The 143,607-nt window shown below is 46.9% G+C and overlaps 3 protein-coding genes, 1 long non-coding RNA gene and 1 pseudogene across 9 annotated transcripts in view; 3 read left to right on the forward strand and 2 right to left on the reverse strand.

Moving 5' to 3' along the window:
- The first annotated feature begins 49,928 nt into the window (after positions 1–49,928).
- On the forward strand, positions 49,929–56,125 carry CDK20 (cyclin dependent kinase 20). Of its 5 annotated transcripts, none has more exons than XM_041746490.1 (8): positions 49,929–50,240; positions 50,585–50,698; positions 52,582–52,770; positions 52,989–53,110; positions 53,299–53,361; positions 53,995–54,135; positions 54,367–54,522; positions 55,583–56,125. In XM_041746490.1, the coding sequence occupies exons 1-8, from the start codon at positions 50,166–50,168 to the stop codon at positions 55,740–55,742; spliced, it is 1,020 nt and encodes a 339-aa protein (XP_041602424.1). In that variant the 5' UTR covers positions 49,929–50,165; the 3' UTR covers positions 55,743–56,125. The 5 variants fall into 5 exon arrangements, with proteins under 5 accessions (XP_041602424.1, XP_041602426.1, XP_041602425.1 ...); XM_041746492.1 differs by having other exon boundaries at positions 54,409–54,522; XM_041746491.1 differs by having other exon boundaries at positions 53,995–54,118; positions 54,409–54,522.
- A 1,441-nt stretch (positions 56,126–57,566) lies between these two features.
- On the forward strand, positions 57,567–88,587 carry LOC121485293 (F-box/WD repeat-containing protein 12-like). Of its 2 annotated transcripts, none has more exons than XM_041745468.1 (10): positions 57,567–57,753; positions 59,592–59,629; positions 66,466–66,629; positions 67,043–67,161; positions 70,590–70,799; positions 82,507–82,665; positions 83,150–83,360; positions 84,343–84,521; positions 84,606–84,733; positions 88,046–88,587. In XM_041745468.1, exons 1-10 carry the CDS (start codon positions 57,664–57,666, stop codon positions 88,170–88,172), a joined length of 1,425 nt encoding a protein of 474 aa, XP_041601402.1. In that variant the 5' UTR covers positions 57,567–57,663; the 3' UTR covers positions 88,173–88,587. The 2 variants fall into 2 exon arrangements, with proteins under 2 accessions (XP_041601402.1, XP_041601403.1); XM_041745469.1 differs by having other exon boundaries at positions 57,644–57,753; positions 59,592–59,814.
- A 23,949-nt stretch (positions 88,588–112,536) lies between these two features.
- On the reverse strand, positions 112,537–113,311 carry LOC121485716 (annotated as a pseudogene).
- Positions 113,312–133,976: 20,665 nt separating this feature from the next.
- Positions 133,977–135,428, reverse strand: LOC121485134. The gene is made up of 3 exons (XR_005986212.1): positions 134,983–135,428; positions 134,469–134,567; positions 133,977–134,223 (listed from the first exon to the last, which is right to left on the reverse strand). It is a non-coding gene; the product is annotated as an uncharacterized LOC121485134 (long non-coding RNA).
- Positions 135,429–137,080: 1,652 nt separating this feature from the next.
- The window catches only part of LOC121478526 (NUT family member 2G-like), a 9,453-nt gene continuing 2,926 nt past the window's right edge, over positions 137,081–143,607 (forward strand). The window contains exons 1-4 of the mRNA XM_041733591.1: positions 137,081–137,570; positions 137,674–137,775; positions 137,939–138,094; positions 142,105–142,822. Of these exons, the coding sequence (XP_041589525.1) occupies positions 137,081–137,570; positions 137,674–137,775; positions 137,939–138,094; positions 142,105–142,822 (1,466 nt within the window). The remainder of the gene's footprint in view (positions 137,571–137,673; positions 137,776–137,938; positions 138,095–142,104; positions 142,823–143,607) is intronic.

Here is a 143,607-nt window from a genome sequence, read left to right on the forward strand (position 1 = left end):
CCCCCAGCTGCCAGGTGCTGCCTGCCCAGCTCAGAGTGGAGCAGAGCCCTCCCCAGGACCTGTGCTCTGCCAACTTCTGTCCCTTCCCCAGAGGCATCCAGACTCTGATGGCTGCCAGATGTGGGGTGCAGAGGGGTGGTTCTGGAGTGCCAGGTCAGCCTGGGATCTCCCAAGGGCTCCAATGAAGCCTCTATAGCAAAAGCCTTGTCCTTTGCCTGGTCCTGCTTCTCTCCCACATGGGGCTCCTGTGAGAACTCCCTGAGAACCCCCTGCCGGCAAATCTCACTCAGTAACCATTTCCAGATGGATGTGGTCTAGACAGCTAGCTACGAAGGGGGGGACCCCAGGCTGAGGAACATCAGATATCCGAAGGATGCTGTGTGAGAAGTGCCCAGTGGCACTGGCTACCTCCAGGACTTGAGGACAGGGGTCATGTATGAAGAGATCCCATAGTGGGTATACCCCTGCCCTGCAGCTCTGTTTTCATTTGCATTCTGCTTGGGAAATGGAGAAAAAGATGCATAATTTCTCCAACTGACACATATGTGTTTCTGTCATGAGCTAATAAGTGCCAGGCTGAGTGTAAGAAAGCTGGGAAGCTTAATAATTTTCTTTCTCTTCCAATGTGAATTAATTCAAAATAGACCTTCAACTGAAAGCCTCTCCATTAGATGATTTCCTTTTCCCCATTTATGTGTCTTTTCCCATATAAAGGAATCTAGCAATAACTGTTGTTAGGTACTTCAAAGGGAAGGAAGACAATTCACAGGAAGTTAAAGGGAATAAATGTTTGATAAACAAATCCATCACAATGGGACTCAGAGGAATTTTAACAAGCAGACGTCGCTGAGTGTCCCTCTGTCCACCACATGCTCCACTGGGGTTACCGATGGTCACAGCTGCCTCCCGGACCAGGTTCTCCACCTACATTCTTTTTTTTTTTTTTTATTAAATTTTTTTAATTTTTTTTTTTTATTTATGATAGTCACAGAGAGAGAAAGAGGGAGAGGCAGAGACATAAGCAGAGGGAGAAGCAGGCTCCATGCACTGGGAGCCCGATGCGGGATTCGATCCCAGGTCTCCAGGACCGCGCCCTGGGCCAAAGACAGGCGCCAAACCGCTGCGCCACCCAGGGATCCCTCCACCTACATTCTTTATGCACTTAGAGGGGAGGTCAAGGTTCTCCCTGAGGCTTTTGTTTCTTAAAAATAAGCAGCCTAGAACACCCACATGCCAGAGAGATGCATTTTGGGGTGGCAGTTTTGCTCCCCTGTAGCTCTGCCCCGTGACCCACAGCACATCCCTTACCTGTCCCCAGGTGGCTGAGCCATCCCCCTACACGTGACTGTTTCTCTCCATGTTCCTCTCACATCTCTACTGAATGTGACATTTCTTTGAAGGTCAGAGACACAGAAGATTCTTTCCAGGAAAGTGACCAATAGAAGAGGAAAAATACTTAGACATGGGCAGTGAGCGTTTATCTGTACCCAAAGTAGAGAAGCTCCCTACACCAACCCTTACTCAAACTTCCAGTCAGATGTTCACTGCCTCAGTCTTAAACTTGAATGAATATTTGAGGATTGCCAAATATTTAAAAGAAAGATATAACATGAAAGACAGAGACCAACAGAAATGGGGGGAAGTGCAGAAGGGCAACATCATGGGAAAGCTGTGTGGTCAGGTATCATCTGCTTCCATTCTGGGAAATCTGAACTTTGGAGTCACCAGATGGTGTGCAGGGCCAGTCAGGGTCTGGTGCTTTCCTTGCATGTGTCATGTGAATCTGAGACCCTAGTCCCTGGAGTTTGATGCAATTTCCAGCCAGGTTGGAGAGAGTCCTTCTGGAGGTGGCACCTTTTCCAACAGCTGAAATCTGCAGTTGCAAGGTGTGATGTGGGTTCCCGTCCCCAGGAGCGCACCAAGAAAAGATGGCTCTGCCAAACCATGGTTATTTGTAATAGAAGCAGCTGGGCCTCGACACCACCGCAGTGGATCTCCTTTTACCAGCCATGGGTCCAAGGAAGTGGAGGCCAAGTGGGCCGAGGTCCTGGGACTATCTCCAAGGACAAGAGTCCAGGAGTTCCAGAGAGTGGATCTGAGATTTAGAAGGACCCACAGCAGTGCTTTCAGCCAAGATGTGCAGAGGGGCCTCTACAGATTTGCCCATTGAGATATCAGGATGCCATCAGTGAGTGTGACCAGCTCTGAGGACTGAGGATGGCGGGCACAGGGCAAGTGTGGTGACACCAGCCAGATGGCGCAGATTTGTTGAAGCACCAGAGGGTTCCCTGATCACTGTGAAGGTTGAGAGGAGTCTCCAGGTAGGGACAACCTTTCTCACAGACTTTTAGCCACAGAAGGAGCAGTGGCCTGTCTACAGGGGAAGCTTCGGTACAGTCACAGAACTTACAGACCACGACTAACTTGTATTGACATTCCTGAGATGGCAAAGCTGTATGAGATCCATTTGCCAAACCTAGAGTGAGAGTCTGGGAGCAGGGCGGTTATCTCTGGATCATGGTTTGAGCAGGTGGGACAAGCAATGTGGGTACTTTCTGTGGCCCTATTACCTTTCCCTCACCAGTATCAGTTCATGAACTTGATCGCTGTGTCAGGAGACCAAGGGTTTAAAGCACGAACAGTGTTAAGTACTGGGAATCTAGGGATCCCTGGGTGGCGCAGCGGTTTGGCGCCTGCCTTTGGCCCAGGGCGCGATCCTGGAGACCCGGGATCGAATCCCACATCAGGCTCCCGGTGCATGGAGCCTGCTTCTCCCTCCGCCTGTGTCTCTGCCTCTCTCTCTCTCTCTGTGACTATCATAAATAAATTTTAAAAAAAAAAATTAAAAAAAAAAAAAAAGTACTGGGAATCTTGGAACTTCTGGTGGGCAGATTGTTATTTGGTCCAAACCAGAGTTCTACCTTTTTATCAAACCAGCAATTAGTAGATTTCCAACACTGTTTTTTTCTTTTCTGGAGCCAATTTTTGGGTTCTCTGGTCAATTGTTCCCAATTATCATTTGGGAGAACGTCCCTTTGGACCACAATAAAGGTCTGGCTATTGGTTTCTTTGAGAGCAGCTTCCCCCCAGAAATACCAGTGAGGTGGTTTCCTTTAGCCTCCAGGGAGTCATAACCAGAAAGCCCAGGTACCTTAGTAATGGCCTGAGCAGCCAGCACAAATATGGCGTATAATAAATTTTTAAACACAGGAGCCATTCTTTATTTTATCTCCATTGAAGGTAAACCTTGCTATTTCCATAATATTCCAAAGATATGAAATACTGGAAGGCATATCGGCCATCTGTATAAATGTTTGTGGTTTTCCCTTTGGCCATAATACAAGGATGGTTAGAGGGGACCCTGTGACTATTTCCGCAGTGGCCTTAACTAAGAGGGCAGTGGAATGAATGGCTGCGAGGCAGGGGGGGATATACCTGAGCCGTAGTCAGGGTCCAGTTGTTGGCTATGGGGTGATGACAGTCCCCGTGTTTTTGGGGTGAGCACTCCGAGGGCATTCTCTTCCCTCTCACGTACAAAGAGGAACAAAGGAAGTTGATACTTAGGATGTCCAAAGGCAGGGGCCTTACTAGCCTTTTCCTTAAAGTCCCAAAAGCTCTGTCATCCTGATTTTTCCAAATAATAGGGTCAGGTATGTTGATTTTTCAGGAAAGTGTAGAGGTTGACCTGTAAGAGAGAATTTGAGATCCAATTTCGACCATACTCAGCTAGTCCAATAAAACCTCATCATTGGTGCTTAGTTGTAGGTTTAGGGGCATTCAGGATGCCTTGAAGTCTATCTGGATCCAAGTCTAGTTCTGGTTCCAAGATCAAGGGCCCTAAGTATCAAACCTGAGTTGGAGAAAACTGCCATTTTTCTTTGGAGATCTTATGTCCCTTTAAGGGCGTGATGACCAGCAGCCCCTGGACAGACATCTGCTCTCTGGAGAGGAGCTCTGGGCTGAGGGCTGACCCAACAGTGGATCAGTGGATGGATTAGGAGGACAAGATCGCTCCACAGTGACATGCAAGGTCAACAAACCACACTCACTTACAGAACTTCCAATCAGCCTTTCCATTCCGTATCTTTAACCATGAGCAGACAACCATGGATTGCCAGACCCTCTTCTAAAATGGAAACTAAGGGGATCCCTGGGTGGCGCAGCGGTTTGGTGCCTGCCTTTGGCCCAGGGCGCGATCCTGGAGACCCGGGATCGAATCCCACATCGGGCTCCCGGTGCATGGAGCCTGCTTCTCCCTCTGCCTATGTCTCTGCCTCTCTCTCTTTCTCTCTCTGTGACTATCATAAATAAATAAAAATTTTAAAAAATTTAAAAAAAATAAAATGGAAACTAAAACCAAAAAAGGCAAAAAGAAAGAATCAACTTGGAGGAACTAAAGTATGTGTAAAAAAAGAAACTCTTCAAAATTGTCATTATATCCACAACTATATGATCTCTGAGGATATTATGCAGATAGGTTGTGTCTCCAGAGGAAATAACAATCTGAATATGGGTGCCATGAGAAGGACATTTAGAACAAAAGAAAGCAGGAGGTGAATATTAAAAACCCAATAGAATGGTTGGAAGAAAAACTTTAGGAAATCTCACAAATGACAGCAATGGGACACAGAAACAGAGAACAGGAAAAATGAAGGAAATTAGAGATTAATTTCAGGAATCCCCCTGTCAACCATGAGGATTTCCAGAGAGCACAGGAGCCAAGTGCTGAGAAGGGGGGAAATGTAATGCAGTCCTTACAAAATGCCTTTGTGGTTGTTGAGCTTATATTAGCAACAATATTTTTTATGGGTGGTATTATCCAAACTCGCAGAGTCCTTCTGAAGTGGGGCCAGTGGGGTGTCCCCTGAACACTTGCCCTGGGGGCTCGCCTCTGAGACCCACTGCAGCAAGAATGACACCATTTTTAGCTCTTCAAAATCCGAAACAGTATGCAACCCCTGTCACCCACCCTGCACATCCCAAGCTCTTGGGGACAGGAAGGGCAGAGACTGGGGTCTCAGGAACCAAGGGACATTGCGGGTGACCTCCGTGCATTTCCGTAGAGTGAGGATCCTAGCGCTTCCTCTTTGTCCTCTCCTCTTTGAGGCAGCAGGGGTGGTTGCCACGCCTGTTAGGCCCAAGATGCAAGCCCAGGCTTCAGGTGGAGATGGGGCTGTGGTGACCACTGCCAGCCACCATCTTGCTCCCTAGAACACCTGCAGACAACATGCCGCGTGTAGGGGGATGGCGTCCACCTTCTGTCCTCAGAGCCTGACCACGTGCAGGTGCGAGCACAAGCCCATCACCATCCCCACCCCACCCCACCCACCTCTGTTCCTCAGGCCCCTTGCCCCCACCTTCTAGGAAGGGGGCCTGCCCAGCAGTACTTGCTACTGTGAGGCTGCATAGATACAGGAGACCTCAGAAACTAAATGCATTCAGGGGACTGTGACATGTTCTCAGGGTGCCTGAATGGAGAAGACTCCCTTGATCTTGAGGTCCAGCCCACCGCACCCAAAGACAGCATTTCTTAGCAAACATCTTTGCCCCTTTCTGCCCTGGACACTCAGGGCTTGAATGGATGGGTTCCATTCCTGGGTCTTCCTGACCTCCCCAACGTGGGCCAGATCTGAACCAGGAGCAGAAGCACTTCAGAAGTGATTCATCTAAATGGGGCTGGTGTGCCTTTAAAGGCATTTGTAGGGGATCCCTGGGTGGCGTAGCGGTTTAGCGCCTGCCTTTGGCCCAGGGCGCGATCCTGGAGACCCGGGATCAAATCCCACGTCGGGCTCCCGTGCATGGAGCCTGCTTCTCCCTCCGCCTGTGTCTCTGCCTCTCTCTCTCTCTCTGTGTGTGACTATCATAAATAAATACAAAAAAAAATTTAAAAAAATAAAAAATAAAGGCATTTGTAATTAGCTGGAAAGATTTAATAAAAAGGACAAGGAAGGAGGTTGACGCAGGCTAATTATCTCTCAGATTCTTTCCTGTAAGGTAGAGGATTTAATTAGCTGAATGGTTCTCGCCCAGATGTTGAAAACAAGACTACGTGTCGTTAAATATTCATTTAGGACATTGTTTGAATTGGGTGCCTAATAGTTCATGTTCTAGAAAATCCGTATAGTTAACCATTCCACCTTCCTTACACTTTGCAAATTTCTCCAAGTTTTTGCTATTATTCACGGAGGTCTTACGCATATCCTTAAATATTACACTATGTATGATGAATATTTTCATTTTCAACCCAATAGGTTAAAAATGGCATAGCACTATTTTCAATTACTTTGCTTTTGAAATTTTAGAATGATGACTTTTATTTTTTTTTAAGATTGTATTTATTCATGAGAGACAGAGAGGCAGACACACAAGCAGAGGGAGAAGCAGGCTCCATGTAGGGAGCCCGACAACATCTGACTCGATCCCAGGACCCTGGGGTCATGCCCTAAGCCGAAGGCAGTCGCTCAACCACTGAGCCACCCAGGCACCCCTACAATGATGACTTTAAAAATGTTTATTGCCCATTTTGTTGTATTTTCATTTTGGGAGGTGCTTTCATGATTCTCTGAATTTTTTAGTTTCTCTGCTATTATAAATGCTCATTTTGCCCCTGGTTTGTCTTTTGCCTGTGGAGTTTTGTTTGCAGTAATTGTCTCTCCTAAAACAATTGGCAGAGCCACCTCTTTTCTCCTACGTGTTTGTGTTTATCCTTAGAACCATTGTCTTAGCCCAAACAGTACCCCAGTATACCCTGTAATTAAGGAAACTAGATAGTAGAAGAAATACTGCCCAGACCCTGCACTGAGGAAGAGTTGGGTGCAGACCAAACCTGATCCCAGCTCCAACTCCCCCGCTGCTCCCCAGGCCCTCATTGAGAGAGTGCGAGGCCAGCAGCTGACCTGGGACTTGTAACTCGAGAAGACCTGGGGCCTCCAGGAGCCTGGCTTCCTGTCATATACCCCCAAAGCATTTCCTACCAAATACCAATCCTCCAAAGGCCTTCCTCCTGTGAAGACAAGTTTCTTGCTAATAAAAGACAGAGAAAGAGACAGCTTCTGGAATCTTTTGCAGAGCAGGAAGCTTGGAGATGCCGGGGCTCAGTTAGAAGGAACATCAGTCGCTGAGCATCTCAGCGCGGGCGGATCCAGGGCCTGGCGTGTGTTAAACCCCTGGGTGTTTAATAAGCGATTGACCTCTATCTTCTCTCTCATCCTGACCACAGCATGGCATGCTAGTCTTTGTTGACCCATTCCAACGTGGACTTACACGTTGCACGGTGTTTAGAGACACAAAGACGGGGAGTCAGAGAGAAGCCCAGTGTCAGGCCAGTGGGCAGCTGCGCCCTCACCCGTCCCCTGCCACACTGCTCTGCCCTTGTCCCTCTGGCCCCGGCCCTAGGGAATCCAGAGCAGCCTTGTGAACAGACCCCCAGGGCAGGTCCCTGACAATGACCATGGCAGGCAGCCTGGGTCACAGCGTGGCAGCTGGGACAGCTAGGACTGTCACCTGGGAAGGGACAGTTGGGGGGCAGGGGCCACCGGGACTGTAGGCTGGAGAGTCTGCAGATCTGCACCCAAGCCCCTGAGTGGGCTTCCATGCAGATTCCTGGTGCTGATGTGGGTTGGGGTTGATTCCAGCTGAGGCAGGGCCCGAGAGCAGGCCTCCCCTGACAGAGGGTGGACAGGTGGACCGGTGACCAGGAGGTTGCTGCACCATCATTCACGAATGTCCTGGAGGTTTGCAAATGTGTCGGCCTTCCCTCCACAGCACAGAGCAAGGCAGCAGGGAAGCCAAGCTTGTGACAATCCACAGGTGATCAGCTCCTGGTTTGCCCAAGGACTGTGAGGCGGTGGGTCCCTGGCAACCATCTCTGGGTTGCACCTGGCCCTTGCTTGTGAGGTGGGTGAAGCTAACAACCTCAAAGGTGTGATTCCCCATGACCCAGAGGGGTCCTCATGATTTCCCCAACCGTGAGGGACCTCTGCCTGCCCAGTGACACAATCCAGTGCTCTGACTTGCCTCGCCCTCCCTCTCACCTGCTTCTCCATGCAGGTGGGTGTGGGGAGGGCACAGGCTTGGCCATGGGCCAGAGAGAAGGGGTGTGTGTCATCCATCCTCCTGGCTCCTCCTTCTACTCACACCACCCCTTTCATGCCACTTTGCAGCGTGTCCAGAAGGAAGGAAGCCACACTTGGCTGGGCCCCAGGGAGAGGTAAGGAGAAGTGCCCAGGCCCAAGGGAGCCGCCGCTGTGCACGCGGGGAGGGGGTGCAATCTTCTGGGTGCATAGAAATGGCCACAGTCTGAGTCTTCATGCTTTATTGTTAGATCCACTTCTCCAAGGCAGCTCTTACTCTGTCCCCCAAGCCCCTTCTGAGAGTTTGAGGACATTGTAAGTGCTCCATGGCTACCAGCTAATAAGAGACAGGACAGATGGGGTTTTAAAAAAAATCCCCTTTTCTCCCACCTAAGGAAGTCACCTTGGGTCTTCTGCTTGCCTGTTCCTCTGCATTTACGACAGACCCCACCTCTGAGAAGCTCGTCTGGGGCACCTCTCCATGGCAAAGGATGCAAACCCTCGCACTCCTTTTTAATTCTGCGTGGTATTACATTGTGCAGAGGAACCACAGCTGATTTATGCTATCTCCTATCCACCCGAGCTTACTTAAGTCATTTCAACGTTTTGCCCTGGGAGAAGCTCTGTGGGCTGCCCCACAGCCGTGGGGGCCAGGGCTGGGGTTTTCAGGGGCTCCAGGGCCGCCCCCCAGCATCCCGTCTCTGAGGGAGGTGGGGAAACTGCTCCCAACCCACACAAGCTCCTCCCCTTGTGAGGGCTGAGGCCAGTGCTCCCAGGGGGAAGGGGACTGCGGTGGCTGCTCCCAGGCCCCCAGGGGCTGGGAAGGCAGCTGCTGGGGTGCCATCTGTGGCTGCAGGGCGGGAGAAGGCTGCCAACCCCACCAGGGCTGCTGGTCAGAGGAGGGAGGCTGCTCCCACCCCTGCAGGGCACCGTCCCTGTCCCAGTCCCCGTAGGACAGGAGCTGCCCTAGGTCCCCCTGCTGAGCTCCGCTGCAGCGGGCTTCCACCTGGAAGAGGGGCCTGAGGGAAGCGGGAATTGTACCAAGAGCTCCAAGGCCAAAGGTCAAAGGAGAGTAACAGAAATCTCCAGAAGACTGGCCCAGTGCACTGCCTGCAGTCCCCAGGCCAGGCAAGGCCACACCGGTGTTCAGGACATCGGCAAGTCCTGAGGAAAGGGCTTGAGCAGGAGCATCCTCTGGGTCCCCGGGGGAGGGGCCAGCATGGCTCGGGGCCCCTGCGAAGCTCTGCAGGCCCGAGCAGTCTGGGGTGCAGCTGCCGCTCTGACTGGGCACCAGAACCGGGGCGCCTGCCTCCACTCCTGGCCTCCTCGGGGTGCTCTTCGGGATTCGGGCTCTCCGGTTCTGAAACCAGACCTGGAAGGGCACAGATGGAGCGAGAAGGGGAGGGAGAGAGAGAAGACACACTTTAATGAAGCCAAAAACGATAATTATCACCACATGGCCGAGGTTAAGCAGCAGTTACCAAAGTTCTATGAATCTAGAATAAAAGCAAAACCCTTGGCCTGGCCTGGCCCCCCTTCCAGGCAAATCTCCCCAAAGTGTCCACCTGTGCCCGTGTTTACAGGTGTGCGAGTACACACAGGGGCACACACTCTCGTGGATGCGCCAGCTGCCACGGTGAAACACCAGGGCTCTGCTCTAGCATTAGAATAGGCAGCTACTAGGCTCTATCATGATGCCTGGATGCCAGCAAAGGAGAGGGGGCTGTGGTGGCCCTTTGGGGGAGGTGGACTAGGGACCTATCCTAGCAGCACTCCAAAGCAAAGCCACAGCAGGAAGCAGGATCAAACCAGCTGGGCCCAAGACAGCCCAGAGACTCTGTCCAAGTAGGAGAAAAGGCATGAAAACCTGCTCCCCCCAAAATCTCCTCCCCAAGTAATAAATATTATACTCCCTGGTTAACAAGGGTCCGTAGAAGATAGAGACCCAAACCCCATGAGCAGCTGAGCTCGAATTAATACACTTTCCCTCCCACACCACTCAACCACTGCATCTGATCTGTCCTTGAACTCTTCCTTGGGACAAGACCAGGGCCTCCGGTGACATTCCAGGTCGGGAGGGGACAGGTCAGGGCCCGGGGATCCCCCCCACGCCGGTCCAGCGGCGACACTGGCTCTGTCTCCTGCGCCCTCTCTACCTACCAACTGCAACTGGCCCTCTCTTACCTGCTGACCTTCCAAGTGAAGCCTTCCCCACGGGTCGGGATCATGGGAGGGGGTGCTGGGCAGAGGGCACACACCTCAGTCTTAAGGTTCAAAGGTTCTAGGCCCTCGTACAGAGCATGGTGACCACAGCAAATAATTCTGTCTCACAGGGATCCCTGGGTGGCGCAGCGGTTTGGCGCCTGCCTTTGGCCCAGGGCGCGATCCTGGAGATCCGGGATCGAATCCCACGTCAGGCTCCCGTGCATGGAGCCTGCTTCTCCCTCCGCCTGTGTCTCTGCCTCTCTCTCTCTCTCTGTGTGTGACTATCATAAATAAATACAAAAAAAATTTTTTTTAAATAAAAAATAAAGGCATTTGTAATTAGCTGGAAAGATTTAATAAAAAGGACAAGGAAGGAGGTTGACGCAGGCTAATTATCTCTCAGATTCTTTCCTGTAAGGTAGAGGATTTAATTAGCTGAATGGTTCTCGCCCAGATGTTGAAAACAAGACTACGTGTCGTTAAATATTCATTTAGGACATTGTTTAATTGGGTGCCTAATAGTTCATGTTCTAGAAAATCCGTATAGTTAACCATTCCACCTTCCTTACACTTTGCAAATTTCTCCAAGTTTTTGTTATTATTCACGGAGGTCTTACGCATATCCTTAAATATTACACTATGTATGATGAATATTTTCATTTTCAACCCAATAGGTTAAAAATGGCATAGCACTATTTTCAATTACTTTGCTTTTGAAATTTTAGAATGATGACTTTTATTTTTTTTTAAGATTGTATTTATTCATGAGAGACAGAGAGGCAGACACACAAGCAGAGGGAGAAGCAGGCTCCATGCAGGGAGCCGGACAACATCTGACTCTATCCCAGGACCCTGGGGTCATGCCCTAAGCCGAAGGCAGTCGCTCAACCACTGGGCCACCCAGGCACCCCTACAATGATGACTTTAAAAATGTTTATTGCCCATTTTGTTGTATTTTCATTTTGGGAAGTGCTTTCATGATTCTCTGAATTTCTTAGTTTCTCTGCTATTATAAATGCTCATTTTGCCCCTGGTTTGTCTTTTGCCTGTGGAGTTTTGTTTGCAGTAATTGTCTCTCCTGAAACAATTGGCAGAGCCACCTCTTTTCTCCTACGTGTTTTGTGTTTATCCTTAGAACCATTGTCTTAGCCCAAACAGTACCCCAGTATACCCTGTAATTAAGGAAACTAGATAGTAGAAGAAATACTGCCCAGACCCTGCACTGAGGAAGAGTTGGGTGCAGACCAAACCTGATCCCAGCTCCAACTCCCCCGCTGCTCCCCAGGCCCTCATTGAGAGAGCGCGAGGCCAGCAGCTGACCTGGGACTTGTAACTCGAGAAGACCTGGGGCCTCCAGGAGCCTGGCTTCCTGTCATATACCCCAAAGCATTTCCTACCAAATACCAATCCTCCAAAGGCCTTCCTCCTGTGAAGACAAGTTTCTTGCTAATAAAAGACAGAGAAAGAGACAGCTTCTGGAATCTTTTGCAGCGCAGGAAGCTTGGAGATGCCGGGGCTCAGTTAGAAGGAACATCAGTCGCTGAGCATCTCAGCGCTGGCGGATCCAGGGCCTGGCGTGTGTTAAACCCCTGGGTGTTTAATAAGCGATTGAGCTGTATCTTCTCTCTCATCCTGACCACAGCATGGCATGCTAGTCTTTGTTGACCCATTCCAACGTGGACTTACACGTTGCACGGTGTTTAGAGACACAAAGACAGGGAGTCAGAGAGAAGCCCAGTGTCAGGCCAGTGGGCAGCTGCGCCCTCACCCGTCCCCTGACACACTGCTCTGCCCTTGTCCCTCTGGCCCCGGCCCTAGGGAATCCAGAGCAGCCTTGTGAACAGACCCCCAGGGCAGGTCCCTGACAATGACCATGGCAGGCAGCCTGGGTCACAGCGTGGCAGCTGGGACAGCTAGGACTGTCACCTGGGAAGGGACAGTTGGGGGGCAGGGGCCACCGGGACTGTAGGCTGGAGAGTCTGCAGATCTGCACCCAAGCCCCTGAGTGGGCTTCCATGCAGATTCCTGGTGCTGATGTGGGTTGGGGTTGATTCCAGCTGAGGCAGGGCCCGAGAGCAGGCCTCCCCTGACAGAGGGTGGACAGGTGGACCGGTGACCAGGAGGTTGCTGCACCATCATTCACGAATGTCCTGGAGGTTTGCAAATGTGTCGGCCTTCCCTCCACAGCACAGAGCAAGGCAGCAGGGAAGCCAAGCTTGTGACAATCCACAGGTGATCAGCTCCTGGTTTGCCCAAGGACTGTGAGGCGGTGGGTCCCTGGCAACCATCTCTGGGTTGCACCTGGCCCTTGCTTGTGAGGTGGGTGAAGCTAACAACCTCAAAGGTGTGATTCCCCATGACCCAGAGGGGTCCTCATGATTTCCCCAACCGTGAGGGACCTCTGCCTGCCCAGTGACACAATCCAGTGCTCTGACTTGCCTCGCCCTCCCTCTCACCTGCTTCTCCATGCAGGTGGGTGTGGGGAGGGCACAGGCTTGGCCATGGGCCAGAGAGAAGGGGTGTGTGTCATCCATCCTCCTGGCTCCTCCTTCTACTCACACCACCCCTTTCATGCCACTTTGCAGCGTGTCCAGAAGGAAGGAAGCCACACTTGGCTGGGCCCCAGGGAGAGGTAAGGAGAAGTGCCCAGGCCCAAGGGAGCCGCCGCTGTGCACGCGGGGAGGGGGTGCAATCTTCTGGGTGCATAGAAATGGCCACAGTCTGAGTCTTCATGCTTTATTGTTAGATCCACTTCTCCAAGGCAGCTCTTACTCTGTCCCCCAAGCCCCTTCTGAGAGTTTGAGGACATTGTAAGTGCTCCATGGCTACCAGCTAATAAGAGACAGGACAGATGGGGTTTTAAAAAAAATCCCCTTTTCTCCCACCTAAGGAAGTCACCTTGGGTCTTCTGCTTGCCTGTTCCTCTGCATTTACGACAGACCCCACCTCTGAGAAGCTCGTCTGGGGCACCTCTCCATGGCAAAGGATGCAAACCCTCGCACTCCTTTTTAATTCTGCGTGGTATTACATTGTGCAGAGGAACCACAGCTGATTTATGCTATCTCCTATCCACCCGAGCTTACTTAAGTCATTTCAACGTTTTGCCCTGGGAGAAGCTCTGTGGGCTGCCCCACAGCCGTGGGGGCCAGGGCTGGGGTTTTCAGGGGCTCCAGGGCCGCCCCCCCAGCATCCCGTCTCTGAGGGAGGTGGGGAAACTGCTCCCAACCCACACAAGCTCCTCCCCTTGTGAGGGCTGAGGCCAGTGCTCCCAGGGGGAAGGGGACTGCGGTGGCTGCTCCCAGGCCCCCAGGGGCTGGGAAGGCAGCTGCTGGGGTGCCATCTGTGGCTGCAGGGCGGGAGAAGGCTGCCAACCCCACCAGGGCTGCTGGTCAGAGGAGGGAGGCTGCTCCCACCCCTGCAGGGCACCGTCCCTGTCCCAGTCCCCGTAGGACAGGAGCTGCCCTAGGTCCCCCTGCTGAGCTCCGCTGCAGCGGGCTTCCACCTGGAAGAGGGGCCTGAGGGAAGCGGGAAGTGTACCAAGAGCTCCAAGGCCAAAGGTCAAAGGAGAGTAACAGAAATCTCCAGAAGACTGGCCCAGTGCACTGCCTGCAGTCCCCAGGCCAGGCAAGGCCACACCGGTGTTCAGGACATCGGCAAGTCCTGAGGAAAGGGCTTGAGCAGGAGCATCCTCTGGGTCCCCGGGGGAGGGGCCAGCATGGCTCGGGGCCCCTGCGAAGCTCTGCAGGCCCGAGCAGTCTGGGGTGCAGCTGCCGCTCTGACTGGGCACCAGAACCGGGGCGCCTGCCTCCACTCCTGGCCTCCTCGGGGTGCTCTTCGGGATTCGGGCTCTCCGGTTCTGAAACCAGACCTGGAAGGGCACAGATGGAGCGAGAAGGGGAGGGAGAGAGAGAAGACACACTTTAATGAAGCCAAAAACGATAATTATCACCACATGGCCGAGGTTAAGCAGCAGTTACCAAAGTTCTATGAATCTAGAATAAAAGCAAAACCCTTGGCCTGGCCTGGCCCCCCTTCCAGGCAAATCTCCCCAAAGTGTCCACCTGTGCCCGTGTTTACAGGTGTGCGAGTACACACAGGGGCACACACTCTCGTGGATGCGCCAGCTGCCACGGTGAAACACCAGGGCTCTGCTCTAGCATTAGAATAGGCAGCTACTAGGCTCTATCATGATGCCTGGATGCCAGCAAAGGAGAGGGGGCTGTGGTGGCCCTTTGGGGGAGGTGGACTAGGGACCTATCCTAGCAGCACTCCAAAGCAAAGCCACAGCAGGAAGCAGGATCAAACCAGCTGGGCCCAAGACAGCCCAGAGACTCTGTCCAAGTAGGAGAAAAGGCATGAAAACCTGCTCCCCCCAAAATCTCCTCCCCAAGTAATAAATATTATACTCCCTGGTTAACAAGGGTCCGTAGAAGATAGAGACCCAAACCCCATGAGCAGCTGAGCTCGAATTAATACACTTTCCCTCCCACACCACTCAACCACTGCATCTGATCTGTCCTTGAACTCTTCCTTGGGACAAGACCAGGGCCTCCGGTGACATTCCAGGTCAGGAGGGGACAGGTCAGGGCCCGGGGATCCCCCCCACGCCGGTCCAGCGGCGACACTGGCTCTGTCTCCTGCGCCCTCTCTACCTACCAACTGCAACTGGCCCTCTCTTACCTGCTGACCTTCCAAGTGAAGCCTTCCCCACGGGTCGGGATCATGGGAGGGGGTGCTGGGCAGAGGGCACACACCTCAGTCTTAAGGTTCAAAGGTTCTAGGCCCTCGTACAGAGCATGGTGACCACAGCAAATAATTCTGTCTCACAGGGATCCCTGGGTGGCGCAGCGGTTTGGCGCCTGCCTTTGGCCCAGGGCGCGATCCTGGAGACCCGGGATCGAATCCCACGTCAGGCTCCCGGTGCATGGAGCCTGCTTCTCCCTCTGCCTGTGTCTCTGCCTCTCTCTCTCTCTCTCTCTCTGTGACTATCATAAATAAATAAAAAAATTAAAAAAAAAATTCTGTCTCACATACTCGCACATCGCTGAGAATGGATCTAAACATTCTCCCCATGGAGATGGTAACCAGTATCTTCACTTAGAATCTTTCTAAAGCTCTGAGGATCTTTATCCACTTTTTCACATACGTATTCATGATTCGTTAAACAAGTATTCAAAATAATCAAATGCTTTTTTAAATGTACTGGATCCCAGTGAGGGGCTGACCAGGCAAACAGGCCCAGGACCCTGGATCCCTGTCCCTCAGCCTCTGCCACCTGCTCTCAGCTCAGGACCAGTGGCCACGTCTGCTCCCCAGACCAGCACATGAGATGCTCCCTCTGGCCGAGCACCCTGGCATTCCAGTGCCCACAGCCTCCAGAGCATACCTGCACCTGCAGCTCCCTGCTCCCTGCCTGCCCCTGGAGCTCTGCTGAACCCAGGGATGGGGCTGCGCCCTGCCGCATCCCTGCCGCCACCTCCATTAGCTCTTATCTGGGTGGTCTCCTTTCCAGCATGCAAGGAGATGACACTTGCCTGAGTAAAGTCCCTCTGGTTCAATGTCATTCCTCTGTGGCTCACCTGGGCCAGGTGAGTCCTTGGTGCAGACCAGTATTGGTGGAGGCACCTCCTCCATTGCCCAAACATGAGCATCCCCTCTTCTTTCCCCAGTTCAGAGCAAGGCCCAGAATCACCCAGTCCACATGCACACCCGCACTGTCTAGCTTGAGAGGGGGCTACACTCTCTCAGGGGTGGGCTCCCCATCCAGTCGAGCCAGCCAGGCCTCCCCTTCGCTCTCCCAGCACACAGCAGTGACCCCCTTATAGGCCCTACCGCCAAGCAAGGCCTGAAGATCCCACAGAACAACGGGTCACACACAGGCAAACCTCTCCCAGCATTTTCTCTGCTTAGGAAAAAAAAAATCCTCCAGACAAACTGCAAGATAAAGACGGGCCATTCCCAGAACCACACCCCGCACCTCCAGCACACGCCCTGGCCCTGGGGCTAGGCAGAGGTGCTGGCGCTGCCTGTGGGAGCCACTCCGGGCCTGTCCTCCCTCTGAGCCACTGCAAATCTTGATCACACCTTCTGCCAGCTGCCCTGAGGACTCAGAGCAAAAGAGCAGCAGGGTTTTCCTCCTGGCTTCAGGAGCTAGTTGAGCCCTAAGCCAGCACCCACCCACCTACCCCAAGGACTAAACTTCAGCGACCAATTCCGACTCTGAAAGTTCATCAAGTAGGGTACCTCGCATATAGGGTTGTTTGGGCTTCCAGGAGACCATGAGTGGGAGGGTTTTGGGAATGTGATCGACTCCTGCAGAGCTGCCCACCCTGCCCTGAGACAGATTCCAGGCCCTCCAAAGGCTGCGGCAGGAGCCACGTAGGGGCCTCTAAATCAAGTCACAGGCCTAGGGCCTCACCAGGCTTATCTGTGCCCTGGTCCTCTTTGTTCAGAGCAGCAGAGAAGATAGGGAAATTAATGTAGAAAAATTTGATTCAGGTGACGTTTCCAGGAAGCCCCAGGGCCCTCACCTCCCTCCCCACCCCCAGTTTATCTCTCAGCCCCTGCAGGGTGTTGCTAGTAACCTTCTCCTCTAAAGGCAAACCTTCAAGGGATGTTCATTCCCAGGCGGCAGCCTATGACCTGAGCCACCACCTTCATCCAGCACCTTGCAAGGGGCTGGGTGACAAGTGGGGAGGGGAGCCCCCCGGGAATCCAATGGGGTGACTCCAACTTGGGTGCAGCTGAGAACCACCTGGGGAGACTTCACAACTCCCAGGACCAGCATGAGCCCAGACTCCGTAGACAGTAGGCTCTCAGGGATAACAGGCAGAGAGTAGGAGGGCAGGGGTCGGCATACTGGAGTCATCTGGCGATCACAGCTCCACACCCAGGGCTACTCCCAGGGGTCCTGAGTTACAGATTAGGATGAGACCTTAATGGTCTCAGATCAAAAAGCGCCAGCCAGTCCAGGTCAGACATTTCTTTAAAAAAAAAAAAAAAAAGATTTATTTATTCAAGAGAGAGGCAGAGACACAGGCAGAGGGAGAAGCAGGCTCCATGCAGGGAGCCTGACCTGGGACTCGATCCCAGGTCTCCAGGATCGCGCCCTGGGCTGAAGGCAGCACTAAACCACTGAGTCACCTGAGCTGCCCCAGGGCAGACATTTCAATGCTGGTTTCACAGCAGAATCACCGGGGCTGGGGAGGCTTTCCAAACAACCTTCATGTCAGGGCTCTACTCTCAAAGACTAGGATTTCATTGAGGGCAGCAGCTCTCAAACCCAGGCTGCACCCATGCTCATCACGGCTGCCTTCCTGGAGGCAGGACCCAGTGCCCCAAAAGCTGAGACTCAGAGGATCCAATGATCTGGGCCCCCTGGGATTTCTGAAATTAAAACCCAGATGCATGGGATCCCTGGGTGGTGCAGCGGTTTGGCGCCTGCCTTTGGCCCAGGGCGCGATCCTGGAGACCCAGGATCGAATCCCACATCAGGCTCCCGGTGCATGGAGCCTGCTTCTCCCTCTGCCTGTGTCTCTGCCTGTGTCTCTGCCTCTCTCTCTCTCTCTATCATAAATAAAAAAAATAAAATAAAAAAAAATAAAGTGTATATTTAAAAAAAATAAAAATAAAAATAAATAAATAAATAAAACCCAGATGCAATCTGCATCTGCCAGGTTCACACCCAATTTTGCAGAGGCCACCAAGCCCCCAGCACAGAGGGCAGCACCCCCGCAGCATGCAACTCCACCCCTGCCCTTCCCTTCCCACCTTCTCTCACATCCTCTCACAGAGCAGATTTTCTATCTGTGAGAACATGGTTGCTTGTCTTGACCAATAGTTTCATGGCTTTGTCATGGGTGTTTTTAAAAGAATTAGCGAGTACTTGAAATTTTGTCCAAATCACAGAGAGAACCTGGCCCAAGGTGTCACCTGGTTACGGCAGCGCAACCTGTATTGCCCAGCCAGGGTGCAGAGATGGTCACGCCCCATCTCAGAGGGTATAAAGAGGATTGGCACAGAACAGGCAGTGAGGTCTGGCTTCAACCAGCCTCTTGCCCCCACCCCCACCCCTACTCCCACCCTTAGCAGGGAGCACAGGCCAACAGTCACCTGGATTCTGGGCTCAGGAATCTGGGTTCGTCTGGCCAGTTCCTCTCTGGCAGTGATATCAGGGTACGAGTCCCTCTCGAAGGCCTCGATGAGCACCTGGTACTGATTTTTGGTGAACTTGGTCCTTTTGCGTCTCTGGCCTCCTTGGGGCGCTGGGACAGACACACAGAGGGCAAGGGGAGGTGTTAGTCTGAGCCCACCTTACTCCCCCGTTCAGGTCAGTGAGCAGAGGGCAGCCTCCCAGAGACAAAGAATCTGCTTCCAGGCATAGGACTCAGACCCCTCAGAAAAATGCTCCCAGTGTCCCCTGAGATGCCACTCCTGGACTGAGCCCGCTTGGGAGCCCCCTCAGCTCCCACACCAGGGGCCCCAGCTGCTCGTCTTGCCCCAGCCATGGCCCCAGACAGCTCCCGGGGCCACTGCCCTGAACTGTAAGGTCCCGTCAGGTATTGGATGGGCACGACCCGACCTCCTACCTCTGCTTGCACCCAGCATACACAAGTAGGAAGAGATGCCGAAACCCAAAAGATGAGGAAATTTCACGTGAGAAATCCGAGCATCACGGAATTTCAGACCATGAACATTCCTATTTCCCACTGTGACGAGTCCCCCGGGCCTCATTTTTTTCTTTTTCTTTTTTTTTTTAAAGATGTTATGTGTTTGAGAGGGAGGGAGAGCACAGGTGGGGACAGAGGCAGGGGGAGAAGCAGACTCCCTCCAGCTGAGCACAATGAGGAGCTCCATCCAGGACCCTGAGATCATGACCTGAGCTGAAGGCAGACACTTAACTGACTGAGCCACCAGGCCTCTAATTTAACTTTCCCCGCCCCCCGAGTCTGTCAGAGCCGGCTCACCACTGATGAGATTCAGGCCCAGACAAAATTCAGTCTGTGCAGAAATGGGGCAAAATACAAGGGCCAGGTCTTGGCATCCCTCACATCCCCCCACCCCCCTAACCCAGCACACTCCTGCTCAGAGCTCAGGCACCAAGCATCCCGCAGAAGCGGATTATCCACACTTCTGAGTTAAAAAGCACTGTACCATCTTCACCCTTCTACCACCCTAGCTCCTCCAGGGTCTGGTTTGGGCATTAGTCTCCCCCTTGCCGGGCCTCAGTACCAGATGCCACCCTCAAACCAGCTGGCTGAAACCCGCCTGGATGCCACTGCCCCCCAAACCCACCCGTGTCTCCCTCCAACCCTCTAGAGGCTCCTGAAGGACTCACAGTCTGAAGACATGACCAGGCCGACCCCAAAGGTACGAAGGAGGAACGTCGGTGGGAACTGCCTTCCTCCACCCGCCCCAGAGTCTTATAAGAAGGCAGACGGACCCACCCAGTTAAGCCTCTTTTTAACACTTTGCAAGACCCACCTCTCGTAATTCCATCTTCTCAGAAAGGATGTTCCCAAGAGAGGTGTGGAGCCGCCCGTCAGTGTGGTTCTTCTCGCCCACCTCCAGGCCCCGCAGGGCTGGCTGCCCCCGCGGGGAATGCACCCACGCCACTGCTTACAACAGGCTGCCAGGTGTAGGCTACGCGGACCACGTGAGGTGCCAGTGAGTGCTGTTTTGTGGGGCTCGGCCTCCAATGCTTTAAGTGAAGAGCATGGAAAGGAACACCTCCTCTGCACGCCTCCGGCCCGTGCACCATGAACAACAAACTGGGCTGGGAGTCTCCCTCCTTCCTCAGTTACTACGGAATCTTCCACTGCTGCTTGCTCGTCTGTACCCTCTGAATCATAATGGGCAGATTTTGGCCACAAAATGAGCTTTTCATAAAGCAGCTGCCACAATGCCCACCTAGCACACAGATGGTGTGCTGAACCAGGTTCAGGTTTAGGTTTATGTGGCATATCTGAGCCCCCTTTTCTGGAATCTGGGTTGATTGATCAAGTCCCCGGGTTTTCAGGAGCATGTAAACCCCTGTAAGTAGGACAGCAGGGTGAGAAGGGCCCCCGAGCTGCAGGTACCGGAGAGGCAGGGAAGACTGGAGGCCCAAGTGAAAACCTGCAAGTTTGCTGGCTTATCTCACTTTGGCGATTAGCCAGGCAGGACATTAGAACCACATTTTAATGAGCACCAAGTGCTCCCTTCAAACTATGTAGAATTTCGCTTTGTTTGATTTCTGGTTGCATTGATTTGCAAGTGAAATATTTTGGGACATTCTTGTGAGGTTGACTCAGAAAAACAAGGAAAGAAAGAAATTATTTTCACTAAACTCTGCTGAGCAGAATGATTTAAATATCTAAAGGAGCAGCCTTGAGAAGATAGGAGGGCTGAGAATTAGGGCCTGAAGCTCCTTGGGAGCGGCTGACAACTCCCTGGACAGTCCCAGGTAACCTGATTCTCCCTCTGCAGGCCAGGAGCTCGGAGATGCAGGAGTGCTGCCCTCCTGGCCTGTCTGCAGGCCTGTCCCCGCTCTAAGGGGGGGGAGAAGCAGGCCACCAATCCAGAGTGCCTCCACTCCTGGTGAGAAATGATCCCCAAAGCTGTGTGCCCTTGAAGGACACGCACAGAGTCTCTCTGGAACATGTTCAGCGTCAGAGAGCCTGGCTGGAGAAGGAGCCACTTGATGGGCACTCACATCCCCACTCCTCTCCTGGGGGACAGATACACCCACTGCAAGCTGGTTCAGTGTCCCCCGCCCCAGCCCCACAACCCTACCAGGACCATACAAAGCCTTGCAGCACCCCACATGACCCCAACAGCCACAACCCACCCTTCCTCCCTTAAAGGCTCTCCCTTCTTCTCTTGCCTCCCGCAGTCCCACTGAAGACCGCCAAGGTTTGAGGAGCCCCACTGCCCTTGCAGGGATGAGCAGGAAGAGAGAGGGTACAAGGAGGCCCAGGAGCAAGGAGGCCCAATGTACAGACCTGGGCAAGTTTGCCCAGGAGCAGAAGCAGCGAGGCGAGGGGTGCGCGGGGCTGCTGTCAGAGCTTGTTTCCAGAGGGGAGAAACTCAAGCATTGTTGTCGGAAGAATGGATAAAAACAGGGACTTGAGGGGGCCGTGCCATGGAAGGGCTCCAGGAGTCCCGGGTCTGGCCCTCGGCTTGAGGCCAAGCCCTGGTCAAGCCCTGTCCGGTGTGAAGTGGTCCTCACCTCCGCTCTCAGCTGTTTCTTCCAGAGCAGAGGTCAGGCCCAGACCCCTCAGCAGAAGCAGCCCCAGGTTCCAGCGCGTCATGGCCGTGACCTGCTGCCTGTTTCCTCTCCAGACTCAGGCCGGGAGGGCTTGTCTGTCCGACACTGTCGGGCTTCCATGCATGGAAAGTCTGGGCTGGGCTGGGCTGGACCCACTGCCTTTTGAGCACTCAACACAAAAATCAGAATGTAAAGGAGCTCAGTGATGTTTATGTTTATTACATGGTGGACACAATGGCATTTTTGACATACTGCATAAAGTAAAACATATTATTAAAATCAGTGTCACCTGTTTGCTTTTGCTCCAGATGGGAGCCCGAATGGCAGGTCCTGCAGCTGCCTGCAGATCTCACCGCTGGGGATCCAGCTCCGGGCCCTAGGGCAGCAGCTTCCCTAGGTTTCCATGGTGACGCCAAGTCTCCAGCAATTATAGACAAAAGTTTATGTGTTCTTTTTCCCCCAAATCATCCTTGGAAACATTTGGCAGCTCCTGGCCTCTCCACACCACCACCCCACCCCCGCCCTGCAGAAGAAACAGGGGACCCAGAACACCTGGAGAGTTGACCATGGCCGGTGCACAGGGAAAGCTCCCAGAGGGAGACGCATTGTGCACTGTTCCTCCGGGGGGAGAGGGCAGGCTCCCACCGGACGGCCTCACCTAGGACAGAGTATGGTGTTGGTGAGACACTGCTTTTTGCACCTCGGTTTCTGCATCAGTGAAACAAGGGGACAGTACCACAGCAGATCACCTCTAAAAGCCTTTGAAATGCAAACACACTGGCCCTGGCCCACTGGAGCACCACCCAAGTATTTCATGGCTCCAGGCAGGAGGCTGTACTCTTTTCTCCAAGTTTCTTTTCCTAAGAGGTTATAACCCTGAGTCAGAAATTACCATAACTGACCCTGGGGCTGGGGTGGGGGGTGGGTGGGGGAGTTGGGGGTGAAGGCCGGGGATGGGAAATCACTTCCCCCAGGGGACTACTCCCACCACAGCAGAGCTGACCTCCGAACCTGCACCTGAGACTGGTTCTAGGCCTGAGCTTTGCACCCTCCTAGACACGGGGGCACAGGGCACCATCCTGGACAAAGGGCCACTGGGCACCCTCCTGGACAAGGGGGTGCTGGACGTGGTGTCCACAGATCTGCCTCGTGGGGCCTGTACAGTGAAGTCCCATGAAAACCGGGGTCTGGGTAAGGACACAGATGGCCCACAGAGGCACAATGTCTTCCTTCACATCTTAATTTTGTTTCCTTGGTTCCATTAAGAAAATATACTGAACAAGCAAAGGTAAAACCAACAATAATCCCACACAGTTTTAAAAATGGTATAAAATTAGAAAAACATCTTCTTCCTGGTGTCCTTGGCCCCTAATGCCTGCCCCCACAATGTCAACCCCAGGGGTAACTGTTCACACTGTTTGCCACATTTTCCTTGTGTTTCTACACATTATATTTATTTTACAAAAAGGTAAGCATGCTGAATTGTTAGGCTGGTGGCTCCTTCTCCTACTTCACTTCCCAGTACACACTGGCCTGGGGACTGTTACTCGCCTGGACTCAGCTTGCATCGGCTCATTCCGCCTCCTCAGATGGACCTGTACCTTCTTGTCCAATATATTTTGGCTTCCTGTGGACACCCTCCCAGGGACATACAAGTGTTGACAAGACTCCGCTGGTGAGCGTGCGGGACAGGGTGCTGTATCCTGTAAGCAGGATCTCCGCACACGATGCCCCCAGCATAGGCTGAGCATCCCAGGGGCAGAAAGAAGGGGTCTCACTTACCCAGCAGCCGCTATCAGGAAGGAGGTGTGAGAACTTCTGCTGACAGAGAATGAGAACTTTCAGAGCAGAACAGGTTGCCCATTGTAGTCAAATGATAAGGCATCTTTACAAAGTCCCGGGTAAGGCTTGGAGACCACCTGGCTCCGTGTTGCTCTCACTTCCTGCTTGGGCAAGTGATCCACCTGCCAACTCTCAAGGTTGCCTTTTTTTTTTTTTTTTTTTTTCAGAGAGAGAGAGAGAAAAAGAGAGCATGAGTAGGGGAGGAGGAGGGAGAGGGAATAGAGGAAGAGGGAGACAAACTTCATCAAACTCCCTGCTGAGCACTGAGCTTGGAGAAACCACCTGGGGCTCCATCTCAACAACCCTGTGATCATGCGCCAAACCGAAGCCAAGAGTTGGATGCTGAACTGCCTGAACCCCCAGGACCCCTCTCAATGTTGCCTTTGTACAGAATTGGAATAGAGAGAGCTCTTACCCAAAAGCGGATGTCCAGGCGGGACACTTGGCCTTCAGGAGTAGCGATCGCTTGGGGAGCGGATATATTAAAGGCCATATTTCTGAAGCCACCCACATTTAACCAAGGCCGTCTCCTCAGAGCCTGGGATGGATCGGCTCGCTGCCATGGGCGGTCCTGTTCTCAGCCACTGGCCCCAGGTGCCTGGTGGGAGCCCTGGGAACAAATCTGGGACCTCGGGGATGGGGCAATTGAGTATTTCTGTTATGTTCTGCATGACCCGATATCTTGAACTCAGCCTGTCTTGTCCTGAGTTGTTCTGTGTGAAGGGAGAGGCGCCCTGTAAGGAGGAGCTCCAACCCCTCCACCCACAGAAACCCATCACTGGGGGCCTCCCCATCACCACTGGCCTAGGAGCGGGTGCTGTTGTCGCAGATACAGACACTGAGCCTGGGGCTGTGTCTGCATGTGGTTGATGAGAGAGGCTGAGAACTGCTGTGTGGCTTTTTATATTTGGTTGGGTTAGGATGTTAGCATCCCATTCTTACTGGGCCAGTGGAGGTTGGCCAGTCCCAACAAGATGGGAATAAGGGTGGCCCCTTTGGTAAGTGAACAGGATCCCTGCGGTGGACAGACGCCCAAAGGGCAAAAGGTGGCTGGAACAGTAAAGATAACAGTGTTGCCATAACAGGGGCCGTCTCACCAGGTGCCTTGTGATGGGAACAGTCTAGCGGACTTGCTCCTAGACTGGAAGTCAAGTCCACAGTAAAGTCTGCTGAGGCATGACCATTGAGGGCGGTGAGTCCCCAGGGGAAGATGCAGCCTACATGCAGGAGTAAAGTTGGTGCCCATGATGCCGGAGGCGGTGGTGAGAACAAGGGAGCGGGGTGCTGGATGTGTTGTGTGCAAAGCAGAAGCTGTGTCCTAGGAGCAGTGAGTTCTGTAACAAGAGGTCCCTACCCTGTAAGGTCCAGGTGGGTCAAGCTGGGATGACACAAGAAATGCCTCTAGTGGTTGGTGTGGCTTAAAATCCATTGTTCAGCTTGTCATAAAGGCCAAGTGCTGCCTGGTATCAGGCAGTGGGCAGGGGACTCACTCAGTTTTACAAGCATTTGATAGAGGCAGGGTCTGAGAGGCAGTTAACTATTCCAGAAACATAGTACTCTGTATGATTGTCAGGGTCGCTCAGCAAGAGGCATGTGTGCAACTCGGCCTCCAGGCTACTGCTGCCATAGTCACAGCCCCCTGAGGGCAGAAGCCATCTGGGAGGGGAACGTCCCAATGTCCAAGAGGTCACTGCACATTGTCCCCATCATTCTCTCAGGCTAGGGTGATGTCCAAGGTGCTGGTGTACTTAGGGGTACACTGGTGGGGGCCAACCCAGTGGAGGGTGGCCTACTCAGGAGGAGACCCACGCAGAGCTGGTGTGTCTGGCTGGTCTCAGATCCTGAGTCTACCTGTGAGGAGCCAAGGTCAGGGTGGCATTGTAAGTGTGGTCTCTGTGGCCAGGTGAGTGGATCTCAGGGAGTTCCATCTGGTCGTTGGGTGTGCGGCTTGCAAAGGAGCATGAGGCATCCATGACCAAGTTTTGTGAAGACTCTATCCACGGTGCATGTAGATTCTGGACACATTGATGGGCTAATTGTAGGGACATTTGTGTATGGCAGCTTTGCAATCTGAGACTGCTCCGTTAAACTCTGGCAGATGGTCAAAGCATACCCTGCCAGCCAGATGGCCTAATTTGGTCATGCTGGGAGGACATTCCACCAGGGGTATGACTGGAGGCAGGGTATCAGGAGGAGTAGCTCATTTAAACCTTGCCTCATGGCTCCATCTAATGAGAGGGAGGTGAGCTCTGGGTCAGAACCCATGCCCCGTGGCACACCAGCTGAAGCCCTTCACCTGTGTCCTATGGCACTTGGGTCCCCAGCCTCCTGCGATGCACTTGTGCACCTGGCTGATTCTGTCCCAGTACATCTTCCAGGACAGGTTAGGGCCCAGGGGTCCCTTGGCAGTCCTGCCATCCAGGCTGTGCAGACGAGAAGGTTGCCACAACCAAGCACAGCATTTACACTTGACCAGCTGGCAGGGCCTCTTCGGGACCAGTGGTCTGGGTACTGACCAGAAGCACAGGGTGGCTGGGGTCATTCACCCCTCAGGGTCATTCACCTCTCCATCTACAGTGGGCTGGGGGCTTGGCCCACATCTGCCAACAGCAACCACTAAATTCCAGGTCTCCTTGTGGATTCCATTTCTCAGTGGAACAGGCATGTAGACTTCTTTTCCTCTCTCTGAGATCCACAAGTTCCTGCTAGTGGGTCCTATAATTTTAATCTCCTGCAAAAGTTTTGATGAGTTTGTTTAAATTGACCATTTATGGGATCCCTGGGTGGCACAGCGGTTTGGCGCCTGCCTTTGGCCCAGGGCGCGATCCTGGAGACCTGGGATCGAATCCCACATCAGGCTCCCGGTGCATGGAGCCTGCTTTTCCCTCTGCCTCTGTCTCTGCCTCTCTCTCTCTCTCTCTGTGACTATCATAAGTAAATAAAAATTTAAAAATAATAAATAAATAAATAAATAAATTGACCAGTTATTATAACACAAATGTGAAGTAACACCATTGGCCATAGCTTTGCAGCTGGTCCTAGACATCACCACCTGGACCAAGTAAATCTATATAATAATGACCTCGAAGCAATTTGCTTGGTCTTCTAGTATAAGAGGGTCGTATCACAAAATCTGCCCTCAATCAGGTCACCAGTTCAAAAAATCAAAACAAAATAAAACAATTGTGATAGTGAGGAGAGCATCATCTGGTGATGGGTGTGAGGATATCCTCCCTGGTATGTATGTGTGGTTCCCTGTGGCACACTCACAGGAAGTCCTAGGGGAAACTGGAACTTGGTGTGGTGGTTTTGGGGTCCTGAGAGCTGGGACTTGAGCAAGACTAGAGCTTAGGGCAAAATTTCTGTCCTAGGAGACTCCCTTTGTTTAAAAGCCTGAGGGGCATGTCTTTGAGTAGACTATGTGCTTGTCTGTAACCAGGCTGCTAAGGACCAGTGAGCGGGGGTGGAAGCTCCACAAGATGCCATGTTCTAGAGCCCACGACTGAACAGCCTGGGAGGTGAGATAGGCTCCTTGATCTCAACCTGGGACGTCTGATGTGCCAAAAGGAAGGAGCATAGACTTGGGAGAAAAGGGGGTAGTGCGTCAGCAGCAGAGTCTCCAGAGGAGCAACCAGTGGGAGTCCAGTGGAGGTGCCCAGATCAGGGTGGTGTTCCTATTGTCTCCAGCAGAGGGCCGCTCACCAACATGCTCTGCCACTCTGGTGCATGTGCCCTCTCCTGGAAGCCAATTAGGTACCAGTAAGAGACAACTAGATGCCACTACTTTGCTTAGAGCCGGGTGAGGGGCTGCCTATGCCTGTGTGCCCTGTCGGCTGCCGTACTGAGTGACTCGGGGTAATGGGCCCACTCTTCTAAGGGGGAATAGCTATGCTGAGGCTGTCTGGTACCCCAGGAGGTGGCGCATGTGGGATCTTGGAACAGGCATGTAATTTGGATGAGGAGTCTGCGGCATGACTACAAGATGCTTCCAGTGCAGAGACACACGTGGCCATCATCAGCATGCGAGAATTGGCTGTCTCTATCAAATGAGATGCCCCAGGGAGGATCGTCCAAACCAGGCTGCTGACCGTTTTGTGTACCACACAGGAGTCAACAGTATATGCTCCTGGGAGTCTCATTTCCATGGCCTGTGTAGAGCCAGGCACACTGCTGCCAGTTCTTTCAGGACAGCCTTCTTCAACCAGGAGTATGCTGTCATCTGGATGGTATACCCTGGGCTTCAGTGGGCAGCCTTCCATACATGGTGGCGCTGGCATTGGCCTTCCATACATGGTGCCACCCCCACCAGCCAGGAACAACTGGCTTCCTTTCCATGTCATACAGTTGATGCCATAGGCCCCCCAAGCTGCTAGAGGGGCTGCTGGTAGGGGTGCCACAGGTAGCACCTCCACATCAGTGGTCAGGGGGCTGAGTGTGGGGGAAGGCGTATCCTCCTGTAATCTGAAAAAAAAAATTCAACAGTGAGGCCTCAGTGGCTATGCTGAGCCAAGGAGGATGGAAACATCCCGCCTGCTGCCATCTCACCATTGCTGCGCTACAGCCAGTGAGCCAGGGGGACGCCAACACGGAGAACGCTGCTTCCCTCCCCATGTGGACGTAGCAGGGCTGTGGTGTGGGGTTTTTTGAAAGGCAGTTGGGGAACCCAAGCAGAATTATTTCTACTTTCTAAAAATCCTCTTCATTTAAGTTCACTAAGGTTTGCAACATTGTGTATTTATAAATATAGTTCAGTAAGATTCTGGATTCTTAGCACCACATTCTGTGCGGGACTGACACTAACAGCTAATACTGTGCTTCTTAATGTCACATCATAGTTTCCTGATTTTGTAGTAATGAGGGGCAGGGGACGGAACAGTTGATCCTTGTAAATATGGGGTGCAGAATATTTATTTTTCTTAATATGTATTTTAAGTGCATTGGTTTTGTCCAAGTGAGTCCTGTTCGGATGTGGAGTGGACCTGGACAGCAGGTGGAGCCTTGCGCTCAGTGGTCAGGCTGTGAACTGTGTACGTGGGCTGTGGCCAACAGGTGTGGATGGCACGGCAGCCGGTGCAACCTCCATGTCACTATCATGGACAAAGTAATAAATCCTGTTTATCTGCTCAAAAAAAAAAAAATGTGTGACAGGGAGACTGGGCTATGAACCCACAAATGCCTCTGTCTCTAAAAGAGCCCAGTAGGCTGCTAAAATTTGGCAATTGAGTGGCATGTACCAGGCTGTTTGGGTCAGGTTTGGTCCAGAACCCCATGGGGAGCCAGGCAGAATTGTGCTTAGTTGGGAGACTCCCTGAGGCATAGTCGATTGTGGTCAGTGATTGAACTTGAAAGTCTGATCCCAGAGGGGCAAAGGACAGTGCCAACTATACGGCAGTTTGCTGAGGTTCTCCTCAAGGAAGGAAGCCAATTTGCAAGCAATGGCATAGTAGGGCTTAGCCTCCAAAGGGTGAAGAGACCTAACATGTGCTCACCTACCATAGTGTAGTGGGAAGGCCAACTGTGAGGAGTTGAGGTTTACAGTGAGAGGAGACTCATGGTCCTCAGCTGCCCACAGTATGCCAACAAACTGGACAGAGTGGCTGGTCCTTAGATGTTATTCAGAGCAGTGGCTCATCTTCTCTGCTATAAATGTTGTGCTGTTCAGTATAAGTCTTCCTGGAGAGCATCTCAGGATTCCTGTAGCAGAATGTCCTCTATATGATGCTAAAGGCCGCAGCAGGTTAGTTTGAGTGGATTTAGATCTCGTCTGCATAGGTTATATGAGACACAGGGCTGTGTAGGTAACCTTGTCGGCAGCCGAGGAAAGGTGCATCAAGAGTGTCTGAAAGTGAAAGCAAATCAATGTTGTGAGTCTTTACTGATAAGAATAGAGTAAAACACATTTGTTAGATCTCTGTCTACAATGTAGGGACCCTGAGCTTTTTTTGGTGTCATCTATCATCTCTGTCTTACTAGAAATGGGAACCTTAATGGCAGGAACCTATGCATTTACATTTCCAGAGTCAGTTGGTAGTCTCCATTCCTTGGCAGCCAGTTTAACACTGGCCAGATGGGGCTATTATAGGGTGAGGTGATGGGCTAATGACTCCAGGGTCAAGCATCTCTGTAATGATGGGCCAAAGGCCCTGTGTACCTTGCTTTGACCAACATTGGGCACATTGCCTATTTGCACTGGAGAAGGAGCTGGACAGGTTCCCCTTTGGCAGTTCCCATGAAGAACATCAGGAATTTAGGTTTATTCCAGTAGGTATGTGTTGAATTATAATCTTCTTGGACCTTCCCTGGTGAAATCAGAAACTGGCCTTGCATTCAGAGGGCAGAGAGAGACTGTAGAAAGAGACAGGTCACTTCAGGTTGGTAGGTGGCAGTTTTAATAAGCAAATAAAACTCACATATGAGGCTTGTCTTGAGCAGCAGTGGGATAAATGGATCCCCACACCTGTTTGTCAAATCTTAAAAGTTTATTTATAAAGACGCCTCACTGGGTTCAGTCACATAAATGGTGCAGGTGTTCTCCACACCACATCACCATCTCAAGGCTATATCTTTGGAGCAGCCTCTTGGAGCAGGAAAGCCAAGTGGAACCCACATTTCAAGGACAGGAGGGGGTGAGGAACCTCTGAGTGCCCAGGTCCAACTCACAGGTCAACCAGCAGTCACATCTTTTTGATGACATTCCCCAACAATGTGTTATACCTGTAACAAGAAGAGAGAGCCAAGGGGCCACCAGCACTAGCAGCTATTTTTTGGAAATGTGGCACCACAGGCACATCCAGTTTGACTTGTACTCTCTCTGGTAGGCTGTCCAAGGCTCCCTTTGGGAATTTAGAAGGGTTATCTGGCATTACCATGACTCAGGCTCCTGTGACTAAAAGAGTCAGGAATATGGTTATTACCTTTGTCGCAGGGGACCACCAGAGTCATCAATGGACGGTTGTTCCCAGGAAGTGGGTCAAGCTTCTCCTAGCTGCTGAGTCCTTAGGGTAAGTCTGTGGGGGCTTCCAAGCTCCCAGATCAGAGAAAATTTCAGGGGAAGAGTAGACTTCAGGATCCTCTGAAGGTCTCTCAGCCATTGAGATTGGGCTCTGTTGTGAGGTGATCACTAGATGAGAGAGAAGAGCTTGCACCAGGGCTGCACAGCTATGAGCTCAATGGGGACCCCAAATTGGCAGAGCTGTGGTATAAAGCCCCTTGTTATTTAGAATCGTCCTGGGCATTGCTTCCAGTGTAGGTGGTATGTAGCTTAGGACCTGGAGGTGGGAAGGGCACTCTGGGAGGTGGGATGGGAGACCTGGGACCTGATGGCTGGCCTTTAGGTTTTGGGCCACTAGAGTACTGCATATTCTGAGCCTGAGTGAGCATATCCCTCTGTGGCTATTTCCATTAGGCTTCCCTAGCAGTATAGGAGGTAACCCAAAAGTACACGAGTGCTGCCCTGTAATTTAGGGAAGGGGATGCTCCCTGTAAGAATTATCTGGAGGAGGGGTTGGTATCTTCAGGATTGGAGGTATCCAGGTCATTTGGAATGCTGTGTTCAAAGAAGTGATAGAAGGCTAGGAAGATCAAGGAGTAGGAAGGCCTTAAGCATGCTTCCTCCCATGGATACAACTAGATAACACTCACATCAGCATAAATTCACCAGAAACCAACCTGAAGACTAACAGAACAAACTCCACAACCAAAGATAGAGAAGAGGCCACATGAAGAAAGTGGGAAGGGCAGAGAACATAATGGACTATGGCCATGAGGAGGGAGCTGGTAGTATGGAGAAGGGTGAAAAACAGACTTTCACACAGAGGAGCCCTCTAACCAGAAGGATGAATCCCCATATTTGGCTTTGAAAGCAAGAAGGGTCAAATCTTGTGAGTTCTTACAACCAGCAGGATGTAAAGCCTGATACTTTAAAAATCAGTGGGCTTAGCTCCGGGAGAGCCTGGAGGGCATTAGGAAGTGGAGTACCTATCATTAAAGAGGCAGCACAACAAACAGTCTGTGAAGGTACAGCCCTAGAACCAGCAGTTTGAAAAACACTGGGGGCAGATGGGAGGGAGGGTGATTTACTTGTCTCAGAGTGTGGCCCAGAGAGATGAGGATCACAGGGAGACCTCCCCTTAGGTAGAGGGGAACTGGCAGGCATCATTTCCTTCCCCTACCACCCAGTGTAAACACAGGGACACTTGTGGGAACCAGCACAAACACTCACACTCACTAACTTACACCAAACCCTGACCCCCATCCCCCACCCCCACCTGCACTTGTGTGGATCTGCCTTTTCCCAGTCACATTTGCCTCAGCCCCAGCATTGCAGGCTCCTCCCACAGAAGACCAGAGCAAACCCCACTAACACCTGAGTCACACATTTTGCTGGACCTCAGTTCCAGCAACAGCAGGTCTCTTTTGCAAGCAGACCACTACACATCTTGTTAAAATAAGCCCCACTCACTGGGAACTAAACACTGCCCATGACAAAGTGTGCCTCTGCAAATGAATGGACTGAAGGGAAAAGTGGCCAGGACTTAACAGCAGAGCACATGCAACACACATAGGAGACACTCCCTCAAGTGCCAGGCCCTGGGGAATAAGACACTGCCCCGCAGGGCACTATAGGACTTCTTTATAAAGACATTACTGTCAAGAGCAAGAAATGTAGCTGACTTCCCTAACACACATAAACAGACACAAAGAGTTGAAAAAAATGAGACAGAGAAATATGTCCTAAATGAAAAAACAGGACCAAACCACAGCAAGAGACCTGAGTGAATTGGAGAAAAGTAATACGCCTAATAGACGATGTAAAGTAATGATCATGAAGATACTCACTGGACCTGAGAAAAAGATTGGAGGACATTCAGTGAGACCCTTAACATAGAGATTAAAAAGAACCAATCAGAAATGAAGAATACAATAAATGAAATGAAAAATACACTTGATGGAATAAATTGCAGGTTAGAGGAAGCCAATGAATGAATTAAGGATTCATTCCTTAATTGGAATTGAGGACCTGGAAGAGAGAGTAATGGAAAGTAAGCAAACTGAGCAAAGGAGAGGAAAGAAAATTATGCAAATTGAAAATAGTTTTAGAGAACTCAAAGACACCTTTAAGTGCAAGAACAATCACATTATAGGGATCTCAGAAGAAGAAAGAGAGAAAAGGGGGCAGAAAATCTACCTAAAGAAATAATAGCTGAAAACTTCCCTAATCTGGGAAAGGAAACAGAAATACAGATCCAGGGGGTACAGAAATCCGCTCAACATTCAACGCAAGGAAGTCCACACCAAGATACATAGTAATTAAAAAGGCAAAAAATAGCAGGGCACCTGGGTGGCTCAGTGGTTGGGCATCTGCCTTTGGCTTAGGGCATGATCCTGGGGTCCTGGGATTGAGTCCCACATCAGGCTCCCTGCAGGGAGCCTGCTTCTCCCTCTGCCTATATCTCTGCCTCTCTCTGTGTATCTCTCATGAGTAAATAAATAAAATCTTTAAAAAATATAAATAAAATGCCAAAAAATAGCAAGAAAGAAAAAAATTAAAAGTAGCAAGACTAAAAGAAGACAGTTACAAATAAGAGAAACCATAAAAGGCTATGAGTGGAATTTTCAGCAGAAACTTTGCAGTCAAGAATAGAGCAGCATGATATATTCAAGGTGCTGAAAGGGGAGAAAAATGCAGCCAAGAATACTCTACCCAGTATGGCTATTATTCAAACTAGAAGAGATAGTTTCCCAGACAAAAACTAAAAGGTCATGACAACTGAACCAGCCCTGCAAGAAATATTAAAGAGGACTGTGAATGGAAAGGACAAATCATAAATGAGTGTATGAAAAATAAGTATATCTGTAAAAATCAATCGGGATCCACAAAGTAAAAGAATGTAAAATATAACACCATATACCTGAAATGTAGTGAGGAGAAGAGTAAAGGATGTGTTCACTCTTAAATAGCCATCAACTTAATATAGACTGTTGTATGCAGAAGATGTTACATACAAACTGAATGGTAACCACAAATCAGAAACCACTAATAGATATGCAAAGAATAAGGAGGAAGGAATCCAAGTATATCACTAAAGAAAACCATCAAATCACTTAAGAGAGAAAGAGAAGAATCAGAGAAAATTTTCAGAAACAACTACAAAACAAGTAACAAAATGTCAATAAATACATAGCTATCAATAATTATTTTGAATATAAATGGACTAAACACTCCAATGAAAAGACAGAGGGTGACAGTGAATAAAAAACCAAGACCCATCTATATATGCTGTCTACTCATTTCAGACTTAAAGACCCATGAGGATTGAAAGCAAGGGGATGGAGAAATATTTATCATGCAAATGGATGTCAAAAGAAAGGCAGGATAGCAATACTAATATGGGACAAAATAGATTTTAAAACAAAGACTATAGAAAGAGACAAAGAAAGGTATTCTATAAAGGGGACAGTCCAACAAAAAGATACAATAATTGTAAATATTTATGCACTCAACATGGGAGCACTCAAACATAAAATACTTAATAAGGAACATAAAGGAACACATTGATAATAATATGATAATACTACGGGACTTTAACACCCCACTTACATCAATGAACATATCATCTAAACAGAATACCAACAAGGAAACACTGGCTTTGAAAAAATAAACAGAATTACTATGTAATCCAGTAATAATCCCATTTCTTGGTATATACCCAAAAAGAATTGAAAGCAGGAACTCGAAAGGTATATGCACATCCACATTCATAGTAGCCTTGTTCATGAAGCCAGGAGCTGGAAGCAGCCCAAGTGTCCGTGGACAGTGAATAGATAAACAAAATATATACTTGTATATATGGTAGTGGGTAAATCCAATGGGATACTATTCAGCCTTAAAAATAAGGAAATTTTGACTCATGCTACAACATGGATGGACCTTGATGACCTGCTCACCATGACACTATGAATGTCAGGAGTTCAGCTAAGCTGCTCCATGGTGTTGCTTCCTTGACATTCATTCTGTGTGGCCAGGCAGCCTGGGGAGCCTTGAACTGACACACTGCCCCCTTCCTGGAGCACATGCCCTAGGTAGCCCTCAGACTCACAAGCAGACATATGCTCTGGGTATGACTCCCCATTAGCCCTTCTAAGCAAGTGTCCCCCGCCAGCCCCCACCTCTCAGGGCTCTCACTGTGTGCATCCCTTAGATAAAACCCCAAGAGGTTACCAAAACCCCATTGTTTTTGAAAAGACCAGTTTGGCCTGGTGGGAAGGGTACCCAAAGCACTACACCCTTGGACCCTAATAAAGGCATGAGCCCCAGGCCCTGCCTTTCTGCCTGCACCCTGTCTTGAAGTCCCTGTGTGACCCCTTGGAGATAAGTACTTCCCCCAGGACCTGTGAATAATAAGCTTCTCTATTTCAATTTCCTAGTGCTGTTTGTTGTTGTTGTTAACCCAGACTCACCATAAGGCACCCTGAGCTCCACTTAACGAATGCTAATTTGTTACAACCAAGTCAAACAATTGTCTTCCTGAACAGGATGGATAGAGTTGCTTGCAACTGGCCTCAGGGAATGCCTTTTAACTGCGACTGCTTCTCCCAGGGGGTAATCTATCTGAGCCCAGCCGTGCATCTGCTGGCACCCAGTTGCCTCTGTGGACTATAGAGTATTGCCTGTGCTGAGTACTTGTTGCTTGTGCAGAGTACTTCTTACTGTGCACTGTGCTCCCACTCTTCTCAGTCCAAATTGCAAGCTCAGAGGAAGGCAGGCAGAGTCCACCCTGAACCTTGGAACATTGCTCGTTGAAGCTGATGGAGGTGCCGTGGACATATCTTTCACCCATGAACACCCCATGGAAGTTAAGTTCTCCTAAAGTGTTAAATCTCTAAGACCTAGCTGCTGACTGTGAAGTGAATTGGCTAAGATTTTTTGCAAGGTCCATTGCATCTGTTAGTGGTCATGCGTCAACCCTGTCCAAGTGTGGGCTACCAGATAAGGGTGGCAGGCATGGCATTAGGACAAGGAGGCTCCCTTCAGTGACTACTGTGCTTAGGAGCAGTACCAGGACTCTAAGCCCATCCTCACTAGGGTAGGCATGGCTCCTTGCAAAGGCAAGTGTGGCCATGGCCAGTGGTCCCTCTGTGACTACACATCTTCCTGCTGTCCCACCTTGTGATTTGTATTTCCCTGGTGATGAGTGATGTTGAGCGTCTTTTCCTGTGTCTGTTGGCCATCTGTAGTCTTTTTTTAAAAGATTTTATTTATTTATTCATGAGAAACACAGAGAGAGAGGCAAAGATATAGGCAGAGGGAGAAGCAGGCTCCTCCTTGGGGAAGCCCAATGTAGGGCTCTATCCCAGTACCCTGGGATCACAACCTGAGCCAAAGGCAGACCCTCAACCACTGAGCTACCCAGATGCCCCATCTGTAGTCTTCTTTGGAGAAATGTCTGTTTATGTCTTCTGCCCATTTTTAAATTGGATTGTTTTTTGGGTGTTGAATTTTATAAGTTCTTTTTATATTTTGGATACTAACCCTTTATCAGATATGTTATTTGCAGACTCTTAACTCTGAAACAAACTGAGGATTGCTGGAGGGGAAGGGGTAGGGAATGGGGTAACTGGGTGATAAGCATTAAAGAGGGCACTTGATGTAATGAGTATTGGGTGTTATATGCAACTAACGAATCACTAAACTCTACCTCTGAAACTTAAAAAAAAAAAAAAATCAAGGTGAAAACCAAGCATGGCAGTTAATAGAGGGGAAATAATACTCTGGGAATGGATTAGAAATCTTTCCAAACCTCATTCCCAAAGCATGGCCATTACTTGGCCTGTCTGGGCATTCCCTGGAATATCTCAATCATAAGGCTATCTTTATTTTACCGGACTCACAGCTCACCCAGTGCAAAAAGCCTTTACCATGGGGCACTTATTAATATTATAGGAAATTGATTAGCTCTGTGGCCATATGATGCAGAGCATAACAGCAGGGCAGATAATAGGCTAACCAAGAAGCTTCAAGGGAAAATCTGAGGAATGAGATGTCTACAGGGGCTGTGAAAAGTTCTGTCATGTTGCTGGGAATCTAGAAAGTCATGTGCATATGTAGGGAAGTGTGCATGCGTGGGTTGTGCATGTGCCCAGGAAAGACCTAAAAAGGCTGACCTTGAGGCTCTTCACAGCAGGGAATGAAGGGGAAGGCAGAGTTATCATCTGCCTGACATTGGGAGAGGTGGGCCCCAGCACAAACACACACACAAACCCTTGGCAAAGACTGGGAAATCTGTGGAAAGCTGTCCCCAGTTACTAGCTGACAACTAAGCTCAATGAGCAGAGATTTCAGAGACCACATTACACAATTAGGTCAGAAAATATACCAAATAAACAAACAACACAAATTAACACAACAAATCCTGGAAAGGGAAGATAATCTGATTTCCAGAATCCTTTTAAAAGTCTGGTTTCAATACTAAGTAATGAGACATGGAAAGAAACAAGAAATTATGGTTTACAGGCAGGGAAATAAACACATAACAGAGACTGTCCCTGAAAAGCCCACATACTAGTCTTCTAGACAGGCTTTGAAGTCTATTTTAAATATGTTCAAAAAACTAAACAAGAGTTAAGCATGTTTCAAGAACTAAAGAAAAGTTTAAGAAAGGTGTCTTACCAAATAGAAAATATCAATTAGAAAAAAAATACAAAAAATTAAACTGTTGTTTAAAATTATAACTGAAGTGAAAAATTCACTAAGGCAATATCAGATTTAAGCACGCAGACAAAAGGCCAGCAAACTTGAAGGTAGATCAATGAACCTTTATCTGCACTGGGGAAAGGAATGAAAAGAGTCAAGAAAAATGAACAGAACTAAAGGGGACCTATAGGACACCATCACGTGTCAAAATACACATAACAGGAATCCTGGCAATAGAGGAGAAAGGGAAAAAGAATATTTGAAGAAATTATGGCCAAAATTGTCCTTATTTTCATGAAAAACATTAATATATACATTCAAGAATCTTCACAAACTTCAAATAGAACCAACTCAGAGAGCCATCTCTAGGCACATCAAAATCAAACTTCTGAAAATGAAAGAAAAAGAAAATCTAAAAAGTAGCAGGAGAGAAGCAACCCATTACTTAACAGATGGTGAATAAGACCTAATTTCTCAGGGCACCTGGTGGTGCAATCTGTTGAGCTCCAAATCTTGGTTTTGGCTCGGGTTGTGGTCTCAGAGTTGTGAGATCAAGCCACACCTTGGGCTCTGTGCTCAGCAGGGAGTTTCCTGGAGATTCTTCTCTCTCCCTTTGCCCTTCCCCCTATACCTCTCTTAAAAAGGAGGTGGGGGAGCAGTATTGTATACCAACAAGTTAAATAACCCAGATGAAATGGACAAATTCATGGGAAGACATGGACTCTTAAAACTGAGTCAATAAGAAACAAATTTTGAACAGACCTATAGCAAGTAATCAATAATCATAAAGCTTCCCACAAAGAAAACCCAGGAACAGATAGTTTCACTGTTTCATTCTACCAGATGTCAGAAGTAACATTAATCCTTCACAAAGTCTTTCAAAAGATAGAAGAGGTGAGAACCCTTTTCAACACATCCTAAGAGGCCATTATTACCCTGATACCAAAACTAAACAAAGATATCACAAGAAAACTACAAACCAATATCCGTTATGAATATGGTGTTTTAAAAATTCTCAAAAACTTACTAGCATAATGAAGCTAGTACCAAAACAATGAGAATACAGGCCACATACTAGGAGGAAATATTTGCAAAAGACATATCTGATAAAAGACTGTTACCCAAAATGGGCAAATGACCAGAACAGACAATTCAACAAATAAGATATACAAATAGTAAGTAAACATATGAAAAGATGCTCCATATCATATAGAGATCTCCATATCATTAAGAACTGCAAATTAGAGGCACCTGGGTGCCTCAGTGGTTGAACATCTGCCTTTGGCTCTGATTGTGATCCCGGGGTCCAAGTCCCATATCTAGCTCCCTGCAGGGAGCCTGCTTCTCCCTCTGCCTATGTCTCTACCTCTCTATGTGTGTCTCTCATGAATAAATAAATAAAACCTTTTTTTTTAAGAGCTGCAAATTAAAGCAACAATGAGAAACCACACATCTATTAGAATGGTGAAAATCCAAAACACTGTCAACATCAAATGCTTGAGGATGTAGAGCAAGACAAAAGCTCATTTATTTCTTACAAGAAGTCAACATGGTGGAGCCACTTTGGCAGAAAGTTTAGAACTTTCTTACAAAATCACATATACTCTTACTATTCAATTCAGCAACTGTGCTCCTGTTTTGGTATCTACCCAAAGGAGCGGAATGCTTGTGTCCACACAACACCCGCAGATGGATGTTTATAGCGGCTTTGTTCCATAATTGCAAGAACTTGGAAGAAACCAAGATATCCTTCAGTAGGTGATTGGATAAATAAACCTTAGTACATGCAGGCAATGGAATATTACTAAGTGCTATAAAGAAATGAGCTTGTCCACTTCTGAGCTACATATCCCTGGCATCTGAGATGTTGGTCGGCAGGTGTCATGGATTAGGTAAGGCAGTTCATTGAGCCAAGTCAGCAGTTTGTGAAGGACTCAGTTTGGTTAAAAGATGCACTAAACCTGATAGAAAAGAATTCCAGAAGATTGCCATGGCAACAGCATTAGGATTTGCTATAATTGGATTCATTGGCCTTTTTTGTGAAATTGATCCATATTGCTATTAATAACACCATTGTGGGTGACTGAATGCTTTTTTATTTTTAAAAAGATTTATTTATTCATTTTAGAGAGAGAGAGAGCATGTGCAGAGAGGAGGAGAAGGAGAGAGAGAGAGAAACTCAAGTTGACTCCTCACTGAGCTCAGAGCCCAATGGGAGTTCAATCTCAAGATCCTGAGATCAGGACCTGAGCCTAAACCAAGAGTTGTTCACTCAACCAACTGTGCCATCCAGGGACTGCTGAATATTTTTTTAGAAGAATTTTTTATCTTGGGAATTGGTGAACAAATGAGGATTTGAGAAGCTCATGGAGTAAAAATGTGTCTATATGCTTTGTGTTTTTCTTTTGTTCCAGCACGTTTTGTATTTCTATACCGAAACAATTTCAAAATAAAAAAATAAAAATAAATGAGCTATCAAGCCACAAAAAGACATAAAGGAACCTTAAACGCATAATACTAAGTGAAAGAAGCCAATTTGAAAAGGCTACATACTATGCAATTTCAACTCCATGACATCCTCCAAAAGTTCAAACTATGGAGATAGTAAAAAGTTTGGTGTTTGCCAGGGATTAGGGGAAAGGTTATGAACAAGATGAGCACAGGGGTTTTCTAGGGCAGTGAAACTATTAGATATAATACTCTAATGGTGAGTATACATGTTATCATGCATTTGTCAAAATCCATGGAATGTACAACACTGAGAGTAAACCTCAATGCAGACTATGGACTTTGAATAATAATGAAGTGTTACTGTTGGTTCATTGATTCTAATAAATGTACCACTCTGGAGCAGGATGTTGATGGTAGAGGAAGCTTGTGTGATTTGAGGACAGCATGTATATGGGAACTCTGTATTTTCTCCTTAATTTTATTGTGAATGTAAAACTGCTCTAAAAAATATAGGATGTTTTTGTAAAAAAGCATTATACATAATGACTAAATGAGATGTATCTGAGGAATGCAAAGTGGGTTCAACATAAGAAAATCAAGCAATGTAATATACCGTGTTAAGGCAAATTCCACATGCTAACCTCAACAGACACAGAAAATTTTTTTTGACAAATCCAAAATCCTTACAGGATAAAAATATTCAAAAAAAAATAAGATTAGAAGGGAACTTCTTGGGATCCCTGGGTGGCGCAGCGGTTTGGCGCCTGCCTTTGGCCCAGGGCGCGATCCTGGAGACCCGGGATCGAATCCCACATCAGGCTCCCGGTGCATGGAGCCTGCTTCTCCCTCCGCCTGTGTCTCTGCCTCTCTCTCTCTCTCTGTGACTATCATAAATAAATAAAAATTAAAAAAAAAAAAAAGAAAGAAGGGAACTTCTTCAACTTAATAAAGACATCTATGAAGAAGACTGAAAGTTTTCTCCCTAATACCAGGAACAGGACAACCATGTCTGATTTCTCCACTTCTACTCAGTATTTTACTGGAGGTTCTAGCCAGGGCAATTAGACAACAAGAAGAAATGAAAGGCATCTAGATTAAAAGATAGATGTAAAACTATCTGAATTTATGGAGGACATGATTTTGTATACAAAAACCACCAAGGAATCCACAGGAAAATGGTAAAAACTAATAAGTGAATCCAGCAATGTTGCACTAAAAACTACAAAACATCATTGAAAGAAATTAAAGAAGATCTAAATAAGAAGAAAGATATCCTATCTTCATGGATTAGAAGACTTAATATCTTTAAGATGGTAATACTCCCCAAATTATGTACAGATTCACTACAATTCTTACACAATCTAGTTCACTTTTTTGTAGAAATTAACAAGCTGATCCTAAAATTAATATAAAAAGGCAAAGGACCCAGAATAGCCAAAATAATCTTGAAGAGTAAGGACAAAATTAGAAGATCCCCATTTCCTGATTTCAAAATTTACTACAAAGCTGCAGTAATCAAGACTGGGTGATACTGGCATAAGGATAAACAAACTAGTGGGATAGAATTGATAGTCCAGAAAAAACCTCCATATATTATGGTCAACTGATTTTTGACAAGGTTCCCAAGACAATGCAAGAAGGAAAAAAAACTTCTTTCAACAGATACTGTTGAGACAACTGTATACCCAGTTGTCTAATGAAGCTGGACCTCTGTCTCACACCACGTCAGAATATGAACTTGAAATGGATCAAGGACTTAAAGTGTAAGTGTTAACCTTATGAAACTCTTACAAGAAAATGTAAGTCTTTATGGTGTCTTGGATTAGTCAGTGGTTTCTTAGATATGATGCCTATAGCAAAAGCAACCAAAGGAAAAAATAAATTGGACTTAATAAAATGAAATTTGTGCTTCAAAGAACACTGCCAAGAAAGTGAAAAAGATAACTCCCAGAATAGGAGAAAATACTTCCAAATCATATATTTGATAAGAATGTAGCATCCAGAACACATAAAGAAGTCTTTCAAGTCAATAATAAAGACAAATAGCCCAATAGATAATGGGGAAAGGACTTGAACAGGCATTTCTCCAAAGAAGTCATACAAATGGCCTATAAGCACAAAAAAATATGCTCAACAGTATTAGTTATCAGGGAAATACAAATCAAATCATCTTATAGTTACTAGGGTAACAAAAAAGATGGCCACATGTTGGCAAGGATATGGGGAAATCTGCTGGGAATATAAACCGGTACAGCTACTTTGGACAACAATGTGGCAGCAACTCAAAGAGCTAAACATGGTTACCATGTGGCCAGGCAATTCCACCCCTACATATATACCCAAGATAATTGAAAACATAATTTCACACAAAAACTTATACACAAATGTTCATAGCACTATTTAATAGAGCCAAAAAGTGGAACCAACCTAAATGTCCATCACCTGGACAGCCCTGGTAGTGCAGCAGTTTAGCACCGCCTGGAGCCCAGAGTGTGATCCTGGAGACCCAGGATTGAGTCCCACGTCAGGCTGCCTGCATGGAGCCTGCTTCTCCCTCTGCCTGTGCCTCTGCCTCTCTCTCTCTCTTTCTGTGTCTCTCATGAATAAATAAATAAAATCTTAAAAAAACATGTCAATCACCTAATGAATGGATAAACAAAATGAGGTATGCTCATATGATGGATATCATTTATCCATAAGAAGGGAATGAGGCCCTGATGTAATGATATGGATGAACCTTGAAAACATGCTAAGTGAAAGAAGTCAGATGCAAATGTCACATACCATTTGATTTTTTTTTTTTTAATGTGAAATGTCAGACTAGGCAAATTCATAAGAGATAGAAAGTGGATTAGTGGTTGTCCAGAGTTGGGAGAAGACAGGAATGGGGAGTGACTGCTAATGGGGAGGAGGTCTTTTTGGAGGGTGATGAAAATATATTCTGGTTTAGATAGTGGAGATGGTTGCAATCTTGTGAATATTTAAAAATCTTGTCAATATACCAAACATCACCTAAGAGTACACTTGAAAAGGGGAATTTTATGGTATGTGAATTATATTTCAATTTAGAAAACAAAACAAAAACTTTGGCCATACTTTTTTAGGTCTATCCCTGAACTCTGATCTGTTCCGTTGATTTTTGCATCTATTTGCCTGCTATTACCACACTGTCTTGATGGCTGCAGCCATATACAACTCCTTACAATTGAGAAGGGTGGCTCCTCCCTCCTGCTTTATTCTTCCTTTTCAACACTTTTGAAAATAGCTATTCTAGGTGTGCCTGGCTGGCTTAGTCGGAAGGGCATGTGACTCTTTTTTTTTTTTTTTAAGATTTTATTTATTCATAGAGACAGAGAGGGAGAAAGAGAGGCAGAGACAGAAGCAGACATCATACAGAGATGCCTGACGTGGGACTCGATCCAGTGTCTCCAGAATCACGCCCTGGGCTGCAGGCGGCGCTAAACCGCTGCGCCACCGGGGCTGCCCAGGGTATGTAGCTCTTGATCTCAGGTTTGTGAGTTTGAGCCCTGCATTGGGTGTAGACTTTATTTTTAAATAAATAAATAAACTTTAAAAAATAGCTATTCTAGCTTCTTTGCCTTCCCATATCTGTTTTTTTTTTTTTTAAGAGTTTATTTATTTATTCATGAGAGACACACCGAGAGAGGCCAGAGAAGTGGCATCACATTGTTCAGGTACTAAGAGAAAAATTCTGTATTCAGTGAGAAAATCCTTCAGAATAAAAGGGAAATGAAGACTTCTCAAAAGAAGGAAAACAGAGATTTTGTTGTTAGCAGACCTCAACTAGAGGAATTGCTAAAGGAAGTCCTTGAGACAGAAGACAAATGATAACAGAAGAAAACAGGGAATGTTGGAAGTGAAAAAGAGGAGTAGAATAGGTTAATATTTGGTGAATATGATAGCTGCTTCTTTTCCACTTGGACTTTAAAAATTGTTTGATATTTGAAAGCAAAACTTATAGCTTTGTTTACAGTGGTTCTCAAGGGAGTCACAGATAATATTGAAAATGAAACGTAAACAATTGTTTTAAAAAAAAATGCAGGACACCTGGGTGTTTCTGTTGGTTACGTGACTGCCTTCGGCTCATATTATGATCTCAGGGTGCTGGGATTGAGTTCCAGGTCGTTATCATCGTCTTCCTCATCGCTATCCTCATCGCCATCCTCATCGCCATCCTCATCGCCATGGGCTCCCTGCTCAGCGGGGAGCCTGCCTCTCCCTCTGCCCCTCCCCTTGCTTGTGCTAAATAAATAAAATCTTTGGGGAAAAAAGTGCAAGGAGCCAACCGAAAGAGCTCCCAATGGCCAAAGCTGTACCTATTCGACCAACAAAATAAATAATGTAGTATTGGATTATAGCCCCAAGTAAATGTCCATGGGTCCATAGTAATATAAATAAATGATTGAATAAAAAAACAGATGGGGGATAATGGGAAGTATCTTGTACAGGAGAGTTCCAAGTAATTTATGTCGATGCTCTGATCTCAGGAGGTGCAGCCTGACTTTGCAGTCCTTAGTGTGGCTGGTACATTGTGTCTTAATGTCAGAGGACAGTATGGAAAGGGAATAAGAGGACAGGAGACCATCTCAGCCAGGAAACCAAGGTCAACATCACCAGTGATAAGTCACACTGATGGTACATATCACTGATACATGGAGAGAATAGAACTTTACCTCCATGGTCGACCCCCTACCCCCAATCTCATAACCTCCATCTAACCATGTGGAAAACATCAGGCAAATCCCAATTTGGGGCAATCTACAAAAATGCTTGACTAACACTCCTCGAAACAGTCCAGGTCATCAAAAGCAAGGTAAACTGTCATAGCCAAGAAGAACCTAAGGAGATGTAACAACTAAAAGTAACTTGTATCTTGGATGAAAACTTGGAAGAGAAAAAACACGTTAGGATAAAACTAAGGAAATCTGAATAAAATATGGGCAGTGTATCAATATTGTTTATTATTTGTGATAGATGTACCATATTAATATAAAATGATAATATGCAAACTTCATATTATCTTTGCAGTTTTTCTATAAATCTAAAACTATTCTAAAATTTTAAAGTGTCCTTTAAAATATATACATAGGGGATCCTTGGGTGACTCAGCATTTTAGCGCCTGCCTTCAGCTCAGGGCATGATCCTGGAGACCAGGGACTGAGTCCCAAGTCAGGCACCCTGCATGGAGCCTGCTTCTTCTCTGCCCATGTCTCTGCCTCTCTCTCTCTCTCTGTATCTCTCATGAATAAATAAATAAAATCTTTAAAAAAACAAAACAAAACAAAACAAAATATATATATATATATATATACATAAAAACATTAATCCAAGACAGCCAAAGTGGTGATATTAAAATCAGGCAAAATAGACTTCAGAACAAAGAAAGCAGCCAGTGTCAAGAAGGAGAAGCATTATCATGATTAAAAAGGGTCAATTCATTAAGAAGATATAATTTAAAATGTGTATGCACTAAGGAATAAAATTGACAGAACTGAAAAGAAAAATAGACATATCTTCAACTATAGTTGGAAGCTTTAACACTTTTTTCTCATTGTAATTAATAGGACCACCAGACAGAAAATCAGCAGACGTAGAAGAACTGAGCAAAACTATCAACCAGGTACCCCTAAGAATGTTTAGAGGTAGACAAGCTGATGATAAGGTTGATATGGGAATGCAGGAACTCGTGGGTGGCTCAGCGATTGAGCATCTGCCTTTGGCCCAGGGCATGATCCTGGATTGCTGGGATCAAGTCCCACATTGGGCTCCCTGTATGGAGCCTACTTCTTCCTCTGCCAGTGTCTCTGCCTTTCTCTGTGTGTCTCTCATGAATAAATAAATAAAATCTTAAAAAAAAAAAAAAAGATATGAGAAGGCTATTGTTTAAAGTTTATTTATTTATTTAAAATAATGTCTACACCCAATGCAGGGCTCAAACTCACAAACCTGAGATCAAGAGTCACGTGCCCTTCCGACTAAGCCAGCCAGGCACACCTAGAATAGCTATTTTCAAAAGTGTTGAAAAGGAAGAATAAAGCAGGAGGGAGGAGCCACCCTTCTCAATTGTAAGGAGTTGTATATGGCTGCAGCCATCAAGACAGTGTGGTAATAGCAGGCAAATAGATGCAAAAATCAACGGAACAGATCAGAGTTCAGGGATAGACCTAAAAAAGTATGGCCAAAGTTTTTGTTTTGTTTTCTAAATTGAAATATAATTCACATACCATAAAATTCCCCTTTTCAAGTGTACTCTTAGGTGATGTTTGGTATATTGACAAGATTTTTAAATATTCACAAGATTGCAACCATCTCCACTATCTAAACCAGAATATATTTTCATCACCCTCCAAAAAGACCTCCTCCCCATTAGCAGTCACTCCCCATTCCTGTCTTCTCCCAACTCTGGACAACCACTAATCCACTTTCTATCTCTTATGAATTTGCCTAGTCTGACATTTCACATTAAAAAAAAAATCATATGGTATGTGACATTTGCATCTGACTTCTTTCACTTAGCATGTTTTCAAGGTTCATCCATATCATTACATCAGGGCCTCATTCCCTTTTTATGGATAAATGATATAAATGAGAAATCACAGAGACTAGAGATATGCTCTGGGTGCTCTGGGTGGGCAATGTAACATTTCTCTATGGATGCTTTCCAGGGTTCTTCTTTTCCCTTTAGTGTCCAAAAATTTGATTATGATGCTTCTGGGCATGGATTTCTTTGAATTTATTCTGGTTGGGCTCACTCGGCTTCTTAAATCTGTACATTATCTTTTCCCCCAAATTTGTGAAGCCTTCTGTCATTATTTACTGTAATTTTTTTCAGCCCTGTGCTCTTTCTCCTCCTAAAAGTTAGAAGCACTATTATTGTCTTACAGCTTCCTCATACTCAATTCATAGATTTTTAATTAAAAAGTTTTCATTGTGGAGAAAAAAACAAATACACAATTTACCATCTGGATGATTTCTTTTTTCTTTTCTTTTTTTTTTTTTTTGAACCATTTTTAAGTGTACAATTCGGTAGTGTTAAGTGTATTTATATCATTAGGAATCAATGTCCAGAAATTTTCATTTGGCAAAATTGAAACTCTATACCCATTAAACAATAACTGCCTATTTCCCATCCCACTCCCTCCCAGCTCCTGGCACTGACCATTCCACTTTCTATAGCTAAGATTTTGACTATTCTAAGTGGAATCCACAGTATTTGTCTTTTCATGACTGGCTTATTTCACTTAGTATACTGTCTTCAAGGTCTAGCCATGCTGTAACATGTGTCAGAGTTTCCTTCTTTTTAAAGGACAAATAATATTCTACTGTACATATATACTGCATTTTAAAATCCATTAATCTGTTCATGGACACTTGGGTTGCTTCCTCCTCTTGGCCATTGTGAATAATGCTGATATAAAAATAGATGTACAAATATCTCTTCAAGATCTCACTTTCATTCTTTGGGATATATACCCAAAAGTAGAATTGCTAGATCATATGGCAATTCTACTTTTAATCTTTTGAGGAACCACCAAGCTATTTTCCACAGTGGGCACACCATTTTACATTCTTTTGTGTCTAGCTTCTTTGTTCCACATTGGGCTTGTGATTCATCCATGTTGTTGCCAGGGGTGATGCTTTGTTTATTCTCATTACTGTGTAGTACTCCATTTGTCAAATATTTCACAATTTATTTATCCATTCTACTGTAGACATTTGGGTTGTTTCCAGGTTTGGGCTATTAAAGACTGCTACTATGGATCTGTGCTGCATGTCTATAGTGAACATATATATGTACTTCAGCCAAGTTAAATTACTAGGAGTAGAATTACTAGATTATTTATATGTATGTGCATTCTCTCTCTCATCTATCTATAAATATGTAAAATCTCCACATTATTTTGAAAAGATAATATCAAACAGTTTTCAAAGTGGTTGTATGAACTTGCTCTCCTATCAGCAGCATATAAGAATTCTGGCTACTTTACATCTTTGCCAGCATTTGGTATTGTCTATCTTTTTAATTTAAATGATTCTGGTGGTTACAGTAAAATTATGATTTTCTTTTTAAGATTTTATTTATTTAGAGAGAGGGCCTGAGTAGGGGTAGGGAGAGGGGCAAGCAGACTCATTGTCACAATGACAATGTTGGGCTCAATCCCATGTCCTGAGCTGAAATTAAGGGCCAGATGCTCTACCTACTGGGCCACCAATGTGCCCCAGTAAAATTAATGGTTTTAATTTGAAATTTCCTGATGACTAGTGAAGTTAGTACAGACCTTGTCAAACATATATTGGCTATATGGGTATTGCCTTTTGTGAAGTGCCTACTGCAGGTTTTGCCCATTTTTCTAGTAAGGTTGTCTGCTTCTTTATAAGTTCTAGATAGGAGCCTTAGTATAATAAATATATTATATATGTATGTATTTTAGTATCTTCTCCCTTTCTGTGGCTTTCCTTTTCATTCTCTCGTGGTGTCTTTTGAAGAACAGATGTTCTTACTCTTGGTAAAGTCCAATTTCTCATTTTATGTGCTTTCAATTTCCCTTTTAGTACTTTCCATAACCTCTTTAAGAAAAATCTTACCTAACTCAAAGTCATAAAGATATTGGGTTTTTTTCTAAAACTTCATTGCTTACCTTCCATACTTAGTTTTTCAGTCCATCTGGAATCAGTTATTGTGTGTGTTGTGAGGTTTGGGTCAATACACATTTTTTTCCTAATACAACTTTTCAAATGACTATTTTTTGAAGACCATTCTTTTCCCATGGCACATTGTATTTATCCTCACCATTTGTAATAGCTATAAAGCCTTCCATTCTAAGGTACTCCCATAACTTATCTACCCATTCTTACATGGGATTTTTGGGTTATTTTCTGACCTCTGCTATCATCAAACAGGGTAAACATCTTGGTATGGATATCAAGGCATTCTTCTGCAATTTTTAAAACAAAAGTGGAACTTCTGAGCCAGAAAATATTTACTTTTTGGGTTTTTGTTGTTGTTGTTTTTAAATATTTTATTTATTTATTCATGAGAGACACACACACAAAGAGAGAGGCAGAGACATAGTCAGAGAGAGAAGCAGGCTCCATGGAAGGAGCCGGATGTGGGACTCTATCCTGGGACTCCAGGATCACGCTCTGGGCTGAAGGCAGATACTCAACTGCTGAGCCACCCAGGCATCTCAATATTTGCCTTTTTGAAAAAATAATAAATGACATGGTTCAAAAATCAGAGAATGCAAAAGGGCCAGTAAAATATTTACCTCCTACCCTGTACCCAATCCTTCTAGGCCCTCCACCAGGTGATTGCAATCATGAAATCTGGAGTATCTTTGCAGATATCTTGTAATGGATGAATAGGCATTATTTAGACCTTTTCTTCTTTTCTTTACACAGGTAGGGGCACACCGTATGCTCTGTTCTGCATCTTGCCTTTTTAACTAAACAATATATCTTAGATGTCTTATTACTGCACATAAAAAAAGCATCCTCATTAATTTTTAAAGCCATATATTCCATTGGATGGGTATACCACCATTTAGGCAGTCTTCTGCTGATGGACATCTGTGGTGTTTCCAATTTTTTGCCTTCGACACAAGGCTGCAATAAGTAACTTTGCGTATGTCATCTCAGGTGTGTGCAGTGTATCTGTTGGGGGAATTTCTACAAGTAGACTTGCTGAGTCCAAGGGGATATGCATCTGTAACTTGATCAGCATTTCCAAGTCACACTCCTCTACCAGCAATGTATAAAAGCTCATGTTTTCCCATAGCCTGGTTAATAGACTTGGAGCTAGGATCTTTAGTCATTTGTTAGGTGGAAAATTGGAGATTATGTTGCATTTATGTTGTATGTGAGATTGAGCATCTTTTCAGGGGTTTAAGACCAACTTGTGTTTTTTGTCAACATCCTTCGATGGTATGCACTTCCTTAGAATCACTCATGCAAATTCCTCCAAATGTTTCCTCATGAGAAGCCTTAGACCTGGGACTTACCGATCAGAGTTTGAACTTTTTAAAAGATGTCTCTCTCTACGTGTGGCCAACTATCCTTCCAGAAGGGAGGTCCCACTAACGCTTCTTTCACAACTTGGCCCTGGACCGGGCTCCCAGCATCACTGGCTGCAGAGAGTCCTCGGAACTGGCAAGGCCAGCTCCAGGTGGAGAGCCTGGCCTGCAGTACAGAGCCGGCCCCGCCTCTCCGGGAGGCTCCGCCCCGTCGTCAGGAGGCCCCGCCCCAGAGGTGCAGCCCCGCCCACTTACGATGCCCTCCTATTGCGATCGCGCGGCCCGGCTCCGCACAACAGGCCGCGAAGCCCCGCCCCGGGCTGCGCGGCCCCGCCCCCGCTGCGTGTCCCGCGCCGCTGGTCACGTGACGTCTGGGAGGTGCGAGGAGGGGTCCCCGGGCGCCATTGCTCCTCCGCGCCTGCGCCGGCGCCTTCCGCGCACGATGGCTGCCCCCGAGTGAAGTGCGCTGCAGCCTGGTCTGGGCGGGGGGGGCCCGCGAAGGCGCCAACGAGGCGCGGCCGCTGCCCCCAGCTGCTGTCTGCTCCCCGGCCGGGGCCGGGAGGCAGCCCGTTGCTAGGCAGCCGCGTGGCGGGGGGGGCGGGGCCTGCGGGCCGCGGGCATGGACCAGTACTGCATCCTGGGCCGCATCGGGGAGGGCGCGCACGGCATCGTCTTCAAGGCCAAGCACGTGGAGGTGAGCTGGGCCGCTTCCGGCAGCTGCAGGCCCGGAGACCCCGCCCCGCCCCCGCTTTCCGAGAGCGTCTGCTCCGCTGCTCCCTCCTCCCGCCCCGCTTCCGGCTCTGCGCCCACCACTTTGGCCCCTTGAGTGGGTGCCGGCCCGGGCGCGGTCGGCCGCCCAGCCACCCACGAGGGCCCCGGGGAGTCCAAGCCTCGGAGCTGTTAGCGCTGCGCTGCCATCAGCTGGGGCCCGGGCTGGACCTCACGTCCCTCCCGGACCGGGCGACGGGACCCGCCCCGTCGGCGCACCCGCTTCTCCAGCCGGGGATGGACTGCAGTGTCCCGTTCTGTCCCGCACAGACCGGGGAGATCGTGGCCCTCAAGAAGGTGGCCCTGCGGCGGCTGGAGGATGGCATCCCCAACCAGGCCCTGCGGGAGATCAAGGCGCTTCAGGAGATCGAGGACAATCAGCACGTGAGTGGCGCTGGGCTCCGCCTGCGCCGCTGCCTCCCTCCCTGTCTTGTCCACCTCATCCCCCCACTTAATGTCATTCCGCGTTCATTTCTTTAGTCACTGACTTCTTTATATAAAACATTTGGTAATTTGTAATGATAATAACAGCCTCTGTTGAGCTTCTGTTCTGCAGGCTGGGTTACCTGTGTTAGGTTGGGTGTCATTCTGAGCTCTCTGCTCTCCGAAAGGCCCATGTCAGGATCTCGCATTCTCAGGCCAGGGGAGGAGGCTCATCCACCTGTTGTGGACGCGCAGTGGTCGGTGGAGGCTTTGGCCCGGTTCTGCTGGAGGAGTCCAGGTGTTCTAGCCTGGGGTCCGCCCATAGTCCCTACCTCGTGCTGGGCATGGGCCCCCTTTGGGCTCCTGGGGGAGATGCACAGCGATGGCAGGGCCCATGTGGCCTGGTTGTGCTGTGATGGGGCTGGAGGCACTGTGGGCACGGGGGAGGGACTCATACACCCCCAGCCTCATTACTCTTCCTGGGGCTTTTTCTTGTTCCTGGGGAGTGACAACCCTGTCCTGCTCCTACTTGTTTGTTATCCTCTGGAGATGTCCATGATGTATGTATCATATATGACAAAAGCATGTTGTAAAATTTTTTATAAAACACATCTAAAAGTATGTTCTTCTAGTTTTGTATAAAAATGTGTATATAGATCTGAATAGGTGTTCGTATCTGCTGTATCTGTTGTGAAGTGGGATAGAAAGTACTTCTAAGGTGGATTGTAGGCGATAGGATTTTTCTGTTTTTTTTTTTTCTTTCTTTATAATTTATTATCTGGATGTATGTGTGCAATCTGCGGAATGATTGTGTGCTACTTTCAAAGCGTGACAACCAGCAGTAAGGCTATTTGCATTTTATTGAGGAAAGTTCCAGGGCTTGTAGACCACACATGTGGGAGGGGTGGAGGGTCCGTCAGAAGGCTGTGACATGGGCTCCTAGCTTGCATCAGCAGCCCTGCAGGTTCTACCGTAAAACTGCCCACAGTTGAGCCCTGGTCACCAGAGCTGCCTCCTCACTGTGCCGCCCTCCCCACTGTCAGTGTTGGTGGAATCCATCCCTGCATGGAAAGAGAACCCCAGCCCCTCTCTTCATTCATTCCACATAACTTGTGGAATGGCCCCTGTGATGAGCACCGTCCGGGCCATAGCACAGAGCAGAGCAGATGTCCTTCCCCTAAAGGACCCTACGTGTTCTTGTCCCTCCAGCCTCCTGTTCCCACCTCAGGCTTTGTGCTTGTCTCTCTGGCCTCTGCTCTGACCCCACCCCTTCTATTCTCTCTCTGCCCTCAGAACCAGGATAGACTGGGTGGGGAGGGGAGGGCACTTTGCTTGCTTACATGTCAGCTGTCTGTGTCCCTGTGCTGTGAGCTCCTTCTGGCCCTCAGGACCTGCCAGGCCTGGCACCTACTCCCCGCTGTGCCACCTGGTCCCTGCCACCCGTGGGCCCTCAGGATGTATATGGGATGTGGCTCCTGGATGGCCCTAGGTAGAGGAAACCGCAGGAGCCCTGTGCCGTGCGCGCGCGCGCGCGTGTGTGTGTGTGTCTGTGCATGTGCATGTATTAGAGAGACAGACACCCTGGGTGATTTTCCAGTCCCTGGCCTGGGGAGCACCGGACACTGCCCTGGTGCCCTTCCTACAGCCTCCTCCTCTGAGTGAGTGCAGCATTGGGTGGGGACCTGCTTTCTCTCCAGAGAGGGGAGCACCTAGGGAGCCCTGAACTCCCTTCTGACCTCATATCTCACATCACTTCACCTGCTGTGTCCTGTGTCAGGGCTGGGGGGTCCCCGAGAGGGTCCAGGCCATGTGGGTCCGGGGCTGACAAGATGCCTGGCTTGCAGGTGGTGCAGCTGAAGGCTGTGTTCCCTCACGGCGCGGGCTTTGTGCTGGCCTTCGAGTTCATGCTGTCGGATCTGGCTGAGGTGGTGCGCCATGCCCAGAGGCCACTGGTCCAGGCGCAGGTCAAGAGCTACCTGCAGATGCTGCTCAAGGGTGTCGCATTCTGTCATGCCAACAACATCGTGCATCGGGTCAGTCTCCGTGCCTGCTGCGGTGGGACGTGCAGGCCCAGCCCTTGAAGAAGACATGGTTGGAGGGGGTTGGGGGGACAGGACCTGTGGGTTGGCCGAGTAAGTGGTCGTGGAGAGGGTCGGGGCCTGGGCTGACCCGTGCTTAGCCTGCCAGGCCCTCCTGCCCCAAGGCCCTCTGGGGGATCTGGAGGAACTGATGCCTTCGTTGGTGTGCTCAGGACCTGAAACCAGCCAACCTGCTCATCAGTGCCTCAGGCCAGCTCAAGATAGCGGACTTCGGCCTGGCCCGGGTCTTTTCCCCAGATGGCAGCCGTCTCTACACGCACCAGGTGGCCACCAGGTAGGGAGGGCCGATTCCCAGGCAGGATGTGGCAATGGATGGGCTCCGGCCTCCTCACTGGAAATGAGAGGCTTCTGGACCTTCAGTTCAGACCTTGCTAATCAGGCTGTAGTGGGGCTGGGTGACTGTTCCAGACAGCCTCTGGCAGGCCAGCGCTTGGTTGTAACTGCCTGCCTTCCTCCTTACAGGTGGTATCGAGCCCCTGAGCTGCTGTATGGCGCCCGCCAGTATGACCAGGGTGTCGACCTATGGTGAGCTGGGTGGGGGTCAAGTGTGATCAGATGGGAAGCTCCTGGGCTGGGGTCGGGGGGTGGTCTGAGGCTCAAGGCCTGTGGATCCTCTACGCAGGTGACAGGGATGGCTATCCCAGGACGGGAGCTGTCCAGAGGCCTGACCTTTATTCGGGGGCGGAGCTTGAGATTTAGCAGGTCTTTGAGAAGTGTGCCTCAGAAGGTGAGGCGGCAGCTCTGTGTCCCAGAAATTGAGGCTCTGGGGAGTCTCAGAACTGTCGAGGGTGTTGCTGTGTGTTCTAGGCTTGAGAGTGAGCTCATCGGGACAGGGATGTGTTTTGTGTTCTAGACTTGTGGTGTGTGTTTATTATAAGTCTGTTTCTAGACATGAAGCATCTGTGCTGTTTTGTGGTTCCTTGGCCCTAGGATGGGATGTGGGTGCTATGTGTCATGGTGTGAGGTGACTGAGCTGGCGTGGGCGGGCCCGTGTCCGGGTGTGTGGTGACTGAGCTGGCGTGGGCGGGCCTGTGTCCGGGTGTGTGGTGACCGAGCTGGCGTGGGTGGGCTCGTGTCCGGGTGTGTGGTGACCGAGCTGGTGTGGGGAGGCCCGTGTCCTGGTGTGTGGTGACCGAGCTCCTGAGTCTTTATCCACAGGGCTGTGGGCTGCATCCTGGGGGAATTGCTGAACGGGTCGCCTCTGTTTCCTGGGGAGAATGATATCGAACAGCTCTGCTGCGTGCTTCGGATCTTGGGCACCCCTAGCCCTCAAGTCTGGCCGGTTTGCAGGAGTTCCTGGTGGGGAAGGGTGGGGGCAGGTGTCCTCCCTTCCCCTGACAGCCAGGACTGCCCGTCCCCATGCCTCCTTGGCCCCACATACCCCTGGCCTGTCCCTGTGTCCCCAGCACACTCGCACTTCTCACACCGGCGTTGGCGCAGGGGCCTGAGTCCAGGAGGGGGTGTGGGACCTCAGGAATCTTGGGTGAGGGTGGGCAGGCGGCTGCCATAAGCTGGTGATGGTGGTTCTAGGAGATCACTGAGCTGCCCGATTACAACAAGATATCCTTCAAGGAGCAGGCGCCTGTGCCCCTGGAGGAGGTGCTGCCCGATGCGTCTCCCCAGGCCTTGGACTTGCTGGGGCGGTTCCTTCTCTACCCCCCACACCAGCGCATTTCTGCCTCCCAGGTACTGGTACTTGCTTCCCCCGAGCCTCCTCACTTGGGGCCCTGGAAGCCAAGGGGGGAGGCCCCTTAGGACCATGGGGTCATGGGCAGGCCAGGGGCACTGCCCACCTTGCAGAAGAGCACATTGGGTTACCAGTGACTGGCTTCCTCATCCCTTCAACTGCTGCTGCTCCACCTCTGTATACACCTGTGTCATCTTGAGGCCTTGGGCGGAGGATTGGGCTTGACTTTGGGGAGCCGAGATGTAAGCACCAGAGGTGTTTTTCAAAGAGAAATGATGAGCAGAGGTCTGGCAGGGGACCTGGAAGGGTAGGTTGTGTGGCAGGGAAGGAGGGGAAGATCATGGGCTGACAGCCAGTAGTGCAGGGGGCCTCGCTCTCCGGTGTACCCATGTTCCCACCCCGCCCTCAGCACCCACATAGCCAGGGTATGTTCTGTCGTCATCAGTCCCTCTAATGTGGCTGGAGGCCGTCTTAAGTGCTTCCTTCAGTGAGCCCAGCACCCCCTCCACCCCGCATGGCCTGCTGCCCGTTCAGGGTGCCCTCTGCCTGGCGGGCTGCACATACCCCCTGTGCGGTTCTCCTGGGGGCACCCTCTCAGCAGAGGCCCAGGTTCTAGGGGTCCGCAGGGGTCACACACTTCTGTGGCCCTGCCACCTCCTGCCCCATGCTCATTCATTCCCCTGGGCTTCAGGCCCTCCGTGTCCTTGGGCCTTGAGCACAGCTCTGCAGGCTGGCAGCCTTCCTGGTGTCCCACACCCTCAGCTGTCCCCTGCTGCCGCAGCACTAGTCACGTGACACACCCTGTCTCTTTCCTCTTCATCTTGTTGGTCACCCGTACCTGGGACCCGCGGAAGACTTGAGGGCAGCTCTTTGTTTGCCAGCCTCTGGAACATGCTCAGATGCTGAGCACTAGAGGGCTGTGGGCCAGCTGACCAGACGTGCACATGTGGGAACAAGCATCTGCTGGAGGCTCAGCTCACCCCTCAGAGGGAAGTGAGCCAGGGCTGGGACGGGGAGGTGACTGATTGCCTTCTGCTGTCTCTTGCTTGCTGCTGCCAGGCCCTCCTGCACCAGTACTTCTTCACAGCTCCCCTGCCTGCCCACCCCTCGGAACTGCCGATTCCCCAGCGCCCAGGGGGACCTGCCCCCAAAGCCCACTCAGGGCCGCCCCACGTCCATGACTTCCGTGTGGACCGGCCTCTCGAAGAGTCGCTGTTGAACCCGGAGCTGATTCGGCCCTTCATTCCAGAGGGCTGAGACTCCGGGCCCCCCAGGTTTCTCAGTCTACCTAGCTTGACTCAACCTCCCATGGCCTCCACCCAGCCACGCTAGGTCTGCTCCATGTCCGGTCCGGCTTCAGCAGAGCAGACCCATAGCCTGCACCATCGGCCTCCCCTGTGGGTGCTACGGACTCAGCCATTGGACAGAGACTGTACCTGCCACAGTACTGGTTCCCCAGGCCCTGCCTCCGGGGTCAGGGCCTGTCCTGCTGGAGCCATCAGAGGAACACAGCCTGTAAGATGTCCTCATACTGAAATGAGTGGGAGGGCAGGTTTGTTTTGTTTCTGTTTTCAGAGGCATTAAAAGCTAGTTCAGTTTTGAGATTTGTTATGAAAAGTCCGGGCAGTTTTGCCTAGTGTCTGCCCTTCTTCTGTTCCTGTTGTGGGATGTGGCCACAGTGGCCTGGAATCCTGGCTGTTATTCTCCTTGGTCACCTGGAAAGTGGCCCCGCTCAGGGCTATTCTGGTCCTGGGGGCTTCATGCAGTGGCACGTGCTCCAGTTTGGAGGCGAGGGGACAGAAGTCAAGCCCAGGGATGGTTCAGGTTGGGGGACTGATCAGGTTTGAGCCGGTTTACAAACATCTCTACCCTGAGGATGAGGGTGAACCAGGACCAGAGGTGCCACCTGCTTAGATACAGAGCTTTCTTGCTCTGTGTCTAAGCTCTCTATCTAAGCAGCTCCTGTGTTAATTCAGTAACTCCAAATACAAGCCCAGTCAGCCCTGTTTGTTGTCTTATAAGATCAGATCAGCTGTTTCTACAATATTTACGGAAATAGAAGGGTTAGGAGAGGGCACAGAAGAGAAAAAGGAGGGAAAGACTCCATTAGACTTCAGGCTTCCTATAGGGCTCAACCAACGATCGGGAGATTGGGACGGTGCCGCCTTGGGTCAAGAAGAGCTGACAACAGCAGGGCAACGTAGCCATCTTATTCCTAAACCTCTTTTTGGTTTTTCACGTGGGTGGCTGAGGACTGAGGGCGGGTGACTGGCCATCCAAGCCCATGGGTAAAGGCACGACCCGGCGGCCTCCGCTGCAACCTTCGGGGGTTGCGAGCCCGGGTCTCCAGCCGCAGCTTCCGTCCGCTCTGTGGATTCCAGCCTGTCCCCCCCCCCCCCCACCTCGACCACTGCAGTACCAGGAGTTGGGAGTGTGAAGGCTGCGGTGCCAGGCTCAGGGAAGGAAGATCGGGGTCTCCGGTAGGGTGGATGGCAGGTGACAGCGGGCCTGAGGTTAGATGCGGGGCGAGGTTGATGCGGAGGGGCGGGGGCAGGACCAAACCTGGTGAGAGAGCCAAGTCACCGGCCCGGGGCAGGGCGAGGGCCGAGGTTGGCGGCCAGGCGCAAGTGACGATAGGGGAGAAGCGGGCGGACCGACCACTGCCTAGGGCCGAGAGCTGCCTGGAAGTGGACCGGCCCGCAGGAGCAGGAGTCTTGCGGGAGGCGGAGAAGCAGTCCGCCGGCCGGGGGCGGGGCGGGGCGGGGTTTGGTCGGCCGGGCGGACGTGCGGTAGGATGGGCGGGACTTGCCTGAGTGGCGGAGGCACGGCGGGATGGGCGGTGCTCAGGCTGGGGGGACGGAAGTGCGGTGGGGTGGGCGGGGTTTGGACGAGCGGAGCGGAAGTGCAGCGGGATGGGCGGGACTTGCCTGAGTGGCGGAGGCACGGCGGGATGGGCGGTGCTCAGGGTGGGGGGACGGAAGTGCGGTGGGGTGGGCGGGGTTTGGGTGAGTGGCGGAAGCGCGGCGGAGTGGGCGGGGCTTGGCCGAGTGGAGCGGCGGTTCCGTCGGGTGGGCGGGGCTTGGCCGGGTGGAGCGGCAGCGCGTAGAGGGCGTGGCGGGAAAGGCTGGGCGGCCGGGAAGATGGAGCCGCAGCTTGGGCTCCACGAGCTGCTGCACGTTTTCTCCTTTTTGGAGGCCCGGGACCTGCTCCGCGCTGCCCAGGTGGACAAGGTAGCGCGCTGTGTCCCGCGCGGAGGCAGTGCTTTACAGTCCCTGCGTGTTCACGGCCGGCCCTTCCTCGGGCCTCAGTTTCCCCCCGGGAGGCGGCGATGGCAGTCCCTCCTTGCCCGGTTCGCGGACAGCGAGCGCCCGGCCTCGGCCTCGGGCTTGGGCGCGGGGACCAGCTGGGGGAACGCGTCCCCTGCTGCTGCTCCTCCTCCTGGAACGTCCTGGAGTCTCCGCCGCGGGGCCCGCGAGCGACCCCGGCAGTGTCCGCAGGGTCCAGTCAGGACGCCACAGCGGGGTCGGGCCCCGGCGGGCTAACGAGCGCGTGAGGTTCGGTCGGCGGCCTGCGGAGGTGTCCCCGGGGCTCTGCGCACGTGCGGGGAGCGGGGGTCGCGGCTGGGGCCCAGCGCTGCCCGGAGGACTGCTGGCGGACTGCTGGCCGACGGAGGGCTCTGACCCCCGCGGGGGGGGCTGGGCCGGGAGCGCCCCCCCCCGTGGGAAGCCGCGGCACAGCCGGGGTCCGTTTGCGGCGTGCGCCCCTGCGGTGGGCTCCGCGGTGACAGGTGCGGTGCCCCAGAGCCCCCCGCCCCGCCCCGCCGGCGTCCTGGGCTTGCCCTCAGGAGCTCACACGTTTTCACGGCCTTTACGGAAAGGTCCCTACGCAGGTTTTTACTTGAGTTCTCTGACCCGTTTAGAGTGTGTCACGTGAAACGCCGGGTTTCCATCCCCTTCACTAGGGAGGGCCCTGCGTGTTCCCGAGGGTCCCCACCGGCTGGGGTTGGATCTGGCTGCTCGCACCGCTGCGGGCTGCCTGGGGCGGCGGGGGGCGGGAGCGGCGAGCTCCGCGGGGAGTGCTCCCTAGCTGGGGAAGAGGTCTCAGTTGGGTTTCGAACCGGGAGCTAGAGAAGGAAACGTGTTGAACTTCTTGCCTGACTTGGCTTGATTTTTGCAAAATAGACATTTCACATTCCTGCTAAAGATACCGAGGACCTTTGACCCAGCCAGTGAGCAAGGGCTGTGGAAGTGAAGTGGAAGTGGGGCCTGGGCTCAGGGGAGGGGGCTTCCTTTCACCGTGTTTCGGGGATGAGGCCTTCCGTGGGGCGGGACCGCGGACAACCGCGCAGTGGTTCCCATCGAAGCTTCAGAATCCAGGCTGGAGAGGCCAGGGAGCACCAGGACGGGGCTGCGGTCCCCCCCTCCCCCCCCCCCCCCCCCCGGACCGACCGGAGCCTCTCCGCAGTGCAGGCTGGGGGGGGGCAGTTAACGGAGCAGGGCTGACAGCGCCCCATCGCCCCCCAGGCCATGCGCGATTCTACCCCTGAAGGCCCGAGCCTTCACCTCCTCCCTGCAGCAGCCTCTCTGGGGCCTGTTGCTCTGCCCTGGCTTCCAGCTCTAACTTCTAACAGCTGCGGGCGATCTTCCTCCAACAGCTTAACTCTGCCCCCCCCCCCCCCCCCCATCCCTGATTCCCAAGTGGCTTCCCAGGTTTTAGGACTTGGGGATTTGGGTCTAAGCAGATCTCCGCTCCTTTCCCCAGAACCCAGCACTCCAATTATGGCAGAACACTCTCTCCTTCACATCTTTGCCCGAGTGGTCGGTCCCGGAATGCTTCAGCCTCTGGGGACTTTATCGGTAGTCACTTCTGAGCCCCTTGGTTCCACCGAACTGGTCATTTTCTCCTTTTCCATTCATTTGGTTGTTTTTATTGGATCGTGCAAATATGTTTGATTCCGAATTTTCTTGCCTGCAGACAGTGAGTCTGGTTTAGCTCTCCACCCTTCAGTGCCTAGCAAGCGAGGCGCCAAGCAAGCCTGACCATTCTCTTCTCTGCCCTCTTGTTCTAGGTCTGGAATGAGGTTTCAAGGACCAAAGAACTGTGGAGGTGAGTGAAGGAAAAGCCAAACATGGTCAGGAGAGTGTTCCTCAACGGTGAGGGGTGTCCTGGATAAGTGTTCTGAGCACTGCATTTCTGGCTTTGACGAGTACACAAGAAAGGACCATCCAAGCACCTAGCAGCAGGAAACCACCTCCCCCAGTCACGAGGCCTGTGATACTCTTTTTTAAATGGTATGTGGAAATGTAAGAGTTTTCTTAAATCACATGGGAGATTGACATACAGCGGGAGTACCAGACTCGGGCAGAAATATATAGCAAATGAACACAGTTGGCTGACAGAAGGCAAGTCTATACACTGCTTTTATTTGAACTCATCTTTGGTGTAACAACATAGCTGTATAAGCACAAACGATATTAGAATAAAATAAAACAAGGGGCACTTGGGTGGCTTAGTCAGTGAAGTGTCTGCCTTTGGCTCAGGTTATGATTGTGGGATCCAGCCCCACGTCAGGTGCCCTGCTCAGTGGGAAGTCTGCTGTTCCCTCTCCTACTGCCTCTCCAACCCCTCAATCGTGCTCTTGCTTGCGTGCTCACTCACTCTCAAATCTTTTTAAAAAATCAAAAATTAAATTTGAAGATAAAAAATATTTTAATCATTAATTTATTACATTTTCTTACTCATTTTTCCTTTGGCACATGACTGCCTTTGTCCCAAGAAAGGAGTGTCAGATTGTCAGATTGTTTATCTGTTGCTAAATATAAGACAGACTGTAGTCTTGATTGTTAACTGGGAACTGTATTTCGTTTTAGCCACTATAGCTGTTCCTACATGAAGGGGCCTACATGGAGGGAATCCTTGCTTGATGGGTTTTGTTTTCAGAATAACTGTGCATTGAGATATTTGGGAATTCTTGCCACATTTAGTGTTGTGTCTTACAGCGTCTGTTGCTTTTCATTCACTTGTTATTGCTAATGAATGTTAGCTAGAAAAATTATACTAATTCCTTTAGTTTTGAGAACTTTTGTTGGGCTTCAGTCTTCATCACTACAGTTTGGAGAATGTACTCTAGATAGAACATTCAGTTTTGGAAATTAATTTCTCTATGGAGTGGACAAGATTATGTCTCTTCAAATATGATTCTTAATGATTTTGTGTCATAGGAAATAAATGAATTGACTCATTGATTGGTGTGGGCATTCGTGGAAGACCTAGTGGAGCAGTATTCACACATTGAAATAAGATGCCAGCCCCAACCCTGGGGTTTGTTCTCATCTTTGCTGCTAAGCTAGGAGAGGAATTTCTTTTTGGCAGGAGTAAGTTCAAAACATACTTTCAGCAGCTCACCACCTACCCTCCACCCATATGTCCTGTTACTATGTTGTGTTTCTGGTGTCTCAGGTAGATGGTTTGGCTTCTGTGAGCCAGGTCACAAATGGGTTTCAGTTTATTACTATTTCATACCGTTTGGTGCTAAAATTTTTAGCATGAAGTCATTCCTCAGCATTGTGTCCTTGAACTGTGTTTTTATAAAAACACTGGGTTTATGTTTCTGGAGCTGGGACAACAGCATTTCAGGAACATTGTCTTTTGTGGTCATGTGCATATATCATTTCTTTTTTTTCTTTTTTAAGATTTTATTTATTCATGAGATACACTGAGAGAGACAGAGACACAGGGAGAGGGAGAATCAGGCTCTCTGCAGGGAGCCTAATGTGGGACTCGATCCCAGGACACAGGATCATGACCTGACCCAAAGGCAGATGCTCAACCACTGAGCTACCCAGGCAGCCCTCATGTATCATTTCTGAGGCTGTGTCTATGATGTCCACCAGGCCCCTAAGTTCTCTAGACCCATTAGAAATTCTTATGGAGACAGCAAATGAGTGTAGTTAACTGGTCATATGTTTTTAATGTGTGCTGTATAATTTTAACTAAGAATGCTGCAAGTTCCTTTTTTTTTAATGCCTTATAACCTTTTAAATTCTGCTTTTTTCTTAAACACACTGAACATTAGCTTTTGGTTAGAAGTAAAATCACAAAACAAATACTTGCTTTTGTTTAAAGTACATACATAATTTCTGTTGTATACAACAGATCATTTTGTTATTGCTATCTGAAAAGTTTTGGTATCAGTATTTTTTTCACTTGATATGTTGAAAATCAGAGGCATATCACATATTTTATTCATATTAATACTTCAGGCTTTTTGATGGTCTGCCTTTGTTTTGTTTTGTTTTGTTTTGTTTTGTTTTTAAATCCAATGTGGGGCTTGAAGTCATGACCTTGAGATCCAGACCTGAACTGAGATCAAGAGTCAACCATTTGACCAAGTGTCTTTCCTTTTTTTTTTTTTTTGCCAAATCATTTTTTTTTTTTTTCTTCTAAATAATGGTCATGGTTCCTACTTAAGGTTTGATGTGTATATAATAGCCATAAATACATAGAAATCGACTTTACTTCCGCAAAGAACTGTGCCTTCTTCCCTTTTTCTTAAGCCACTTTATCTTCTTGGTTTAGCTTTTGTTTTCACACTCTTTAGATTGAGATACAGGTACAAGAAATTTCCTTTGTTTCAACTCAAAATCAATGACATAAGGAGTGGTGATATGAGGTAATTGACAGTCTCAACGTTGAGAAGATAAAAAGAGATGGTGAAGTTGAGAGCTTGTTTTTATCTAAAGGGGACAGGTTTATGCAGCTCCAGACAAATTTTATCAGGTGGGAATTTAGGTTCAGTATAGCCAAGCCACCTGCCTTTTCCTGATTTTTATGTGAAAACTTAGGATTTTTTAAGTGTGGCTGCTAGTCCATGTGGGCTAATCCTCTGCAACCCAAACTAAATAATCCAGGGGCGTCCGTCAGTTGTGCCCAGAGGCTGCCAGTATACTATACTACTCTACTACTGGAGTTCCAGCAAGCACAGTAAAACCTTCATCCAGCATGGGCACTGGATTCTTCTTAGTGTGTTAGAAGGTCCCTAGTGCTAGCACAGGGTCAGGCAGGAGGTGCTCAGTGAGTGGAGAAGCTATGATGACTGTGTGTTGAACTTGTTCCGGCTATGGGCTATGAGCCATGTATTTCCCACCTAACCCCTTTTGTGTTCTCTGTGAGATAGGAGTGCTTGGCTAGAGCCACACGATGCCACATTAGCTCTGGGGACTATCATGCTGGAAGCCTCTGCCCATGAAGCCTCCCCCCCCCCAAGCCCTCTCCCAGCCAGAAGTCCACTCTCTCTGCTCATTTCCCATATCACACGTTGCCCCTTCTGAAATGTCATGCTTCTCCCATGAACTTTTGTTTTGCTTATCCTCCTAACTCCTGGCTCAGAGTGCCCTATGGCAAGAGCCATGTCTCACTCACTTTGGTGACCACAGAGTTGATGGAGATTCTGTAGTTTTCTACAGTGTGGGTACCATTTTTATTCTTAAAAACCTGATGAGAGAGGTGCTATCATAGAATTGACAGTAGTCACATGGAAGCTCAGAATGCAGGCTCTTGGAAAATTGTGGATTTGAAAATTTCTCCTTTTATAAAAGCAGTGAGAAAACTGACACAAATTGTCAAAATCAACTTTTTCAGAACTGGAAATGAGCGAGAAACTTGTAGTAGTCTAGGAAGTGTTCAAGAAAAGAAAATTGGAAGCTTAGAACAGCAAGTTTTCTTGAACCCTTCCAGTTCTGTGTTAGCCTTGAATATATCAACAGCTCACACAGTGAAACCAGAATCCTGGCAGTCACTAGAGGGGGAAGAAATGAGATTGGATTTTCATTCCCAGAAAATTGTCATTATTTAACCTGTCTGGTATTTCTTGGAAGACTTCATGAGCAAACTGTTTTTATTTGGTCTGACTTGGAGTTCATTCATTGTGGAAAGCCTTTACTTTGGGACTTTTGTCAGAACAATAACAGACAGTTGATTACCTTTGTGGCTGTCAGAGCTGATGGACAGCAGTTGAGAAAATAGTAGGCTAACCAAAAAGCTTAAAAGGGAAAGCTGAGAAGGTGATGTCTTGGGGCGTGGGCTTTGAAAAGCCCTGATACTGTCCTAGGAATCTGAAAGCCAAGGCACGTGTAACAGGGGTGTGCACAAATTCAGAGAAGACCTAAGAATGCTGTAAACTCGTGTGTTTGGCTAACCCTGAGATTCTGTGCACATAGGAAGTGAAGGCTAGTGTAACTGCCTTGCTGAGTGTTGAATGCATGCCTTTGGTGCACATAGCCCTTTGGTGATGACCAGAAGACTTAGTAGTTCTGGGCATTTGGGAAATCCCTATCCAATCATTAGCTCTAATTTAAGCAGAGATTTCAGAGGCCGTATATAACAAAGAATGTAGGCTTTTCAGAATTTTCCACTAAACAAAAAATAACAACAGTAAACCGACTGAAACAACAAACCTAGGGGGTTCAGATTTCCAGAGCTCCACATTATTTAAAATGTTCAGTTTTCAACAGAAGTTATGAGTTGTGCAAAGAAATAAGAAAAGTGCACAGGAAATAAAGCAAACAACAGAAGCTGTCTCTAAGAAAGCCCAGGCATTGGAACTACTAGATGAAGACTTAAAATCAGCTATTTTTATTATGTTCAAAGAACTAAAGGGAAGTAGGACAATGTCTCATCCAATAGACAATATTAGTAGAAGGCAATTTTAAAATAACTAGGAATTATAGAGTAGAAAATTATACTATCAAAAACATAGGCAGGATTTGAGCCCAGAAGATAGAATCACTGACTTTGAAGATAAGTCAATAGAGATTATCCAGTCTGAAGAATACAATGAATATGAAGAACGAAGAATCCCAGTGCCTAAGAGACCTGTGGGGCACCATCAAGCACACTAACATTGCATAACAGGAGTCCCAGAATGAGAGGGGAAAGGGAGAAGGAATAAAGTATTTAAAGAAATAAGGGCTGGAGACTTCCCAGATTTGATGAAAGAGGTTAATTTACATGTGCAAGAGCTCCATGAACTGCAAGTAGGATAAATTCAAAGAGTTACACATCACCAGGATCTTAGTGCAGTAAGCAGCACATCAGTTTCACAAAGAGTTCCACACCAGGACACATTGTAGGGTTTAGTGGGTAGAGCATGTAACTCTTGATCTTGAGGTCCTGAGCTCAAGCCTCACATTGAGTGTAGAGATTACTTTAAAATCATAAACAATGTGAAAGGACACATTGTAATCAAACTTGATATCTGAAGACACAGAACCTTGACAGCAGCAAGGGAGAAGCAATTCATCATGAGGAACCTTCGATGAGATTAACAGTTGATTTCTCATTTAAAAACATGGAACCCAGAAGGTAGTGGGATGACACTGGAAATGTTAAAAGATTGTTACTTAGAATTGAATATCTAGAAAAACGAAGGAAAACATGACCTTTTAAAATGAGTAAAAGCTAAAAAAATAAAAAATAAAAAAAATAAAAAAATAAAATGAGCAAAAGCTGAGATGGTTTGTGTCTATACTTCCTCTACAAGAAATGAAGGGAATCTTTCAGATTGAAATGAAAGGACATTAGGCAGTTAGTTGAATCTACATGAAGAAATAAGGAACACTGGTGAAGTAATTCTATAGGCATATATAAAAGGCAATCTAAGTGTATTTCTTATTTGTTAGTCTGTTTTTCTGCTTTATGACTTAAAAGACAATTGTATAAAACAATGACTGTAAATCTCTGTTGATGCACATATAATATATAAAACTTCATTTGTAGATATAGCCATGCAATTGGAGAGGGGCAGGAAATGGTGCTACATAGGAGCAAAATTTTTGGATACTGTTGAAATTAGGCTGATAATTAATTAAAACTTGGTTAATCCCCAAGGTAACCCTTAAGAACTCAAGAAATATGGTAGAAGAAATGACATTAGAAGGTATTTAATGCAAAAGAAGGCAGTAACAGAAAAATAGAGGGGAAATGCATATAAGTAGTAAGTTAACATATAAATCAATGCTTTATCATTAGTTGTGTGAAATGTATTAAGTGTACACTCCAATAAAAAGGCAGAGATTGGCAGCCCCGGTAGCTCAGCGGTTTAGCGCCGCCTTCAGCCTGGGGTGTGATCCTGGAGACCCAGGATCGAGTCCCATGTCGGGTTCCCTGCATGGAGTCTGCTTCTCCCTCTGTCTGTGTCTCTGCCTCTCTCTCTCTCTGTCATGAATAAATAAATAAAATCTTAAAAAAAAAAAAAGGCAGAGATTGCCAGAAGGGATAAACAATATCCAACTTTATACTGTCTACAAGAGAAATACTTTAGATTCAAAGACTTACATAAGTTAAAAGAATGGAAACAGGTATGCCATACAAACAGTAAGCAAAGGAAAGTTGGAACAGCAACACTAATGCCAGACAAAGTAGACTGTAAGAAAGAATTACTAGAAACAAGGCTATTTTATGATGATAAGTCAATCCACGAAGAAGATCTAAAAATTATAAATGCATATGTACATAATAACAGTAGCAAAATACACGAAGGGCTGACAGAACTGAGGGAAAAATAGTTCAACAATAAGAGTTGGAGACTTCAAGAAATATACTCTTGAATTACAATTGCGTGACCAAAGTTTATTGCCTTTGGCCTTGAGTCAGTTGTTAAAGCCACTGTGTACAAGGGGATCAGGATCTACTTCATGAAGGTATCAGAAAACTGGCTGGATGCACAAGAAATGCTGATGCCTGATGGTGGCGAACATTTGTTCAGTGTCATCTCATCATTATCCCCATTTAACAGTGGAGGCAGGTGAGGGTTCTGTAGGCAGAGTGAGTTGTCGAAGCTACTAGATAGTAAAGGCAGGAGTCAGAGCTAGACCTGTAAACATCCTAGTACCTTCTTCTAACACCTGCCCTGTCCTACCTGGGATCATGCATCTGTTTTCCAGGCAACTGTGTCTGAGACGCTGGTCATCATATAAAGCCCCTCAGATGACCTTGGGCACACAAACATGGAAAGAGTACTATCTCTGCCGATCTGAGCTGGAGTTCCGAATGGAATCTGGGCGGCCAGAGAAGGACTTCACCTGCAAAGCCATTGCTGGGCACGATGGTATGGTGGGGAATGTCGTCCTGTGTGCTTTCCTACTGCTCACTTGCCCTGGTCGAGTGTCCTGGGATTTGGTGTTTAGCCAATGAGTGGATAGGTGCTGCTTGATGAGTACATGCCCTGCTGGGTTCTGTATTCCTGCTGTGTCTCTTGGTGCTCGAGGTAATCTTGTGAAAAAGGAATTGTTATATTTATTTCAGGGTAGAAGAAACAGAAAGCAAGAGAGTAGGGAGCCGATTGTGGCTGGTGGGAGGGGCAGTCCTGGGTGTGAAGCCCTATGTCCACTACTGCCCCTAAGGAGCACCTGTGTGCTCTCCAGAGAGAAAGGAAGGATGTCCTGTCTGCCCTTCCCCAGTCTGCATATCCACATCCCAGGTATATCTGTGTGTGTTCACGGCCAGTCTGTTTTCTTCCAGGAGGTATAGATGAACTAGCCTACATCTCAACCAACGAGTGCCGGTTTGACGGGCAGGAGAAGTCAGTGGTGTGTACCGTGTCCTCGGACAGCACTGTGCGTGCCTGGGATGTGCAGGAGGTGAGCCAGGGGTAGGACCAAGGTGCAACGCACTGGATCTCAGTGAGGTCCATCCCCTTTGCTAGCTCATTCATCCCCTGTGGGCACCTTCTAGGTGGTGGGATCCCCATGGTATAGACGAGAACTCTGAGCTACAAGAGGCAGATCATACATGGAACTCGGGTCTGATTGCAGATGGAGCCTGATGTGCACTTGCCTCTGTGCTGCCTGCCCAGGGAGGTGGACATTTGTGGCAGGTGGCAGCACCTGCTCCCAGTCCTGTGGTGTCCACTTTGGAGCTAGTGCCCAATCGGGTGGTTTTGCCCAAATGGTTGCCTCTTTTAGTTACCCCCTGTGCCTATTAAGTGTTGAGATTTTGATAACTCAGTTGGTATTTTACAGTTGGTTGTCACTTAGAGTTCAAAACCTTTGCAGTCCATTTTCTCATTTGGTACTCACAGCAGCTGAGCAAAGGATGCATTATTAGCCTCCTGATTTTACAGATGATCAGTCTAAGATGGAGAGGGAAGTGTCTCTGAGTCTTGAACCATGCAGTTCCCTGTAAATTCAGGGGTTCTGCACACATAGAACCCAACCTCCTAGAAAGGATTTTTTCCTAGAAAACTACCTCGTGATTTTGAAAGCCGTGGACAAGCGAAGGTACCCCTGGGTCCTTGCTACTTAAGTGAGGAGCCTGCTTATGTCCTTGTGAGCCAGGCCTGCTGGAAGTGCCCAGTTCGTGCACAGAGAGCCAATGGGGCTGCCTGGATTTCCCTGGCTCCTTTGAACAGGGCACCCTGGCTCCCAGCAAACAGACTTAGACCTGAGCTGCATCCCTGCATTCCCGACGACCTGTTAAGAGTCTGGGAGGGAGTTGGCATGTGCTGCGTTTGGTGATGCAGGGACACCTGAAAGGCCACAGGTGGTGACAAGTCTTGAGAGTCCTAGCTGGGCTCCCACCTGGGTCGTGAGGGGCCCAGGAGTTGGGGCTGGGATGGGGCTTGGGATGGGGAGAGGGGTGCCACGTGGGAGCACTTCAGGGACAGTGCTTACACCTGCTCACTTACCGTTTGTTTTGCTTTTGAATCATGAAAGTAAAGCAGCGTTGATGGTTTTGAAAAGTAGGACAGAAGATATTTCATGAGTGCACACACTCCCCTGCCTGCTCTCCTCAGCAGCCCTACCCAGGGAAGACCCCACTTTAAGTCCTGTCTGATTTCACTTTCCCTGGGGCCAGCCCTTAGGCCAAGAGACTGATCCTCCATGCACATACTTGAGGGTGTGTTGGTTGTCTGCCCACTTCACAGAAATGTCTTTATCTCCAGGAGCCCATTCATATCCACTCTGTTCTCTCGTTTAAAGGGTACAGAGTTTGCGTCATTGTTCTCTGCTCCATGGTCAAGTTTTCGGTTGTTGTTGATGGTTTCCTCCTCTTGTGCTTGGTCTTTCCTCCTACCAGGCAGTATTGGAGGGTCATTTCACGGGAAGGCCCTGTAGTTGCTGGTGAGGGAGGCTACCGACCTCCCCGCAGCCTCTCTGAAGGACTGGCCTCGGCTGTGGACTGCTGTCCATGCAGGCTCAAGGTGTGGGTTTGGCAGGGGACGGCCTGGTGGCTGGGTGGCCAGGAGTTTCCCAGATGACCAGGTCACAACTTGGACCAGGAGAGCACTTGGGTACAGGCTCAGTGGATGTTTTCCGTCAAGGGCCCCATGGTCCTGCTGCACCTACTCGGCTCTGCTGGCGCTGTGCAGGAGCCAAAAGCCGTGTCCCAACAGAGCCGGTGATGCTCGCTGACACGTGATGTGCACACATTTTCATGGCTTGTGAGATAGTCTTTGGATTTATTTATTATTTATTTTTATTTTTATTTTTTCTTTGGATTTATTTAAATGAAAATACAGATATGGGCAGTGGGCTGGGTTTGGCTGATAGCTGTAGTTTGCTGAACATTACTTCAGCGTGGTTTGTTTTTCCAGCAAGGGCTTCTTTTCAGAGTCCAGAGCCGTCTGCACATACTCTTCACCAGCAGATCTGTAGAAGAAAACCCCCCTCCTCCTCCCTTCTCCACACAGAGCAGTCTTCCTGTCCCCAAATAATTCTCTGTTGTTGGTAGTATTATAATTGTGTAAGTGCTTATCACACTGAGTCATGAGGCAAACTGACATTTGACTTTTCCTGAGGTTAATAAAGGTTAATAAATAAATCCTTTTTAAAAAAAGATTTACTTATTAATTTTAGAGTGTGCATGCGAGTGACCAGGAGGGTTAGAGGGAGAGGGAATCTCAGGCAGATCCTTGCTGAGTGTGAAGCTGGACACAGGGCTTAATCCCATGACCCTGAGATCATGGCCTGAGTCGAAATCAAGAGCCGGAAGCTCAACTGACTGCACCATCCAGGCGCTCCAATAAATACTCCTTTTCAAAAACGTTCTCAGTTTCCACATTCTCACAGTATTTAAGACCATGCTTCTGACTGGTTGTATTGGTTTCTGCTCTTTCTATGCCTTGCCTTACCCACCATCCCTGGAGAGTCCTAGGGTTTGAGTTTATTTCTGGCATCAGGGTCCTTCCTGCAGGCATGTTGCAGGGCAGTCGCTGGTCAACGCATGTCTGTGTGCTGACCCCTGACCTGCTTCCACTGTGAAACCAAAAGGGAGTCTCACACCTTCTTTACGAGCACTGGTGAATGTGCCGTGCTCCCTGAGACTCCCGGCTGTCCCCCGGTGTCACCGATGCCGAGCTCCTTCCAGTGATGCTCACCTGGCTGCTCAAGCAACAGAAATCAAATAAGGAGGAGACTCATAGAGGAGTCCTGAGGTATCTCAGTTGGGAACAGACACAGATGATGGGAAATGAAGACGTGATAGAAGAAGGGTTATGACGACCCAGGATGGGAAAGGAGGCCCTAGTGGCAGCGGAGGAGATTGGGAAGGGTACTTAGGGGTGGTTCTCTGCTGCCCAGGGCCCACACACACTGGCTCTCCCACCCCTTCCAGTTTTTACGGTCCTGAGAAAGCCCGAGGAGTTACCCAGCTCAGACCTTGGCCGGGATGAACCACAGGAGGGGGCGTCTTTTGAGCAGGGCGGTGCGGACCCGCTATGTGAACCATTCACACCCGAATGCCTGAGTCAGCTAATCTGTGAGCCGGGGCTGCCCTGCTCTGCTTGGAGGTTCTCTGGATGCAGCCGGGATAGCCCCAGCCCCCTGCCCAACCTTCCTCAGTGGGGCCGGGGTAACTGCTGTGTGCATGCTGGGCCCCCCGCCCCCCAGTCCTGGTGGTGCCACTCACACTCCCAGTTCAGTCACAGCTCTGCCCCGAAGCACCACCTCTATGGCCTGCCATGGACCTACCACACTGGGGCCTGGGAGGGGAGGGGATGGTGCTGCTTCTGCCTGTGCAGCCCCTGTGGCCCCCACAGAAGTCCTTGTTTTCCTTCTGTTTTGCCCAGGGCACAGAGGTCTGGTCAAGCCCCCTGCAGCCTGCTGCTCTGGTGAACTTGGCGGCCTACCCTCAGCTGCAGCTGGTTGTCACCGTGGACAAGCGGGGCCTGATCAAGACGTGGAAAGCAGAGAACGGGAGGGAGTGGGCCTCCTTCTCTCTGCCTACATCCTCGTCCGCGTTGCAGGCCTGTGACCACCCGGAGACCCCCTTTCTGCTGGTGAGTGAGTGGCTTTTGGGATCCTGTGCAGGTCCTGCTGACTCCCAAGAGTCTCCCAGTGTCTCCCAGGACGCTCTGGGGCCCAGACCACTGTGATAGCCCGTGCTCCATGTGGCAGATCGAGTGATCATTCTGCTCCTTGGTTCCCCATCTCCTCCTGTCCAGCTGCAGAGGGTGGAGACCCCCACCCCCCTCTAGTTCAGCTGCCCACAGAGGCTGCCCCCCTAGCCCCTGTCTCCACTTCTCCCCCAGCTGTCAGTGAGATGCCCATGGATCTTGCTCACATGCCCTGGCTTACCTGTCCCCTGACCTCCTTGCAGCCTATCTTCTCCCTGCGGTTCAGTTCCTTCTCTCCTCTACATGCTTACCCCCCTCCCCCTGTTTCACATTCCAGCTAAGGCCCAACTCAGGAGAAACTGAGGCACATTTGACAAAACCTGAGTGTTTCCCAGGATTCCAAAAGCCTATTACCAGAATGTCCATTTAGAAGTGACTCTTGGGCACGGGGAGGCTTTGGAGAGATGTGAATATTGAGGTGGCAGGTGCAGGAAGTGGCTCTCAGCTGGAGGCAGTGTCCCCACCTATGGGGTAGGAGGCCTTGGAAGGGGTGGGCATGGTGGCATCGCCGATATCAAAAGGGGCAGATGTGCAGGAACAGCTTCATGTGCACACAGAACCGGCAAAGGAACTGAGCTTGGCAAACACGTAACATCTGATGAAACGGATTTCACGTAAGGCACACTGCAGTTGTTGGAGAAGACTTTAGAGTAAGTGTAAGTGGCATCCCCAGATCAGTTTGAGAATCTGTTGCATAGATGAAGAGGCCACTGTGGTTCTCTCTGGGAGTGGTAGGCCATGTGAGTCCCAGTTATTGGTCTGCGAAGGACAGTTAGAAAAGTTAGAATGCATCCATCTCCTGGATAACATCAGAGAACTAGAAAGAACAAGTGTCTAGCCCAAGATTCAGGAGATTTAGCAGAAGTCAGAGGGGAGCCCAACATGGGCTACTTTGCCCTGGAGACACTTACCCCAGGGCAGCTGAGAGGCTTGCAGACCTTTGACCACCAAGGGGATTAGTTGGAGTGCTGGGCCCCTGAGGGCAAAGCCCTGTGCCTCCCCTTACACTGGGTGGGACATTGGGGTACAGCCCAGCACTGGGTGGGACATTGGGGTACAGCCCAGCCCAGCACCCCAGCCACCTGGAGCAGTGACTCCTTCCTGGGGAAGGATAATGTACCTGAGTCTGCATGTTATTTCTGATCTGAAATGCAGTGTTCAGCACTCCCAACACTTAGAGCTAAGTCGGCATGTGAGAGATGTGATAGCAGCTAAAGTGGCAGGGTAAATCACAGATGAGGTCAGGAGAGCCACAGGAATTCAGGTACTGCAGTCATTACACGCTGAGACCCCTCTGGTTGCTGTGTTTAGGGAGGTGGATTTCAGCAGAGATCAAAGCTGTGAAAAGTGACGTAACAGCTTTAGTAGAAAAGAACCAAGTAGAAATTCCAGAATAGAAACACTTGAGTACAAAAGCGACTCGGTGGGTGGGTTTCATAGTAGGATGGATAGTGGAAGCACACTGAGATGGGGCAGAGGGGAGCTTGTGGTCCTCTGGCAACATCCCATCTCTTAACTTTGGTGGCGACGTGAGTATTGGCTTTATAATGATGCATTGAGTGTCGTGTTTGTGTTTCTTGCACTTTTCTGTATGGTATTTTCTGCATCAATGAGAAAGTTAAGACAGAGGTTACCTGGAATGAAATAGAGATACTGAATGAAGTAAATGGAAGGAGAAGGTAGGAGATATAGACCAATGCTTCTCAGGCTTTTAGTGCTTCTCAGTAATGACATGTGAACCACTGGGGATGTTTAAATGCAGATTCCAGTTCGTTGGATCTCTGGGGATGCCTGGATTCTGACCTGTGTGTGTCTGTTTGTGAGCGAGCGAGCGAGCAGGCAATTGCACGGGAGAGAGCAGGGAGTGGGGAGAGGGAGAGAGAATCTCAAGCAGACTCCCCACTGAGTGCAGAGCCCAGTACAAGGCTCGATCTCATGACCCTGAGATCATGACCTGAGCTGAAATCTAGAGTTGGACGCTTAACCCACTAAGCTACCCAGGCACCCCCTGAATTCTGACTTTTTAATGAGCATCTTGGTAGTATTGGTATTGCCAGTCTGCAGCCGACATTTTGAGTAGCAAGGCCATAGAGGATCCATGGAAAATTCTAGTACTTGGTATCAGGAGCAGGTGAGGGAGTGAGTAGGTCAAAAGAACATTTGAAGAGACAGTGGCAGATATTTCTCCAAAATAGATTAAGGACATTAATCCATGGAAATCAAGAAGGCCTACAAGCTCCAAGTGGACTAAAAATAAATGTGCACATGGGCCCATTAAAGTGAGCTGAGATTGTCTGAGGACCTAGAAAGCCTAACGGAGCAGCCAGAGGATGTAGATTCCCCTTGGGTCTGACATGCTACCGGCAGCAGTGGGATCTCACAGATCAAGAACAGGATCCGGAAAGAAAGAACTACCAGCCAGGAATTTCGTAATAGAAGGTGTCCCCCAGGAATGAAGGGGGATAAAGGCATCTTGGTTAGAAATGAGGAATTAGCAATGGCCACACCACCACTAGGAGCAGGTGTGGGACTTGAAGCAGAAGGAAGATGAGCAGAACTGGAATCCCAGGGTGGTGGGAGAATGTGATGAGCAGCACTGGTGAGAATGAGATCTGAGGGGATCAACAGTAAAACAGCAGGAACTACGTCTTGTGGGTTTAAAATGACATGTAGAAAAGAAACACAGGACATTAGCATTTATGTTAGAAGATTATGAGGAACTAAATGCCCAAGATTTTGAATTGTCTGTACAGTTCACATGTTGATGGGCCATAATGTCTCTAAGCAAGGCTGCATGCAGCAACCTCTTACACAACTCAAGTGAAGAGCATGTAGCCTTTAAGTCCTAAGATGAACAGGGGTAGGATCAACCCTGACCCCAAATTTAGCTTGATAATCAAGAATATTGAAGCCACATGAGCTCCAAGGGGGGTGTGTGTGTCACATAACAAGGCTTTCAGGACAGGGGCTTCCAGGAGGTGGGCCTGAACGGCTGGAGACAGCAAGAGGGAGTGACTGGCTTGCTCTTCCTGTGGTTGCGGTAGGGTGGAGGGAGGGCTCCTGGAGGGGCCGGGTTTCTGTGGTTTGAATTCTGCACAAGTGGCCTTTGTCTGCTTACCTGGATGTGGAACAGAGGGTGGGATGTGCAGGCCAAGAAGCTGTCAGCAAACATCAAAGATAGAGTCAGACTCCAGGAAGCTTCCTCTCTGGTGACTACTGTAATTCTGTCTTCAGGCTGATTGGTGACATGTGCACGCTTTATCTTCTTGAACCTGGACTTGTATATGCCGGCCATGTGCGTGGTGCTCTGGGAGGCTGCATGCTAAGGCTGGCACATGAAGGGAAGTTCTCTAGTATGGCTTGTTCAGGAGCTCACTTTAAGATTTTATTTATTTATTCATGAGAGACAGAGAGAAAGAGGGAGAGACACAGGCAGAGGGAGAAGCAGGCTCCATGCAGGGAGCCCAGCGTGAGACTCGATCCCAGGTCTCCAGGATCAGGCCCGGAACTGAAGGCGGCACTAAACCGCCAAGCCACCTGGAGTGCCCCAACTGTTGTGTATTTGAGAAGTGAAGTGAGTGCCTGGTCACTGTCGGTATGTCTGGGTCTCCAAAGGGGATGAAGGTGTCTGATGTGTGCAGAGATGTGTGTGGTTGCCATTTATGCCTTGGGGTTTGTGGGAGGCAAGAGTTCCTGAGGTCTTTGCCTAGAGGGAGAATTGTGGATGAGAAGCTTTGTTTCAGGCCGCGTGGCTGCAGCACTGGCTATGGCCCGTGAGTGTAAATGTGCACCTGTGGCTGGTCCTTAGCTGGGGCTTCCAGAGCTAACCTAAGGTGACTGCCTGAAGCTCGGCCAGTTGTCCTGACTGTTGGGTCCACTCTTTATCAGGGATCTTCCAGGTAGTGGAGGGACCGTGCAGTGTGGTGGCAGCTGTGCTACCTGGACAGTGTGGAAACTCCCTTTCCTGTTTACTCAGAGAGTGGCCTTCTCCAGTGTCCTTGCATGTGGCAGGCAGGGGTCTGAGGACAACAGGAAGCTACTTCCTCCCACAAAAGGAAGACCCAGCACGGCCCATGCCTGCCTCCATCCTGACAATGCCATTTTTTTTTTTATGATAGTCACAGAGAGAGAGAGAGAGAGAGAGAGAGAGAGAGAGGCAGAGACACAGGCAGAGGGAGAAGCAGGCTCCATGCACCGGGAGCCCGATGTGGGATTCGATCCCGGGTCTCCAGGATCGCGCCCTGGGCCAAAGGCAGGCGCCAAACTGCTGCGCCACCCAGGGATCCCCGACAATGCCATTTTTATTTCAGCAGGGAGGCTTCTTGGCCAGGCACAGCCCGCAAGGTGCCTCTCCACATCCCAAGGCAAAATGCCTACGTGGGAAGTTGGAGACCCAGATGTGGCCGGCAGCCTTTACTGGACTGTTGTAGGACAGCAGGCTTTGTCCAGAAGCACTCATTTTCTTGGGGTTGCCCTGTAGGGAGATGGGGCAGGATCATCCCCTGCCAAGATTTGGCTCAGATTTGGAGATTGCTCACCCTGTACGTGCACGGGTAGGGAATGGAAAGGGTGTTCCCCAGTCCCCAAATTCACACCTACTCAGAGCCTCAGAATGTGATCTTATTTGGAAATGGTGTCCGGTTAAGGATCTCATGCAAAATCATTCTGGATTTAGGTTGGGCCCTCTGTCCAATGACTAGTGTCCTAAGAGGAGGAGAGGACACAGAGTATGTCTCTATCGTGTGATTCCATTTCTGGGAGATGCAGTCCTGACAGAACAAATCTGCAGTGTCAGCAGACCAAGGTCCCTGGGATGGAGGCGGCTGCTGAGACACGGGGACTTCTGGGATGCTGGAGATGTTCCAGAACTGGACTGTGCTTGTGAGATCTAGGAAGGCTGCCTTCCCTTACTTTATAGAATCAAGTTTTCTGTCTCCTGGAAAGAAAATGGTATTTTCACTGATGGCAGGTTCAGTTTAAATACACACATGGAGAAATGGACATTTATTTATTTAAGATTTTATTTATTCATGAGAGACATAGAGAAAGAGAGAGGGGCAGAGGCACAGGCAGGGGAAGAAGCAGGCTCTATGCAGGGAGCACAACGTGGGACTCAGTCCCGGATCCCCAGAATCACGCCTAGGCTGAAGGCGGCGCTCAACCGCTGAGCTACCTGGACTGCCCCGGACATGACCTTTGATGCCAAGTCAGTCTTTCCAAGAATAGATCATGTATTTCCGTTGGTTCAAGTTTACTTTTTATGCTCTTCAGTGATTTACATTTTCCCTCAGATACATTTTGCACATTTCTTATTGTTAACTTTATTCCAGAGTATTCTGTCATTTGTTGTTATTCCATCAATAGGTGAAAATATTTTCTGTTCCATTGTTTTCTAACTGGGTGGTGTTTATTTAAATGAAAGCTGTTGTTGGTTTTATAAAATTCTTTCATCTTACTCAGTTCTCCTGTTTGCATTTATCTTATAATTGATTCACTTAATTTTTTTAGGTAAACCCTATTATCCATGGGTAGAGATGTTTATTTTTTTCAAGCCTTAGGCATCCCGTTGCTTTCTGTTCTCTGAGTGCTCTGGCTCATACTTCCGGTATGATACTAGTTAATTAGTGGTGGCCTTGCTGGCCATTCCTCCTTGTAGCTGACCATAGGGAATGACCTAGAGCTTCGCTATGGGGGGATGGGTGCTGGTTTCAGGACTGATGTTAATGAAAGAGCCATCAGTGACATTTTACTATGAGTTTTCAAAAATCATGATCAAGTGTAGTATTTTGCAGAAGGCCTTTTCAGTATGCAGATATAATTACAGGATTTTTCTCCTTAGGTTTGTTATGCAACCCTTTGTTTCCCAGAGTCCAGAGTCTTTCATGGTTTGTCTCCCTCTCTAATTTTTCTCACTCAGTTCCCCTCCTTCCAATTCCTTTCACTATTTCTTATATTCCCCATATGAAGGAAACCATATGATGATTGTCCTTCTCTGAATGACTTACTTCACTCAGCATCATACCCCCCAGTTCCATCCACATCGAAGTGAATGGTGGGTATTCGTCCTTTCTGATAGCTGACTACTATTTCATTGTATACATAGACCACATCTTCTTCATCCATTCATCTGTCAGAGGACATCATGGCTCCTTCCACAGTTTAATGTGCTGATGCATTCTAAATGATGGTGTTTTACTAGGATTTGGATCTATGTGAGATTGGTCTGTGGGTTTTTTGGTCTTCCTTCACCAGGTTTACATATAAATGCTATAATTCATTCAAGGAATGTGAACATTTTTCTTCTTTTTTTTTTTTAATTTTATTTTGTTTTTTGTTTTTTTTTATTTATGATAGTCACAGAGAGAGAGAGAGAGAGAGAGAGAGAGAGAGAGAGGAGAGAGGGAGATGCAGAGACATAGGCAGAGGGAGAGGCAGGCTCCATGCACCGGAGCCTGACGTGGGATTCGATCCCGGGTCTCCAGGATCACGCCCTGGGCCAAAGGCAGGCGCCAAACCGCTGTGCCACCCAGGGATCCCCTTTTTCTTCTTTTTTAATCCCCCAGAACAGTTTAAGTTTCAGTGGAATTATCTGGTTTTTCAGTTTGATACAATTTTTTTTTTGATGTTATTTGGTGCTGGGTGCTTTTTTATGTGGAGAAGTTTTAAAACCATTTTCTCACCATCTTCTGTGGAAACTGGTCTGTTCAAGTTTTTCTTTCTCTGCTAGGATTAATTTTAATTTATTGTGTTTTCCTAGAAAACTACCCATTGTATCTAGGCTTTCGACTTTTTATGCATTTGTCTAGGATACTCTTCAGAGATTTTTTCTTTAAATTTGCCCTATTTGAACATTTGTTTCTGCCCTGTTATTTTAAAGTTTTTTGAGTTGAATTTAGTTACATATAATGTATTATTAGTTTCAAGGGTAGAATTTAGTTATTCATCAATCTTATGTAACACCCAGTGCCCATTACATCAAGTGCCCATCACCCCACAACCCTCAGTTTTTTTCCTGGAGTTAGGAATCTCTTAGGGTTTGTCTCTCTCTCTGTAATTTCATCTTGTTTTGTTTTTCTTTCCCTTGCACTATGTTCATCTATTTTATTTCTTAAATTCCACATATGAGTAAGAGCATATAATTGTCTTCTCTATTTTGCTTGGTATAATATCCTCTAGTTCCATCCACGTTGTTGCAAATGGCAAGATTTCATTCTTTTTGATGGCTGAGTAATATTCCGTTGTATATAAATACATCTTCTTTATTGCCCTGCATTTTTTTGTGTGTATATGTGCCTTCTCCCTTTTTTTCATGATTATATTAGCTAGTGCCTTGTCTGTTTTATTTAATATTTCTATTGATTTCTAGTTTCATTTCACTGATCAGAGACTGTTGCATTACTTTACCATATTGGATTTACTGAGGTTTCTTTGTGATTATACATTTAATTTTTGTGAACATTTGTGTGTGCTTACAAGAAAGGTGTATTCTCCATTATTGGGATACAATGATCTAATATAGTCATTAGTAATATTATTGTTAGGTCTTTTTATTAATGAGAGCACAGTAGGGAGAGGAGCAGAGAGAGAGGGAGGAGGAAATACTGTCAAGCAGACTCCACCCTGAGCATGGAGCCCAACACAGGACTCAATCTCACAACCTCCAGATCATGACCTGAGCCGCAACCAAGAGTCCAAGGCTCAACTGACTGCACCACCCAGGTGCCCCAATTATATTGTTAAGTCTTATATTTACTTTTTGTCTACTTGGCCTTAGACTGAGAGCATTACGATTATTTATTTTTATATAATAATATGTTTAATTCATAAATATTTAAGTATTATCATTATTGTGTCACCATGTTTCTCCTTATGTCTGCTTTGTGAAGGTGATTGGGGTGTTTCTTTGATAGGTATCAGAGGTTTTATTTCTTCATTGTGAATTATAGTCTTTAGTGTTGTTAACCTTGAAAAAAAGTTGCCAGTTATTTTAATAGCAAAAATTCACTTAGGAATAGCAGAGAATTCAATCTGGACAAGCTAGTTGTGGCAAAACCATAGAGAAGTCCACAAAACAACGAAGAAAGAGAAAGGCTCTTTTAGAGAAGAAAGGGGGTGTAGGGAGGGGCTATTGTAAAATAAAAGTCTCCAGAGTGAATTGGGAGCTGGACATGTAGTGGCTTCTCATTGGCTGAGCTGTGGCTGCCTCTCATTGGCTGGGCTGTTGCTGGGAAGGAAGAAAGCTTCCTGCATCCATCTGTGCAGTCCTTCTCTTCCAGGAGGGTCTGTGCTTGGTGTGAGACCTCTCCCTGCGGGCCCCCTGACTCCATTCTAGCGGAGGTTTCCTTTTATTAATTTTCACAGGGGTAGGAAGTGTCTGTTGCTGGATTTCCTGCTTTGGGCCTGAGTCCTCCCTTTCTGGTATCAGGACCCACTTCACCTTCCTTCCTAAGATTTCTGTGTGCCTGACACACCTTTCCCCTTTTGTCATGGTTAACTTTTCTGTTTTGATGGAACCTCGTGAATATGCGGTCAGGTTTTCTTTTGTTCGTCAATGTGATCAACTTTTTTATTCTGATAAAGTTAGTTAAGCCATTTACATTGAAGACACACATGTGCCTGATCTCAGCTTTTGTTTTATGACACGTTTTTGGTGTGATGTGGCACATTACTGGGTTCCTTTCCCCAAGTGTGTTTTCCCTGTTTTATGTATGAGTTTTGGGTAAAGGTGATATCTTTTGTTATTTAGGAGGGTTTGTATTTGTGTTGAGGTAGTTACCTTTGTGTTAATACTTTGTTTCCATTTTCCCTATTTGGGCTTATATACTGTTTTATATGTTGGCTTTATGTGGTATTCCTTTCCTTCCATGGTGATCAGTGAACTTACTCTTTTTTTTTTTTTAAGATTTATTTATTTATTTATTTATTTATTTATTTATTTATTTATTTATGAGAGAGAGAGAGAGAGAGAGAGAGGCGCAGAGATACAGGAGGAGGGAGAAGTAGGCTCCATGCTGGGAGCCCGACATGGGACTCGATCCTGGGACTCCAGGATCATGCCCTGGGCCAAAGGCAGGTGCCAAACTGCTGAGCCACCCAGGAATCCCCTCAGTGAACTTATTGTATTTTGATTATTCTCCCTCTTTTTTGAGAACATGCAACATTATACACTGTTCTTATCTCACTTTTTAAAAACTCTTTGACCTATAGTGTGTACTGTACTTAGTAGTCACATCAGTCTTGGTGACATTTTCCCTGTATCTCATGGTCTAGTGGGGCCCATCCTTTAGTAGATCCCTGAAGAAGTCTCTTGGATCCATCCTTGTGGGACTGACACCACTTTTCTGTAGACTGGAGGCTTGTAGGATGGCCTGGTGGGGCCCTAAATCCCTGGTTCATCTTCCTCTTGAGTTTTGTGAAAATACTTTTTCACTGTGTATGTGTCTGTTGAAAAGTCTACTTCCACCTTGACTTATTTTCCATTTTCCTTGTTAGACACTTGGACTTTTAAATCAAAGGCATGAAGGATTTTTGAAATATTTCAAGTCTGGTAGTTTTGTTGTGAGGTATCTGCGGTGACCATCCTGGATTAACTTTTCCAGGAACATATGTACCCTTTTGATATATGGATTCAGGTTTTTTTTTTTTTTTCTTTTTTCCTTTTTCCAGAAAGTTTCATTGTATGTGAGTTTTAAGTATTAGTCTGTTAATTGTTACTTTTCTTCTGCAGGAGCTTCACTTCTATGTTTACTAGATCTTCTTTGCCCGTCTTCTTGAACACCTGCTCTTGGATTCATCTTAGCTCTCTATTCCATCTTTGTTCTCTTACTTGTTTTCTTTTTTAGACTCCTTATTGGTCTAGTAGAATATATTCTCTCTTAGGCATATTGCTAGTTTTTCTTAAGATAATTTTTTTCAGTGTATTTCCTGAATTAATTTAGCTCTCATTTCACATCTTTTTGTCCATTTCAGTTTAAGTGTTGAATTTCCGATTCAGAGTGGTCCTTCTGCACATGCTTATTTTGATACTTGATTCATGTCGGGGTGTGGCTACCGATCTCTGATTGTTGATGGTCCTTTGGGAAATGGTTCTAACAGCAAAAATGTTTTGTTTCTTTCTTTCACTTTCTTCTAATGACTTTGTTTGAATGTTGCTGCCATTTTCTGAGCATTTTGAAGTTTTTGTTTTCTTGGCCAGTAAGAACAGGTTTCTTTACATAAATTGAACAGAATAGAAAGTCCAGAGAGTGCTCCATGTAGAAGTGCAGTAGGTGAAGGACAAGCTGTTGGAGAAATGGAACATATGGACAGGAAGGAAAAACAGGTTACTCCCATGTCACTCTGTAGAAATATACTTAGGGTAATTAAGAACTAATGTAAAAGACGATAGTATAAAATAATCTGAAGAATATATAAATGAGGGACACCTGGGTGGCTAAGCGATTGGAGCATCTGCCTTTGTTTAGGGTGTGATCTTGGAGTCCCGGGACCGAGTCCCACATCAGGCTCCTTGCATGTAGCCTGCTTCTCCCTCTGCCTGTGTCTCTGCTTCTCTCTCTGTGTGTCTCTCATGAATAAAAAAAAAATGAAAAAATATATATATAAATGATCTTTGAATCAAGAAAAATGACATAGGCTTGATTTACTAAAAATCCAAAACATCTGAATTGGAAAATATTATAACATTAAGATTCATGAAAATTGTGAGAAAACACTGTATTTTCTTTAACAAAGCACTGATACCAGGGGAATCCCTGGGTGGCTCAGGGGTTTAGTGCCTGCCTTCAGCCCAGGGCATGATCCTGGAGTTCCCAGGATCAAGTCCCACATTGGGCTCCCTGCATGGAGCCTGCTTCTCCATCTGCCTGTGTCTCTGCCTCTCTCTCTGTGCCTCATGAATAAATAAATAAAATATTTTTAAAAAGCACTGATTCCAGATTATATGAATCTAGTTGAAAAATAGTCAATTATTGGAAACAGTACAAATGGCCAATAATGTGCAATTACTAACTGCTAATCAAGAAAGTGACATTAAGATGAGGCTTTCACCTATTAGATGAGTAGACATTTTCAAAGACCAGCATTACAGTAAGTTAGATGAGGGTAAGTAGGTATGTTTTACACATGGCAAAGAAGATCTGTGCTTTTTTTGAAAAGTTTGTTTTCCTATTGAGTCTTCAGTATGACACTCTGACCCAATGAGGCAGGCTCTGGGGCTCTCTCAGAGAGAGGGCTGGCACGGTTCATAGAGCTTGTGTGCAGGAGTGCTCAGGGCTGCAGTGACAACATTTGTGAACAACTTAGATTTCCATCAGTGAGAGAAAGCAGAAAGTTGTGGGAAATGTCAGACAATAACTATTTCCAGGGAGCATTTGAAGCTGAAAACAGCAAGGCTGTTTGCGGATGCCACTTCAGTGAAACAGATGGAGGGAGCCCTGGAGGAGCAGACGGTTTGCCCCAAAGGCACATGTGCTATTCAAACACATTTGTTTCAGGTGTAAGGAGGTGGCGTTGCCCCAGCAAGGAGGCAGTTGAGCAGTTGGCCTCTGCCCTTGGGGGAGGCCCTCTGCTAACCATGGCCCTTGCTGTGCAGGTGGCCTCTGCTGAGGGTGTCATGTATGCGCTGACCGTGCCCCAGCTGCAGCTCCTGTCCTGGACCAGCGTGTTTCCCAGCAGCCCCACCAGTCTCCTCTGCTCTCCCGACGGCCAGTGGGTGTTTGCCTCAACCCAGGACTCAGACCTCGGCCCAAAGGTCAGTGGTGGGCTGTGTCCTCTGCTCCAGAGGCTGGCTTTGTTCATGCAAGGTGGTGGGTTCTGTACCCAGGCTCATGGATGTGTCTGGGGGGGGTGGCTTCCAGGGCAGGACCAAGCTTGCCGGAAGCACTGGGACCTTCAGACAGGATGGTCCAGGGCCAGAGGAGTCACCTGGAACAGACTTCGAAGTGTGTAGGACAGGAATACAGAGCAAGACACTGGAGGCAAAAGCCACATCAGTGACGTACGCTGCCCAAAACCACCAGAGCCGTTGATGTGGTTGTCCTGTCACACCAACTGACCTGGGACTGGTGTGCCGGGTGTTTCCAGTAGGGCCAGACAGGCCCATCCGAGCTATGTGGAAAAGAGGGTGCACAAGTGACATGGGCAGCCCTGCGAGACTCAGCGAGATCACCAGGCGTGGGTCTGTGGCCCTTCTGGGTGGTGGTCAGCACAGGGACCATGTGGCCATGTTTCCCCAGGTGTTCTACACTCAGTCCCTGCTGTGTGTGGTGGAGGATGAGCCTCCCGTCTCTGCCACTCTGCCTGTCTTGCTGACGTCCAGAGCCTGCTGGGCCCCTGACGAGACAGCCAGGCTGATGGTGATGCACAGAAACAGTGACAACATGCGGCTGGCCATCACCACCTATGAGCTGGGGACCAAGCAGTCCCGGAAAGGTGTGGACGCTGTGGGTAAGGGTCCCCGCAGCAGGCCAGTCACTGTTGCACTGTGGTGCTTCCAGCACAGAGTCCTCTGCTTTCCTTTGGGACACTTTTCTTCCCTCCCAACAAGTGTCTTGTTTGTGATTATTTGTACTGGCCGCATGGTTGAGTGCTTGCCGTGTGCTGGGTCCTCTGTGTGGCCCCAGGATCCAGACACTAACCACTGGCCACATACAGCCTCACCCCTCCTCAGTGTTTTGTCACAACTATGGCAAACACACTCTTCTTGGTGCTAAGTGTGCGGATGAGTAAAAGCCACACCATTTCTTTCCCAGGCTGCTCCCGGCCAGCAGGAAAATAAGACCTATAGTTATCTCTTTTTCTGCCTCCTTTGTCTTCCGGACTGCATGTCACTGTGACTGGCCTGCCCTGTGGCCCTTGGCATTTTTTCTTTTGTGTTACAGTCATATAATCATTTGGCTCTAAGTTTTACTCTGAGCTTCCTGGCAGCTGAGGAGAAAAGGGAAACAAGATGTGTATTATTATAATCCCTCGTTTGGTATGAGCATGAATTCTTTAAAAGAGGTGATTTTTTTTTCCTGGTGCTAAACCATAAGGAAATGATCCAGTTAATTTTTCTAAACAAGGAATGCTATGCGGTATAAAAGACAGTATCTTCAGTAATAGTTCTTGGCAGATGTTATAAATGTTAGTTCTCAGGAGGCCACTTCTTGCCCCTGTTGTAGATGGGGAAGGGCAGGGAGCCCATCCCCCAGAAGGTGTGTGCCAGATAGTGTCACTTCCATGTGCACCTTGCTGCGAATCTTTGTAGTCCCCTTACCTAGAGCACCGTCATCAGTGCTGGAGAGCAGATGAAAGGGAGGCTTCCCGGGTACGTGCAGGTGTGATCACAGAGGTGTCACCCTCTCGTTGTCATCTTAGATGAGGCATGTGTGCTCCACTCCCAGACACTATTGAGAGATGACAATCTGTGTGTTTTTATTTGAAAAAGTACAACAGATTGCAAGTTTCCTCCTGCCAGACACCATGATGCCTCCTCACCTTATGAAGGGCCACGGCTCGCAGGTGGTCCTGCTGGTGTCTGGGTTGGAGCTGGTGCTCTTCACCATCCAGGGCTTGCAGCTGGCAGCCTTCCAGGACCACCAGAAGCCCATCACATCCATGTGGGTGGTGAGTGCCCGCCCACCATGCACTTGCATCGCGGCCCCGCTCCCAGAGCCTGCGGCCCCGTCTCACTGGGCTTCTCATTTCAAGGACCAGAGCCGAGTCCTCACGGCTTCCTTCGACCTCTCTCTGCGAGTCTACATGTGGAATAAGGAAAATAAGTTTCCTGTCCTCAAGAGCTGCTATCACCTGCTTGGGGGCTCCCACAGATGGGCCAGGTAACTGCTCCCAGTTTCCTCCACTTTACCTGTGAAGTGACCTCACCTGACCCGCGAGCAGCATCTGGACAGGGGGTGTCTGGGACGATCCGGGAACCTGAGGCAAGTTGCCACTCAGATGCCATTTTCTCCTCTGCTTAAAAAAAGATGCTAAGCATCATCTGCATGACTTCCTCTAATGTACAAACCACCACCTGCAGGCGGTGCCACTCTTCCCAGATGAAGCAGAGGCTCTGAGATGCAGCTGTTTATGTACACTCCCACGGGGAAGCACGGTGACCTCCAGGTGGGCCAGCTCAGGCCTGCAGCCCCACTCTTGCCCCCACCCTAAGCTGCCAATTCCAAAACCAGTTTCCAAACACAGGTGGTGGTGCGGTCGGTGCAGGTTAGATGGGAACAGTCCTGAGATTGCAGTTTTACTTTGGATTCTATAGTTAGTGTCTTGAAATCACTTAGGTTTCTTCTTGCCAGATGGAGCTCTGCAAAATGGCCAGGGCGTACAGGCCTTACCCTGCGGGGCCACTCACGCTGAGATCACAGACAGCTGTCAGTGACTTGATGAGGTCTGAGTAGATTCAGCCTCCTGTGGCAGATGTTTTATTGTTTTCAGTGGAAAAATACCAAGCCCCAAACCAAATATTTAAAAAAATTACAGATTTCTGTAACAAAACTATCTTATTCTGAGTTTTAATCAGTTGTCATTTGAAGATAATTACTAAAGTAAATTCCTAATTAATGCAGAAAAATTTCATTCCTTTTTAGAAAGCTCAACTTTCTGATAAGATACAGATTCAACTTAAGTCATAGGATAACTGGCCCTGTAAGTAGATTCTAACAGCCTCTCTTAACTTCCTGAACAAAGCATAGTGGACAGCCTGATGCTCTCATTCTGAGAAGGACTTGCATCCATTGCTTCCTCACTCAGGATTCCTCCTTAAATTCCTCTGAAGTTTGAGGCCACGTTTGCATCTACACTGCTCTATTTTTGCTAGTTAACACCCTGGCACACTTGCCCCTTCATTTACCTGCCCTTAGAGGCATGCTGAGTCTGTGTGACCAGAGGCTGGCCTTTGTGACAAGCCTCTCAGGCAGGAGAGGTCCTGCTTAGATGCCACAACCACTCAGACTGTCATGATGGCTTCCTCCTCTGAGGGACACACAGTGTAGATGCTTGTTTTCATGGTCGCTGGAAGATGGCCAGGTGAGGAGGTTGCCCAGGAGGGAATTGTGCTTCCATGTTGGCCTCAACCTTCCCCCCTCTTTTCTATATGTGTCTTTAAAGAATTCTCCTTCACTGAAATGACCCCATTCTCAATGTGACAAATAAGTAACACACTTAGAATTCTTTTAAGCAATGTGCTTTAATCAGGACCCCAGAATGGATCATGATGTTGAATTATGCCCCTTTCCTTTTTTTTTTTTTTAAGATCTTATTTATTTATTCATGAGAGACACAGAAAGAGAGGCAGAGACACAGGCAGAGGGAGAAGCAGGCTCCCTGTGGGGAGTCTGATATGAGACTATTCCAGGACCCCGGGATCACGACCTGAGCTGAACTGAGGCCCCCCCCCCCCCAGGTGTCCCAAATTATGCTCCTTTCCTAATTCAGAACAGATTCCTCCAGAAATCTGTAGTTTAGTGGTAATTTTTTTTTGTGGGGGGAGCTTCATTTGGCAACTGTAAACCCAGCAATCATGCTTCATGCTGTTCCCCATAGGTTTTTTTCTAGCACCTTTTTGAATGCTGCAAGATATAACCAGTACTTTCTGAGAGCTTTTCAGTTTCATCTGTGAATACATAATACATAAATTAATTTGCTCAAGAAAATAGGGAAAATGGGTCTGTTAAATATAAATTTACCAGCAACCTAGCTACATATCCCCAGGGATCAAACAAAGAGAAATGTCCACACAAGGACTTGTATGTGAATGTTCTTAGCAGCTTTATTCGACATGACCCTAGAGTGCCCATCAGCCGGTAAATGGATTCGCCCAGACAGGAATCTGACTGCACCATGACAGGGAAAAGTATTTTTGTACACTCAGTGTGGGTGAGCCACAAAACATTGTGTTCCAAGAAGGAAGCCAGACGTGTGAGCCCACGTAGTGTGATTCCAATTACGTGACCCATCTAGAAAAGGCAGGTCTCTAGAAACAAGGGAAACCTTGGCTTCCTGCGGCTGGGTGTGGGTGGGGATTCACTGCAGATGGGCACAACAGATCCCCTGGAGTGATGGAAATCTAAATAGGTTGGTGCTGATGGTTGGACTGCTCTGCACATTTACCAGAAATCAGTCGAAGAAAGACTAAGGAATTCTCCAAAGAGAATGAGAAGGAAACATGCTAGTTCAACCTTCCTTGCCAGCAAACCGTGCAGACCACTGGCTGACTGGCATGCCACCTGCTGCACACCTGGCCCCCGTGTAGGCTAGCAGCCCTGCAGGTTTCTGAGATCCTGGAGATGCCACCTTCCACTCTTGTTACTAATTTCTAAGTTAGTAGAACTTCAGTTGCTACTTAAACTCAGTGTGGAACTTATTCTAAGCTAGAAGGTAGTTCCTGAAAGCCAAAGTGGCAATATTTTAGAAGCAATCTATTGCACAAACCAGCTTCCACAGAAAACCATGAGGCCTGTGTGGTTTGGCTGGTTCAGTTCTCTCCACACCTGCTCACTCCTTGTCGTGCCTCAGAGAGGCATTGTCTGTCTTGCTGGGCAAAGATAGCGTCATGGAAAGGTGCTGGCCCCATCAGTTCCGCGCTGGTGTCTTTCACTAAGGCTGGTCGGGAGTTGATGGGCTGATTCTCAGTTCTGGGAAAATGACTACCCTGCAGAGATTGGATTAATTACCCATTCTCCTCTATCAGAAGTTTCTAGACTTACTGGAATCGTGATTCAGGCAGCTACCATCAGGAGGGCCCACAGCTGACATGCCCACTCCAAAGCATGAGTATGTTTGCTCATTGTTAGGAATGAACACCAATCTCAGCATGGATGGGGTGCTCGAGGGTGGAGAAGGTCCAGAGGTTGTGCTCCATCTTTGTGTAAAGGCTTTTTTTTTTTTTTTTTTTTTAATGATTTTTATTCATTACTGAGAGGCACAGAGAGAGAGAGGCAGAGACACAGGCAGAGGGAGAAGCAGGCTGCATGCAAGGAGCCCGACGTGGGACTCGATCCCGGGTCTCCAGGATCACACCTGGGCCAAAGGCAGGCACCAAACCGCTGAGACAGCCAGGGATCCCCCATGTAAAAGCTTAACTACTTAAAAGTATGTCTTCCTTAAGTTAACATGCCGCCTGTCCCTTCCTTTCGCAGTGGATTCACCCATGTGGAAAGCGACAGTGTGAGCATTGTAGGTGTAGAAGCCAGAAGCATTGGGACAAGTATTCTGAGGTCATATTGCTTCAACGTGCAGCATGGTTCAGATGATTGCGTCGATTGAAGATAATCTCACTTTGGTGAAGAGCTTGTCTACATACAAACTAAACTATTTTATCAACATTGGGAAAGGAGCAAGCAATTCTCAAATGCCTCTTATGAGACAGGCACAGTGCTTTGTGACTTTAATTTTCACAACAAGCCAATGAAGGATGTATAGTGTTTCTGTTTGTCAGACAAGGAGCATGACCAGTAACAGTTACCCATTATTGACCTGTTGTTCAGCTGCCATGCCACCTGCCCACGCTTACTCAGTAAAGTGGGAGAAGAGTGGATTCAAGAAGGCCCATGTCCAAGGGTGCTGGGTTTGTACCTTGATTGTTTTTTTGTTCAGATATGTAATGAAGTAAGGAACTGTGTTTGTTTTCCTTTTTTGTTACATGTGTCAGACGTTAATAAATGGTTGTATAACCATTGCATAACTGTAGGGGTACCATTCTGCATTTTGTGCAAGTGGCGTCGCTGGAGTTGGTCCACAGGGAAGCCCTGGCTGCTTTGGTAGGCGTATCATTAGGGTTCTCAACTGCAAGCAACAGGAACAGAAAGCTAGCTAGGAATTTTCTAGAAGGAAATAGAGCATTGCACTGGGTCAATAGGAAGGCTGGAGAAGCAGACATGCGACCACAGAAAGTGGGGCAGCAGGCAGCAACCAGGGCCTGTTCCAGCAAGATCGTGTCTGCTGTCATGTTCCCCTAGCACTCCCGTATGGCCGCCACTGCACACATGGCACTGACGCTGTCTGAAAACATGCTAGCTGCCCAGGAAAGTGGGACTTCAAGGCTCAGAACACGAGCATGTGTCTGATTTTCCAACTTGCCACATGCGCACACCACCTGGGCCAGGATGGGAGAATCTCAGCCCTTTAGCTTCAATTGAGCAGCTCCCAGTCAAGACTCACAGTGAAAAATTCTTTAAAAATAGGAAAAAATTGGGCAGCCCGGGTGGCTCAGCAGTTTAGCGCCTGCCTTCCGCCCAGGGTGTGATCCTGGAGACCCGGGATCGAGTCCCATGTCGGGCTCCCTGCATGGAGCCTGCTTCTCCCTCTGCCTGTGTCTCTGCCTCTCTCTCTCTGCCTGTGTCTCCTGTGAATAAATAAATAAAATCTTTAAGAAAAAAAAATAGGAAAAAATTATCGAGAAACAATGAAGATGAAAAGCTCTTTACTACAGTCTGTCTTTTTGTCCAGTACCAATACCTCCTTTTCCTAATATATATACTTCATACCCAACAGAGCACCTGTGCCCCATTTAGAAAAGCCCAGATGCAGTCATTTCCTTAAAAGGAGAAAATCTATATCCAACCCCCTTTTAAATCTAAGATAAGGTTTATTTGGGAATAACTTTAGGTTTACAGAAAAGTTGCAAACACTGCAGCAGATTCCACATACCTTTTTCCCATCCTCCCTGGTGTGAATATCTTACATAACGTAAGATATGTGGAAAGCCAAGGTCTTTGTCATCTTGAAGTCAGAACTCTCTGCTAGTCCTATTACTGTTCTCTCTGATACTCAGCAGTCCTGGTGCATCCTGCATATACAGACAAGGAGCATGGAGAGGAGACGAGAAGTTAGCTGAAATAAACACACATGTGACACAGCAAAAAGGAAATAGCTGTTTCGTTCAGAAGATGAAGGGAAAGTTCAGGTAAGTTGAGATACAGGAGCTTTTACTGAAGACGCATGGAAAGAGGTTGGAGTGTTGGCAAAAGAGGGGAGGTCAGATAAGAGAATGGTGAGTGTATGGCCACCCGAGCGGTGTGGACGTGGGAAAGCAGTGCAGTCAGTGCAAAGGGAAAGTAGCAGCCAGGGCCTGGCGTGTGCTGGCTCTGGTTGCCCTGCCCGCGGACAGCTCCGTGGACCCCTGCTTTAGGTATAGTGTGGAGGCCTGGAGAGGGAGTCCTAACGGGAGCACAGGAAGCTCTTGCGGAAGGTGTGTGCTGAGTCTACAGACGGGCTCCTCACAGGAAAGCGAGGTCTGTGAGATGTGATGCCACTGCCTGGGGGAAACAGTGTGTGTCATGCTCTCTGGTCCTCTGAATCCAAGTTCTGAGGCTTTCCCTTCATGTGGTGAGGACTGCTGCTGCTGGGGGAGCACGGGGACCTTAACGGCACCTCTCATTCCTGCCAGCAGGCAGATCTGAGCCTTCCTCAGAGCCTCTATTACCCCACATGCAGCCCAAGATACTCTATTAAGTAGAGAAGTAGATAGAAAATACTGAAGAATTCCTAGTACTTGACCACAAGTGAAGTCTTAACAAATTCCAAAATATTAATTGCTAACTATAGTAATTTTTTTCAAAAGACAGTCACACCAAACATGTACACAGCTCATTAAAATTCACTTTTAAATAACTAATAAGAGAAAATCTCAGCAGAAATTACTAAATTTTAAAATAAGATATTTTCTTAACTGGATAAAGGGAATACAAAAGACTGCAAACGTGCTTAATGACAGGTAATCAGAAACATTTCTGACATGAGAAGGTAAACTTGACATGGATCACCACCATAATTAATACTTTTGAAATTAAATTTAAAAAAATAAAAATGAGTATGTGTGCTATAATTTCTAAACAGTACTATCTCCTTTAAAACCCTAAGAAAATCATTAGAAGTAGCAAATCATGATTGGTGAATAGGTTATCTACATACTGAAATCAGTGTAACAATTAGAAAATATGATAGAAAAATTATCCCATTCACAATAACACCAGAAACTATAATATCTTGGAATCCAAAAAGAAACAAAATTTATGAAGAAAAAACACAACTTTTCTAAAGGAATAAAGAATAGAGATGGCCCATGTTCATAGAAGAATTGCTACTTTAAAGAGGCCATATATTGAAAATGGCTACCATTTTAAAAACAGAATGTAGAAAGATGGTTATCAGTTGTATATGGAGCTATAAGAATACAAGAGTAGCCTTTTTCTGTTTTTTGCAGAAACAAAAGGGCAAAGGAAAGGATAGACTTGCCCTGTGAATTATAAAAACAAACTTTATCATTGAGACAAGTAGCATCAGTGCGTGAATAGACAATAGATGAAACAGACCCATGTGTATTTGGAAATTTGGTTTATAAGTGACATTTGAAGTCAGAATGGAGAAATGCTTCAGCAAGTGATCTTGGAAGGATTGGCTGTAAAATCAGATTCCTTCCTCATACTGTGCACAAAAATAAGTTTTTTATTTATGAAGGATCTAAATAACTTTTTTTTAAATTATGGTGGAAAGTTAGAAAAGGGGAGGCTTCTAAAGCATGATTAAATAATACAAAACTAAAGCCCATAGCACAATACTCCCTATAAAAATTTAAATCTTTTGTACAAGTGACACCATAACCAAAATTAAGACATGCTGTTGACAGCAACCCCCAAATCGAACTAAGGGGAAACATAATTTACAGAAGAAACCAAACACTGAAGTACAGGATAAAATGCTCACAATCAGTAGTAACCACAGCAGAGTAGAACAATAATGACCTATCACTTTGCACTACTAGGCTGGCATAAAAAAAAGGTGGGGGCGTAGAAAGCTGGATGATGCTCTTTACAGACACATGGACACAGGACTCAGTGATGGAAGCTGCCTCAATCTTGGTCACATCTGGACGTCTTTGGCCAATCCAAGGTATGTATTCCAGTCCTGTAGTTCAGGGTAACAGTGTCTCAGCTCCCTAGCACCCCCCAACATCCCCTATTCTGTTCAGCAGAAGGCTGCCTTCTCTTATTCCCAGCTCTTTTCAGGATGGGGCAGGTTTAGATGCTAATCTCCTTTGCTCTGAGGGTGTAGCTCTTTGTGGTCCTAGCTCAGTGTGGGGCTCACTTCTGTGCACCTGTAGTATACACCATCCAGCTCTTAGGTGGCTGACAGCCAGCTCTAATGCCCTGAAGGAGAGGGGGATCTGGTTGAGGGAATTGGAGGTGTATAAGTTTTGCGTCCCAGCTCAGTCCACCCTTTGCACCACTCCCTCCCACTGAGGACAGCCCTTGGATGTCATTGTGGGGCCTGGCATCCCTGAGCCTCCGTCTGCCAAGAACAAAGGTGTCCTTAGTCTTTGCAAGTGTGACTGGTGTCCCAAAGTTGAAGAAGACCTGTTCTGGACACCTGTGACAAGAGCACTAGTGAAACGAGCAAGAGTCCCTCTGCAGGATTCCCTTTAAGCAGCACTTTGGGCTGAGTTGTTTGGTGGAGTGACTCAGATCTTCATCCCCAAGGTAATGGTTGCTCATTGAAAGTCATTGCTGGGTTTAACAGTTAAGAGATACCCAGTTATTTACCTGCGTTGTAGACACTCCACTCTACCTAATTATCCACTAGCCACCTTCATCCCTGATGTTCGTCAGTTACGAACCCAATCATCAGAGCCAGTCCTTTCTTTGCCTGTTGGGCCACTGGCCAAGAACAAGATAAAACTCAGGTGGTAGTTACAGTTTCCCTGTAAGAGGGATGCTTTCTGTGACCCTAAATTGCCTCCACTCCTATCTCCAGGAGCTAGGACCTATCTGTATCCCCAAGAGCTCAAACAACAAAATATGCAGGATTGGTGGCTATCATTATAGGTGGGGCCACTCTTCTACCTGTTGGTTCTCAGACTCATGTATTCTAGCAGTAGTAGCACCGTCATTGGTCATTGGTTCAGAATGTATGCCCCATCGTGGATTGGAAGATGGTCTCCAGGCCTCACTAAGTGTTGATCCCTGGCCAGCACCATAGTGGAACTGTCAGTGGGCCATGTCCCCATCACAACAGGGCAGTTAATCTTGGATGATGGGTATGGGACAAGACCAGTGCGTTCTATCGTCAAGAGCTCATGGTCACATCTCCCGATATACCATTGGTATAAAATGAGTCCTTTGTTCTGAGGCAGTACTGTGGGATATCGGTACTGATATCACAGTACTGTGGGATACTGTGGCAGTACTGTGGGATATCACAGGTAAGGCATTCTGTAAGTCTTTGGGTTCTGCCCTGGCAGAACCATGGCCAGGAGTCAGGAGGACAGAGTACTGGCCCATGATTAATGGTGCCAAGTTGATAGCATCAATCTGTTGTCCACTGGACAATCCTTCAGCTATGGTGGCAACTGTGAGTCTTGATATGGGAAATCCTTACCATCGAGCCTGTGCTTAGCCCTTATCCCTGATGCTGTCCATGGACCTTTGCACAAGGACTGGATTGGTGAGAAGAGTGCCTGGCAGCCAGAGGATGGTCATCCTGTGACCTATGTTACTGCGAGCCTTCCCTGCACTACATGGTCTCTGCCAAAAGTCTATGTATGTCTCTACCTCCAGGCATTTTCTTATGAATGAATGAGCCACTCTCAGCTTGGTTTATTTGAAGGACTTCCTTTCACAGTGTCTTTCAAAGATATCCCATGTGGTGCTATAATGGGGCAGCAGTGTGACAGGAGGCCATTTCAGCCAACAGCCATATGACAAGCCAGCCTACTTGTGATTCACTCTGAGTCCTTTCCTTGTGCTGGTTAGTCATAGGAGCTGCCCCTCCCCTCTCCCCCACGAAGCACAGGTGCTGGTTGAGGGAGAGGCAGCATAGGTAGGAGTCTGGATCATCTGTTCCTGTGATTTACTTAGGCCTTATAGCCATGCTTATGCCAGCCTCACACGGGCCACTACCATAGCACAATAGATCACTGCTGTGTACACCAGATTCTGTGGTGGGTGGATCATATCACATCTAGTTACGATGGGAAACTCTGATCAGTTCTCGCTTTGTGTCCTGCTGTTGGGTGATCTCTGCTACCAGGACATAGGAGCTGCTCTTCAGACTACCGGTTCTCCTCTAGAAGGCACAGAGTTACTCCAGAATACTATATCCTTACCAGTCACAGACCTTCTGACCTGCTGAGTTCTAGGATCAAGGAGGACATCTTTTTTTTTTTTTTAATTTCTTTTTATTGGAAGTCAATTTGCCAACATATAGCATAACACCCAGTGCTAATCCCATCAAGTGCCCCCCTCAGTGCCCGTCACCCAGTCACCCCCACCCCCTGCCCACCTCCCTTTCCACCACCCCATGTTCGTTTCCCAGAGTTAGGAGTATCTCATTTTCTGTCACCCTCTCTGATATTTCCCACTCATTTTCTATCCTTTCCCCTTTATTCCTTCACTATTTTTTATATTCCCCAAATGAATGAGACCATATAATGTTTGTCAAGGAGGACATCTTATGCCACAGCTAGGATCACTGTAGGGCCTGCTCTGGCTCTGGGCCCCTGACAGTTTGGCAGCCTCTGGGGTTGCCCAGTAAGTGAGTCACAGGAGTACTCCCAGCTTGGTACTTGCTGCCTCCAAATTCAGATTCCAGAGAGATCCACAAAGTGTTATTTTCATTGTTTTTGTTTAAGTGGAGAGATATCTGAAGTGCAGCAGCTTGTCCTTCACCTGAGAAGATATGTCCTTGACCTTCCTAGTGCATGGTTACTTGGCAAATGGCCATAGGTTCCTTTGAGAAATGACTGAAAGAATACCTACTGTGTACATTTGCAGAGTTAAAGGAATATTAGTTTCTGAGGTGGAACTGAATTTCTTTCACTCAGCGTGTTCTGCGTCTGTAAATTTAGAGCTGGGAACTGGGTGTGGGGACCCCAATTTTCCATTAAGGTGGAAGACAGTTCATGAATTCTTTTTTTTCCCTTTTTTTTTAAAAAAGATTATTTATTTATTTATTTATTTATTTATTTATTTATTTATTTATTTATTTATTTATTTATGATAGACAGAGAGAGGCAGAGACACAGGAGGAGGGAGAAGCAGGCTCCATGCCGGGAGCCCGACGCGGGACCCGATCCCGGGACTCCAGATTGCGCTCTGGGCCAAAGGCAGGCGCCAAACCGCTGAGCCACCCAGGGATCCCTTTTTTTTCCTTTTTATATGAATAAGTTAGCCCCCTTGGGAGTTATGATATAATAGCCACTGCCTCACATCCCCAGTCACGCCATCCTGACTGCCACTCTTACTCTGCCCATCCTTAGTCTGCTGAGATGACTTAGGATATTGTTACTCAAGTAAAAATTGTGAATCAAAGGTGAATGCCCCAGGTCAACTTAAATGGTCTCTTGGTTCTGAAATTTTTACCTTCCCTCATCTAACACCAGGATCCATTTTTACAAACACACTCTCCAGGCTCTATTATTAGGCAGGTCCTGTAATTCCTTTGTTATGTAGGCACTTTTTCTCCAAAGCAGGGTTTGTATTTCTCTCTCCAGGCTCTGTTGGTACCTGACTCTCCTTATCAACCTAGAGGCAATGAGGAGTTAGGTGTAGGTCCTGAGAAGGACAAACATCATCATTCAAGGAATCCACCTCAGATGAGGCTAACATGGAAGGCACTGTTCCTGCCTTCAGGAAGGGTTCAGGGAAATGGGTGTATATGTCAAGATTCTCAGTTGTCCACCAAAATATCCCAATCCCAAATTTTTGAGTGTTACTCATCCTGCGTCTGGGCCTGATTTTCACATAAGACCTGCTGAGGCTGTACATGCAGACTACTTTGCATTCCGACCTGTGCTGGCAGAAGATAAGGTTCTCTTGTTTTCAGATATTTTCTTAAGTTGGAGGATATCTATCATTTACTTTTTGTAAACTGACATGGTATTGAATTTCATCCAACTACTGGAGTGAAAACTAATTCAGGTGGGTCATAGACCAAGAGAAAGAAGCAGGAGTACTCGAGAATCTAAGAGGGTGCACAACTGTGCAAAACAGTATGGAGGTTCCTCAAAAAGTTGAAAATAGAGCTACCCTATAACCCAGAAATTGCACTACTAAGTATTTACCCCAAATATACAAATGTAGTGATCTGAAGGGGTACCTGCACCCCAGTGTTTATACTAGCAATGTCCACAATAGCCAAACTGTGGAAGGAGCCCAGATAGCACAGATAACTAGATAAAGAAGATGAGATATATATATACAACAGACTACTCAGCCATCAAAAAAAAAAAAAAGAAATCTTGCCATTTGCAATGACATGGATAGAACCAGAGGGTATTATGCTAAGTGAAATAAGTCAGTCAGAGAAAGACAAATAAATGATCTCACTTATATGTGGAATTTAAGAAACAAATTTCTTTTGTTTCTTAGGAAGAGAGGAAAAAATAAGACAAAATTAGGGAGGGAGACAAACCATAAGAGACTCTTATTAATCATAGGAAACAAACCGAGGGTTTATAGAGGGGAGGGTGGGTAGGAGGATGGGGTAATTGGGTGATGGGCATTAAGGAGGGCATGTGATATAATGAGCACTGTTAGAGGATTGATGAATCACTGACTTCCACCTCTGACACTAATAATACATTATAGGTTAATTGAATTAAGTAAAAAATTTTATTTAAAAAGGTGCACAGAGTTTCCTTCCCCGTATGGACATCACATCTACAATTACAGAATATGTTTTCTTTGCAAGTACACAGTGTGTGTTAAAAAGTTAAAAGAGGGATCCCTGGGTGGCGCAGCAGTTTAGCGCCTGCCTTTGGCCTAGGGCGCGATCCTGGAGACCCAGGATCGAGTCCCACATCGGGCTCCCGGTGCATGGAGCCTGCTTCTCCCTCTGCCTGTGTCTCTGCCTCTCTCTCTATGTGACTATCATAAATAAAAATTTAAAAAAATAAATAAAAAATTAAAAGAAATACACTGGGAAATCAAGTCTCCATAAATGTTAAAGAATTAATATTATTCAAAGTATGTTCTCTGACCACAATAACGTTATTTTAGAAATAAATGATCAGAGGGGGGAGGGGCAAGATGGCGGAGGAGTAGGGTCCCCAAGTCACCTGTCCTCAACAAATTACCTAGAAAACCATCCAATCATCCTGAAAATCTACGAATTCGGCCTGAGATTTAAAGAGAGACCAGCTGGAACGCTACAGTGAGAAGAGTTCGCGCTTCTATCAAGGTAGGAAGACGGGGAAAAAAGAAAGAAAGACACAAAAGGCCTCCAAGGGGGAGGGGCCCCGCGAGGAGCCCGGCTGAGGCTGGGGCGAGTGTCCCCAGGACAGGAGAGCCCCGTCCCGGAGGAGCAGGAGCTGCACCAACCTTCCCGGGCGGAAAGGGGCTCCCCGGGAATTGGAGCAGGATCCCCAGAAAGGCGGGGATGCCCTCGGGCTCCCTGGGACAGTAACAGGCACCTGCGCCCCGGAGATGCGCCGAGCTCCCTAAGGGCTGCAGCGTGCACGGCGGGACCTGGAGCAGCTCGGAGGGGCTCGGGCGGCGGCTCCGCGGAGGGGGCTGCGCGGCTCCGGGAGCAGCTCGGCGGCGGCGGCTCAGGCGGAGGAAGAAGCTCCACGGAGGGGGCGGCGCGGCTCCGGGAACAGCTCGGAGGGGCTCGGGCGGCGGCTCCGCGGAGGGGGCTGCGCGGCTCCGGGAGCAGCTCGGCGGCGGTGGCTTGGGCAGAGGAAGAAGCTCCGCGGAGGGGGCGGCGCGGCTCCGGGAACAGCTCGGAGGGGCTCCGGCTGCGGCTCCGCGGAGGGGGCTGCACCGCCGGGAGCGCGAATCCAACAGCGCAGGCCCCAGAGCACAGGGCGCCGGGACACAGCCCAGGATCCGGCCTCCCCCGGGACAGGCAGAGGCCGGGAGGGCCCAGGACAGCAAGGACGCTCCTGCCTGGAACTGAGCAGATCAGCGGCCCCGCCCCGGAGCCCCCGGGCCCTGCAGACGGAGAGCCCCGGAGCTACTGCGGGAGCTGACTCCAGGGTCCCAGAGCTGCCCCCGCCACTGTGGCTTCCTCCCGGGGCCTCACGGGGTGAACAACCCCCACTGAGCCCTGCACCAGGCAGGGGCAGAGCAGCTCCCCCAGGTGCTAACACCTGAGAATCAGCACAGCAGGCCCCTCCCCCAGAAGACCAGCGAGACGGACCAGTTCCAGGGGAAGTCAAGGGACTTAAAGTATACAGAATCGGAAGATACTCCCCCGTGGTTTTGTTTTGTTTTGTTTGTTTTTGTTTTGTTTTGTGTTTTTTTTCTTTCTTTCTTTTTGATTTCTGATTGCTTCCCCCACCCCACCCCACCTTTTTTTCCCTCTTTTTTCTCCTTTCTTTCTTTTTCTTTCTTTTTCTTCTCTTTTCCCTTTTTTTCTTCTTTCTCTTTTTTCTTTTTCTCTTTTCTTTCCTTCTCTTTCTCTTTTTCCCAATACAACTTGTTTTTGGCCACTCTGCACTGAGCAAAATGACTAGAAGGAAAACCTCACCTCAAAAAAAAGAATCAGAAACAGCCCTCTCTCCCACAGAGTTACAAAATCTGGATTACAATTCAATGTCAGAAAGCCAATTCAGAAGCACTATTTTACAGCTACTGGTGGCTCTAGAAAAAACCATAAAGGACTCAAGAGACTTCATGAGTGCAGAATTTAGATCCAATCAGGCAGAAATTAAAAATCAATTAAATGAGATGCAATCCAAGCTAGAAGTCCTAATGAGGAGGGTTAACGAGGTGGAAGAACAAGTGAGTGACATAGAAGACAAGTTGATGGCAAAGAGGGAAACTGAGGAAAAAAGAGACAAGCAATTAAAAGATCATGAGGATAGATTAAGGGAAATAAATGACAGCCTGAGGAAGAAAAACCTACGTTTAATTGGGGTTCCTGAGGGCGCGGAAAGGGACAGAGGGCCAGAATATGTATTTGAACAAATCCTAGCTGAAAACTTTCCTAATCTGGGAAGGGAAACAGGCATTCAGATCCAGGAAATAGAGAGATCCCCCCCTAAAATCAACAAAAACCGTTCCACACCTCGACATTTAATAGTGAAGCTTGCAAATTCCAAAGATAAGGAGAAGATCCTTAAAGCAGCAAGAGAAAAAAAGTCCCTGACTTTTATGGGGAGGAATATTAGGGTAACAGCAGACCTCTCCACAGAGACCTGGCAGGCCAGAAAGGGCTGGCAGGATATATTCAGGGTCCTAAATGAAAAGAACATGCAACCAAGAATACTTTATCCAGCAAGGCTCTCATTCAAAATGGAAGGAGAGATAAAGAGCTTCCAAGACAGGCAGGAACTGAAAGAATATGTAACCTCCAAACCAGCTCTGCAAGAAATTTTAAGGGGGACTCTTAAAATTCCCCTTTAAGAAGAAGTTCAGTGGAACAATCCACAAAAACAAGGACTGAATAGATATGATGACACTAAACTCATATCTATCAATAGTAACTCTGAACTGTGAATGGGCTTAATGACCCCATCAAAAGGCGCAGGGTTTCAGACTGGATAAAAAAGCAGGACCCATCTATTCGCTGTCTACAAGAGACTCATTTTAGACAGAAGGACACCTACAACCTGAAAATAAAAGGTTGGAGAACCATTTACCATTCAAATGGCCCTCAAAAGAAAGCAGGGGTTGCCATCCTTATATCAGATAAATTAAAATTTACCCTGAAGACTATAGTGAGAGATGAAGAGGGACACTATCTCATACTTAAAGGATCTATCCAACAAGAGGACTTAACAATCCTCAATATATATGCCTGGAATGTGGGAGCTGCCAAATATTTAAACCAATTAATAAACCAAACTGAAGAAATACTTTGATAATAATACACTTATACTTGGTGACTTCAATCTAGCTCTCTCTATACTAGATAGGTCTTCTAAGCACAACATATCCAAAGAAACGAGAGCTTTAAATGATACACTGGACCAGATGGATTTCACAGATATCTACAGAACTTTACATCCAAACTCAACTGAATACACATTCTTCTCAAGTGCACATGGAACTTTCTCCAGAATAGACCACATACTGGGTCACAAATCGGGTCTGAACTGATACCAAAAGATCGGGATAGTCCCCTGTATACTCTCAGACCATAATGCCTTGAAATTAGAACTTAATCACAACAAGAAGTTTGGAAGGACCACAAACACGTGGAGGTTAAGGACCATCCTGCTAAAAGATGAAAAGGTCAACCAGGAAATTAAGGAAGAATTAAAAAGATTCATGGAAACTAATGAGAATGAAGATACAACCATTCAAAATCTTTGGGATGCAGCAAAAGCAGTCCTGAGGGGGAAATACATTGCAATACAAGCATCCATTCAGAAACTGGAAAGATCTCAAATTCAAAAGCTCACCTTACACATAAAGGAACTAGAGAAAAAGCAACAAATAGACCCCACCCCCAGCAGAAGAAGACAGTTAATTAAAATTCGAGCAGAACTCAATGATATCGAGACCAAAAGAACTGTGGAACAGATCAACAGAACCAGGAGTTGGTTCTTTGAAAGAATTAATAAGATAGATAAACCATTAGCCAACCTTATTAAAAAGAAGAGAGAGAAGACAAATTAATAAAATCATGAATGAGAAAGGAGAGATCACTACCAACACCAAGGAAATACAAACGATTTTAAAAACATATTATGAACAGCTGTACGCCAATAAATTAGGAAATCTAGAAGAAATGGATGCATTCCTGGAAAGCCACAAACTACCAAAACTGGAGCAGGAAGAAATAGAAAACCTGAACAGGCCAATAACCAGGGAGGAAATTGAAATCAGTCATCAAAAACCTCCCAAGACACAAGAGTCCAGGGCCAGATGGCTTCCCAGGGGAATTCTATCAAACGTTTAAAGAAGAAATCATACCTATTCTACTAAAGCTGTTTGGAAAGATAGAAAGAGATGGAGTACTTCCAAATTCGTTCTATGAGGCCAGCATCACCTTAATTCCGAAACCAGACAAAGACCCCACCAAAAAGGAGAATTACAGACCAATATCCCTGATGAACATGGATGCAAAAGTTCTCAACAAGATACTAGCCAATAGGATCCAACAACACATTAAGAAAATTATTCACCATGACCAAGTAGGATTTATCCCCGGGACACAAGGCTGGTTCAACACTCGTAAAACCATCAATGTGATTCATCATATCAGCAAGAGAAAAACCAAGAACCATATGATACTCTCATTAGATGCAGAGAAAGCATTTGACAAAATACAGCATCCATTCCTGATCAAAACCCTTCAGAGTGTTGGGATAGAGGGAACTTTCCTCGACATCTTAAAAGCCATTTACGAAAAGCCCACAGCAAATATCATTCTCAATGGGGAAGCACTGGGAGCCTTTCCCCTAAGATCAGGAACAAGACAGGGATGTCCACTCTCACCACTGCTGTTCAACATAGTTCTGGAAGTCCTCGCCTCAGCAATCAGACAACAAAAAGACATTAAAGGCATTCAATTTGGCAAAGAAGAAGTCAAACTCTCCCTCTTCGCTGATGACATGATACTCTACATAGAAAACCCAAAAGCCTCCACCCCCAGATTGCTAGAACTCATACAGCAATTTGGTAGCGTGGCAGGATACAAAATCAATGCCCAGAAATCAATGGCATTTCTATACACTAACAATGAGACTGAAGAAAGAGAAATTAAGGAGTCAATCCCATTTACAATTGCACCCAAAAGCATAAGATACCTAGGAATAAACCTAACCAAAGAGGTAAAAGATCTATACCCTAAAAACTATAGAACACTTCTGAAAGAAATTGAGGAAGACACAAAGAGATGGAAAAATATTCCATGCTCATGGATTGGCAGAATTAATATTGTAAAAATGTCAATGTTACCCAGGGCAATTTACACGTTTAATGCAATCCCTATCAAAATACCATGGACTTTCTTCAGAGAGTTAGAACAAATTATTTTAAGATTTGTGTGGAATCAGAAAAGACCCCGAATAGCCAGGGGAATTTTAAGAAAGAAAACCATAGCTGGGGGCATCACAATGCCAGATTTCAGGTTGTACTACAAAGCTGTGGTCATCAAGACAGTGTGGTACTGGCACAAAAACAGACACATAGATCAATGGAACAGAATAGAGAACCCAGAAGTGGACCCTGAAATGTATGGTCATCTAATATTCGATAAAGGAGGAAAGACTATCCATTGGAAGAAAGACAGTCTCTTCAATAAATGGTGCTGGGAAAATTGGACATCCACATGCAGAAGAATGAAACTGGACCACTCTCTTTCACCATACACAAAGATAAACTCAAAATGGATGAGAGATCTAAATGTGAGACAAGAGTCCATCAAAATCATAGAAGAGAACACAGGCAACACCCTCTTTGAACTCGGCCACAGTAACTTCTTGCAAGATACATCCACAAAGACAAAAGAAACAAAAGCAAAAATGAACTATTGGGACTTCATCAAGATAAGAAGCTTTTGCACAGCAAAGGATACAGTCAACAAAACTAAAAGACAACCTACAGAATGGGAGAAGATATTTGCAAATGACATATCAGATAAAGGGCTAGTTTCCAAAATCTATAAAGAACTTATTAAACTCAACACCAAAGAAACAAACAATCCAATCATGAAATGGACAAACGACATGAAGAGAAATCTCACAGAGGAAGACATGGACATGGCCAACATGCACATGAGAAAATGCTCTGCATCACTGGCCATCAGGGAAATACAAATCAAAACCACAATGAGATACCACCTCACACCAGTGAGAATGAGGAAAATTAACAAGGCAGGAAACAACAAATGTTGGAGAGGATGCGGAGAAAAGGAAACCCTCTTACACTGTTGGTGGGAATGTGAACTGGTGCAGCCACTCTGGAAAACTGTGTGGAGGTTCCTCAAAGAGTTAAAAATAGACCTGCCCTACGACCCAGTAATTGCACTGTTGGGGATTTACCCCAAAGATTCAGATGCAATGAAACGTCGGGACACCTGCACCCCGATGTTTCTATCAGCAATGGCCACAATAGCCAAACTGTGGAAGGAGCCTCGGTGTCCATCGAAAGATGAATGGATAAAGAAGATGTGGTTTATGCATACAATGGAATATTACTCAGCCATTAGAAATGACAAATACCCACCATTTGCTTCAACGTGGATGGAACTGGAGGGTATTATGCTGAATGAAATAAATCAATCGGAGAAGGACAAACAGTGTATGTTCTCATTAATTTGGGCAATATGAACAATAGTGAAAGGGAATATAAAGGAAGGGAAAAGAAATGTTGGGAAATATCAGGAAGGGAGACAGAACATAAAGACTCCTAACTCTGGGAAACGAGCTAGGGGTGGTGGAAGGGGAGGAGGGCGGGTGTTGGAGGGGAATGGGTGACGGGCACTGAGGTGGACGCTTGACGGGATGAGCACTGGGTGTTTTTCTGTATGTTGGTAAATTGAACACCAATAAAAATTAATTTAAAAAAAAAGAAAGAAAGAAATGATCAAAAAAGGAAATAAATGATAAAGATATAATCAGAAATTTCCATGTTTTGAAATGAAGTTTATTACAATAACCACATGTCAAAGAATACACTGAAAAATAAATTTAATCATTTTTGATCAAATGATGAAAACATTCTATGAATCAAAACTTGCAGAATGCAGGTAACCCAGTATGTGGAATTTATAGCCATAAGTGCCTATTTTGGGAAAGAAAAAAGCTGACAATTAGTGAACCTCCAACCCATCTTAAAATGTTAGAAAAAAATAACAGGAAAATAAAAATGGAAATGAAATTATAAAAATAGTGACTTATAAAACAAAAAATATATAATAAAGAGGAACAACAGGGGATCCCTGGGTGGCTCAGCGGTTTAGCACCTGCCTTCAGCCCAGGGTGTGATCCTGGGTTCCCGGGATCGAGTCCCACATTGGGCTCCCTATGTGGAGTCTGCTTCTCCCTCTGCCTGTGTCTCTGTCTCTCTCTCATGAATGAATAAAATATATTAAAAAAAGAGGAAAAACAGAAGTTAACATTTGGCTCTTTAACAAGACTAATAAAATTTCCAACTCCCTATGAAGACTAAGGAACAGAAACAGCACAAAAGGTGAACAGGGGGAATGTGAAAGGACATTACTAAGGAGAATGTGGAGGATAATGTGAATAATGGTAGGCCAGTAAAGTCTTAATTTGGATGACATGGATAAACCTAAGAAAGGGACTATCCTGCAGAAGAAATAGGAAGGCTGAATGGTTCTATAGTCATTAAAAATAGAATTGAACAGAATTAAGAGTTTCCTCAGAAATTAGAAGATAGGATGGCAAGTAAGCACATGAAAAATGTTCAGGATCATTAGTCATCAGGGAATGCAAATTAAAACCACAGCTGCTAGTATAGGTAAAACTTTAAAGGAAAATGTCAAGAATACCAAATGTTGGCCAGGATGTGGGGCGATGGGAACTCGCCTGGCCCACTGCTGGGAGGGAAAATGGTTTCTCCTGCTTGGAATATAGTTTGACGGTTTCTTATCCAGTTACACATCACTTCACAGACCAGCAGTCCATGCCAGTTCTGTATGTTTACCCAAGAATAATAAAAATATATGTGTACATAAGGAAGAGTGTAAAAACTTTGTTGTTTGCTGACAGCTTTTAAGCCTACCACTTCTCTCTTCCCTTTCTGCTCACTTTTGGGCAGGCTGACAAGACCTCAGTACAGGTGCCTGTTCCAATGGTGAAGATACAAGGCTCAAGCCACACAAGCCCCTGCCCATGCTCAGGAACCTTCCTTTGGCCCCAATCTCAACTACCCTAAACCTCCACACCAGTGCCGTTTCCTTGATCTTCCAAGTCACTTTTGCTTGGTAGCCATCCTGCTCTCCCAAGAAAGCCTTGTTATGTAAATAAGAAAAGTCTTAGTCTGTGGTAACATCATCAGTGTGGACAACCAAGCCGAACATGGCAAATCTGCTTCTGCAAGGTGGCCACCAAATCTACACAAAAGCTTGTGTGTGAATGTTTATAGGAACTTTATTGAAAATAACCAGAAGCCAGGAATGAACCCAAATGTTCATCATCTGGTGAGTGGATAAACAAATTGCATTTGTAGTGAAATACCACTCGGCAATAAAAAGGAACAAAATCCTGATACATGCAAAAACATGGATGAACCTTGAAAGTGTTAGGCTAAGTAAAAAGCCACTTAGAGCAGCAGGCTTTCCCCCCCAGCCTGATGATTCTACTTAGAATATTCCACTTAGAGGATATTCTTGAAAATTCAAAACTATAGGAATGGAAACCAAATCAGCAGTCTCCTGGGCCTGGCGGTAAGAAGAGCGGATTGAACACCAAGGGGCACAATAGGATTTTTGGTTATTAATGGTCTACATCTTGTAGTGGTGATAGGATATAGACATTTGTCTAAATCCACCCAAGTATACGCTCATAAAAAGTGAATTTTACTGCATATAAATTACACCTCAGTAAGCCTGACTTAAAAGATTTCCCCAAAAGGAAACTTTAGACTTCACTGGTGAGTTCTGCTAAATCTTTAATGAAAAAGCAATTCCAAATCTTACACCATTTCCAGAGAATAGAAATAAGTGAACACTCCCAACATTTTAAAAGGCTAACATAACTTGATAGTCAAACCTGACAAAGACATTAAAAGAATAGAAAATTTAGGCCAGTGTCCATTATAAACATGGGTACAAAATGACAAAATGTCAGTAAAACAAATCCAGTGATACATTTTTAAAACGGACAGTATATCATAGTCAAGATAGGTTTATCCTAGGAATGTAAGGTTGGTATAATTTTAGAAAATCTATTAATGCCATTTGCCACATTAACAGATTAAAGGATTAAAATATACCTCAAAAGATGCAGAAAAATTAATAGAATTTAATATTTACGTTAATAACCAGCAAGCAAGGAATAAAGGGTAACATACTGAGAAATGTATCTATATTAGATCTACCACAAAGCATCCTTACTAGTACATTGAAATTTTTTTTTTACGATTTTATTTATTCATGAGAGAGAGGGAGAGACACAGGCAGAGGGAGAAGTAGGCTCCCTGCAGGGAGCCTGATGTGGGACTTGATCCTGTATCCTGGGATCACGCCCTGAGCCAAAGGCAGATGCTCAACCACTGAGCCACCCAGTCGTCCCCATTGAAATCTTAGTATTTATGATCAGGAACAAAACAACCCACTTCTGTTTAACATTTTTAATGGAGAACCGAGCCTGGGGAGGAAGGTACATAAAGATAAATGTATAATGATTGGATAGGATGAAACAACAGTCTATCCTTTTTGCAAGTAAAATGATTATATATGTAGCAAATCCCAAATAGTCTTCAAATAAACTATTAGCACTGATAAGATATTTTATCAATTTTCCTAGATACAAACTGAGTTAAAATCTATTGTTCTTCTACATACTAGGAATTTACAAAATGGAAGAGGAGATACTAATTAAAATGCAATTTTTAAAGTTTTAAGTGCCTAGGAATAAATGCAACAAAATATGTATACAAAATTTTCAAGTAAAATAAATCTCTACTTAGATCTATTAAAGAAGACCCAAGTAAATGCAGAATATCATATTCTTGGGTCAGAGAACTGAGTGGTGAAGATATGTCAGTAATGTCAGATTTTATATTTTCCCCCAATGCAACCCCAACAAAATCTCAACATATTTTTTCTGTAACTTGGCAATATGATTCTAAAATTTGCACAGATGCCAAGGGCTGAGACTAGCTAAGGCACAGTCAAAAATGAAATTAAGGTGTGATATGAACACTTATGAAGATTAAGATAGTGCAGTATTGGTGGGATGAGAAGGAAGGTGAGAAAGATTAAGGAAATAAGGTCGAGCCTGGAAACAGACCCATGGACATATACACAGAACAGGGAAGTGATAGTGAAGAGCATTGAGAGGGAAGGACAGTTTTTAGAAATAAATAGGATTGGGGTAATTGGGTAGCCATCTGGGGGAAAAAAAAAAACTGGAATTTTTTCTCAAACTACATGCAAGGATCAATTCCGTGACCCATGGGAAATAAACTATAAAGCATTTAGAAGAGTTAACATATGGAAGAGTTTGCTTTTACTGTGTGGTGTTAGAATTGCTTAAATCAGTCATAAAAGAAATCATTAAGGAACAGATTTATAATTTATATTAAAATTTAAAAGCTCTGTACATTAAAAGCACCATTTAAAAATTGAAAAAGGGTGTCAAAATTTTTGCAACAGATATAAAAAAAGGGTTAAAATGCAAAAAAATATAGAATTGTTTTCTAGATTTAAAAATACATTTAAAAGTCTCTAATAAGAAAGGGCAGGCAGACTAGAAAATATGGTACTTCATAAATAAAAATCGCCAAATATGCATATGAAAATTAAAATTATTCAGGGAAGTGCATACTAAAGTATGGTGAGAGGGCAGCCCCGGTGGCGCAGCAGTTTAGCGCCGCCTGCAGCCCGGGGTGTGACCCTGCAGACAGGGAATCGAGTCCCACGTGGGGCTCCCTGCATGGAGCCCGCTTCTCCCTCTGCCTGTCTCTCTCTCTCTGAATAAATAAAAAATCTTTAAAAAGAAAATAAAGTATGGGACGCCTGGGTGGCTCAGCGGTTGGGCGTCTGCCTTTGGCTCAGGGCGTGATCCCGAGATCCGGGATCAAGTCCTGTGTCGGACTCCTTGCGGGACGCCTGCTTCTGTCTCTGCCTCTCTCTCTCTCTGATGAATGAATAAATAAAATCTTTTAAAAAATAAAAAATAAAGTATGGTGAGATATTCTAAACCCTCAGATTGGCAAGAAACTTAGATTGAGAGTAACAAATATGAAGATATGTCACAACAGGTACTCAGCACTGGAGGCAGTGCATATTAATTGGTCTGTTCCTTTGGAAAACAGTTTGTTATTAAATGGTAAAGTCGGAGATACTCATATCACCACTTCTAGGAATATCCACCTTGAGAAGCGCTTGCACACATGAACAAGATTGTTCAGAAAAGTGTTGTAGTAGCTCCAAATTAGAGCTCTAGATCTCACTCATCTTTTTAAAAAAATTACATATACACACATTTCTATTGCAGGTGATTGAGATCTAGCTAAGGGACTGAGATCCAAGAGTAATGGCTCACATATGAGTGTCGACAGAGTCCAAATGCCATTTCTTCAGCCCAGAAGCTCCAGCTGCTGCTATTCCCAGAAATGACCACAGCAATGAATTCCAACCATGTGTTAGATGTTGTGCTAAGACATATACACAGTATTACAGGAAGACATCACAACTGTCTTCTGCATGAAGTACTATTATTCCCATTGTGCGGGTAAAAAAATCTAGTCAACTTATGATACACGGAGGGTATTTAAGTGTTAGCGAACTGGCCTAGTATCAAACAGCACTGTCCAGCAGAATCCATGTCTGCTGGACACCAGAGCCTAAACAAGCAACTTAATCCCAAAGGCTTTCAAGAAGTAGACTACATTTACTCTACAGTCACCCAGAAAATACATCACAAGAGGCTCCTAAGAATATACATACTTGTATAACATGTGTCTTTAAACATGTGATTGGTAAGTAAGTCACTAAGCAGAAGATGCATCCAAGCTCCTAAAGTCACCTAGGTATGCTTTCTGACTGCTGGATCCTTTCTCTGTGCTGCAGACACCCTCTGCAGTACTACTGTGTTGACAAACTCACAGTTGGAAGGGGCTTTGGAGATGGTCCATCAAGTTCTCACATTACAGCCTTGCAAAATCTAAGGCCACGGGATGGGAAACAGACTTGCCTGGAGATCTAGAATGTTAGTAAGAAGGGTAGGAACAGAACCAGAGCTCCATTACACAGTAATAAAAATAATTAAAACAGAATCAATTAATACTAGCTATTACTGTGTTGGGGCGTCTGCAATATGCCCTGTAGTAACAGGATCTCATTTAACATTTAAAGCAATCTTTTAATAGAGGTGTTGTCATCTCCATCTAGAACAAAAGGAAGGAGCTTCTAAGTCCAGGATCACACAGGTAATACATGGCAGAGCCTAGATTTGAGTCAAGTTCTTTATTTAGACTCAAGATTCTATGTTTTTTCTAATTTTTGCCTCAACTTTTATTCATGCTATTAAAGTACAGGAAAATAATTGCTTCAGTGAGAAAAGAACAGAAGGCAAATATATGATGTATTCTGTGATCAATATTAGAATGATCTCTCCAATAGCTAAGCTTTATTCTTGTCTCAAGGAAAGTTTGAATGGAAAGTGTTTGCACTGCATGTTACCACTTCAAGTTGTAAAGGTATGGGATCATCTGGAAACAACAAGGCCTTATTCTATTTTGTAGGAGAGAGCTATCTGTTGACTCTCTTATAGACATTCTACTTGGATCTTCAATTGTACAGTCTTTTTCCTTTTACACCTTGTCTCAGTGGTTCCTTATACTGTTTTCTTGGGTCACATAAAGATAGCAGGGGTTGCAGATGTTTTCTGTATTGAGCCTTTTCCATGAATTCCTCACCCATAGTGGCACTGGTCACCAGAAGGGCAGTCGAGCGAAATAGCCAGTTGTCTTATGAAGCTTTCCCAAAAAATTCCTCAGTGCTGCTTTTTCTTTCTCAATCTCCCTGAACCGGATATCTAAAGCCTTCTGGAGTTTCTGAATGTGGAGCTTAGTCCTTTTCTCCTCCCCAAGGTTGTTCACAAGGGCCTTCCGCAGGTATATGCGGTCTCCTATTTCCAAGGTCCTCTTCTTCAGTGTGTAGCTCATTCCACCCATGGCCAAGCTTTGGGAGAGGAAGGTCAAGACAGGAGTGAGGTTTCCCGTAAATGTCTCAGCAAAATGATTCTCCTGCAGTTTGGAATATTAGAACCATTACACCGTGGGAACAGAGACTCAGAATCTTGGGGCTGAGTGGTATCAGAGATACATCAATTCAGCCTGAACTCTTGTATTTGCCCATCAGAAGTTTCTAAGCTTGCATTTACTCTTCATTTAGAAACAAAGATGAGTGTTTCAACAGACCAAAGTGGCAAACAAATGTCCGCTACTGTTTTGTGGTTACATATAGGTTGAACAGTAAGTGTCTTTGGACACTCATAGGTAAGACAAGAATGTTTGCAGACAAAGAACAATAGAAAATAGAGTCCATAATTCAGCTTAGTTTTAGAAGCTTTTCTTCATTCCTTATGTATTCACTTGAAGCTGTTAAATAAATGTTTGAGATTCTGTAATTTTCTAGATATTGGCTTGGACTTAAAGAAGTTCCTCATGAAGTATCTACTTTTAATACAAGAAAGGATAGGAAACAGGAAAATATGCATGTATCTATCATATGTGAAAAAACCCCCACAGGAAATATAAACAAAACTAATGGGATGCTAGAGATGGGAATGGACAAGGGGTGGGGATGGGGAAATGGGAATAGGTTGGAAGGAACAATAAGAGGAACACCTAGGTATACCTTTTAATTGTCCTTACATTTATAAGTGTGTTTGGTTTTCAAATCCTCAAAAATCATTAAAATAAAAAAGGAATGGGGGTTGTGTATCCCACACCATATGTAAATTCTAGAATTAAGAAAGAAGTAAACATATTGTGGATAATGCTGGCCAGGTTCTCTCTGTTGGAGAAAGAAACTATAGAAAATGTAAAGGAGAAAGGTTATAATGTACTCTGTGGTGCTGGACTGAAACTGGAGACACCAGGATGATACAGTTCTACAAGTCAGTGTGGATTCACAGTTCTATAAATCAGTATGAATTGTTGTGAAGACTAGATCATTAGAAACTCTGGTCTTCAAAGATGACTTAAAGACAGTGAAACTCTCCCCAACATGGTCTGAGCCCCATTTATTCCTGAACTCAAAATTCCCTCTGGCAAGAGAAGATAACAGGTTTTATGGTTTTATTTTCAGATTTTAGCCATGACTTTCCATAAGTTTTGATAGCATCACTTTATTCCTTTTAACTTCATTAGAAGCAGACATATGTATATTTGTTCCAGTCCTTTTTAATCAGGAGGAGAAAACTTGAGCAATATGGAATTTTTCTAACGGAAAAGCACTTATTTTTCTTCTAACAAGATAATTTTACAAATTTTTAACTTTGAATTGTGGCCTTTGGAAACCATCAAAAAATTTAGCAAAACTTGTTCATATCATCAACTACTAATGAGTACAAATACTGATAGCCCAATCAGACCACACTCTTTTTTTGTGTATGATACTATGAAAGTTATTTATTCACCATACACAGAACATGTCCCCTACAAAATGTACATGTAAATCACTAAAAAGTATAATCTGGTGAACATTTTCTCAATTACAGAACATACTAAATTAGGTGGGATAACAGCTATCTGCCTCAAAATAATCTAATTGTAGCACCCAGAGTCTCCTTTATATCTAATGCAAAGTTAAATACTTATTTTGGGGTTTATTTCCTAATATGTGTTTGAGGAGGCAGAGTTAACAATTTAATATAACTCTAGTATACTGCAGTCACTGCACAATAAATCTGTTTATTACATATTAAAACATTAGATTTTCATTATTTGTATTAATGGGATGCAAACAGAAATACTGCATAATTTTTATTTTTTAAAAGATTTTATGTATTCATGAGACACACAGAGAGAGGCAGAGACACAGGCAGAGGGAGAAGCAGGCTCCATGCAGGGAGCCAGACATGGGACTCAATCCCAGGACTCCAGGATCACGCCCTCAGCTGAAGGCAGCGCTAAACCACTGAGCCACCCAGGCTGCCCATACTGTATACTTTTAAATGGCAGATAACCACAAAATTATCTTTGATAGTATTCTGGGTTTTACATTAAGATACAAATGGTGTAAAATAGTTATGTTACACCTCAAAACAATGAGGCCATACTGTAATGATTCACTAAATTGTGCTCACTAGACATTAAATAAATGAATTTTCTGTTTTTCTCCCCAATGACCCAATACAATTTTGCCCATAATAAGGGCTCTGTAAATAAATGTTTGCTGAATATACTTACTTAGGACAGAGGTGAGAAGAGATGGACTCTCTTAGCTAGATGTCAAGTATCAGAATTGGAATTTACCTGGGAAAGAGAGTGTAAGGAAGATGTAAACTGCACATGGCATACAAGTCAATAAACTTAGATGCCAACAAAGCAAACCATTAAGCAGAAAAACACTGGCACTGAAATGAACAATGGCAAGATTTGCCAATAGCTAAAATGGAACTGACTTTAAGAGATAACCAAGAGAAAGTTTATATTGGACCATATGTTTTCTCACCCAATTCAGTCTGAGACATACCGAGAGGCACTGTGAGAGACTATGGCTGTCTTCCTCGAGAGTCAGACATTCTAGTTTCCAATCATTTATTATGGACCTGTTACCCATGAATCAATATAAACCTATTCAGATTTAGGAATTAGTTTCTACAAGTACAAAGCTGAATTTCCTTTTATTTGTCCTAAAATGCTTACTTTCAAACTTGAAAAGAGTTAAATTATTCCATATAGTTTCAGTAACATTCTTTTTTCTTTTCAGACCAGAGTTAAAATATTCATACAGTATTCCTATGCAGCATTCACTGCAGCACCTTCCACCCACCCTTTGGTCTCTTCAACTGCCCTTCTTTGGTTCTTTTTCCGCTTTCTCAGATCTTCCTTGAAGTGTAGGAAGCAGAACCGCATTCCAGCTGCAGTTTGGTCTTAAAAGAAGGATGTTTGCCGGTTTGGTTTTCCTTATTCTTCTCTGTGGTATACAGGATTTTGTTAGTTGAACTGGATGTAGCAGTTAACTGTGCCAAATTTTTGAGAGAATAGTACAATAGTTTCCAGGTCTTTTCCCTGGGTTCTAAAGTTAACAGCACATACTCTATGTAGCGCCTTTCTTTCTCACTGCAGCATTATCTGTAATTTTTCTTCTTGCTTACTTGGCTATCATTGTCGGAATGGCTTTTGCTGCGCTGTGGTCTTCCAGCCAGTCTACTTTTCTAGGACTGTAAGATCTTCTATAGTTGTAGTCAAAGGACCAGCTTCTTGACCTTTTTCATAACTTCAGCTCCTAGAATGTCTGTATCTGTCATAATCATCATAGCATGGAGAACTGTACACATTCCTCCCTTCCTTGGCTTTCATTTGATTTGGAGTCTTCCAATCCCTCTGTGCAAACTGTATTTTAATTTCATGTCCACAAATCTATTTTCTGTCCAAATTATGTAAAGCATCTGCAGCATCATGGACATCCTCAAATTGAACACATAAGCAAGTCCTCTTGGGTAGCGTGTGTAGAAATCAAGTGGAACATACACATCAACTATAGGACCATAACGACCAGATTCCCATGGTAAATCTTCAGACCTGGCATCATCAGCTACATTCTTTATGAACAGACACGTGTTGGGGGAAGGGGCACAAGTAGTGGGACATGTGACGTAAGTCTCAGCAGGAGCTCAGTAAACCATCTGCGGATCCAGTGGCAGATCCCCCCAGACCACACTCTTAAGGGAGTCTGATGGGTCCATATATTTGGGAGCGAGAAGCAAAGGCATCTTTACAAATATGACCCACCAGAAGAGACGATCAGATTGGCAACCAGGAACTTCTGGTTGAGAAAATTTGGACAAGACAAGATATTGCTGTCAAATAACTCAAGGACTATCATAGGATAAAGATTGTGCGCACCCTGACAGAAGAACTAGTGTGAGCTGGTAGAGAGGGAAGATTACAGCTCAGGGTAATGAGCATCTCTCCCAGTATCTGGAGGTACCCATTAATAACATATTTGTCACTAGAGATGTTCAGGAAAAATCATCATTGGGATGATTTCATGGACTAGGATGCATTCATGAACTAGGACACATATAAATATGTGGGTGCACAAACATATGCTGGAGCAAGGCTGTCTATAGAAGTCTCTGTGATAATGGAAATATTCTAGATCTGTGCTGTCCAATACAGTAGCCACCATGATATATGGATTGAGAGCTCTGAAATGTGGCTGATGTGACTGAGGAGCTGAATTTTAAATTTTGTTTAATTTCAATTAAATTTAAATTCAAATAGTTTATGTGGCTTGTGGTTATCATACTGGACAACAAAGGTCCAGACTTATAGGTGGTGACATATGCACATGTCCTTAGGACCATGCCATGCTAAAAACAGACACAGACAGAAGCCCTTGTGCCTTCAGGCACACAGTTACAACCAAACAGACACACTGCACTCTTCCACCCCTCAATCCCTCAGGTGTGCACACAGGGGGTCTTGTGTGCACCCACAGTCCAAATATGGGCAGAGACAGTAGCATCAACCCTTCACTGGAAGCCAGACCACTCCCCCTTGAGGGAGGAGGAGGCATGTCTCCCTAAGACATACATTCCTGCAGGATTGTATTGGACTAGAAGAAGATGTGAAAGCATTTGCAGGACAAACGTGTGCCTCTCTGCCATGTCTTCCAACCACTAAACCTTTCTGTGTCTGCTTGTGGTCTCCCTGCCCCCCTACTCATCCCACATTCCAGTCTCCAGCCTGACTACCAAGCCCTCTGTCACTCAAAGCTGCTATGACAGAGGTCAAAGTCCAGATCTGGAGAATGGGGGGAGATCATACAAAGCTCCAAGTCACCAAGAGTTCTGGTAAGAAGGGGACATGAGAAGCATGTATACGATCCCAGCCTGTCCTTGACAGAGCAAAATGGACCCCACAGGATTCTTGCTGGAGGCAGGCCAGGGTGACCAGACATCACCTGGAGGATGCTAGAAAATTAAAAGGAACCTGACCAGATCCTGAGGGTGGGGACTCTGGCTGAACTGACTTAGCAGGACTCTTACTAAAACTGGACAATGCAGAGAACTCAGAAAAATGCCGACTGGAAAGTTTAGAAGAGCTTGAGCAGAATCTTCCCAGGACAGGATCTTCATCAAGGGGAAGCAGCACTTCATTATTATTCCTCAAGATACCCAAGGAGGTTTATCAACTGACTTAAGATCACAAATCTCCCAGTTGATGTGTTTGGGCACTTCTAAATGCCAGTGCCCATTAGCACACTAAGTGTTTCCTTCTCAAAGCCACTGCTGGAAAATCAGGATGCTGACCCCAGCCCATCTGAGGCTGACTGGGATGACCAAGAAAGGGCAGTCAACACTCAAACATGGGCCACTCAGGACCACTAGGAGCTAATAGGTGAACACCCAAAGAAAGAAAGAAAGAAAAAGGGACAGTTGGGGAAAGAGAAAAAGTAAAAATGAAAAAAAAGAGAAAAGTCCTACACACTTAGAGTTACAAGCCATTCTCAAAGATTTTGTTTACAAAAAGGACAATGAAAGGCACCTTGGTGGCTCAGTCAGTTAAGCATCTACCTTCAGCTCAGGTCACGATTCCATGACTGAGCCCCAAATCAGGCTCCCGGCTCAGTGGGGAGCCTGCTTCTCCCTCTCCCTCTGCTGCTTCCCCTGCTTGTGCTCTCTTGTTCCCTGTCAATTAAAATCTTAGAAGAAGAAAAAAGAACAATGAATGTAGGGAAAACCATATTCCTACGCTCAGCTGGGTCACTCTGGGATTTGGACTTGAAGAGATGAATGACATGGCAGGGCATCACTGCACTATTAATCTCAGGAGTGACTGAGATTATTAAGGCATCCAAGGTACAGCTCTGTCAGAAGTCCTAAGATCTCTCAGATTTGAGAGATTCTCTGGTTGATCAGTTATGAAGGAAGATTTTTTACCTTAAAATGGCATTCTGAGGAGTGGGAGGACCCTGGGCTTACCTCCTGTGGTGTGGCCACCTAGAGAACACCCACATCAGCATAAATAACCCAGAAAACCACCCAAAGACAGGCAGAACAGACTCTCTTGTAGACAAGAGGCCACAGCAAAGCAAATCCACCCCCTCTGATATGCTCTTGGCAAGATCCCATCAAAGCAGTGCAAGCCTGGCAGTGTGCAAGCAGTCCAGACAAGGGGCAGCCCCACTCCAAAGTGAGTTCTTCCCCAGGGAGTGGGGAAGATGACCACACACCAGTCTGACTGTGACCCCAGCAGTGGGCTGGGGCAGGCAGCTGGTTTGACTGTAGGCCCCACCAATAAAAGCTTCTTAGGGGACAACACAGGGAGAGCACCCTGCAGTCTGGTACCAATTCATCTCTGGTAAACACCTGGTCTGATTCATCATAAGCCCAAGGCAGCCCTGGACTGGCCCACTAACACCACAGGGACTAGACTCTGCCTACAACAGGCAGAGAGCCACAGCAGACCAGACTGCAGGGAAAGAGTAGAACACCCCTTAACAACACACACCGTTGAGGCACCATTTTCTGGTGAAAAGGAGACATTGCACTGTGCAGCATTACACGACCTCTTCATAGAGCCATTACTTTCAAGTGTGGGAGACAAAGCTGACTTTCCTAACACACAGAAACCAACATAGTAATAGACAAAATGAGAAGCCAGAGGACTATGTTCCAAATGAAAGAGCAGAACAAAATCATACCAAGAGACCTAAACAAAATGGAGATAAGTATTATGTCTGATAGTGAATTTAAAGTAATGCTTGTAAAGATACTTGCTAGAATTGAGAAAGGAGTGCAGGACCTCCATGAGACCCTCCACAAAGAGATAGGAGACCTAAACAAACAAACAAACAAACAAATTAGAGATAATAAACTAAACTCAGTAAATGAGATTTAAAATAGACCACCTGGAATAAATAGCAAACAAAAGGAAGAATGGCTTAGCAACCTGGAGGACACAGTAATGGAAAGTAATGAAGCTAAGCAGATGACAGGGGAAAATATACGCAAACTGAGAATGGACCCAGGGAACTCTGCGATACTGTCAAGTAACAGTCACATGGCAGGGATCCTAGATGGAGAAGAGAGAGAAAAGGGGGTAGAAGATTCTTTGAAGAATAGCTGAAAACTTCCTGAATCTGGGAAAGGAAAGAGAAATCCAGATCCAAGAGGCACAGAGAGCCCCAAACAAAACCAACCCAAAGAGGTCTGCACCAATAAACAAAGTAAATAAGATGGCCAAAAGTAATTAAAGAGAGAATTTTAAAAACAGCAAGAGAAAGGAAAGCAGTTACATACAGGGGAAATCCCTATCTGTGGATCTTTCAGCAGAAACTTTGCAAGCCAGAACACAGTAGCATGATATATTCAAAGTGCTAAAAGGAAAAAATCAGAAGCCAAGAATACTCTACCCAGCAAAGCTTTCATTCAGAATAGAAGGATATAGAGTTTCTGGGAAAAACAGAAGTTAAAGGAATTCATGACCAGGAGCAAAAGCAGTTATGTCCCATCACACACAGTGCCATCAGCCTATGAGTCCCAAATCCATAGTCCAGCTGCCCTCCTGCCTGAGTCAGCATGTACTACTGGCTACCTGCTCAAAGTCAATACACCTTCACTTCAGTTCGACAAGGATTCAAGCTAACACACTTCCCCTCAAAATCCAACCCCTGTGCTCAAGTTTGTGCACAAAAGTGGGCCTAATTATAACAGCAGAATGAAGCAACCCAAATAGTGACACCATTTCTGTGAAAGACATAAAGGATAAAAGGAGTGTGCTAGGCTGAGAGCATCTCCAACAAGCACATCAAAGAACAATACATACAGCATGATAATGGTTACTAAAAGAAATAAACCCGAGAAAATAAAACAAGGCAAAATCAGAGACAGAGACAAACTATAAGAGATTCTTAATCATAGGAAGCAAACTGAGGGTTACTGGAGGGGAGGAGATGAGGATATGGGGTAACTGGGTGATGGGCATTAAGGAGGGCATGGGATATAATGAGCACTGGGTATTATCGAAGACCAATGAATCCCTGAACTCTACCTCTGAAACTAATGTACTATATGCTAATTGAATTCAAATAAGAAAAAAAGAAATCCAAAATGGCATTCTGTTTGTGTCGAGGCTATTCATAGAATGTTTGTAATTTTTTTTTAATTTTTTATTTATTTATGATAGTCACAGAGAGAGAGAGAGAGAGGCAGAGACACAGGCAGAGGGAGAAGCAGGCTCCATGCACCGGGAGCCCGACGTGGGATTCGATCCCGGGTCTCCAGGATTGCGCCCTGGGCCAAAGGCAGGCGCTAAACCGCTGTGCCACCCAGGGATCCCTGTTTGTAATTTTCTATTCTCCAAAACTACTCAGTTGGCAGATAAGTGGAAAAATTAAAACTGATTATTTTCTTTGTCCAAAATTATTTTAAAATTTTAAATTTGTATAATTTTCCAAGAATGTCTATAACTATTCTATATAATGTCTATAATTATTAAGAATGTCCATAAAATAAGAAAACTAAGTTTTTTATTGCCTTAGAATTTATATTATCAGTTATCTAGGACCAAACAAAAATATAGGCCAAATATACAAAATGGTAAAATCTCAACCAATAATTAGGCAACTGCAGTTAGAAATGCAAATCCACTTCATAAAGTCTAGCTAATCTAATGAACCTTTCCTGAGTATCATAGATGTATAGGTCTATCACTTTTATGATAATTTGGTCTCTTGTATTATTTTATAACATTTCCCACTTGCCACTTTAAATGTTTACAAACAATGATCACAACACCTTCCAGATGGGATCCTCACACCTTCTCTAGAGGTGAGTGATAGACAATGTTCATGGTATTCCCCTGCCACCTGCCATCAACTGAGTGGTAGTAAGAGCTGGAGTGTGCCACCTCCATACTGTTTTTCACAGTGGCTGCACCAATTTACAATCCTAATGGTTCATGAGGGTTCCCTCTTCTCCATATCCTCCCCAACACTTGTTATTTCTCAAAATATAGTTTAAATTTAAAAAGTTAAAAGACCAATGAGGGATATTATATATTAATAAAAAATTCAGTAGACCAAGATAAAACAATTCTAAACATTAATGCCCCTAATGATAGACCATTAGAGTATATGAAGCAAAACTGAGTTAAAGAGAGAAATCATTCTACAATAATAGTTGGAGACTTAGGGGTGCCTGGATGGCTCAGCTGGTTAAGCATCTGACTCTCAATCTCAGCTCAGGTCTTGATCTCAGAGTCATGAATTCAAGCCTCGCACTTTATTTATTAAAAAATAAATAAATATAAATAAAAATAATAGTTGGACATTTTAATACTCCTCTCACATAAAGCACAAAACCACCAGACAGAACGTAAGGACACAGAGAATTTAACATAATAAACCAACTAGATCTAATTGACACATACAGAGCACTCCACCCAACAACAAGTGCATGCACATTTTTCCTCAAGTGCACATTTTTCCTCTGGGATAGGTCCTATGCTAGGAAAGAAATTATGACTCTAGATTTAAAGAAATAGACATTAAAGTTTATACTCTAACCACAGTGGGATGGAGGTAGAAAATAACAACATAAAAAAATGGAAAATTCAAGACACCTGGGTGGCTCAGGAGTTTAGTGCTTGCCATCGGCCCAGGGCGTGATCCTGGACTCCCAGGATTGAGCCCCCATCAGGCTCCCCAGGGGCACCTGCTTCTTCCTCTGCCTGTGTCTCTGCCTCTCTATGTGTGTCTCATGAATAAATAAGTAAAATCTTTTAAAAAATGGAAAATTCACAATATTGTAGAAATTAAACAGCAGTTTTAAACAACCAGTGGATAAAAGAAGAAATCACAGGAGAAATTAGATAATATTTAGCTGTGAATGAATATGAAGACATAACATACTAAAACTTATGGCACACAATGAAAACAGTGTTAAGGGGTAAACCTCTAAGTAGAAGCACATTAAAAAACAAGAAAGATCTCAAATCAACAACCTAAATTTACAACTTAAGGAACTTGAAAAAGAACAACAAACTAAACTCAAACTAGCAGAAGGAAAGAAATAATAGATAAATGAAATAGACAAAAGAAAAATAGAGATAATCAATGAAAAATTAGTTCTTTGAAAAAAATCAACCAAATATTACTCAGCCATTAGAAACAACAAATACCCACCATTTGCTTCGACCTGGATGGAACTGGAGGGTATTATGCTGAGTGAAATAAGTCAATCAGAGAAGGACAAATATTATATTGTCTCATTCATTTGGGGAATATAAAAAATAGTGAAAGGGAATAAAGGGTAAAGGAGAGAAAAATGAGTGAGAAATATCAGAGAGGGAGACAGAACATGAGAGACTCCTAACTCTGGGAGACAAACAAGGGGTGGTGGAAAGGGAGGTGGGTGTGGGGGTGGGGGTGACTGGGTGATGGGCACTGAGGGAGGCACTTGGTGGGATGAGCATTGGGTGTTATGCTATATGTTGGCAAACTGAACCCCAATAAAAAAAAGTAAACAAAGAAATAAAGTATATACATAAAAAATAAATAAAATAAATAAAAACTAAAAAAAAAAAAGAAAGAAAGAAAAAATCAACCAAATTGACAAACTTTTAGCTAGGTGGACTAAGGCAAAGGGAAGACTCAAGTTGATATAATCAGAAATGAAAGTGGGGACAATACTGATTTTACAGAAATAAAATGGATTATAAGAGAATAACAGGAACAACTGTACAACAAAAAAAAAATTGGCTAACCTGTATGAAATAAATTCCTAGAAACACAAAACCTACCAACATGAAACCATGAAGAAAACAATTTGAATAGATCTATAATTAGTAAGGTAATTGAGTCAGTAATAAAAAGCTGCCCAACAGGGACACCTGGGTGGCTTATGGTTGAGCATCTGCCTTTGGCTCAGGGCATGATCCCAGGATCCTGGGATCCAGTGCTACATGGGATTCCTTGCAGGGAGCCTGCTTCTCCTTCTGCCTGTGTCTCTCATGAATAAATAAAAATTTTTAAAAACTTTTTAAAAAGTTGCCCAACAAATAAAACCCTGGACCTGATGACATTTAAAGAACAATATTAATCCTTTTCAAACTTTTCCATGATGATTGAAGAGAAGGGAAACACTTCCTAACTCATTCTATGAGGTCAACATAACCCTGATACCAAAGCCAAAGACACCAGAAGAAAACTAGAGACTAATATGCTTCATAAACACTTATGCAAAAATCCTCAACATAATAGCAGACAAAATTCAGCCGCATATATAAAGGATTATATAGTATGACAAAGTGAGAGCTCCTGGAATGCAAGGATGGCTCAGCAAAGAAAAATCAGTCAATACACCATAGAAGCGAAAAAAACCCTGTGATCATCTGAATCGATGCAGAAAACACATTGACCAAATTCAACATTCTTTCATAATAAAAACACTTAACAAAAAAGGAATAGAAGGAAATCAATCCCACATAGTAAAAGCCATATAGGAAAAACCCACAGTAAACATAATTCTCAAAGGCAAAAGAATGAAAACTTTTCTTCTAAGATCAGAAACAAGGACAGGGTGTCTGCGTGTCTTGGTCAGTTAAGCGTCCAACTCTTGATTTTGCCTCCTGAGATCAAACCCTGTGTTGTGATCCATACTGGGTGAGCAGTCTGCTTAAGATTTTCGGGATCCCTGGATGGCACAGCGGTTTGGCGCCTGCCTTTGGCCCAGGGCACGATCCTGGAGACCCGGAATCGAATCCCACGTCGGGCTCCCAGTGCATGGAGCCTGCTTCTCCCTCTGCCTATGTCTCTGCCTGTCTCTCTCTCTCTCTCTCTCTCTCTCTCTCTCTCTCTCTCTGTGACTATCACAAATAAATTAAAAAAAAAAAAAGATTTTCTCTCTCCTTCACCCCCTCCCTGGCTGGCTCTATCAAAAAGAAGGAAAAAGAAAAAGAAAAAGAAAGAGAAAGAGAAAGAGAAAGAGAAAGAAAAAGCAAAAGCAAGGTAATGATCCTTGTTTTCACAAACGTCTATTCAACACAGAACTGGGAGACCTAGCCAGAGCAATTAGGCAACAAAAAGAAACAAGATAATCTTTGTTTGCAGAGAATATATGTAGAACACCTTAAAGATTCCACAAAAGTTGTTAGAATAAATGAATTCAGCAATGTAACAGGATATAAAGTCAACACACAAAAATAATTTGCATTTCTATACACAGAAATTAACATTTTGAAAAGGAAATTACAAAAACAATTCTGTTTACAATAGCATCAAAAAGAATAAATTACTTAGGAATTAACTCAATCAAGGAGGTGAAAGATACAACGAAAATTCCAAAACATCACTGAAAGAAATAAAGAAGTCAAAAATGAATGAAAAAAAAAAACCACATTCCATGTTCCTAGATTAGAAGCCAATATTGTTCAAATGTCAATATTACCCAAAGCGATCTACAGATTCAATGCAATACCTATCAAAGTCTCAATGATATTATTACTAGAAATAGAAAAACCTACTCTAAAATTTATATGTATCTCAAGAGACCTTGAATAGCCAAAACAATCTTGAAAAAGAACAAACCTTCTGACTTCAAAACATACCACAAAGCTATGGTAAATCAAAAGAGTGTGCAACTGGCATAAAGAAACCACATATGGACCCACAGAATAGAATAGAGAGCCCAGAAGTAAACCCTTACATATACAGTCAAATGGTTTTTGACAAGAATGCCCAGACTATTTAATAAAGAATGCACAGGCTTTTTGGCAGAAGTGGATATGCCTGTGCAAAATAATGAAGCTAAATCCTTATCTAACACCATATACTAAAATTAACTTAAATTGAACAAAGAACTTAAGTTTAAATGTTAGACCTAAAACATAAAGCTCTCAGAAGAAAACACAGGACTGAAGCTTCATGGCACTTTATTTTTTTTAATAATAAATTTATTTTTATTGGTGTTCAATTTGCCAACATACAGAATAACACCCAGTGCTCATCCCGTCAAGTGCCCCCCTCAGTGCCCGACACCCATTCACCCCCACCCCCCACCGTCCTCCCCTTCCACCACCCCTAGTTCGTTTCCCAGTGTTAGGAGTCTTTATAGAAGGGAAGGGAGAAGAAATGGGTAGGAAATATCAGAAGGGGAGACAGAACATGGCACTTTTTTTGGCAATGATTTTTTCAATATGATACCAAAGGCACAGGCAACAACAACAAAAAAATAGACAAATAAGACATTATAAAGTTTAAAAACTTTTAAAATCTAAATTCAATTTAATTAACATACACGGCTATTAGTTTCAAAGGTAGAACTTAGTGATCCATCAGTTGCATACAACATCTGGTGTTTATTACCTCAAGGGCTCTCCTTAATGCCCATCACCCAGTTACCCCATCCCCCCAACCACCTCCCCTTCAGCAACTCTGTTTATCTTCTACAGCTGAGAGTCTCTTATGGTTTGCTCCCATTTATGCCTCTCTTCTTATTTTATTTTCCCTTCCCTCTCCCTATGTCCAACAAGTTTTCTTAAATTTCATGTATGAGTGAAATCACGTTTTGACATTAAGAGACTATCCACATCTTGCCTATCCAAGTAAAAAGGGAATACACAGAATGGGAGAAAAATATGTAAATCATATATCTGATAAGGGATCACTATCCAGAATAGAGATTTCCTAAAATTCAACAACAAGAACAACAACAAACATTCAACAATGGGCAAATGACTTGAATAGAATTTCTCCAAAGGGGGGATCCCTGCGTGGCTCAGTGGATTAGTGCCTGTCTTTGGCCCAGGGCATGATCCTGGACTCCCGGGATCGAGTCCCACATTGGGCTCCCAGCATGGAGCCTACTTCTCCCTCCTCCTGTGTCTCTGCCTCTCTCTCTCTCTCTCTCTCTCTGTGTGTCTATCATAAATATAAAAATAAATAAATCTTTAAAAAAAAGAATTTGGGGATCCCTGGGTGGCTCAGCGGTTTAGCACCTGCCTTTGGCCCAGGGTGCGATCCTGGAGTCCCAGGATCGAGTCCCGCGTCGGGCTCCTGGCGCGGAGCCTGCTTCTCCCTCCTCCTGTGTCTCTGCCATTCTCTCTCTCTCTCTCTCTCTCTCTCTCTCTCTCTGTCTATCATAAATAAATAATAATAATAATAAAAGAATTTGTCCAAAGAAGATATACAAATGGCCAGTAAGCACATGAAAAGATGGTAAACATTATTTATCATTAGGGAGATGCTAAGCAAAACTCCAGTGAGATACTGCCTCACACCTATCAGGATGGCTACTGTAGGAAAAAAAAAAGGCATTGGTTAAGAACTTGAGAAACTGGAACCCTTGTGCGCTACTGGAATGTAAAATGGTATGGCTACTGTAGAAAACAGTATGAAAGTTCCTCAATAAGTTAAAATAAAATCACCATAGGACCCAGCACACTTGCATTTCTGGGAACATACCCAAAACAAATGAAAGCAAGTTCTTGGAAGAGATATGTGTACACTCATGTTCATAGTAGCATTGGTCACATTATCTAAAATAACCCATGTCCATCAACTAATGAATGGATAGACAAAATGTGCTATCTATCTATCTATCTATCTATCTATCTATCTATCTAATTAAAATATTACTTAGCTCTAAAAAGGAAGGAAATTCTCTAATGTTCTAAAAAATGATAAACCTTGAGGATATTATGCTAAATGAAATAAGCCAGTCATAAAATACAGAGAAATACTTTGAAATTCCACTTATATACTGTATACACAGAGAAGTAAAAAATCACAAACACAGAAAAAATTATGGTTGCCAGGTGTGGAGAGGGAAGAGAATGGGAAGTTAATAGTATAGATTTTTGAATTTAAACATGAAAAGATCTTCAACAAATTGAGTTGGGAAAATTGGACAGCAACATGCAAAAGGATGAACCTGAACTATTTTCTTACACCATACACAAAAATAAACTCAAAATGGACTAAAAGACCTAAATGTAAGACCTAAAACCATAAAAGTCCTAGAGGAGAGCACAGGCAGTAACATTTCTCTGACATTGGCCATAACAACTTTTTTCTAGACATCTCTCTGAGGCAAGGGAAACAAAAGCAAAATTAAGCTATTGGGACCACACCAAAATAAAAATCTGTGTGTAGCAAAGGAAACAATCAACAAAACTAAAAGATAACCTACTGAATGGGAGAGGATACCTGCAAATGACATGTATGATAAGGACTTAGTATCCAAAATACATAAAGGACTTATACAACTCAACACCAAAAAAACCCCAAATCATCCAATTTAAAAGTGGGCAGAAGACATGAACCGACATTCCTCCAAAGATATACAGCTGGCCAACACACACATGAAAGGATGCTCAACATACACTCAACAAATAATAGGAATCAAAAGCACAATGAGATATTATCTCACACCTGTCAGAAAGGCTAAAATCAAAACCACAAACAAAACACAAGTGTTGGAGATGATACGGAGAAAAAAGAACCCTTTCTGGTGCAGGCATTGTGGAAGACAGTAGGGAGCTTCCTCAAAAAACTAAAAATAGGATCCCTAGGTGGCGCAGCGGTTTGGCGCCTGCCTTTGGCCCAGGGCGCGATCCTGGAGACCCGGGATCGAATCCCATGTCAGGCTCCCGGTGCATGGAGCCTGCTTCCCCCTCTGCCTGTGTCTCTGCCTCTCTCTCTTTCTCTCTGTGTGACTATCATAAATAAATTTTAAAAAAACTATTAAAAAAAAAAAGAACAAAGATATCAAATAACCTAATTTCACATCTCAAGAAACTAGAAAAACTATGCCCAAAGTCAGAAAAAGGAAGGGAAAAGCAAAGTTGAGAGCAGCAATAAATAGAGTAAAAAACCAACAACAGAAAAGCTCAAGGAAAGTAAGAGCTGATTTTTAAAAGGATGAACAAAATTGACAACCCTTTAGTCAGACTAAGAAAAAAGGAGAGAAGACTCAAAATCAGAAATTAAAGAGGAAATATTACAACTGATACCACAGAAATACAAAGGATCACAAGGGACTTCTGTGAATTATTATACACCAAAAAACTGGATATCCTAGAAGAAACAGATAAATTTCTACAAACATACAACCATCCGAGACTGAGTCATAAAGATGCAGAAGAGGGATCCCTGGGTGGCGCAGCGGTTTGGCGCTTGCCTTTGGCCCAGGGCGCGATCCTGGAGACCCAGGATCAAATCCCACGTTGGGCTTCCAGTGCATGGAGCCTGCTTCTCCCTCTGCCTATGTCTCTGCCTCTCTGTGTGTGTGTGTGTGTGTGTGTGTGTGTGTGTGACTATCATAAATAATAAATAAAAAAATAAAAAAATAAAGACGCAGAAGATGTGAATAGACTAATAGCATGTAAGGAGATTGAATCAGTAATATAAAACCTCCCAATAAAGAAAAGCCCAGGACCCAGGGTTTCCCAGGTGAATTCTACCAAACATTTAAAGAAGAATTAAAAAAAAAATAAAGAAGAATTAAATGTGAATCCTTCTCAAATGCCTTCAAAACAACTGAAGAGGACAGAATGCTCTCAAACTCATAAGACCAGCATTACCCTGATACCCAAACCGGGTTCAGAAGCCCGGTTTGGGTATCAGAGTGAGTGATCTGATCAGGTGAATCAGAGAAGCCCTTCTGAAAAATCATCATATAGTTTCACTCATACAGGGTATATAAGAACTAGTGAAAGGGACTTTAAGGGAAAGGAGGGGAACTGAATGGGAAAAAATAGAGAGGGAGACAAACCATGAGAGACTCCTAACTCTGGAAAACAAAGGGGGTGAGGATGGGGTAACTGGGTGATGGAGCACCGAGGAGGGCACTTGATGGGATGAGCACTGGGTGTTATACTCTATCTTGGCAAATCGAACTCCAATAAAAAAAATATACAAAAAAAATGTGATAACATTTAGAAACTAAAAAAAAAAAAAAAGAAGAAAGAAAGAAAGAAAAAGAAAAGAAACACTAAAGAGGAGAAGACTTAGACCAATATCTGCAATGGATATGGGTACAAAATTTCTCAACAAAATACTAGCAAACCAAATTCGACAGCATATTAAAAGTGTCACACACCAGGGACACCTGGGTGGCAAGTGGTTGAACATCCAACTTTGGCTCAGGTCATGATCCCAGGATTCTGGGATTGAGTCCCACATCAGGCTCCCCGCATGGAGCCTGCATCTTCCCCTGACCACGTCTCTGACTCTGTCTGTGTCTCTTATGAATAAATAAAATCTTTTTTTAAAATTTTTATTTATTTATGATAGTCACAGAGAGAGAGAGAGAGAGGCAAAGACACAGGCAGAGGGAGAAGCAGGCTCCATGCACCAGGAGCCCGACGTGGGACTCGATCCCGGGTCTCCAGGATCGTGCCCTGGGCCAAAGGCAGGCGCTAAACTGCTGCGCCACCCTGGGATCCCCTGAATAAATAAAATCTTAAAGAAAAAGACTAGTTTGGCAGGCTTGCATTTAAAAAAAATAAAAAATGAAAGCGTCATATACCACAATCAAAGGGGATTTATCCCTGAGATGAAAGGCAGGCTCAACATATGAAAATCAATAATTTTAATTAATAAGCATTTATAAAAAGATAAAATTATATGATCTCAACAGATATAAAAAACATTTGACAAAACAAAATATCCTTTTACAATAAAAACTATTCATGAATTGGGTGTAGAAGGAATAAAGGTCATTTATGACAAGCCCACAGCTAACATCATATTCAATGATAGAAGCTGAAAGTTTTCTTCTAAGGTCAAGAACAAGACAAGAACATCTACTCTCCCCATTCCGATTAAAAGAAATTTTTTAAAAAGATTTTATTTTATTTATTCATAGAGACACACACACAAACACAGAGACAGACAGACAGAGACAGAGACAGAGATACAGGCAGAGGTAGAAGCAGGCTCCACACAGGGAGCCCAACGTGGGACTCGATCCTGGGTCTCCAGATTCACACCCCAGGCTGCAGGCAGCGCCAAACCGCGGTGCCACGGGGGCTGCCCTCCTATTCAAAGAAATTTAAAAATAATTTCACCTGCTATAGAATCGAAAACAATAAAGTGCTTAGGAATAAATTTAACCAAAGAGGTGAAAGATCTATATACACTTAAGACAGTAAGATTTTGATCAAAGAATTTGAAGAAACACACAAATGGAAAGATAACCTAGGTTCATGGATCAGGAGAATTAACATTATTAAAATATCTATACCACCCAAGGCCATTGTATATTTGATGCAATCCCTATCAAAATCCCGATGGCATTTTTCACAGGAATAGAAAAAATCCTAAAGTTTGTATGAAGTCAGAAAAGGCCACAAATACCCAATGCAGTATAGACAATGAACAAATCTGGATATATCAAACCTCCTCATTTCCAACTTTATGACAAAGCTACAGTAATCAGAACAGTAAGGTACTGGCATTTAAAAGACATCCCAGAACAGAGTAGACATCTCAGAAATAAATCCATGAATATTCAGAACAGAACAGAGAAGACATCCCAGAAATAAATCCATAAATATACAGTCAACTAACATTTGATAAGAGAGCCAGGAATACTCAATGGGGGAAAGTCAGTCTCTTCAAGAAACAGTGTTGGAAAAACTTGACAATTACATGCAGAAGAATCAACCTGGATCCCTATCTTACACCATTCACAAAAATTAGTTAGAAATGGATTAAAAATTTAAATATAACACCTGAAACTGCAAAACTCCTAGAAGAAACTACAGGGAAAAATAATCTTGACACTGGTTTTAGCAATAAAGCCAGCAACAAAATCATAAAAAGATAGATACATCAGAGTTTCTGCATTAGCAAAGAAATATTCAACTAAATGAAAAGAGAACCTAGAGAAATAAGGGTTAGTATCCAAAATATATGAGGAATTCATACAATTCCGTAACAACCGCCCCCCAACATCCCAATTAAAAAATAGTCAAAAGACCTAGATACACAGCTTTCCAAAAAAGACATGTGAATGACTCACAGGTATATGAAAAGAGGTTCAACATCAGTAATCATCAGTGAAACAAAAATAAAAAACACAGTGACAACTGATGGGTATTAAGGAGGACACTTGTGATGAGCACTGGATGTTATATGCATGTAATTTATTTATTTTTAAAGATTTTATTTATTTATTCATGAGAGACACAGAAAGATAAGTAGAGACCCAGGCAGAGGGAGAGGCAGGCTCCCTGCAGGGAGCCCGAAGTGGGACTTGATTCCAGGACCCCGGGATCACAGCCTGAGGTAGACGCTCAAGCACTGAGCCACCCAGGTGCCCAGCTAACTAGAATTTAAATAAAAATTTGAAAAAGAAGAAAAAAAAAAAACACACTGAGGTAACACCTCATGCCAGTTAGAAAGGCTATCATCAAAAAGATAAAAGATAGGTGGAGAAAAGGGACCCCTTGTGCACTGTTGGTGGGAATGTACATTGGTACAGCCACTATGGGAACTAATATGAATGTTCCTCAAAATCTTTTATTTTTTTATTTTATTTTTTAAAATTTTTGTTTATTTATGATAGTCACACACAGAGAGAGAGAGAGAGAGAGGCAGAGACACAGGCAGAGGGAGAAGCAGGCTCCATGCAGGGAGCCCGACGTGGGACCCGATCCCGGGTCTCCAGGATCGCACCCTGGGCCAAAGGCAGGTGCTAAACTGCTGTGCCACCAGGGATCCCCTCAAAATCTTTTAAAAATAGCACTAACATATGACCCAGCAATCTGACTTCTAGGCATACATCCAAAGGAAATAAATCAGTATGTTAGAAAGATATCTCCAGTCTCATATTCACTGCAGCATTATTATCAATAGCCAAGACACAGAAACAACTTAAGTGCCTGTCAACAATTACACAGTAAATAGACACACACATATACACACACACACACACACAGGAATATTATTCAGTCATGAAAGAGAAAGAAATCCTGCCATTTACAACAACATGGATAGACTTTGAGGGCATTACACTAAGTCAGAGAAAAACAAATACTATATGTTTTCACTTAGACATGGAGTGTAAAAAAAGCTGAACTCATGGAAACAGAGCAGAATGGTGGTTGCCGGAAGATAGAGAGTGGGGGAAACAGGATGATGTTACTCAAAGATATAATCTTTCATTTATGAGACAAGTAAGTTCTGGGGATCTAATTTACAGCACCATATTACCTTGCCAAGAATTAGATCTTAAATGTTTTAACTGTGGAAAAAACTGATGTGAATTGATGGAGGTATTAATTAATCCTCTTCTGACAACCATTGTATACTATATATGTGTAACAAATCATCACACTGTACATCTGAAACAATGTTATATGTCAATCATACTTCAATAGAAATGGAAAAAAAAAACCCCAGTGGCCTACTACTGTTGGCTTTGATGATCAAATTCATATTCCAACACAGTCTAGTGTAGGAAGCCTCTGCCTTGTATATTGGCCCATTATTCTAATAATCTCTGGGGTCCCCAGCCCAGAAGCTAGGCATGTAGATCTCAGAAAAAAGACTGATGGGATCAATCCTCCTGAGAAAAGCATAAACTAGGGAGTCACAGCCCTTGCAGACCTATACTATAATAACTACCTTTAAGATGCTATAACAAAGTTTAGCCGGAATGCCCGGGCAGCATACAGAGGACACAACCCAGTGGCAGCAGCCTATGTACAACTGTGCCACCAGCTGGTAGTGCCAGAACCTACCCCGTGGTAATTGTTGGTTGGGAAGCTGAGAGCAGTCCAGAGGTAAGCCGCCTCCACTGAACACTGAATCATGCTGCTGGTTGTGCAAACTGTTCTAAAATTATGCCCAGGATTTAATTTATGGAGGTGACTGAATGATGAGACAAGCACCAATGCTATTGAAAGCAGAATTCATTACTTGCATTTCCCCAAACAGGAGGGCACAGCACACCATGCATGGCCACAGGGAAGCACCATGTTTGGACAGGAGGCAGAAGCAGGAGTAAGAGAAAGCCTATGCCAGATTCTTTATGGGAGTGCCCACAGGAAAGACAAGGCAGGGCAGAATGAACAGTGTAGGACTGCCCGGTTTAGAGAGTTCTGGTGGGATTTAGGCTACAGGGCTTGTCTCATGTCTTCATGAGTGTGTATGTTAGTGTGTATGTTAGTCTCCTTTCCTGGTGCCTAATCCTGGGATGATAAATCATCCTAAAGGTCAGGAGAAGTATTGGCTTAGTGTATGAGAATCAAGTAAAAGGTGTGGTTGGGGTTATCGGATGACATGAATGCTAAAGCAGTGTCTGCCTGCCCACCATACGGACACCCGTGAACCCATCTGCATGAGGAGGAGCCAAAAATCACCATCATTACTGGGGATGTTGTTTGGCCCTAAAGAACAGACCAACCAATTAGGAGCAATACAATGATTTGGAATGACCAGGCACACATGCCAGGGCCTACAGCCATAGATGATGCCCTGCTCACAATTCATGTAGAGACTCTCTACACATACCCACCAATACCTGAATACCCTTGCTTCACACACACCAGTGGTAAATTATGGTAAATATTTAATAAAATGCTCTTTAGGGGTATATTGTAAAGGTGATTGTGGCATTTAACAATTTACCTGCTGTTAATATTCTCAGCATGACTAATTCCACCTGATGTCACAGAATTGGGAAGAAATATGCACCATTAACTATCCCAACCTAGTACAAGCCAGTTCCAGTGTGCCCTATCCCCTTTCATATGATTGTGCACACACCACTCACTTGTACCCCAAGTAATACCCTGGTCTCTTACCCTGAATATACAAACTACACTACATATCTCTAGAACATAGAATGTACAAATCTTCCATACATCTGAACACATACATACAGTTGCTACTTGCACCCTGAATACACATATAAACCTTGTCTTACTAGATTTTTACAGACAAAATCCTGCTCACGTGCCACACCTACAACTATATAGACACAAACATGCCCAAATACAAACAAAACCCAACACACTACCCAAAAGTTTACAACTGGAAAGCCTAAAAATACAAGCTTCAAAAAATACCTCATATATGGTTGTTTCATAACCACCCAAAAATATTCCCACAATCTCACAACTCTAAAACACATACTCTACAATTCCTGAACACATACACAACCTACACAGACTATTTCCAAATACACACACTGAACCACCCACATCTTGTAGAATACACATCCCATAAGTCACCAATGAACCCAAATACTTACACAGCCCAATCTAACTTACCAAATCCATAGAAGACTATCCCACAAACACTGAAAGCATGTATAGAAGCAACTCCACCTTGTTCTTCAATCATTACATTTCAGAAGTGATAGAAGCAGATCCCTGAACCCACTAACATACACACTCATGAACTAGCTATAAATATACAATCACCCTTCACACTCAGATATGCACAAAACACAAAACAATCCTTGTGGGATCCCTGGGTGGCGCAGCGGTTTGGCACCTGCCTTTGGCCCAGGGCGCGATCCTGAAGACCCGGGATCGAATCCCACGTCGGGCTCCCGGTGCATGGAGCCTGCTTCTCCCTCTGCCTGTGTCTCTGCCTCTCTCTCTCTCTCTCTGTGTGGCTATCATAAATAAATTTAAAAAATTAAAAAAAAAAAACAATCCTTGTACCCTACACTTGTGACCCCCGCACACCCAAGAACATGCACACACACACACACACACATTTCCAATCTCTAAATACAGACACCACCCAAAACACTACACATCATCCTCACATTTCTAGAATACAACATTACCACCACAATCCCCAAACATTCCTAAAACTGTACAAAAACCCTAGCATTCTCCAAAGGAAATCACTGACTGTTCCTGGAAACCCCAAACACTATGAGTAAAATACATTAATTCCCCCCTGTGCTGATAAATGTACATACAAAACAGTATACACTCCTACAACACAACATCTCTAGCACATCATTTATAAATACATGTAAAACCCTTCCAAGTTCCAATTTAAAGGTCTCAAACTTCCACCTTCTTTCCTGTCAGCCAGCTTCTCAACTTTCTATTAGCTGATGGTTCCAGCTGATAAAAGGAATAAATCGGGATCCCTGGGTGGCGCAGCGGTTTGGCGCCTGCCTTTGGCCCAGGGCGCGATCCTGGAGACCCGGGATCGAATCCCACGTCGGGCTCCCGGTGCATGGAGCCTGCTTCTCGAATCCCACATCAGGCTCCCGGTGCATGGAGCCTGCTTCTCCCTCCGCCTATATCTCTGCCTCTCTCTCTGTGTGTGTGTGACTATCATAAATAAATTTTAAAAAATAAAATAAAAAATAAAAAAATAAAAGGAATAAATCATACAAACTATTTCTTTGGTTCAGATGTCACACATACTAAACCGTGCAGAACTGAAATAACTTTCGCTTTTTTTCTGGAAAATAAAAAACAAAACCAAGAGCAGTTGCTTCTGGATAACTAAATATTAAATGAGAGAGCTCTTCAGGTTCTTAAGAATTGGCTGAACTAAGCTATGTTCTGTGATAATCAGTTTCAAAGGCACATGGTGCTCTGCTTTAGATTTATCCCATATGCTATTGTTTGATACTGGATTTATGTAACTGTTTTACTGCACAGTATTGAATTGGTGTCCTTTGCACAGTTAGCAGTAAATAAAAATTAGCATTTAAAATTGCTAAAAAAAAAAACATATTACATATCCCAAGTACATCCAAATACAATTCTGCAACTCTCCTGCATAAACATATAATCCCATTACTCTATCAGTACAAAAATACTCCCAGATATGTACTAATAACCTAATGAAAAATCCAAATACATACCACAAAAATATTCATCCAATCTTCCATGCTTCACAAATACACAAACACATTTCTCATCACAACCCCCAAATATACCCCAAATTACCCAGCACGCTACAAATAAGAAAACATACCTTACACACTCAAATAGATATAAAGCTTCACATTACCCACATACACATAATCAGTCTCAAACACTCGATGAAATAACTCTACCATCTTCCAGAATACAGATGAAGCCCACACCACACAACACATTCATCTGCCCGTGACATATTACCAATCCTATAAAATAGTCACAGACCCGCTCTCACATCCCCAGATATGTGCTCACAGCTCCTGAAAGTCAACAGAAATGCATGTAACCAGACAGCATGCCCCAAATGGACAAAGGATCCATCCACATTTCAAAATATCAGCCTTAACAGTAAAACAGCTAGTCATTTTATGAACAAAACAACTTTATTCAGGAATAGCAGAGGAAGTGCAATCTGGAACATGCCAACTATGGCGACCTACAGGCAAGTGCAGAGAAGGAGAGAGGGACTTGTTTTTATAAAGGAAGGGAGTAAGTTGGGAGGAGTGGTTTTGAATCAAAGTTGACTAGAGAAGATCCAGAGTCCCGGGTGGTGGCAGCTTTTCATCCACTGGGTGCCTGGAGCAGTCAGCAATGCTTCTATCGGAGTTAGGGGTAATGCCTGAGGGCTCCCAGAGTCCCTACTAAATGACATTACCTTTATCATTTTCATAGAAAATAAGCAGCCCCTACACCAAGATTAACAGGCACACCCTCCCCAACATTGCCAGTATGCATGAGCAGCTAACTCTTCCTAACCCGACCCTACACGCAAACTGCAAACATTCAGGGGGCAGGGCCCTAAATCACAAACACATCACCCAAACACGTTGAACGTGCCTGAGTTACAACTCAAACCCTATAAATAAACTTAACCCCATCTACTCACGGAAAAACACACTCCAGACTTCCACTGAGCCCCAAACCATCACCGAGACATCAGCAACCCACACAGGACGATGATATGCTAGTCAGATTCCCTCCAACTCTGTAAAAACACAAATAAACCTCAAAAGTAGGAATTCATGTCAACAGATTCTCAGCAGATTCTCAAATAGGATGTGTGCAAAACCACGCAGGGCCCATGGGTCCTCCGGGGGCACAGGAGACTGCAAAGACACGAACCCACGACACCCTTCCAGGTGCACACGACTACCCACAACCCCTGCTTCCAAACACAAGACCCATCTTGACGTCTTTAAATAAACCCTAAATCTCCACAACCCACGCACACCGACACAGTCCTTTCACTCGCAAGGAACACAGCCACGCACCACCTCAGGTCCCATAAGAACACGGGTACGCTTTGCGCTGGCAAAGGCTTCTAACTACCAACCAGCTCCCCCCATGACACAGTGTAGGGCTAAGTGCACACACTTAACCGGCTGTGAGCAAGGACTTACCAATGATAACACGGGTACGATTCCCCGCGCCTGGTCCCGCAAACCTAGGGGTTACCTACCACAGTCCTAGGTACAGCTCCACTCCACAGCCACCCCTCCTGTACTCACTCCCTTCGCGGCATCCCCCCAGGCACAGCAGAGCCTCCACGACCCCACTCTCAGGGTGCCTCCACCCCTGCAGCTGACCCGGGGACCAAGACACCTGGACACGAAAAGGGACCTACTGACCACCCGAGACCCCAGACAGTGAACCCAGGGGCCCGCAGGCGCCTGGAGCCCGGGTCGGCCAGGGACCCCTGAACACTGACCAGCAACCCTTGAGCAAGGACCCTAGACTCCTGAGCGGTGACCCCAGACCCACGAGCTGCCCCGGGCCCCTGAACGCTGACCCCCACCCCTGAGCAGGGACCCCAACTCCTGAGCAGTGACCCCAGACCCGCGGGCCGCCCCGAGTCCCTGAACGCTGACCCCCACCCCTGAGCAGGGACCCCAACTCCTGAGCGGTGACCCCAGACCCACGAGCTGCCCCGGGCCCCTGAACGCTGACCCCCACCCCTGAGCAGGGACCCCAACTCCTGAGCGGTGACCGCAGAACCACGAGCTGCCCCGGGCCCCTGAACGCTGACCCCACCCCTGAGCAGGGACCCCAACTCCTGAGCGGTGACCGCAGAACCACGAGCTGCCCCGGGCCCCTGAACGCTGACCCCCACCCCTGAGCAGGGACCCCAACTCCCGAGCGGTGACCCCAGACCCACGAGCTGCCCCGGGCCCCTGAACGCTGACCACACCCCTGAGCAGGGACCCCAACTCCTGAGCGGTGACCGCAGAACCACGAGCTGCCCCGACCCCTGAACGCTGACCCCCCACCCCTGAGCAGGGACCCCAACTCCCGAGCGGTGACCCCAGACCCGCGGGCCGCCCCGACTCCTGAACGCTGACCCCCACCCCTGAGCAGGGACCCCAACTCCCGAGCGGTGACCCCAGACCCACGAGCTGCCCCGGTCCCCTGAACGCTGACCCCCACCCCTGAGCAGGGACCCCAACTCCTGAGCGGTGACCCCAGACCCGCGGGCCGCCCCGGGCCCCTGAACGCTGACCCCCACCCCTGAGCAGGGACCCCAACTCCTGAGCGGTGACCCCAGACCCACGAGCTGCCCCGGGCCCCTGAACGCTGACCCCCACCCCTGAGCAGGGACCCCAACTCCCGAGCGGTGACCCCAGACCCACGGGCCGCCCCGACTCCTGAACGCTGACCCCCACCCCTGAGCAGGGACCCCAACTCCCGAGCGGTGACCCCAGACCCGCGGGCCGCCCCGACTCCTGAACGCTGACCCCCACCCCTGAGCAGGGACCCCAACTCCCGAGCGGTGACCCCAGACCCACGAGCTGCCCCGGGCCCCTGAACGCTGACCACACCCCTGAGCAGGGACCCCAACTCCTGAGCGGTGACCCCAGACCCACGAGCTGCCCCGGGCCCCTGAACGCTGACCACACCCCTGAGCAGGGACCCCAACTCCTGAGCGGTGACCGCAGAACCACGAGCTGCCCCGACCCCTGAACGCTGACCCCCACCCCTGAGCAGGGACCCCAACTCCCGAGCGGTGACCCCAGACCCGCGGGCCGCCCCGACTCCTGAACGCTGACCCCCACCCCTGAGCAGGGACCCCAACTCCCGAGCGGTGACCCCAGACCCACGAGCTGCCCCGGGCCCCTGAACGCTGACCCCCACCCCTGAGCAGGGACCCCAACTCCCGAGCGGTGACCCCAGGCCCCCGGGCCGCCCCGGGTCCCGCCGCCGACCCCAGGAACCGGCCTCAGCCCCGCGGGGTCCAGGCGCGCACACCGTGATCCTCCAGAGAGTCGGTCCCGGCCCGTCCACGCCGCCAGCGCAGAGGGCCACACCACCCGCGCCGACACAGCCGCGCAGGGAACACCACCCTCGGCGGCTACCCCCGAGAGCCCAGGAGCACGCCCGGCCTCCATTTTCCACCGCGCGAGCCCGAGGCCGCCCGCGCCCCGCGCCCCGCGCCCCGCGCCCCGCGCCCCGCGCCCCGCGCCCCGCGCCCCGCGCCGTCAGGACCCGGCCACCCGCCCACGCATGCGCGCCTCCCCCCACAACGAACCGACTAACGGACGCCGGGAGCCGTTGGGGGCGGGTCCAGGGCCCAGGAGCCCGTCCCCGGGGCGCGTGCGCGTGCGCGTGCGCATGCGGGCAGGCCGGGGCACGTGCGGGGCGCGCCCAGAAGTCCCTGCGGGAGAGGCCAAGCCGGAGGGTCGGGGCGCCTCGGGGGCGGCGCCGGGACTCCTGCGCCCCGCACTCCTTGTGGCCGGGGAAGGGAGCCCTCGCGGTCACCACGTCCTAGACGTGCCCTCTGTAACCGTCCTGAGGACGCGGCCAAGTGCCCCTGAGCCCGAGGCCTCGCGTGTGGACAGTGCGGCTCAGCGGCCGCCCCGCGTCCTGCTGCAGGTGCCCTGCACCCGCCGCGCCCCCGCCCCCGAGCCCCGAGGTTCCACGGAGGCCCTGTGCTGGCGGAGGATCCAGACCCGGAGCACTCGCAGGGGTCCTCCCGCCTCCACCGAGGCAGCCTGTTAGCCTAGGGTTCCCGGTGGGCTGGTCCCGGGCTGTGCACCCGCCAGGGTCCCCTGTGCGGCTGTTCCCGGGCTGTGCACCTGCCAGGGTCCCCGGTGCAGCTGGTCCTCGGCTGTGCACCCGCCAGGGTCCCCTGTGCGGCTGTTCCGGGGCTGTGCACCTGCCGGGGTCCCCGGTGCGGCTGCTCCCGGACTGTGCACCTGGTAAGGTCCCGGTGCAGCTGGTCCTCGGGTGTGCATCCGCCAGGGTCCCCGGTGCAGCTGGTCCTCGGCTGTGCACCTGCCAGGGTCCCCGGTGCAGCTGGTCCTCGGCTGTGCACCCGCCAGGGTCCCCGGTGCAGCTGGTCCTCGGCTGTGCACCCGCCAGGGTCCCCTGTGCGGCTGTTCCCGGGCTGTGCACCTGCCAGGGTCCCCGGTGCAGCTGGTCCTCGGCTGTGCACCCGCCAGGGTCCCCTGTGCGGCTGTTCCGGGGCTGTGCACCTGCCGGGGTCCCCGGTGCGGCTGCTCCCGGACTGTGCACCTGGTAAGGTCCCGGTGCAGCTGGTCCTCGGCTGTGCACCCGCCAGGTTCCCCTGTGCGGCTGTTCCCGGGCTGTGCACCTGCCAGGGTTCCTGGAAGGCCGTCCTTACACCGCGGGTGCCCACGGGGCGCTCCTGGGGATATTGTAGGTGGCTCAGCAGCAGTCTGGAGCTCGCTCCCTCTTCTGTTGGAATACCCGAATGTTCAGTGGCAGTAGAAAATGACTCAACTTTTTATTTTTTTTAATTTTTATTTATTTATGATAGTCACAGAGAGAGAGAGAGAGAGAGGCAGAGACACAGGCAGAGGGAGAAGCAGGCTCCATGCACCAGGAGCCCGATGTGGGATTCGATCCCGGATCTCCAGGATCGCGCCCTGGGCCAAAGGCGGGCGCCAAACCGCTGCGCCACCCAGGGATCCCTCAACTTTTTAATATTTGTGGAAGAAGCTTCCGTCGTCACAGCTCTTGCTGGTGCCTTGGGAGATGAGGGCTATTTCCTGGCACCGCAAACCTCCTAACCTCACACCACACACCTCCAAGTGCACGGAAGGGAGACTCCCCAGCGCTCAAGCCCGGTGTCTCCCCTGCTACCCGCGTTCTGTGATGGCTGGGAGGTCATCCCTCTTCTCAGACCCGTGACCCCTGTCCAGAGGTGGTTTATTCTCAGAGGTCACTGCAGGAATGCTCAGAGATCAGGGTCCAGAGATTTCTGTCACTCCCTCTACCACGAGTCCTCCCCAATTACGTTGGGGCTAATTTGCCTCCATGTGCTGCTGGACTCTAGGGAGTTCCAAGTGGTACCGAACTGACTGCAGATTTGAGACCAGATAATGTTTCCAAGTGTCATGTTTCTATCAGTGGCCCCACGACGGCTCATTCAGAGTGTGCATCTGAGCCATGAGTGAGAATCTTGTAAAGAGTTGGTCGAATTCCTGGATGGGGGGGGGGGGGCGTAAAAAGGACACTGCTTGCTCGAGTGCCTGAGTGCAACATTTTGCCTCAACATCTCTCTAATGGGAGGTTGTTGGTCGAAGACCGTTTCCGGCTTCCCGTGATGAAAGTTCAAGGCCTGAGAAGCCCTGGGTTCTCAGCCAGGTTGTTTATTGTTTCAGTCCCCAACAGGGACTTTTGAAATAAAGTTCACTGTGATTTGCTTGAATTGCTCTCAGCTCGTGTCCCCAACGAACGTCGAGGAAGAGGGGGTAGACAGAGGGGTGCGCGTGGAGGGCCTTTTGGGCTGCGCGGTGTGCACGGCCTGGGATGTGTCCCAGAGGGCCCCACCGTGCGGCTCACTCCCTCGGGTGGCCGGTCGATGACTCGGACGCTCGGGAAGTACTCTGTAAATACTCCCTGGCCCCTGTCAGGGTGCGAGCGGGGGGAACACCGAGAAACCATGAGGAAGTTGGACGGGAATTGAGAAAATACTTTCTTACACAACTGTAGCACAGGGTGGGGGTGCGGAGGAACCCCAGGCCCGGGACTCCCAGTCCATCCACCACCCTCCCCTGCAGGACGGCCCCTGTCACGTGTTCACACGTCCCTGCCCTCCGGAGTCAACTTTCCTTTGCAGGGACAAGGCACGGTTTCAGCCCCTTCTCAGGAGTCTTGTTCAGGGCCTGCCCAGTGTGGAGCCTGCCCTCCCTCTGAACCGCCCTCTCCTTCCCCAACACCCTGCCGCCATAGGAGCTCTGCCCCCGGGACAGCGGGAGTGAAGCTGCTCTCCCAACACACTTGGGTGCAGCCTCTGAAGGTCGCACACCTCGTCACCCTCGGCCAATCCCCAACAGTCGTCGTCTCACAAACAAAACACCAACGCTCCTTCATCTCATTGTGTCCTTGAGAAGCTGACGGTGATGTGCAACGTGAAAACACGCATCAGTGCGATGGTTCCTGAGGTGATACCGTGACTCCACATGCAGTTGAGCCCGGATTGCGGAAGCAGGGTCTGTCACGCGGACGGGGAATCTGCGGGCCCGTGAGCAGGGCTACCAGGGCAGACTGGCTGAGAGGAGGCTGGTGCTGGGGAAGGGATACGTTCCTGGCTTTGACTCAAGGCGCACAACCATTTCACAGGTACTGATTCTAACACCTAGAAAAACAGGGCTAGAGGGTGTTTTTATGTCCTTTAATGTCAGGAAGAGGAAGATTTCCTGTCCCTTATTTCAGTAGTTAGCCCCACTGAGCCTAGACCGGCAGTGACATAGGACGCACTGAGGTCTCTTCGTGACCAGGAAGAGCTGAATACGTTACACCTTCCTGGTGCAGATGCCGATATAATACAAAGCCCAGCTAAACGCAAAATTAGATAGAGGAGGAACAGATTTGCACTCAGAGTATATCAATAATGCTGCATGAGACACAGTTGTGGAAATAGCTGATGCCCTGTTTATGTAAAATTCCAATTCAACTGAGTGTCCGTTATTTTTATTTGCTAAATCTGGCCGCCCTATTCTACAGGGTCCTCTGAATTGTAAAGGATGGGAGCGCTGCTGCTTCTACGATCTAACCTCCAGGAATACGGAGAAGAGCCACAGTAGCAGAACAAAGACAATCACTGTGCATGCGAAACATATTTGGGAACCTGTGTCAACGTTTAACCAGAGAGAAATATGCTTTCGGGTGTCAAAAAAGCAGAAATAGTTGCATTTACTTTTAGCCACATCCTACATGTCTCTCAAGATTTAAAGGACCAGGTGACACTGGTTTCCTGGGAGAAAGGGGCTGCGTTGCCAGGAGGAAGAGGCGGGAGGAAGAGGCGTCACAGTCCTTCCACGATGTACAGTTTGACTTTGAACCAAACAAAGGTATTGGGTATTGCTGGCTTGAAATTTTACACTAAAATAATTAAAGAGGTTAAAAATCAACATCTGACAACAGCATCATAAGCCGGGGAACAGAACCTAGTGATGTGGGATCTCCTGTGTGGAGGCTGTGCATCCCCTTAAGAGACGGGCCTTCCCTCCCAGGGGCTCACAGGGAGGCTGGCTGGTCCCACTGCAGCCGCACAGCCCCTGACACCTCAGGGCGGTGGGCACACGGCCCGGGGCTGGAGGCCGACCTGCAGCTACACCTGCGGTACCTGCTGACACAAGGCTGATTTGACACCCTCGGGGCCCCGTGGCCTTCGTAATCAGGGTCTGTGTTCCAAACTGGGTTCAGACGGTCCAGCCCCTGTTGAAGTAAGTCAGGAGCCAGGTAGGAAGCGGAGTGGCCGCAGGGACTCCAGCCTGGGTTCGTGGACCCCGACTGGGAGCAGGGAGGGCACCGAGGCACACGTGGTGCTGTGAATGTGGAGCACAGCCTTCCCAGTTGCCCGGGAAGGCCCACCCCCGGCAGGGTGCCCCGGTATCATTTGAAAAGAACTCAGGGTTCTTGCCTACCTGCCAGAGCCTGGCTCCGGAATGTCTCCCCACCCCCACCCGGGGCCTGGCCCTCCGCCCCTCCCCCGGGCAGAATGTCCTGAGTCCTACATTCTCCCCGTTTAAATTCAAACTTTTCACTCCTCAACCTGCATCCTGAGCGTCTGCTGCAGCAGGTCACAGGGTGGGTCCTGCACGGGACTCCTCTGACTGTGGAGGCTGCCCTGCGGCAGCAGCCCTGCTGGGGGGATGGCGACAGGAGGAGGTAAGGCTGTAGGCGGGTGGATGGGGCAGATCTGGGCGGGCCTCAAATCCCTGGGATCCAACTGTGACGCTGGACCGGGCTGTGGGTGGGGTGAGGTGGAGGAAGGGGAGCTTGCTGGGCTGCGGGGGTCAGAGTCAGGGTCCCCGAGGCTGCCTCTCGTAGGCAGGCCTGCTGTCTTGGTGGGTGGGAGGGTCATTCCCCGCTGGAGGCCCGAGCCCGGAAAGGTGTGGTCTTCCCTCCCAGGGGGCAGGGGAAAGGGGCTGCACATCCTCCCTATAGAGTCCCCTCGTGGGAGGGTCCCTGCTCTGCCCCCGGGGACCCAGGGGCCCAGGGGCCCTCGGAGCCGGCTGCCACTCCCTGACTCCATCGCCCTTTCCTTCTGTCCACAGCGTTTCCAGTGCTGCGGCCCCACGTGGCCACGGACATGGGCGCCTTTGCGTCTCCTTTCCCATCCCAGCCGTTTCCCGCACCCCCTCACGGCATACCCCACCAGTCCTCCTGGGCGCTGCCCCCGCCGCCCCTCCTGAACCGGCCCTTCCCCCCCAGTGGCCCCCTGGAGCTGCCATCCTTCCCCAGCATCCCGCTGGTGGCAGGAGACGCTGGCCACGGCCCTGGGGGCCCCGGGACCTGCAACGTCATTGTGCAGGTCGGGTCAGAACAGGGGTCATTGGAGCCCCTCCAGACTCAGAACATCGTCCTGACCCAGGCCCCCCCCACCTGGAACTCGGCGGGGGCACTCTGTGGGGGCGCTGCGTGTCCCACACCCGTGTTCTTGGCGGCCTCTGTGATGGTACCCGGCGTACCCGCCTCGGCCTTTGGGGGCTCCCAGGTCGGCCAGGGAATCTCAGCCCCAGGCCCTCTGGCTGCGGCTCTGCCACCAGCGGCCCCGCTAAGCGCCCTGGAGCACTTCGTAAACACCGGGCCGCCGCCCCCCGGGGCTGGCAGGGAGGGCAGCGGAGCCAGCAACCCGAGCGCTGTGTCGCCCAAGGACTCCTGTAACCCCAGGAGCGTTTATGAGAACTTCAGGCGCTGGCAGCGCTTCAAGTCCCTGGCCCGCAGGCACCTGCCACAGAGTCCCGACGCCGAAGCTCTGTCCTGCTTTCTCATGTGAGTACCTGGGGCCCGTGGCATGCCCCCCCCGGGGGACCTGGGACAGTGCGTGGCGGGCAAGGCGTGAGGGGGGGCCACTCCGGGGAGGCACCTCTGGTCCGGTGACCATCTCAGCGGACCCCCAACCCCCGGGGAGCCTAGCCCACTTGACCTTGACCTTCCATGGGCCTCACGGTGCCATTGGCTGGGGCCTCGGGGGCAGAGAGGGCCCCACAAGAGAGGAGGAGCCAGGGTTAGGGAGCCGGGCCTCTGTAGTCCTGTCTCCTGGGAACACAGGATGGGGCCTCTCATGTGGAGGGGATGGCCCATCAGGTGGTATCGGCCACCAGGCCCTGCAGAGGCCACATGCAGCCCCATCCTCGATGTCCCAGAGGATGCCAGTAGGAAGGGGAGGCCCAGGCTTGGGAGGGGTCAGGGCGTGGGGTCCCTCCTCAGGGACTGGCACCGGCCTGCCTCTCTGTGGCCTCTGGGTCCCTCCTGAACTCAGGGGGACGGCCCTTCCCTCTGAGGACGGGGCTCCTGGTCTGGCCCCGGAATGTCAGGACTGTTGTTGTGAATGGCAGAGGCCAGGAGGAACGAGCCCCGAGCCCAGCCCGGCATCCCTGCCGAGGAGGCCAGGGGATGGTCAGCTGTGCTCCCGGGCAGGGGTGCGGGCGGGGCCAGCCGGGATGGCTGCTTCGTGCAGTCACCTGCCAGCTCTGGGCCACGTGCGTGGGTGGGGGTGCGCTCTGCTGTCCTGGGGGCGGGGCCTGGATGCCATGGAGCCCTGAGCCCTGAGCCCT

The sequence above is a fragment of the Vulpes lagopus genome, chromosome 2, assembly GCF_018345385.1.
Source record: "Vulpes lagopus strain Blue_001 chromosome 2, ASM1834538v1, whole genome shotgun sequence".
Classification (NCBI taxonomy): domain Eukaryota; kingdom Metazoa; phylum Chordata; class Mammalia; order Carnivora; family Canidae; genus Vulpes; species Vulpes lagopus.

Coding starts and splice junctions, on each gene's coding strand:
- LOC121485293 (XM_041745468.1), top strand. CDS start 57,664: ATGGAGCCGCAGCTTGGGCTCCACGAGCTGCTGCACGTTTTCTCCTTT. Junction 70,800..82,506: donor CGGAGACCCCCTTTCTGCTG/GTGAGTGAGTGG, acceptor CTTGCTGTGCAG/GTGGCCTCTGCTGAGGGTGT. Junction 83,361..84,342: donor GAAAGGTGTGGACGCTGTGG/GTAAGGGTCCCC, acceptor TATTTGAAAAAG/TACAACAGATTGCAAGTTTC.
- CDK20 (XM_041746488.1), top strand. CDS start 50,166: ATGGACCAGTACTGCATCCTGGGCCGCATCGGGGAGGGCGCGCACGGC. Junction 50,241..50,584: donor TCAAGGCCAAGCACGTGGAG/GTGAGCTGGGCC, acceptor TGTCCCGCACAG/ACCGGGGAGATCGTGGCCCT. Junction 52,771..52,988: donor CCAACAACATCGTGCATCGG/GTCAGTCTCCGT, acceptor TGGTGTGCTCAG/GACCTGAAACCAGCCAACCT.